Source organism: Cucumis sativus, chromosome 5 (genome assembly GCF_000004075.3).
Source record: "Cucumis sativus cultivar 9930 chromosome 5, Cucumber_9930_V3, whole genome shotgun sequence".
Lineage (NCBI taxonomy): Eukaryota > Viridiplantae > Streptophyta > Magnoliopsida > Cucurbitales > Cucurbitaceae > Cucumis > Cucumis sativus.
The window spans coordinates 4,690,150-4,807,650 of record NC_026659.2 but is presented as its reverse complement, the minus strand read 5'-3'; the positions used below and the strand labels follow the sequence as shown (position 1 = coordinate 4,807,650).

Sequence of the window (117,501 nt, the reverse complement as noted above, 5' to 3'; positions counted from 1 at the left end):
GCTATCACATTGGATGAAGTATATAAGAGATGTTATAATGTTGGTAACGATTATCAAAATTAATAAAAGAATTAACAAAAATCCGATGAGTGAAATCAAACTAGCCATCTATTTCAACTATCATGACTCTAACTCTTTATTAATGTTAGAGATGATACAACTAGAAAAATTCTTCTTTCAAGCAAAAAAAGTCCCTAGAAGATAATGTCAAAATTGCAATAGAATTCAACAACTTTGTCTCTTTTCTATAATAGAGAAACATAATTAGTGCCTAAAGATGCAACAAAAAATATTTTATCAAAAAAAAAAAAGAAAACCCAAAGACTCGATAAGATCCAACTCCTTTGAATTAGTCATCGATATCGATATCGACAACACACATGTGAGGATAAGAGCTTTAACTACCACTTCATCCACTATTACAAGTCCCTCAAAAAGTCTTATATTTATGTCTCTCCCCTACCATTAAACTTTTAATGTGGGGACAAGAAAAAAAATATCCTAGTGTGAGTATAGTTTGTGTCATGGACCTAGCACGACAAGAAATTTGAATAATTTCGATGTTAGAAACGTCGGTGAAAGATGTGTCGGTGTTGACTACCTTTCGGCGACGCACCATTGGTTGCATAGATGAAAAAACATTATACTGCGCACAAGAACCAGATGTCGCAGAAAGTTCAAAATTAAATTTAATATATTCACTTAAGAATCGTACGTCGTAGAAAGTTTAAAATTAAATTTAATATATTCACTTTCTATGACGCACAATAACAAAACGTCGCAAAAAGTTAAAAATTAATTTTAATATTTTCACTTTCCCCGATGCACAAGAATCAGACGTTGCAGAAAAGTTCAAAATTAGATTTAATTTTTTTACTTTCCGTGACGCACAAGAACAATACGTTATACAAAGTTTAAAATTAAATTTAATATCTTTACTTTTTGCGACACATAAGAATAAGACGTTGCAAAAAGTTTAGAATTAAATTTAATATCTTCACTTTCCCTGACGTATATCTGGCGCACGTCGGAAAAGTGGAAGTTGTAAGTGTATGTATTGAAGTGACAATGGTCACCTTTTCGCGACGTGTGACAGGTGCACGTTGGAGAATGTTTAAATAATGAGTTCATTACTTAATCTTTTTGCGACGTTATGGTTGTTCGACGTCAGGGAAAGGTCCCTTCCCCGACGCTTTCGAAAACGTTGGGGAAAGTCCACTCTATTTCTTTCCCATTCAACATAGAACCGATTGCAAAACGAAAGGAAGAAAAAATCGACCGAGGGAGAGGGAGAGGAGGAGATCCGTGCTTCCATCTGTCTGTCTTCGCAGTCGTGGCTGCTGCCGCCGGAAGTGTCCTCATCCCCCTCTTCTCCTTTGTCACTATTAATTCCTTACTCTCCCTCTCTCCTTCCCTCTACTTTCTCCATGTTTTCCTTCTCCGAATCGCTCACCTCCCTCTCTCATTCCTTGTACTTTCTCTCTTTCCCTTCTCTAAATCGTTCATCTCCGTCCCTTCTTCTGTCCAATTTCGTTCTCCAAAAGCGATTAATCGCTTGGAAATAGACTAATTTATCAGCAACATCAACCATATCTGACAATGTCATAAATAAATGGAAGAATTTAGTGGGTTTCTTTTCATATATATTGTTAAATTAACTAAAACAATGACAAAATAAATAAAAACAAATAATTAAAAAATTATTTAAAGCCTTCCGCGACGCACACGTTGCAGAAGCCGTCTACGACATGTTGCAGCATGCGTAGGGGAAATTTTTTCCGTTGTTGACATGAGTTGCGTCGAGAAAGTATTCCCGACGTGTCTGTCGATATCGTCTACAACGCCACAGTAACCTTTCTCGATGTTGGTTAGGATTTTCAGTGATATATTACTACGTCGGAAAATTATTTATTTCTTGTAGTGTGGATAGTTGTGAGACATTATTTAAGTTAATTTTTAAGAAAACATCTAAATTTTAGGGTAGATTTTAATAATATATCTCCAAAGTTTAAAAAGTTTTATTTTTATTTTTGAATTTTAAAATTATACTAAAAGAAACCACCGGAGAGAGGAACCAAATTTATAACAATAGTTAAAAAATCGAATGTGTATGTAAACTCATAAGGAAAATAGATAGGAAAGTCTTTTATAACCCACATGGTCTAGTTAAGGCAAGTCATGCACTAACAATTAAAAGAAGAAAAACAAAGCTTAGAGAGATATTAAATGACAAGTCGTGATCCTTACCTTAGACCATTGTAAATTAAGTCGACTCACATTTCTAGGACTTGACACACACTTGTCGGTGAAAGTTTAGCTTGTGTGTTATATATTGAGCTCTACACTACTTTTTCAATCTAATTCCAACTTAAGGTATTAGAGTGTGTGAGCCACAACATCATAACCGTTCTAGGATCTTACCTTACAAATCACCTTAAATTTAGCTAACTAGGACCAATGTGCTAATGTGTACCTGTCTTGCTAGAATTTTTATATATTAACAAAAACAACTTCAATCTAGTTACAAATAACATTATAATATTATTTTTACGCAATAACCATCATACATGCACACTGACGTTTGTAATTTATTTTGATGTAAATGATATTTTCCAAAAAAAATTAGTCGTAAATCAACATATGAAAGCTTACAAGCATTAATTGAAAACCTAACAACCAACGTTCAAATAATATTTTGTATAACTTACCCTAATCAAAATTACAAAATACAACGATGATTACAAAACTTTCTACTAGAGCCTATAGTTGATAGCAAAACTTTTAAAATCTCTAATAGCGACAAACCCCAAAAGTTGAATATTTAATAAAAAAAACCGTGATTAAATAGGTGAAATTTGATATGTAGAGGTACAAATTTTAAAAAATGTTATGTTTACAAAAATATCACTTTAACCATTTGAAAAGTAGAGATTAAATTAAATAAAATTCATAAAATCCAGGGACAAAAGAAATTTCATCAAAGACGAACGTCATGAGTTGCATTATTGAATTGAAAATTTTAAAGATTAAAACGTTTGTTATAAAAATTTTAGGGAATAAAAATGCAATTTATTTACAAACTTTATATATATATATATATAAATGATAGATATATTGTGTGGGAAAAATGAAGAGAATCTGATACGGGAATTGGATTCCAATTTCACAAACCTTCCATTGTCATCTTTCTCGTTTCCCAAAACTCCTTTCACAGATATCACTTTTTATTTATTTCTTTTTCTTTTGCTTCTATTCTAATTTACTACATTACATTTTCTCCTCAAAAAAAGAAGAAAAAAAAGACCAATTCATACACAAAATGACAAGATACAACGAATAAACAAAAAGCTTTTTTGTTTGTTTGTTTGTTTTTTCTCCCATTACTTGGTGTGATGTAATCAACAATATGAATACTTTTATTTATTTTTCCCTATTGGTTATAAGTGGGGTTTGTAATAATTCTTAAACAAATTAAATGATGGTTTGATTTTCTATTTGAAATTATTCAACTTATGTAAACTAAAACACCCTATAATTAGATTCATAACACAACTAATCTATTCTCAAAATACTTATATACATATATATATAAACCAAATAATAAGGATTAGAAATATAAATGTGTCAAGGAATTTGAGTGAGTTCAATTTTAATTCACTTACTAACACATGCAAAATCAATAAATATATCTAAGTACATAATCAATATATGTAACATATTCATGAAATCTTTGATACATTCATTATTGATCGATCATCCTTCAAGTTTATACTACTAGCTTCAAAATTTGAGGTTATAGCCCCAACCTCACGTACTATCTATTTGAAATAACTTTATAAAATTTAAGAACAACAAATACTTTATATCTGATTTGATAAATAGTTTGAAGTGTTTATAGAAATGAAGTGAGTTAAAAATGATAGAAAAAGAAAACATAAAATGAAAAACAAAATCTTTTATGAAACAATTATAATTGAAAACAAATAAATATAATATAAGAAAATCCAAAAGAAATAAAGTGGGAATAAATAAGCCAAAATTGGGGATATGAAACAACAAAACGCCCAAATGAAGACCTAAAAGAAAAGAAAAAATGTAAAAGAATATTAAAAAAAAAAAGAAGTGATAGTAAAAATGGAATAAATAAAAAATGTGAAAGCATAATTAAGGTGGGGGAATGAAGCGCAGCCGTGCAAGTGAAGGGAAGTTAAGAGTCAACGTATTCCCCTCTACTTGTTCACAATTTGACAACTCACCACACCTCATGCCTCATTCTTTCTATCTCCACTTTTCTTTTCCAATTTATTCTTTTTCTTTTCTCTTAAATTTATTATATTATATCAATCTATATACATCTCTCAAACCATTATCATAATTCACAACCTTTGTTCATCCATTCATTTTTTTTTTAATCTAACTTAATATGTGAGACTCATCAAATTTGATCTTTTTACTACTTTATTAAGCCATCTATATCTTACCTAAATAATTTTATTCTTGACCATTGTCCATTTCCCTTGTGACAAATGGAGTGAGGTGAAGAGTTCAATATTTTGCAGAAGTAAAATTAATTTTAGGAATTCATCAATCAATTTTAACAAAAAGAAATTCTCAAAATATATAGGTAATAAAGAGTAATAAAACATAATTTTGATTAATGAAATCACTTTTTAAATACAGTCCAACTAAACAAATTTTGTTTTTGTAAAATAATTTTTGAAAAGGGTGTAGGTTACAATAACATTTTTATTGAACATATAGTTTGATTTTTTTTTTCACATGTTTGAAATGAAAAAAATATTCCTAACTGATCCTAAAAAAAATCTTCTATTTTCCAATGTTGGGAGAATAAAATCAATAGCATATGTTACTTTTTAATCTATCTACTTAAAATTTTCATTTCCACACCTTATATTTTGATATATTATAATTTAATATTTTTCCAAAACACACATGGAAAGTGCTGGTCATTTTTATAAATAAAAATTATTCGATAATATACAACGAAACCCAAAAATATTTACGACATGTGTAACAAAAAAATTACAAAAAATTAAAGACAACGAAACCGCAATTGTTTTTTTTCTTCATAAATTTCACATTTTTCCTTTCTTGTTTTTTAATATTGGAAACCATTCTCTTCCCTTTACTTTTTTTCTTATTCTTTGCGATTTATCCTTCTTCTCCTCGTATTATTACTTGTTCTTCTTGATATTTCCATTTCTTATTTGTGATTTCTTCATTTTCTCTACTAGAATTTATTCATTTTTTTTCATCTCTCATCTTTTTTTTCCTTCTTCATACAAGATGATCTAAACGATATTGATACATGGTTTAAACGATCGTGTACAAATATCTAAACAATTAGTTGTCTATCTTAGATAAACAAAGATAGACCATTATCACTAATAGATCGTTTAGATTTGGTATAAGATCGTTTAAACATGGTACAAAGGTACAAGATCGTTTAGATTGAGTACAATGGTACAAGACTGTGTAACAATGTCGTTTAGATTTGATACAAGATCGTTTAAACTAGGTACAATGGTATAAGATTATGTAGAATGAGTATAAGGGTATATGATCGTTTAGACTAGGTACGTACAAAGGTTCAAGACCATGTGCCAAGATTGTTTAGATTGAGTACACGATCATTTAGACTGGGTACGAGAGTATAAGATTGTTTAGAATTAGGTACGAGATTGTTTAGATTGAATACAAAATCGTTTTTTCTCGCTAATGTGTGACCGATTAATCACAAGATACTTTTTTTATTTCATATATAGATTTTTGAGATTTTTCCATTTTTAGTATTGTTTTATAGGATGTAAATATTTTCGCGCTTTATAATATTTTTTAAAATACCTCAAATATATAACAAATACTCCCTTAATAAAAGGTAGACACTATTATGAAAATTTTGAGTGCTTTAAAAATGTGATTAGTAGAGATTAGAAAGAAAAATAAAACAATGAACCCTACACTTAAACTCACATGCACCATAAGCATTGCATTAAATTTTTATATTTAAGATCGAAATGAAATGAATCAACATTTTTTCTTATATATTAGAAGATTAAAATTTTAGAAAATATAAAATATAAAATATATAAGTAACAAAGTTTACTATAAATAATAAAAACATGTTAGCTTTGTTTAAAATGTGTTTTTTTTTTACTAATCTATTTATTTATTTATTTTGGTTGACGTATGGTGTTGCCAACTTTTACAAATTAACCATAAATTACAAACTTTCAATTCAACTCATTAAAGTTGAACACAATAACTAATTTAATGATGGACAATGTCTATTAAGATATTATTTTTTTTATGGGTCTTGTCCCATGATCTTATCATAAATCTAAAATTATAATATTTTTCTTAATGGACAATGTCCATCAAGATATCATTTTTCTTAATAGACTTTGTCCATGATCTTTTTTTTGTTCTCTGTCCATCAAGACATCTTACATCGATTAAGAAAATTCTAAACCTATCAAAAAATCCAAAACAAATATATTAATTTTTTTTCGATGATGGCCACATGCAAATCAAGAAAATTCATTTCCTTGATAAGCCTCATCCATTAAAAAAACCAAACTAACTTAATGACATTGATAATTAACTAATATATTATCCTTCATGTTTATTGTCCATTGAGAAATAATTTTTTTGACATTTTTGAATCATCAACAAAATTAAGAGAACTTTGCTAATCAAGTAAATCAAGAATTCACATTTTTTTTATGTTTTTTTTTTCATATTTCTTCAACAAAATAAGAAGACTTTTTTTTTACGTACATGACCGTCAAGATAAACATTTTATTAAGAAAAATGGTAATTTGTCATGGCCATCAAGAAATCAAAATTTGCATACGTCAAGTAAGACCAAATTTGTATTAGTGAGTGTAAAACATAATTTTTTTAATAAAAATAGAATTTAAATGTATTTAAGATGTTAATTTAGGATTTGGAGAGAATGAAGTCTTGAAGGGTAGTTTGGTGTTGGATAAGTAATTGGTATGGTATGTTGCAAGTATGAGTTAAGCTTAAGCTATGTATGTATATTGTAGTAAGTAATGTCGGATTTATTAATGGTTCATGGTGTTGGATAAGATAAAACTCTAACTTATTTTCTAACCCTAATTTATTATCTAACAATTTTTTTTAAAAAAAATGCAACAAAATCGATGATCCAAACTTTCTCTCTCAACAATATTGTATGAAAAATGTATTATTCTTTCTTTTTTTGATGTAAATTTTAAATTCACATATTTACATTACATGTGAAAATTGCTGATATTTCTTTATTGTTACAAATGTAGTGAGTGTTATTGGAGCATTAGTGAAACGTTGAAATATTTTTTTAAAACATTTTTTAGTGTGTTTATTATATAGTCTTCGGTGTCCTCCTATATAAAATTTTTGGATCCACCACTCATCGTAAGGCTCTATAAATAGCTACTTGAGATACAATTGTCAAGTAAACAAAGTTACAAAAATAACATAGTAATGTAATAGACTTGTTACTCCCCTTCAACAGGGAGAAAACACATTTAAAACTCCCATCTAATTAAACAAAAAAGACAATCTCTTAGTAAATATATTTGCAAGTTGAGAGGTTGCCAAATAGCTAGGTAATATAGTTTGACTTCTCTCAAAACAATACGATCACGGACAAAGTGATAGTATATTTCTATATATGTTTTGTTCTCTTAAAATGTGTAACACGTTTTGAAGTAAAAGTCCAGAGAATAATTGAATATCACCAATAAACTTTACCCTGATGCAAGACTTATATGGTAAAGAAACAATATCACTAGAAACAAGTTGTAATGTAGTGAATAATCTAGACAAGATCATATATATGTTAATGCACTAGAATACACGACCCATGTACCAGAGTGAGGCATCATAGAAGAGCAAATACTATGCAACATGATGGCTTAATGGAGTATCTCAGAAGTGTTTTGGCTTTGGGATGTGGTTGTAACATGTTTAACTTCTTGCAATGAGAGAAAAGACCTTTTAAATTGCTGGTTAGGGTTCCATTAAGATTAGATGAGTTCATATTTGAGCAAAATATTCATTTAATTCAATAAGAAAAGCCATAACATGCTCTATTCGGGTATTAGTCAACCAAATCTTTCATGCTTCCGTACATACATTTACCACACAAACTTGAAGGACAATATGATAAAAGTTCATTCCAAATACTACTACTTAGTTTGGCAAAAAATATATATAGACAATATTAAATGATTGACTTCAAAGAAAATTAGAGAGATCACGCTTCAATTGAAAAATATGAGGATGATTTTTGTATTGATACTCTGTTGAAGATCTTGCCAAATAATATCTCTAGCGGTATCTGCAAAGTTGATCCTAGCGGAAATCTCTTTACGAAGAGAATTCAAAAAATCCAAAGTGTGACTACTAATTGTAGGATTGTAGAAGCTTTTCAGATCATTAGTTACTTGTGTAGTTGAATCATCAACAAAGCCTAACTTGTTCTTAACTGTGAGATTGAGCATGGATCGTTGCGCAACTCCATTCAGTGTAGTTTGATTCAGTGAGAATATCAGATACAAGAATTAGACTTGTTCCATCAAAATGATAAAGGAAGTATGCATTCAAGTATTTTTCTCAACAATTGAAAAAGTTGGAACAAAAATTGATGAAGAAAAAAAAACAAATGATTTTGTTTGGATTTTCACGGATTAGCCATGTAAATGAAATGAAAGCTTCAAGGAAATGGAGTCGCAGACAAAATAGTTACATCTATACCATATTGGTGCAAGACTTTAAAAAAATACAAAGTATGTATTTATTTATGTATGTATGCAAGTATGTATACATACAAACATATATACATATATAAGACGTTGTTGGTCCCGTTGTTGTCCACACATATATATGAACATAAGCGTGTTATACACAAAAAGAAAAATATGGGTATAAAACAGGGTGGTAAATCTAAAACAAATATGTTGCGATATGTGAGCTAAGATTACCACACCTTTTAGGTCTCAATTTTTATCCAACTATCTTAACACGTTTATTTCTAATATAAAGATATTTTTAAATAATTATAAATTAATGTTTCCTGTGCATGAGTCAACAATTTTTTCTAGTTGCTATCTCTTCCAATTTCCCATCATCTAAACAAGAAGAAACATAATGAATATCTCTATTTATGACAGTTGTTTACCGGTCTATCTATAATCAAATTTATATGCAAATCAACGGACTTAAACATAATCTAAAAGTAACACTTAATAAGTTTAGGGTGGAAAATCGAGTCAAGTTTAGAGCAACAAATCAATTTTTCTCCTTCCTTTTCCAAAATTATTATTATTTATTTCAAGAGTTTAATTTATCTGACCTATGAATTAAAAGTGAAGTCAATTCTTGGTTAATTTTACTTTTATATTACTTATTTAATTAGCTTACAAAGTCCAAGCTTATAAACAAAACACACATATAATTTAACTAAATGATTAGACCAGTAGAAAGTGTTTCATGAAAATTTTAGAAGTACTTTTTCATATATCCAAACACCACCAACAAATTTAAAATTTAAAAGTAATTCTTCTTAATTAGCAAGATGCATAATTTCAATATATTGAGAGAAAAAATAGTAAAAAATACTACAAATAATTGAACATTTGAAACATAAATATTTGATAGGGCCCAACCCTAAATTTTGAAGATCCCATTACTCAATCAAAGTGAAATTGATTTGGTTGGGAATAGATCAAATGAGAGAGAGAGCTTAGATTTTTACTTTCATTTGTTTTTATCTATAAATTGAAAGAAATGAAATAATAAATTGGTAAGCCTTGAAGTTAAACATTAAAAATTTAAAATATAAGAATAGGGGTAGATACAAAATAATTAAATATATAACAATACTTTTTAAAAAAATATAAATATAATAAATTATGTCGATGATAGGTCGTGTTCTAAATATTGATCTATTACTTAAATTACGAATGATAAAGTGTTTCAAATGGGAGGAAATGTGTTGTAAAAGGTAAGAATATTATTGATTTGGATTCATCCACCATCTTTATTGGCTCCCTTTTTTTCCCTCCCTTCTTTTATGATTGATTTAGACTAAATTTCACCTTTAATGAAAGCATCAATTTAAATTAGACATATCCACTCACGAGGGCCCCTCATGCTCCCATTCCATGCATATCACTATCTATAACCAAACTTTCCCATTTCATTATCACCTCCACCTCCCTAAAAAAATAAACCAATTTGCTATTAGTTATTTGATTACAATTAATTAAGACATTATTATATTTATTTAATGTTTGTTAGAAATTGAAAATTCAACTATATAGATACTTTGTCAAAAACACATTGTTTTTTACGTGATTAGGTGTGTGGGAAGGTGCGAGATTCGATGTGTTTGAGTTTGAGTTTGAGTTTGAGAGAAGTCTAATATATTTGTGTAGCATATTCAAAAGGTGTTGGAAAATGAATATTAATAATTTCTATTAAACAAATTTAAATTTTATGTGATGAATGTGATATATAGAAATTAATATGTGCACTATAGACCTCGAAAGATTTGAATTTAATTTAGTTCGTTAGATCTGAGTGATTTAATTTCGTAAGGACTGAATGAGGTTTTATTACGCATATCGTGCAATTGTTCCATTTGAATTTCTATTGGATCGAGAACTCCATATTGTGATTCTTTAAAGAATGTCATGTCTCTATATCTTTTGTTACAAAACAAAATCTTTATATAAATAGAGGAGGACGATATAAATGTATGAAGATATAAAAACATATAATACTTTTAATACGAGTTGTATTGTGTGACTTAATACAACGCGTTGATGTACAATTTATACTTGTTTTGTAAGGAATAGTTCAATTCTCCGGTACAGATTTACTATTGAACTAAATTTTGATATCGACAAAGTCATTGTCTTTGACAAAGCTTTATTAATTCTTCCCCTAAATTCTGTACTCTAACGACTAGTAAGTTTTGGGTTGAGTCTATACAATAAGTCCAACTTGCATATATACAAAGGTGACAATAATCTCTTTAACTAAAATGTCAATTTAAATCTCTCCTTTTTATTTAAACAATTTTTTATTTTTAACTAGCAACCAAAAAATGTTCATCCGTACGCGAATTATAGATCACCTAAATGATGGTTGAGAGTTTATTTTTTTAAAATTGTAACTTTTAAACTTAACAAAGAAAGAAAAAAGACACAATGTTTGACGTCAATTAACCTATCAGTTGAATGAAAGTAATATCATCTAGTGATTCAGATGACCCTGACTCTAAAATAATTAAAATAAAACTATCAATATCACGTAGATCATCCAATGTTTCGTGCCAAATTGAACATAACTCCACTCTTAATCACATATACAAATATACTAAAATATTAAAGATTTGAATCACTCTCGATTAAATCTTTAAACTCACCAAGCCAAGGAATTCTTTATGAAACCAACACACATCATGAAATTTAGGAACCAACATTACTATTTCCAACAAAGTTTCTATATTTTACTTACCCTTTAAACAATTAAAATATATCACCCACGGTATAGTTCTTGTTCAACTACTTAACCCAAGTACCATATTGCTCACAAACAGTACTACTCAAATTTAAAAATAAAATAAAATAAATAGAAGAAGAAGAAAAAAAGTTGGAAAATGTAATTAGGAGAAGTTTAATGCGTTGATCTTGGAAATTAAATTGAACTATAATGATTCATTTAACTACAAACTCAAATAATTCAAAATTAAATTATGAGTAAAACTTGAGCCTAAAATCTCGCCATAATAATACTGACCCCACCGGAATGTTCGCTTTTCTGACCACTTGCATCCAATGCCGCCGCTATCTCCGCCATCACTGGGCGGCGTTGCCCACTGCCTCCACCCCGTTGCCGCCGTTTAGTAATTACACATTACTCTCTCTTTTACGGTGGGATTAATTTTTATGAAAATATTAATGTACACTCCCAAATTTTATAAAACATAATTACTTTTTTAGGGAATGTTAGAAATAATAATCAAGTATACACCGGTATTTGAAAAAATTATAAATATAACAAAATTTATTGATAATAGATTCTTTTAGTCTATCCATGATAGACTTCTATCATTGATATACTCTTATGACCTATCAGATCAATATTTGCAACATTGTCTATAGTGATATACTTTACAGATTTTGCTATATTTATAAAAAAAAAATTAAAATGTTCATATATATTTAATTATTTTGAATCTAATGGTTATATTTACAACTATCCCTTTTATAAATTAAATATATTTCTTATCTCGAACTAATTACTAATTGTACTTACATTTAAAAGAGGAATTTTTTCAAAAATAGAACAAACGACAAAATATTTAGCCCGTATTGAACAATTTCGAAAATTGGAAAAGCCCACAATAGAAAATTCCAAAAATGTCTCGATTAATTACCATCTGACGCACGTAATATATTTGAAAAACGGTCCTTTACTATTTGGAAACATCGTTTAAGATTTAATCGCTTCCCAAATCTAAACGATTTTTTAAGGATTCTTTGCTAAATGATAGTTTAAATTTGGCTACTTTTGTAGACGATCATTTAGATTTGAAAATAATTTTTTCCACGATCTAAACAACCAAATAAGGATTTGAAAAAAAATTAAAGAAAAGTTACCGAAGAAGAAGAAAAAAAAATATATTGTCGAAGATCATAAAAAATAGAATATAAAATGATCATAAAAAATTGGAAAGTAAAGGAAGAATCAGAATTGAAAAATCTTATTTTATCCTTTTATTTATGAAAATTAACCTTTAAAAGCTTTATAATTATAGCAATTAAACTCCTAAATATTTATAAGTAGATCAATTATGCGCTAAGAGTATATTGAATGCATAGTCCTATCCTAAAAAAAACAAAAAAAAACTCTGGCTTAGAATTTAAAAATCGACATTAAAAGTTTACTCATGCATGAAATTAATGTATGAACGATTTTGAAAGGCAATCGTAACAAAAGATGAGTTAATTAACTCAAGTAATTATCTTTTCATAATGTTTTGTCAAACAAAATCTGGAGGACAGTATAAGTTAGAGTTTTAATGGGATACAACTCCGAGAACGATTAGGGTATATATATATATATATTGAAAAAGAGTGGAAATTAAAATTTGATAAAATTTGCTCATTTATTTTCATAAGCACGTGTGAATTAAAAAGAAAAAAAAGAAAAAGAAAGGTAAAAGATAATAATGATATAATTTAGAGAAAATGAAGGGTCACCTAACTTTGATTAAGAGAGTAATTATGTTTGCGTTACATTAGCGACGCGTTGGAATTTCCTAAAAGTGGGTCTACTAAGTAAAGTTAAATCCTTGTATTAAATTTGATTTTGTTGTTGTCGACTTGTCGTCAAATTACTTCCATTTTATTTAACTTATTAAGATTCAACTTTCAATAAATAATTTTAAATAACAAAAAGCAATTGTTACCACTAACATTTGTTTATTCATTTTTTTTTTTTAATTTTACTTTATTGAGATGTAAATTTTCCATATTTTCTTTATCTAATATTATTTCTTTTTTTTTTTAATTGTTTTTTGACCTACATAGACTTTTATATTGACATTTATGTAATTTACGTGTGAGTCAAATAATTTCTATTTTATTAATGTCTTGTTTAATGAGAATTAAAACATGTGTATGAACATAATTCAATTGGTGCATCGTATAGTTGTTGAAAAATTCTTTTTGATGTAGTAAACAAAGAGTGGGAAAATAAAAGAAAACAACGTATATATGGAATACGGCCATCAATAGATCAAAGAAAGTAATGAAAAAGTTTTACCTTGGTAATTGACGTATAACTCCTCTTTCAAAAGTCGAATGTGCGATTAAGCATGTAGTTCATTTTTTAAATAATTCATTGTTGAACTTTCTTGCTTTCATTTTTTTGGGCCAGACGATATGGTTGGTAGGAGATTCAAATCTCCTTACTTCTTGATCGAAATACCTACTTCTCAATAATGGTTGAGTTAGTCTATATTTTAAACACTTTTGTAAGACACTTTAATCGATATTAAAAGTTACTTGATATTCAAACTCAAATAACATGATAATTAAAATATTTTTTTGTAGTACAACAAATGAAGATATAAGAGAATTGAACATTCCCGACCTTGGAAGATTAGAAAGCCAATTACCAATTACCATCTAACTATAAAGTTTCTTTTTCCTTTTCCAAAAAGTCGTAAAAGATATAATGTAATATTCTAGGAGGAAAAAAAAAAAGAAATAGAAAAAGAATCCCCCAATAGTTCTAAAACGTAAATATACGAATGCATCGAATATAAACAAAAAAAATATAGTCAAATTATACAAACATATTAATGGTTAAGTACAAAATTCTCTTTTGAAGAGATTCATCTATCTATACTATTGTTAATATTTTAATTTATAATATATCTACGAGAATTATTATAGAGTCATAAATAGGAGGATTCGACGTCAATATTAAAATTTAATTGAGGTCACCGATATATATATAATCTTTTATAAACTACGTGTAATTAAACAAATATGAACACTAATAACAATTTTCTTCAGAAAATATTAATAATAAGATCTCTAACAAACTTAATTATTAATTTTAATTGGTTTATATATTTGGCAGAAATGTTGGTTGATGTTAAAATTTCGAAATGACTGTAAAATTTAAATCTAATATCGATTGCATATCCTAAAACACATTATGACTGATGAATTTGTTTAATAGATAAAATTTAAAAGACCTGTGACATGCAAAATACAAAAACCCTACTTAATGCTCAATTGCTAATTAGGTTACTACTTAGAATTAATTTTTTTTAGAGTTTTCTTGACATCCATTAAGCTAACTAGGCTGAACACTCACGGATACTAAAAATAGGTTAACTTAAGCTTGTCATGTTAAAATTTATTTATATAAATAGGTTAACTTAAGCTTGTCATGTTAAAATTTAGAGTTATTTAAAATAACATTTTATTTTACGGGATCGAAAGTATGCCTCCTCTTTTACTTTCAATCAAGGTGTAGGTGGATCGAGATGGAGCACCATCTCCTTGATTAATTAGGGTCTTTGCTTGTACTTTATATATAGATTGAATTATACCTTGGAATTACCAAATTAAACACACACCCATGTATAACAAATATGAATGAAGATGAATATTTTGTAGTGGTTGGATATCCATAAAATCTAGAACTTAGGTTAAAATTAATTAAGAGAAGAAGTTAAAATAATGAAGTGAATATAATGGGAGAATATAATTAAGAAGAAAACAAAACAATGGCAATAGTGGAAACAAAGGACGCAGAAACAAAGGTACATTCGATTGTGACACTTCCACCCACAGGATTCCCCCCACCATCAACCCTTTTTTTTTCTTCTTTTCTTCCTTCTTTTTTTTTTTTTTTTTTCTTCTTCTTCTTCTCTTTTTATAAAATTTAATTTAATTTATCACCATTTTTATTTATTTACTTATTTTAATATTATTCCTTCTCTCACCTCAAAGACCTCCCATAGACCCTACCTAAAAGCTTCTTTATCTTAGGGTTTTTTTTTCTTTGGTCTATCTCTCTCTCTCTCTCTCTCTAACTCCATGCATGGCCAAACCACTATTAATTTAAACCAACAAAAAAGAAAAAAAGGAATTATGAAACTTCAAGATTAAGAAATTAGAAATAAGAGAGAGAAAGAAAAAACAAAATAAATAAATAAATAAAAGAAAGAAAAAGAAAAAGAAAAGAAACCCTACTTCCCTTTATCTCTTTTCCATCATCTTTCTTTCTTTCTCTCATTTCTGAGCAAGTCTCTCCCATTGATGTGATTCTCCACCATCAACGAACTTTTGCACAAAAGAGAAAGCTCTTCACAAGAATTATAACAAATACTATGGTTTTTCCTCCTCTCCCTTCTTATTTGGATCCTCCTAACTGGCAACCGGTAAGTTGCTCGATTCAAACCTACAACTTATAAAGAGAGAAGTATAAAACAAACGCTTTGTTTTTGTTAATTCTATTTACCTTCCTTCTTCTCCCAAAAAAAAAAAGTTCATATTTTTCGGAATATTTTCCGGCTCTTTTTTTTATCTCTTCTTGAATATACTCGATATTTAATACTTCTTTGCAATTTATTTTTTTGTTTTTGATGTTTTTCTGTAGTTGACGAATCATCAAACGGGAGGAAATGACACTGCAGAGGATTCTGGTCAAGTTTTACTGCCTCCGCCACCTGGGGGTGGGGGAGGTGGTGACGGTGGTGGTGGTACCGGGTCGATTAGGCCAGTTTCGATGACTGATCGGGCTCGGTTGGCAAAGATTCCGCAGCCAGAGGCCGGCTTGAAATGCCCTAGATGTGAATCTACAAACACCAAATTTTGTTACTTCAATAACTATAATCTTTCTCAGCCTCGTCACTTTTGTAAGACTTGTCGTCGGTATTGGACACGTGGTGGTGCACTGAGGAATGTTCCGGTTGGTGGTGGCTGCCGTAGGAACAAGAGAACCAAATCTCGGAATCGGTCGAAGTCTCCAGCAGCCAGTGAACGACAATTATTAGGTGGATCAACTAATTCCACTGCTGCAGTTTCACTTTCAACACAACCCCATTTGCCGTTTTTGTCTTCTTTACATAATTTCTCTACTTACGGCCTCAATTTGGGGATAATTCCGCCTCAAGCTCCTCCAACAAGCGGTGGCTCTGCTGCCGGAGGAGTAGATGTTCATGAATTTCAAGGTGACCATTGGAGATTACAACCACCACAACAATTCCCTCTCTTGGCTAATGATCAACAACCTAATTTGCTTTACACTTTCGAACCACCCGAAGGCGCCATGGCTCGGTATAATCTTGGTGGGTTCTCGAGATTAGGGATTGAAAACGACATTGGGATGACAATGGAGTCTGGGGCGGTGAAGGTGGAGGAGAGTAAAGGAATGAACTTGGGGAAGAATTTTCAGTTTTGGGTTGGTGGCGGTGGCGGAAACGATGTAAATGCATGGAGTGGCGGCGGCAGTGGTGGTGCCGATCTTCATGGCTTCTCTTCAGCCTCCGCCAGCCACTTATTGAGACAGTAATTTTTCTCAATCCTTTTGAACTTCTCTTTTTGTTACTAAAACGTTCACTAGGAAAAAGAAAAAAAAAGTATGAATTGAAACCAATCATATCATTTTAAAGGTTTTCAATGCTGAACTGTGACTCAAAAGAGACCAAAGAAAGTGATGATGAAAATGGAAAAAAAAAAATTGATGGACCAGCCTAGGGTTTCAAACTTTCTAAGGGTTTTTTTTTTTTTTTTTTTTTTTTAATTTAGAAATTTGGATGGTGTTTTGGTTAATTAATTACTATAGGGTTTCTCTTATATATGTATATCATTGGGAAGGTAGTCTTTTGTAAGTGTAGGGGGTGAAAAATATATTTACAAAGATGACCTATATGTATAAACAATATATATATTATGTTTAATTAATGTTATAACCATGAGTATTATGGTTTTTGTACTTAAATTGATGGTTTACTTTTCTTATATTTGAGTTTTTGGTTTTATGCTTGACATTATCCTATAGTGTGTTATGAGCAAAACTGCTTGAATTTCATATTTTGGGACTCCTTGAGTTATTGGCAAAGTTCATAATGCGACGATTTTTACTCAAAATTTTGAGTTTAAAAGCTCATAATCTTTTTTACTTTCATATACAATCTTGTTAACGTTTATCCATTTGGATATTCTCTTTGCTTAAAATTTAATTCTAAGTAGTAATCGGAACAAAATTCAGATAGTTAAGTGTATGTATTTTCCCGATAACAGGTCTAGAGATCGTATTCAAATCTTCTGTTTCAAATGTCGTGTTAGAATTAAAAAAAAGGGAAGAAGGAATAATAATATTAAGTCCTTAAAAGGAGGTGTGTGTTATCTATTTAGATATTGTATACAGAGATATTATTGTATTGTACAGATCATTATGGGGGGACTGTAATTTTCTTATATATAAATTTTGCAAGAATGGAGTATGAATTAAAAGGTCTTGGACTGTGTGCCCATACATAGATTCCTTTGCTTTATGTCGTGAAACTTTAATTCCTTTCTCATTATGTGTTAGAAAACCCTAAATAGGAGAACATCATACACATCAAAATTGATTTTGTTATTTGACTTCTTTTTTTTTTTTGTCGTGGGGACTCTGTTTGCTAGTGATGAGTTAAGTGTATTCATTTTTAGTTCATATTTCATGTGGAATCGAGAATTCTAATCTCAAACCTAATTTGTTAATATTTTTTAAAATTAATAGAGTATACTTATATACATGTTAGATGTTTGGGTTGTTTTTATTCTCTCATCATGATTTTCTTACTCTATTAAGGAAATGCCTAATACTCTCATGCTCAAATTTCAAGAATTTTCTTCTATGTTTCCAACCTATGACTTAAATTTTGAAAACAGTTAAGAACAGAAAAAAATATATTGTCAAATGATGTTTAAGTAGGGTCTCGTTTTGAGAAGGCGTCCATCTATCTAATGAAGTTGTTCGAACCTACATCTATGACTCTATCATATTCTTTATCCAAAAAATGTATGGACTTCATTTTCAATATTACAAAATATTTATCCTAACCAACCGTAAATTATAAAATCCATGAATTACATAAATCTAAGTTGTATAGAAACACGTGCTTTAATTTCTCCAACACTGTCCTTATATACACCCACACAAACTTTTTATGTAAACAGAAGCTAAAACAATTTCAAGATTTAAACTAAATGATTAGAATAATCTAAGTAAAGATCATATACACAAACTTTACCCCCATATTATTGAAAATAGTGAATCATTGAGGAACATCTTTCTTATACAATCAATATACTGGCCGTATATTATTATTGATCATCTTTGAAGACTTTTTATTGAAACAATGAGAAAAAAATTCAGTTTGAAACCCTAGAGAGGGAAAAGGAGAGAGAGTGGTTCAATGATGAAAGTTAGTTACTTTGAATTATGTAGGAAAAGAAGCAGAGAGAAATGATTATGAAATTATAAGAAATTTGACCCAAAAAAAGAAGAAAGAAAAAACAAAGAGGAAGAGAAAATCAATGGAAGAGAGAATTTTTTTTGTATTTATGTTCTTGCTTTTAAGGTACTGAAGAGAGAAAAAGAAAAAGAAAAAAAAAAAGCAACAAATTTCCACTCAAAACCATGCAAAGAGTACTGAAGTTGAAGTGGGAGTCTTTTGATTATTGGATTTTTCTTTATATATATATATATATATATAAAATAAATTAACTTTTTTTTATAAACAAAAAAGAAATTGTAAAATCATAATCACTGAGGTCTCCACATGGTCAAAGCTGACTAAAAAAGCAATGAAAAAAAATTCCTCGGATTCTGTCTGATCCTTTGTCTCGTTTTTTGTTACTCTCTTTACCCTTTTTAATTCTTTCCATTTAAAATCAACCTCATTACAAGGCTTTTCACTATGCCTTAGAGTTGTTCATATAATTTTATATCTATCTAATCATATAATTTTAGGGGTAAATGTTCTTTGTTTCACCATTAAAATTATTTTGAAAAAGTTATTATTAGTAAAAAGAGAATGGATTGTTTCATATATCCTTTAACTATTCTTTTATTAGCATATTTTGATAAGTTAGAGTTATTGTTGGATGATATTAATAGATGCACACTACGTGTATATAAAACCTATCAACAAAATCTATTTCTTTTACGTACGATTTGTATATGTTTTGATAATATATATATGGCCACAATTTTGATTAATCAACCAAAGATGATAGTGATTAGAAGGCTTGCTTTAATTAGATTAAAGTCTAAAAGATTTGACATACCACTTAAAAATAGGAAAATTTTCATGTCATTTATGTACCAAATAAGACGTTAATGATGAACCAAATCAAGTGGCTAGTAAGGAAATAAAAACCATTCTATTTTTGAATTATTAATAATATGGGACAATTAAGACAACAACAGAAACCTAACTAGATAGAAATACGCGAATTAGTGACACGTGTCAACCTTTTTCTCTAATATATTTTTAATGATTTTTTTCTTACTCTAATAACAATTTCAAAATTGCTTCGGTGAAGATTTAAGATTTTAATATTACAAAATTTGTAATGTCACTTCTTCAGATTTACTAATGATTAAAGGAAGGTATGTTTTGAAACAAAAATGGAATTAAGAGTATTTCTGTATGGGAGTTGTGTTTTATTTCCTCTTAAAATCACCAACTTGAGAGCATATAATAGCTTCAACATATACATACAAAAACTATAAAAACACTATTATAACTTTTTCAAAGTGTGTCATCAAATCATGATTTAGAAAAAATGACAACAACAAAAAACCCATTTTATAAACATAACTTAGTGATGTCCGTGATGATCTCCATATAATATTATTCATGGTAATTGGTGAAGAATTTGGAGGGAAAAGAGTGAAGAAGCCAAAAAAGAAATAGAGGAATGAGAATGAGAAGTAAATTAAGAAGAGAAAGGTTGGGGCGTTTTGTGAAAAAGTTAAAGTTAATATGGCAGCTTTCACCTTTTTTTTTTCCTTATGTCATTCCCTTTATACACTATTTTAATTCTCTATCACTCACCAAAGTCACCATGTGGTTAATTTCCTTCTATTATTCTATCAAACCCTAGTTAAATAATATATCTATGTTGCTATTAAAATATATAGTATTACTAGTCAAAATATGTACCTCTAGCTAGCTAGTTTAGAGCAATTTCAAACTTTTTAAAGTTGAAATTTTAATTTAGGCAGTGTCCCTATGGGTTGAAAGTTAAATTTCTAATAGATTATCGTATTTTAAAAGGTTTTCAATTTTGTACCTTTTCAACATTTTATCATTAAAATGTAACAAGTACTTCTCAATTATAAACACGTATATATACATGTGACTTTAACCTACATTATTTAGCACTACGATTGTTATGACGTAAAATTGAAGAAGTCCAATATGATTATCTAATGGAAAATACATCTATTATTAAACACACAACTTTAATAGTTTAAGAACTAAATATATAATTTAAACAAGCAATAGCTTAAGTTGCTTAAGAGAAAACTGGTCATATTGAAGAACAAAGTATAAATTCATGTGTGGAGACCTTCTCATTTTTAATTATCAATGAACGACTCAACTCGAGTATAGTTCACTCTGAGTGACCATAAGAATTCACTAATGCATCATATAGTTAATCAAACTCATGGCAAAGTGAGCACTCCATAAACCACTTTTGCTTTTGGTCTAAAAGAAGTCCCACTCGTTTGAGTTATATTAAGTCATTAATTCAAAATTTTATTTAAATGAAAAAAAGAGTTAATTTCTTGAAATTTTATTTTCTTACTTCCAATCGTCAAATTAAATCTGAAATAACTCATGCATGAATACAAAAATGTGTATAAAGTTAAAATATGTCAAATAATTATTTGAATATGTGAAAAAAAAATATTTATGGATAAATGTTAAAAATAGTAAATAAGTGGAGACAAATAAATAAAATAATAATAAAAAGGTATGGGAAAGTAACTTTAGAAAGATAAACAAAATATTTAAAGAGAAGAGTTAAATGAGAATATAAAAGTTTAGAAATATATTAAAAGAGAATGAGTATGAAGAAAGAAATGTTGAATATGTATATATATACACACACACATAAAGAGTTAAAAAGGGAGGGATATTATTTTAATTAGAGAAATAGTAAGAAAAATTATAGGGAAATTTATTTTAAAGAGAAAATAGAAGTTTTAGAGATGGATATATTAGAGAAATTTTAGTGAGAAAAATTAGCAATTAAAGTGTAAGAAGTTGAAATAAAAGTAATAGAGAAATGAAAATTTCAAATACAAACAAATTTGGAATTGGTGTCTTTACTATTTAAATAGTTTGTCATGGTCAATACGATTATTTAAATTTGAGGTATTTTCTTCATTCTTATAAAAGAATTACATGATTGTATATCATAACTTAAATAATAATAGATCATTCGTTTAGACGGTAGTACACGATCATTTAGAATAAGATTAATCGTATGTTGACTTGAGAATTTTTTATCGTAGTTTTGTGGATTTTATTTTTTTTCGTTTTCAGAATAGTTCTAGCGCAAATATTTCACATGTTTGTAATATTTTTTCAAAAAAACTTCGTATATTAAATTTAAAAAATTAACATTTGAAAGAGGTAGGTAGATTTTTTTATAAAAAGTATCATTTGTAAATTAAAAAAGTGACATACCACTATTTTCGTTAAAAGAGTAATTGTTGTTATGCAGTATAATTGTTAGAAATATTTTTAAATATAACAAAAAATTATTTTCTTTTTACCTTTCATTAATAGATAATAATAGTTTATTTTCCACGTTTCAAAATAAACCCTATTCCAAATAATAAAATAAAAAGAATACTTTAGAAACTTTTTTAAATTTATTCTTAAAAAAGTATATATAAGTAATAATTTAGAAAGTGTTTGAAGTAGAAGAAAATATGTGAGAGAGAGTGAAATCAGTTATAGAAGGGAAGAAAATTTTGGGAAATATATATACATATATTAGGGACTGAAATATTAGGAAGGAAAATATAATCAAGGGAGAAAGTTATAGTAAAAAATGAAAATTTATGGATAAAATATACGTCAAAGAAAGAAACAACGATAGTAAAAAAAATAGTCAAATTTTGAAACACACAGATCCCCTCTTAGAAATTTTGTTAAAAATGGAAAAATTGATCAAATATTTACGTTCAAGTAAATTTTGTTTTTTTAATGATTTTTTTTCAAATTGTTTGCTTTTTCTTTTTTTAAATCCCTTTGAAAATACTTTTTTTTAAATAAAAAAAAAAAACCACGTTACTATATTTAACAAACTTTTTTATGGTAAGTTACAAAATTTTTAAAATAATTATAAATACACCAAAATATCAGCATTTTAAAATTATTTTGTTTCATTTTGTTGAAAATAATTTATTAATATTTGAGTAAAAGTTTTGTTTTTAAATATAATAAAATAAACCAAAATATTTATAAAATGTAGTAAAATATCACCGTCTTTCTATAGGTTTCGATAAGTCAAGATAGACTATTATGAATATATTTATTATGACAGATAATAATTTATTTTGGTTGATAGTAGTCTACAACAAAAAAAAAGTTATATTTTGAGTCTTTTAAAATTATAACAAAACGCTAAAATAAAAATAAAAGAATGATATGTGATTAATCAACGGGATCATGCGGAATGATAAATTTGTAATATTTTTTTAAAATAGCTGATTGAATGCACTTTTTCATTTTGTAAGTGAGTCCTAAATATTTTGGCGATTTATAATATTTATAAAAAAAAATTGAAAATGATTTTTGAAGGTTAATAGGAAAAACAAAAAAAAAAAACAGTAAAAGGGGGGAGAAGGCAAATTAAGGAGAATGACAAGAAAATCGGGAGGTGGTGTGGCCAAGAGGAAGAAGGGACCGGTTCTTCAAGATCCAACGGTTCACATTCAATCTCACTTACTTCTTCCATTCCGTCTTCTCCGTTTCCTTCTTTATATGCTTCTCTCTTTCCCTCCCTTTCTTTCTCTCCCTCAATCAATCAATCCTCCCATTCCATTACATTACATTGCCAAAAGGTTCAATTCTCATTCTCTACATTCATTTCTTCTTCTTCCTCTGTTTCTTCCTTTCCTTCATTCATGTCTGTTTTGTTTGCTTCTACCTTCCTTCGTTCTCCATTTTCATTGTTTCGTTTTGTTTTACGTCTGGAATGGCAATGTGGTTTATCTTTATTTATGTTTTTGGACGTAAAGTTGCCTGTGTTTTTAGATTTTGATTTTATTTGATTGATCGTTCATGGCGTAATCATGTCTTCTGGAATTGTTTGAAATCGAAGGATCACATTGATTTCATGATTGTTTCCTTTTTTTTTTTTTTTTTTTTTTATAATGAATCGTATAGGGGATCATTTTTCCATTGGTTCTCCTGAAAATCTTTAAGACTTGTATTATGTATACCAAGTCTCTCAACAATTTATGGCGTCTGTTTGAGTAAGAATTGATCAAAGATCCATGGGTGGAAGAAGCTTTCTTTCATGAAGCTTGGTTTTATTCAGCTGTTTCTTTTCGTTGCAATTTGTTGAAGGGACATGATTATCTTTTACATCCAGCTATAACTAATTATATTATTCAATTTGATTGATAAAGTAGATGCATGTACGAGTCAACCGCTTTTAGTGTATAATAATGTTGTTACGTTTTTGCACGTGAATGGTAGTGTATATGAGAGTGATTCTGAAATTGTATAAATCATTTTAAGTTTAAAATCAACTTGAAACAGGTTTTTATCGCTCAAAACTAATTTAATATGTAGTTTTGCACTTATAAATGGAATTTTCGTTTAATTAATATTAGTTTTGAATTGCTTTTTTCATTGTAATTTTAAAAATAACTGTGATTTTAACTATTTTATAATCACTTTGAAGCATGTCCGTGATATAGTGAAGTGTACGGGCTGACTTCTCGAGAATTGTTACCCTTTAGAAGAAACACAAGATGTATTTAATGTTTAACTTGCATTTTTTCTAGCAGGCTTAGAAAATGGCAGATTCTGAGGACATTCAGCCACTCGTATGTGATAATGGAACGGGAATGGTTAAGGTATTGAGTTGATACATTTCTTAACACGTTATCTGCAACCATTCTTTAATAGGCTGTGAACTCTGTTTTCATCTAAGAGGAAATGGTGTTTTTTTCTGTGCTACTCTGTAGGCTGGGTTTGCTGGAGATGATGCTCCAAGAGCTGTGTTTCCTAGTATTGTAGGTCGTCCTCGCCACACGGGTGTGATGGTTGGGATGGGTCAGAAAGATGCTTACGTTGGTGATGAGGCTCAATCTAAGCGTGGTATTTTGACTTTGAAATATCCAATTGAGCATGGCATTGTTAGCAATTGGGACGACATGGAAAAGATTTGGCATCACACTTTCTATAATGAGCTTCGTGTTGCCCCCGAGGAGCACCCGGTTCTCCTGACTGAGGCTCCTCTTAACCCAAAGGCCAATCGTGAGAAGATGACACAAATCATGTTTGAAACTTTCAATACTCCAGCCATGTATGTTGCCATTCAAGCTGTTCTGTCCTTGTATGCAAGTGGTCGTACAACTGGTAAGGAAGTATCCATTAGCTTATGGAAGGCTAGTGCTATCATGTGACTTAATTTGTGACAGTGTGCATTTGACCTCATTTGACATAAATTGCACTTTAGTTTATATCTTTTCGTGAACAATTTGACCAGGGAGAAAGGCAATAGTTTGAGCATCCAAGTTATATGTGGTCTTGGCCTAATAGGTTCTCTGTGTTTGTTCATTAAGGTATTGTGTTGGACTCTGGTGATGGTGTCAGTCACACTGTTCCTATATACGAAGGGTATGCCCTCCCACATGCCATCCTTCGTCTCGACCTGGCAGGTCGTGATCTCACAGATAACCTGATGAAAATCCTCACTGAGCGTGGGTACTCTTTCACAACAACTGCTGAGCGTGAAATTGTGAGAGACATGAAAGAAAAGCTGGCATATATCGCTCTTGACTATGAACAAGAGATGGAAACATCCAAGACCAGCTCATCCGTCGAAAAGAGCTACGAATTGCCTGATGGACAGGTGATTACCATTGGTGCAGAGAGATTCAGATGCCCCGAAGTTCTTTTCCAACCCTCCATGATCGGAATGGAAGCAGCAGGCATTCATGAGACTACATATAACTCTATCATGAAGTGTGATGTGGATATCAGGAAGGACCTGTACGGTAACATTGTCCTATCTGGTGGTTCAACCATGTTCCCCGGCATTGCTGATAGAATGAGCAAGGAAATCTCAGCCCTAGCCCCTAGCAGCATGAAGATAAAGGTTGTGGCCCCACCGGAGAGAAAGTACAGTGTCTGGATCGGAGGATCCATCTTGGCATCCCTCAGCACCTTCCAACAGGTTGGTCTTTTATACTCGATGCCAACAATTACTTACAACTCAAAACTTACCAATTACCTTTCTTGCATTACAGATGTGGATTGCCAAAGCGGAATATGATGAATCTGGACCGTCGATCGTGCACAGGAAATGCTTCTAAAGGAAGAAGAAATAGGAAGAAGATTCATTTGTGGTGGAAGAGATGGAGCAAAAATGGTGGTGTTCTGAAACGGAATCGAGCTTGTTTAAGCTTCCTCCTTTCTTTGGCTTTTAGCTTTGTTTATTCTTTCTGTTATTGAAATTTTGAGATGGTATGGATTTTAATTGATAAAATGGTTCCAAATTCTTTCAATAATATTCTGTTATTGAAAAGTCTTTTTCACAATCTGTCATATTATTTCCTATTATTTTTCCCTCGAGATTTATCTCTCAATGGGATTGGGCTTTAGAGGGGTTTTAGATTTTTAATTTTTCTGAACCAATTATGTATGTAATATAATTTTATCAAGTAGTACTTGATAAAATATTATTTATGATACTTCATTCTTTGTTCTTTAAGAGATCCCTCATATAGAGCATGATGGACTTCCTCAATTCTTTTGCTTCTGCAAAGGAGGATTATTTCATTCTCCCATTCCTAATAAAAGTAAATGAAAATACTTCACTTTTATTTTGCATACAATCTTTTTATTTTTCTATTTTAGTAGCATCATTGCTGGGGAGATTTACCAACGATATTTTATTTTTATTTTTAGAAGAAAACAAGTTTAATTTTATAATATAATCTTGATTTAGCAATTTTTGGTCAATGCAATAATGTACTTCATATGATTTGACCTTTTAAACAATTTTTCTGTCACTGCTTGAAAAAAATATGTTAAGATTTAACAAAATATGTACTATGTAATAAATTTAAAATGTAGATATTTTAATTTATTTTGTTATTTTTAAAAATGTCCATAAATTTAAAATTAGTTGTACATAATTTTCAAAAGAATTCATGAGATTTTTTTTTGTTTCTGTGCATTTGAAATAGTTTATTTAATTTTTAAAGTTTCCATCATTTTGTATTAAAATGTAAAGATGAATGCAAAACGATGAATAAAAGAACATATGTAAACGTCATTACTTTACTTCTACAAATAATCTTTTTGCATTATTAAAAGATTAATTTACATATACTGAACAAAGAAACTAAAATTTATTTTGAATTATCAAAAACATCTTAAAAATAAATAAAAGCATGTATCATAGATTAATGTGAATGATAATATTGAGTCGTAAATATTAGTATGGAATTAATTCTAATTTATGCAAAAATTAAACATTTCAAAGTATTAATTTAACCCTAAATTGGAGTATTCTGTAGAAGAGATTGTGAAAGGCGACGATGCTTAATCGGAGAAAATGGATGATCAATCTCCATATTTCCACCATTTTCCTTCAATTTCCCTTTCGCATTCTCTCTAATTTTCTCTTCTTTCTCATCGATCGCCGGCGTCAGAGACAGAGCCATTTTCCGACCGGTGGAAGCAGAATTTAGGTGGTTGTTGTAATTGAATCTTCCGGGACGTGACTCGGGAAAGGATCGGCGGTTGAGGTTTCCGAATCCATGGATTCCTCGAGTAAGGTTTCGAGCTTTAATTCTTTCTTGTTGTAGAAATTCTTCGTCTTCCAGAAGCTTAAGTACTCTTCTGCTTAATTTCCTCACGCTCTGTCCCCAATCGAATCTGGAATTTCAATTACGCTTTCTTTCTTTGTCAATATTATTTTGTACAACAATAATCAACAATAAATATTAAAATTACAAGTTTCCAAGTTGTGGTGATTCCAAACTTGGCTATATTTGTAGATTTAGAGAACATTCAAACTAAGTTTCATTCTCTAGATTCTTTTTTATTATTATTATGAAAAGCATTGCCATTTTATTTAGTTTACAGGAAAGAAATGTTAAGGAAGGGCTCTAATCCCTTCGAAAATAAAGTTTACGAGCTAAGCTCAATAATAATTGGTTTGAACTTTCCTCCAAGTTGAAAGCTCGAGTTTCATCTTTATGAAAATGAATTACACGTAAATTTTAAGATATCAAAGGGAAAAAAATGCCAATCTCAAATAGTGAGAATAGATTTATTGTGTAATTTATGTTTTTGAAATGATTAGATGTGGAATGATTTTGTTCCTTTGGAATTGATGATGAAGATTTAGTGTACAAACAAATTAATTATTCTAAAATTAAAACTCAGTTCAATTAATTTAAAACAATAATAAAATTTAAAAAAGAAAAAGAAAAAAAGAAAAGTTGAAGTATATGTTGAACTAACCCTTTGTGATCAACAAAGTGGAAGCCATCCATCTCCATCAAAACTTGCTTGTTATTATCATCTTCAAATTCCTCAACAAAGCTTTTTGGGCCATGTGTTAGAACATGTTCTAACAATATCAATGCATTATAACTTCCTCTCCAATCTTTTCCATCAAATTTCTCCAATCTCAATTAATTCACAACAACAAAAGAAAAATACAAGCAACCAAACTTATGTTTCTTCAATAAAACAAATCAATGAGGAAATAAATATATATAGATTCTATAACTTGAAAAGAAAAAAGAAAAAGAGCCATAAAACCTCTTGTGAAGAATCTCCACAATTCTGAAGAAATCATCAACTTCAAAAGTTGCCTTTGTTATCTCTCTCATGGTGGGTGAATCTGGTGGCCCTGGATTCCCACTCGTAGCTTCCTCTGTCAACCTAACATAAGAATTTGAACATTTGACCTTCAATAACTCAAACAATTATGTTTAATCCTTTCAACTCATACTATATAGTATACATGTTTATAACTCACCATTAAAGTCGAAAGTTTAAATATTTTCAACCTAAGCACACCGTGATTAAATGAAAACAAACTTACAATTGAGCAGGAGTAACATCAGTAAGAGCCAAACGAGCCATCTTGATATTAGTTTTGAAGAAGATATAAGCTTGCTTCTTCAATTCACGGAAATAATTGTCCTCCATTTTTTTGCTCTTATGTTGTCTTTAGAAGAAGATAATCACCATGAATGAACATTCAATAGAGAAAACCATTTAAATCATTTTAGTTAAGGCTTCATTTCAAATGACATAAGAAATTATAACTGTTCCATTCAATCTCTCAACTGCTCCACAAAAGTGTGTATATATATATATTAAACAAAAAGGCAAGTGTTCTGAAGAGATAAAAATATAGAAGGTCGTGTTTTTTTTTAACATTATTAAGATTTGTTAAGACACATACTGTGTTGAAGCTTTCTTGTTGTATTATTTTAAATAACTGTTAGAACTTAGAAATAGTTTTGTCTCTTTTCATTTAGACCAAAGAGGTAGGCTTATTGTGGGTATCTTTGTTCTTCAATCTTCATCTTATCCCTCCAGATGTTATGCTCTTTTTGTTTCTTGAAGTGTTTTACACGATATCCTCCTACGCAAATGCAGATTGGTCTCTGCTTGAAATTCTTTCAAAAATGAAAATCTGTGTCTTCATTTTGACTTGTTTAGTTACATTTTGAAGTGTATATATATACACCAAAGATGAAATATATGATATGGATGCTTTTTTGTGTACTGTATATCAGTTGGGTCATATTGTTTATTTTTAAGAATTTAAATAGTATTCTTTTACCCATTCTTTGTCATCTCAGTCATTCACACTTCCCTTGGCCCAGTCAACAATAATCATCCACTGTTCCCCATTTCATTTTTCATTCCTGCCAAATTCTTTTTCAAAAGTAATCCTGGCAGGGTTCCTTTCAAGGAATTTGCGAGGAATGGACTTTTCTATAGAGTTTTCAGTTCAGTTTTTTTTTTAATAAAAATAATAATTATAATAATTTATAGTTAACCTTCTCACTTAGTCTTTTTTTTTTTTTAATATGATTAAAGTTCCACATGACAATCTTAAAAGGTTTAAAGAGAGATTACTTTAATTTTCTAGTAAAAAGAAATTACCAACCAAATTATTCAATATCTATAATCTAAATTGAGTGGATCAATTCAAACATATTCATCATCGTAAAATAATTAATAATTTTTTTATTAACGTTAACATTTAATTATCGTAGTAAATTTTTTTATTAATTTTAACATTAGTGTTCTTCTCCTCTTTGGTCCATTTCTCCCAAGAGAATGGGCACTTTCAATTGTATGTTAAATCTCGGGAGGATATTAGTTTTTGCCTGACTTAAATTATTTTAGTCTAGGTTATAATTAATTATATGCATTTTGGGTGTAAACTATTTAAATTTGAGAAAAAAATAGTAAATTTTGTAACAAGAAATAATATAATGATTAAATGTAAAATAGTAAAAGGAGAATTTATAGCAAAAAAAAATGAAACTATTTACATAGTATAGCAAAATCTATTCAATTCTTCCTAGTTTATTTTAGTTTTTTGTTATTTTGTAAATAATTTTTCTTTTGTTGTTCATAATAACTTTTCATAGTTGCTAATTGAGGAGTACAAAATATTAGGGGTCGTTGGGAGGAAGGGTTGAGTTATGAAAGGATTAGTGTTACGATAAAACTAGTCATATGATAATATGTGTTTAGAGGAATGATTATATAGGTGGTGTTGTGAAAGTTTTTTTCTTTCAAATTCATATTCTAAATTTTATTTCATTTTCAACATTTAGCTTAGAATTTTAAATGACATCAATTTGTTAAAAAAAAAAGAATTTATAAGAATGAACGTTTAAGTAAGAAATAATTTTAATAAATAATTAACAAACAAACTTATTAAACAATCAACCTCTCCTATCAATTAAAATTTTTAGTTTATATTAAAGTCAATTTTAATGACATTCTCCAAACTGATTTATGTATTTAATTTTTGTAGGCAAAGTTTGTTTAGTTGAGAAAATAATTTTATATATTTAATTAATTCAACAAATAAATAGAATGTGGAGTGTTTCTATACACTCTAAATTGGGTTTGGATTTGGTTAGTCACAAATGACAATCCAATCCTCCAATAAGTCTATTTCTCACCTTCATTTTTGTTTCAAGTTAAAAGATCAATACCAAACATAATTATTAATTATAAGTTATACTAAAGGTTTCTACTCCTATATATAAAGAAAATATTCATCTATTATACTAAAAAACCAAAAACTCGAATCTTCAAATTTTCATAACTTCAACAACAATCTCATCCCAAGAAAGCTCCAAACAAACAGCATCTAGTATCTCACTTTGTTTTTTAAAAAAAATAGCTTCTAATTCACAAACAAAATTGTCAAAAAAATCTCATTTAACCCTAAAATCCAAATCCCACTTGCGCAATTCGGAGAGAGGTTAGAGAGAGAAAGAAAGAGAAATGATGAACGCAAAGAAAAAAGAAATGATTGAAAATGGAGGATGTTTAGGGTTTTGGAGATTAATTTCGACAGATAGAGAGAGTGGGATTCTATCTTTGTCTGCGTCTCTCTCGCAAAGAGAAAATGTGGTGAGTAAAATGGAAAGATTTGGAGGAGAAAATAAAAGATCTGGAGGGGAAAATGAAGACAGAAACGGTGAAAGAGGAAGAAGAAGAAGACGAGATTTGACAAAAAAGGGAATGACGAAGGATTACACCATGTTATGCATAGTGAAAAGTAATGAGAAAATGATTTGTAAAGATTATGGAAACATTAGGGTTTCATAAATTGGGTCTCAAACAAGGGTTAAGGTTATGATAACCATCCACGGTGACAAATTGGGGTCCAAACAGCCCCTTAGTTATTGTACAAAAAGTTGGTTATTATAATCTTAAATACTCGGTGCCACAAATAATCTCCATATTGTTTCATTAACGCCTCATTTGGTAATGGTTTTTTTAAAAAATAAAAAAATTAATCATATTTTCTTTCCATGTTTTACAATAATTTACATCTTTCTTAAGGATAATAATTAAGTTTTTAGACCAATACTAAAATAAAACAACATTATGAAAATTACTTTTCTTAGTTTTTAAAATTTCGGCCGTAGTTTTCTAAAGCATATGTTGAATAGAGTTAACAAATGAAAAAAATTGGAAGTGGAAGTAGAGTCTATAGGCTTAGGTTTAATTTTAAAACGAAAAACAAAATGGTTACTAAACGGAACCTTAAATTTTCAGTTTTTTTTTCAAACAATGTGCATTGAATCGTTGATAATACTAGACTACTTCCATTTTTTATTTTTGTAGTTGCCTTTTGTTTTCCAATCTCATCGTCAAATCGTTAATATTTGATGACATTGATCTAGTTGGCTTATTTTTCTTTATCTATGAGATATTTTCAATTTAGTTTAGAAATCATTTGATTTTTCTTTTTGAAAACTAAGCCTATAAACACTACTTCCAACTTCAAAATTCTTCTACTGTTGTCTACTTTTTCCTAATGGTTTAAAAAATTAAACCAAAATTTGAAATCTAAAATAAAATAAATAATAAAAATAACATTTAATAACTTATTTTTACTTTTAAAAATGGGATAAAAATTCAACCAATGTGTTTGATCAAAATACAAATAAGGGTAAGAAATGGTCTAAATTTTTTTAAAAAAAAAGTAAAAACAAAATGGTTACCGATTGGTACGTTCGTTATGTGATAATTACTAATTAATTATCCTTAAATTCATTTTGTTATTTTTCTAATTCAAAAAGTGTGTCATTTAAGAAAAATTGTAAGTCTTTTTGTCGGCTCTATTTATGAGTGATCCAAAAACGTCCTATTAAACTCTAATTTTGTGGGTATTTGGAATAAAAATTAACCAAGATTATAATAATTATCTCTTGCTACATATTATTATAATCTAACTAAAGTAATCTACATTTCAAACACAAACTATTATAACTCAACTATAATAACACAACAATAATAACAAACATACGAAGAATTCAAACTTGTCTTCAAGCTTATAATCTTTCTAGATTATACGCTTATAGTTTATAGTTTAGACAACAGATCCATAATTAATTATGTACATTGAGATTTATAGTACTAAAAGTGGGAATTTAGGCTCTTTGATTTTTTCTTTTCCCAATGATTTGATTTAATAGAAGTCCCTATAGTTTTGATTAAAAAAAATTCTCATGGTAGTGACTATTTAGGAGGATTTTGTCAAATTATGGGTACTAAAACCCAAGTTGACCCAACTTGACCCAATCTAACAAGTAAGTGGACCCTTTCAAGTTGAGTTGGTTCCCTAGGAAAGCAAACCCGACCCAACCCTACTAAACACGAATTTGATTAAATTTTAATTTTGAACTAAATTTGTAATTTAATCATATAACAAAGAAAACTGAAGAGTTTAAACAAGTTGGGAAATCAAAGCAAAATTTGTTCAGAACATTGACATCCGATTCATTAGGAGGTGAAGGTAAGAACAAAAGTAGTGACATCCCAATAATTTTAAATAAATGAAAATTGCTGGTCGCAACTTTGTCTGTGTATAAAACTAACGTTGTGTGCTACAGTATTCGTTTCCTAAATAAACTCTCTCATCATCAAAGATTGTTATTGTGGTTATCGCCTCGAAGGTTATGTATGAAGTCTCCACATACCTGTCCTATATCCCATAGACATGAGAGCCAGCTCCCAAAGCATGTTGGGTATGCTCAATGGATTTACCTTTGATCCAGGGATTTCTGACCAGTTCACAGATATTTCAACTATTGGAATATGAAATCGCTTGCTCAGATAAACAATCTCGACATCGAAACACCACCTGCAGAAAGTGCACAGCCAAATCAGTTCCCTCAACAACATCACCATATTTTGGTTTATAAAACCTGAATGTGCAATAAAGGGCAATATAATTTTGTAAACCGCACTATACATTGAAGAAGCACTACATAAATTCGAGAACAAATATGAAAAAAGAGACTCCTAAACACAAATTTTGCATTTAGTCTTTGAACTTTGAGCATTTTGGCTTAAAAAATACTCTAGTTTCTTAGCCTTATTTTGTGAGCCTTGCTGTTTCAAGGCGAGTCAGACTTGAGGCTTGAGCCGAGGCGCATGCCCAAATACAATACAGATTAGCATTACAGTAATGGAACAAATGGAGGGAAAGAAAAGTATTTGCATTAGATGAATGTCATAGAGAGAGACTAAAATGTTATCATTATTTTTCTGCCAATGACTCAATGTGATGGTATGTCTTTTGGCCAAAAATTGAACGTCATTTATGTCTTTTCCTTCAAAGCCCAAATGTACGGTTTGATATTCTGTCATAGTTGAGGGATGAAGGACAACACTTTATCTCCTCCCTATAGTATTGAAAAGAGAAAATAACAAAACACAGAAAGAAATAGATGACAAAGCACTGAAATGATAGACGTTATCTCAAAATTACCAAGTTATCATAAACAGCCAACACAAAATCAGAACAATATCAGTTCTGCAATGCTATTAGAATCTACTTTTGAAATTGAGAAGCGTGGGCAAATTAAGTCGTGCAGGATTCATCTACCTTTTCAAACGAATATTTGTGAAAAGCTTTCTAGCTGCAGATCTGGTAAACATCTTGAAACCACACTGTACAACATGAACCAATCATTTATCAGAGAGAAGATCGTTACCTTAAATCAATTATCGCCTTGAGTTAAGTCGCTTTTATTGTAATATATGGTATTCAACTCAAACTAGAATCGGTAAATGATTTATGTCGGAGGGAAGCACACATCACCTGAGTATCACGGATTCCAGGACCGGCAGTTAAAAGAACCACAAGATGGAAACCCTTCATCAAGAAATTACGGTACGCCTTTCTCTGAACAATATGTGAAATGATTCAGATTCAGATTCAAGCAAAAAAGAGGGAAAATAAGATGGCTCAGCCAGGACAATTTGTTTGCAATTTCCAAAAAGGTAACGTTATATATACGTGCAGTGTCTCCGAAAAATATGTTAGATGGTCCAAATAAAATCAAAATGGAAAGAAGATGAGATGGCTCAGCCTGGGCAATCCTAAGAAAAATCAAAATAATGACATATGTACGTCATCTGTGCAAGTGGGTATGTAAGTATATTGATGAGAAACCAAAGTTTCATTAAGATGAATGAAAGAGAAGAAACAGTAAGTAACATAATAATTACTTCCATTTGGCCTAAAAAATACTTAACTGTAGCCAGAGCCTTTTCCTCCAAATGGGCACGAGAACCAAAAGCAGCAACAGGGATATCAGAAACACTAAAATTAGAACCCATAGATTCCTTTTTGGAAAAGGCATGGATCTAGAAGGCCATAAAGTAGTTGTCAATAGCAATATTTGAAGTTTAGTACGTGGAAGGCAAAACTTTAAGCGGTAAAATTATAAACAGATTAAAATAAGACTAAAGATACCTGATTTTCAAGTTTTTCTAGGTCGGTAACTTTGGTTGCTCCATCAGCATCCAACATTAAAAGTAATTCACCACGTGAATGCAACATCCCCTGTTTAACAATGCTTCCGCAGAGACTAGAGATTTCAATGGATTGTCACCAGAGAATGTAACATCAGAAACTGTTAAAATTAACATGTTTAGAATAGACTCACTTTTCTAATAGCTTCTCCCTTCCCATGATTTTTTCCAAGAAGAATAACCCTCACATTGTCAACTGAGAACTTCTTGGAAAATTCCCAACCTACTCTTTTAGTCCCATCAATGCTTCCATCATCAACAATAACCACCTGATCAGGTTTTCATCAATGTCAAATTTTAAGAACCAGAGAACAGACCAACTGTATGCTATAATCAGAAATGATTATGTTGTTTTTTTGTTTTTTATTATATCTATGAGTGTCTGGACCAGCTTACGTGCACTCCGATTAATCTCACGAGAAAACCAGCCTCACCCTACAATATTTGGGTGTTGAGGAAACTCGTTGAAAATGAATTCCTATGTAGGTGGCCACCATGAATTGAACCCACGACCTTTTAGTTAGTTATTGAGATTATGTTTCCCTTTTTACCACTAGGTCAACCCATAATGCTATATTCCTAAATGATTCTGCCATTAGGTTAGAAAGAACGTGATACATCCTCCATGTTCGTCTATAAGAGGAGAAAGCAGTCAATAAAACCAGGTAATTGAGCTGAATGTTGGGTGGGGAAAAAAGGAACAAAAAAGGGGGCTACATTCAGATATGTATTGAACAGGGTAGCTAAGTACTGCTGCGGAAATGAGAGGACATAGTTGGCCAACTTGGGAATTGAGTGGAGTATTTTTAAGAGAAGAAACATTTCATTGATTAATGATGTAGGGGAAACCCCAAAAGCCAATAGAAATTTACAACAAAAAAAATCCAATTGGAGACTAAATAAGATAAACTGAAATGATTAAAAGGATCTCTTGCATACTGAAGTTAACTACACCAAATGATGATGTTAACTGAACGAAAAAGAGATGAGGGCTGAAGAGAGAGCGATCCCCGTTCGTTAAAGATGTTGGATAGAGAGGGTTCAGGGTCTCTTGCATACTATTCGTTACATATTTAACATTTTCCTTTTTGATGGGAAATCAGAGAGTTCTATCAGGACAATAAGAAATCTCATTGACGAAATAATACATACTGTGAAATAAACCTTAAAAGATAGACAAGTTGAACGTTTTCTGCCATATTAAACACAGTGATCTCATGATACTGCTGAGGAAGGGCATTAACATGAGCCAAAGACTATCTAATTCTTCATTTTCCCCACATGTACCATAGATGACAGTTCTAAAATTCTGAAATATTTTGTCTTGGAAAACAAATTATTTCCAGTACCATGAACTACCTAACAGAATAAAGCTCACTCCTGATTCGCAACAAGGACTCTCACCAAACTCGAAGGGGAAAGCTTATGTCTCATGGCACAGAATTATAAAAATCTCTATTTTAATAGTTTTATAAGTTATAACAACAGTGATAATGTTCCATAAGACTCGGTTTTAACCAATAATTTCTAGTCTTCAAGAGGAAATGCACACAACATTGACTCCATGCAAAAGTGTTAAGGGATGATCCGTACCTCATATGAGAATGAATTATCCTTTGTTGCACGTTCTTGAAGATAACTGCAAAACAAGCACAGCAATACTATTGTGCGTGAATGGTGCAACTTCCTCAAGCCCTTCAAAAAGACTAATCTACTTGTAACCAAGTGCACTTCTCTGAGTGCCTACCTTATCTACTCATAACAGCATAATTGAGGTGTAGCTAAGATTCAATAAGAAATCGACCATGTGATACAGATATATGAAGACAAATTTTATTCAGAAATGGTTCATAATCTGTCTAGTTTTGAAGCACCAATATACAATTTAGCGCCAGCAATTTTTTGAATGTATATATAACAAACGTAAAACGGTTTCCAATTCTTTTGAAGTTTTGATAAACCTTCATTGAACTTTCCAACTAGAAGCAAAAGAAATGCCAATACGTTCAAACATGCCTTGATAAGGAAATTAGAATTGTTCTTTCTTTTGATATGTCACAGCAATCTCTGAAAAATGTTTCGTGACAATGATCTAAATGGCACAAATCAACTAACGTATGGGGGAGGGGGGTGAAATTCACACAAATATCAATTCAACTTACTCAATGGTTTCTTGCAGAGCACCGGGAAGCCTCTGCTCTTCATTATATGCAGGAATAATCAAAGAAATATACTTCTCAGCCGGATCGAAGATGGAAGGACAAGAAACCTACGTAAAACAACAGAAACGTCGCTACAAGAACACCTCATTCCGAATTTCAATCATACAAACATCATAAAAAAGCGCATACATTATCAAATTTCGTATAAAAGATCTCAAACTAAACATATAGAACGTTAACACATCCGATCGAATAATTACTAATCGGTATCAGAGACTAGAAATACCTGCGTGGACGTAATAGGATCCAGAAAGACCGCAGAAGCTTCAACGTGGCTATTAAGTTTTCGATGGAGAAAAATGAAATCAGATACAGAATCAAGGAATATAACGACGGAAGATCAAATAAAATGGACATAAAAAATGATGAGGAAGTGGAAATTGAACGTACGAGTGGTTAAGCCTTCTTCTATTAGCTTCGAAGAGGATGACGGAGAGTAATAAAAAAGCTACAACGAGAAGGAGATAGATGAGAAGCTCCATCAAAGGCCATAGAGACGCCATTGGCGATCGCTCTCAGAGTCTCCTCCTCGCGAGGGCGTCGTTTGGTGCCTGCCGGTACCGTGCTCCTAAAAATGAATAAAACGGAAGATAATAGTTATAACTATAGTAAAATTAAATTTCTTAACAACAAAGCCCGTCTAGCTCAGTTGGTAGAGCGCAAGGCTCTTAACCTTGTGGTCGTGGGTTCGAGCCCCACGGTGGGCGTCTTTTTTTTCACCTTCAATTTATACTAAAAATATTTGCATTTTATTATTATTCTCAAGAGTTTATATAAAGAAATTCTTAAGTTACTTAAAAGTTATTTAAGCTTCTATTGATTGACTTCCTAGAGTTTATGTTCTTCATGAAACTCTACCATTTTTTGTCATTTGAGGTTCGAAGTTGATGTATATTTAGTTCATAAAGTTTTAAAATGAACATTTTAGCCTTTCAAGTTTGAAAAATATTTATAAATAGTCCCTTACTTAATTTCATCGTTAATTAACTAAAAGAAAAATAAGGTGGTGGGTTAAGTTGGCGAAATTATATTAACTTTGTATAATTTTTATTTGATTTGGTAGATCTTTATATTTATTTTTGTGTTTCCTTCTTTCCCTTTGGTGGCTACAGCGATTCCCCCTTCCTTGGCCGCCCATTCTCAACAATCCAATCTTCATAGTTCCGCGTGGTTTCATTTAAGAAAAACTGTGGGCTTTTCATTCTCATTAGGTGACCTCACAAGTTTTCATTATTGTTTTTAGTATTTTCACTGGGAAATTACATTAATAGGTTTGGTATAATAGGAAGTGGATTAGAATGAAAATATTAATGGTAAAGAATTAAAAATAAAAAGATAAAAGGAAAATCCACGTGAGATTATTCCAAAAGGAAGGATTAAAAATTATGGAAACCGTAAGTTGCGAAGCACGTGGACTCAAAATTAAACCCAATCACTTATCTCCTCACTCCTCAATTTCCATTCTCTTCCAAATTTTCAAAACATTATTATAATATTTTCTAAATTTTCTCTCATTCTTCTGAACGTTCTTTGGTTCATCTCATTCTTCTAAATCTTGTTTGGTTCATTTTCATTTATTATTTTCATTTCTTTTACCAACAAATGACAAATTTCTCGTAATTCGGTAAAAGTAATCAATATCTTAACGTTTAATTAATTTATTTGTATCTTTATTTCTATGTGAATGAAAAAATTCAATTTTATTTTAGATTATCTTACTCACTTTCGATGGGTTGTCCGATTGCATGAGATGTTAACACCAAACTCACTACAGGTTAGTAAAAATATGTTAGATTTTAGTAACTAATTACATGCATTTTTGCATGAAATTAGATTATCAAATAGTGGATTTTCAAATGTGAAAAAAAATTGGCGTTTTTGTTATTTTTATAATTTCATAAAGATTCACTAAAAATTTTGCTTCCAATACTCAAGGTGTGATAAGCCTCCCATTTTCATCTTTCTTTCTCTCTCACAAATCTACTACCACTCGTCTTGTTTGATTACAAGTTAGGGCTATGATTTCTATGACCCTAGTTCTTTTCTATTGAATTAGGTCCATGCATGTTAATTTCTAATTTGATTGGAAGCATAATTAGAGTTTAATGGATCCTTTTTCATTGTGCATATGTTTACCGTTTCCATCAACAAGATAATTGCATTGATTTGTTAAAATTCAATCCTTTTTATCTTACTACGTTCTGTTCTATGTGTGAAAAATGTCATGAAATAATTTTTCTATACTTTTGGTATTTTATTTTGAGTAAATTCCTATGTTACGCTTTGTTGACAAAATAGACCATTTTTTGAGCGTAGGTGTCCATTCAAAATAAAATAGACGTGAGACTTCTATTTTTTAATCACAAAATATATTTATATTTTTTGAAAATCAAAGTATTATGTAGAATATGCAATTAGTATCGACATGAAGCAAAACTCGTGTTTGATGAGGACTTATTGATGCCAACAATGCTTATAGAATAATGTGATTGTTTAGAGGGTGATGGTTACATCTCGTACTCGTGCTTTTTTTTGCATAAGCATGATATTAGAGTATTTAATTATGGTAACAATTTAAAAAGTCATGTAGTAAAAAGATACTGAACTTTCACAGTCATTATATTGCCCCCTGTTAAACATTTACTATTTTTTAAAAAAAAATTAAAACAAAAAAAAAATATTTATTAGAAGCTAAAGAAATCACTATATTTTAAAACTCTTTTAATAAAGACTACACGATTTCACATGCATAGGCATGTGTTTCATATAACTAGTACCTTGAAATATTGGCATAATTGGCATTTTATAAATGTGTAGTTCTCAAACATAGCAAGTTCAAAATTAATGTGTAAATTAGTGTAATCAATTCTCAAATTAAATTCAAACATAATAAAGAAATCATGCTATATTTATAAAACTAACTTTAGGGAAAAATCAAATTTCTAAGATTAAGCTATGAGGTTTGTATTATTTAAAACCCAAATATATATATATATAGTTGTATCGATAATAAATGATTACTAATTAAAAAAATCCATGAATCTATATATCACATATTCACAATAGATATTAATTTAATTTAATTGGTATAGTATATAATTTAATTGGACAAATTTTAGGTTAAATTATAAATTTGGTCCTATAGTTTTAAAAGGATGGAATAATTTAGTCTGCACGGTTTATATGTAGAATATAGTCCTTTTGGTTTGATAAAAAAAAAAAAATCAATCTTACTTATAGGAACTATTTATCAAGGTTGATCAAATCATAATGATTTTATATGAGATTTTATCAAACTATGAGTTAAACTCTAATATTCTCTTAAATAATAGGGATTAAAATTGTAGTTTAACTAATTTTTTAATGTTTTATGATTTATAAATATATAGTGTGAAATACATTAAAATATTACCTTCTATCTAAGATAAACAAGTATATGAATTCAAAATTTTGTTAAAAAATAAAATTGGTCAAGATTTAAAAAGATTACATTTAAAATGAAGCAAAAGCCAATTATAATATGGTGAGATCACCTAGAAGACCCAAAACAATTGATAAATTATAAAAAAAAATCTTAAATCAGCTATTTTCCTTTCTATCTTAGACAATAATAAATTTTGAAAAATACATCTACTCTTTAAACTTCTAACTAAACGGTTTCAAGAAGAATTAATTGCATTTATTCTTCCAAAATTTGAAAATCAAAAGATATTATGATTCTTTCTAATTAAAAAAAGAAAATAGTAACATTAGATATAAGATTCAACCACGTGACTCGTGAGGAATGCTATCCAAATGAGTAAGAAAGAACTTTATGAAGGTGACCTCATCAGTACTATTACCTTTAGTAACCATTCCCTAATAACTATGGGTTCCTTTAGATTCACCTAAGAAAAAACTCATTTTCATTTTTATTTTGGGTGATTATCAAACATCTTAAATCGCTGTCAATGGAATGAATAATGGTAAATTTAATCAACACCAAACATCAATTTAGAGAACAAATTACAAATTATGACTCCTAATTATGTAATCTAGTGTAGAAAGAAAAAAAAAAAAAAGAGTTGAGAGTGTGGTCAAACTTAAACACAACTCAGCTATAATTCTTAATTAATATATCCAATTGAAGAAAAATTAAAAGTAGAATAAATGAAGATGAACAAACTGTGAAAATAAGTGGAAAAAAAGCTTCGTGAACTCTCCCCTTTATTAGATGATCTAATTACAACTAGAAGATGTTAAACGGATCAATTTTCTGATATAAGATTTAATAATCCAATCTAATGATTCAAACGGAAGCAGAAAAGTAAAAAGTTGCAACGATCAATCAAAGGTCAAACAACAAAATTTCTTTTTTCAAAGAAAAAAAATGAACGAAGAAGAAGATGTTGATGATGAGAACAGAGATCGATTATAAAGACAACAAGCAGAGGTTTAAAGATTCAATGCACAACGCCGACCGGCGCCGTCGTAAAGCTGCTTCCGCCGCCGCTGTAACTAATATTTCTCTGATTAGGCAAGGCGAGCATGGCGGTATGATCCAAGAAATCATTGAGCGAAACAACCGCCTGCAAAATCGTTTTCAGATCATCGGCGGCGGAGAATCCGAAGCAGCCCTTTTCACGGACCGCGTAGATGTAAAAAGTTAAACATCCTTTTCTAAATTTAAACCTAGCCATTTCGCAGCCGCTTAATCCTCGAATCAGCCGTCGATTTACATCCCCGAATGCAATTTCCGCCGGCCATACACGACCAGCGGCGGCCTTCAAAGCTTCTGTCGCGAACACGAACAGAATCGCTTTTGATTTCTTCGTGCCAAGGCCGAGCGTTAACGTGTTCCAAGCGTGGTGCGCTAAGATGGTGAAATTCGTGGGAAGGAAGGCCGCTGTGGAATTGAATGGAGGTCGTTTGTTGCAGTCGTCGTCGTCGTAGCGCGGTGGGAGAGAAAGGAGTTGGAGAAATTCGAGAGGCCAGACTCGGCGGATTGTGAAGGATTTGACGACGAATTGGCCGCCGAATCGAAGGCCTTTGACGGCGGCGGAGGGTTTGAAGGAGTAATCGGAAAGGGGTGGATTGGGAGTGACGGCGGCGGATTGGTGGTGGTGTTTTTGCTTTTTGTTATGGCTTTTGTTCACCGGAATTTCCATTGTTATTTTGGTTTAGTGATTTGAATTTGTCGGTGGGATATGGGTTTTGGTAATTTAGAGGTGAAAACAAAACAACACAAAACCGACCTTCTTTCTATCAGCACATAAAATTATTATTATTTTATACCCATTATTTATAATCAGAAAGTTTAAAAATAAATATATATTTTCTCCAAATTCTAAATAAAATAGATTTTTAAATATTTAAATATATCAATTGACAGAGATATGTCAGTTTTTCTGTTTTTTATTTTCCAACCTGTCATTTTTATCCTTTTTATTTTCCACTTTATGTATATCATTATTTAATTGTAAAAACTAGGAATGTGAAATAATAATAATAAGTCTTAGGATTTTTTTAATTTGTACTAACAAATATTGTATATCCAACTATCACACTCTATCTTTCATTCGAGTTTTTTCTCGACATTTTCTTGTACGTCATCCTGACATAGGATTGTAGATTAGTTTTGTTGCTTGCAAAATGAATTTCACGAACACAGTACAAATTGTAAAAAATGGAAAATATGTAAATTGGGTTATTGAATAAAAATGGGAAAGAGAAAGATGTTAGAAGGCAAAGTAGTGAGAAAAAGAAAATGAAAAAAGATGAGCATCGAGATATGAAAAGAGGATGAAGAAAAATAAAAGAAGAAGATGTGTTGAACAAAGACTTGTTGGAAGAAGATGAAGAATGTTAATTAGTGATTAATGAGCTTTGAGTGCTTTAATTTGGTATTTCACCTGGGCTGTATTTGGGCCAATAGAAAATAGGAATATGATCTTTTTTTTCGTTATTTTTTTTATAAATAGTGTAAGCTCATTTGCATTTATTTAATTGATAATAAATTGATGTAATCGTTTAGTATTATTTATTGTATAGTTTAATTAATTAATCCATTCAAATTCAAATAAAATAGTTTTTCTTTCTAGGTTATTGCCTATTTTATAAAATTCCATTAATAAATCATTCAAACTAAGAAAAGTAGCTTTTTTATATATAAAAAAATTAAATCTATTTACTTATGAACAAATTGCATTTTTTTCCTAAATACAATATTTGAGTTTGTGGCCAAATTCTAAAAACAAAATCAAAGCTGTTTTTTCTATTGACAAAAAAATATGAAAGTAGTCTTTATAGATTTGATTTTTTATTATTGGTCGAATTTGAATAAGAATAATTACTAAACAATCTTAGAAAAAAATGAGCTATAAATAGGTTTTTCTTTTAAGTTCAAGGTTAAACTCTCAAGTTATTGTCTTTTAAATCGATAGGTTAGAAACTTGGGGAATCCAAATGGTCATCTTTTGAATATTAAGAACCAAGATAAATCAAAGTTAAAAGTATAAAGACTAAAATGAACATTTTGAAAGTATAGGATCCAAAATGAACCAAAGTTAGATATTACAGAGATCAAAATGAACATTTTAAAAGTACATAAGCTAAAATGAACCAAAAGAAAAAAGAAATACCCAATGTAGTACTTAAACCAATAATAACAAAATTATAAGAAAAAAACATACAACGAAATTAGAATTTCACTAAAAAATACTTAGATACATTTAGAGCATCACATATGTTCATGCATCTCATCAAATTGTTTAACTTTTTTTTTTCTTTTTTGTGATTACATGACAAACTCTCTTCTTATTTCTTTTATGAAATATTTTAATTACTTGTTTGATGTGAGTGAGGTGAGAAGAGATGCATAAAATGGGTGCGTCTAAAATCCAATCTTATTGTGTCTATCTTTTACTAGACGATGATTATGCTATCTTAATTTAAAAAGAAATAAGCTAAAAGAATGGTAAATTGAAAGTTTGGTCCATGGTAGAGTTAAAACATAATTCATCTTCTATCCATACATGAAATAGGATCTCAATTGCCACACACAAACAGGGAAAAAAGAACACTCTTAATTTGATTTATATACTTTTGTGAAATAAATACATTAAATTCCAAAGTTGAATACTTTTGTGCTACATTCCTCCAACGTCATTTAAAATGCTTTTATTTCTAAAGTTGGAATCTAAAGATACCTATCCCATAGAGACCACAACTTTTCAATATCAACGTAACCATATATATGTTGATAGATAACACATTCATATCCACCTTTTGATCCTCAAATGGATGGGCTTCAAGATTCTCTCATATGTCACAATTAAATCAACATACATACCTAAATATTTTTTTTATTAGTTTAGAAGAGAAAAAAAGGCAACATTCCAACACTACACCTCTCTTTATTGCTATTTATATTTACTCGTTTAGCTATTTTGAACTAAACTATCAATGAGAAAGAAGACAACTCATATATTTTTTGGGCTTCCTCTTTTTTCTTTTTACTTCTTTATTATTTGTTATTTGTTATTTTATGATCAATTACTTGTTTGACTCTAACTTGTAAAATGAGATCTTCAAATATGATTTAGGATTCCAAAATATCTTTTTTTAAGAATATGTTTTCTAAAATATATATTTTATTTTTTGTAAAATGGGTTTAAAATCTACACTTACATATTTGGTTTAACCTCTTTTTAAATGTTTATATGTAAAATTTTGTTTAGTTTGTTCTATACTAACAATGTTTATACTTAGGTCAAATTACCATAAATGACTATTAGACATTATGAACTAATTTCATAAAAAAATTACACATATTTTGAATCTTTTTTTCATATTAATCACACGTTATGATCTTGAAATGTAAATACATAACTATTAAAAAATTGATTTCCAACGACAAAATATAAATAAGATAAATAATTTTTTTGAGACAATATAATATGAACTAGACGAAAAGATGTGCAATTCAATCATGTTTTTCATTCATCTTCATTTTACAAATCGAACGATCATGTTCTTCATTCATGTTCTCCTAATTTCTTTTATGAATGTTACGTAAAGTAGATTTGGTTGAGAATAACCTACAATTTAATTTTAAGGGTTTATATTACTTATTTGAAAATACTTATATATGACATCTTTTAAATACCTCTGAAAAGAGAAGTTTATCCTAATGGAAAACAATACCTTATAAGATAAATACGGTTAAAATGGAAAGTTTATCCTCCGTAGGTTTATCCTATCCTGGATAGGTTTATTCTAATGGGGAAAAAGGTAAATACTTATATTTATTTAGGTGTATTATCATCTATAACAATTAGGGTTTTTTATCACCTATAAGAACGCGTGAAGATTTGCAAATTTCTATATTTAAATGTATATGAACACAAATATTCAAAGTATTTAAAAATAAAAATAAAAAACAAAAAGAATGAGAAAGGAAAAAATAGATAGTAAAAAAGAATAGAAAGATAGATGAAGAAAAATAGATATTTGGGAGGAATTCCTCATTAAACATCAAATAATAATTTATTCTAAAATTTGGAGTCCGTTTTGAATTACTTAAAGAAAAAAATATCTTTCTTTAAAAAATACATTTTCATTTAAACATTTTTACTAAAAACTCATTGAAAGAAAAATACATGCGTGTTTGACAACTTTTTTTTTTTTTCAAAAGTGGGTTATTGAGTAAAAATTTGTTTGATTTGTAATTGAGTAAATGAATTTGTTCGTAGAGATTTTGATAGAAGTTCGACAACGATCATCAAGATTGGTGGTTTAAGATGATTAGGGACATACACTATAAAAGATAATCAGAGGTTGACAATGGTGGTCATTGGAAGTCAAACGAGGACAATCACAAAAAAAAAAAAAAATGGTTGTTGGCAATTGGGGGATGATAGTCATAAAAAAAACAATTGACAAAAGTTCATCGATAACGTTACCATAAAACAATTGACAAAAACAAACCAACAACGATCACAAAAAAATTACCAACAAAAGTTGATAGGCAATGAGCACGAAAAAATGGTGAAAGAAAGTGAGCCGACGACAATTGACCGAGATAGTTGACAAATAATGGTTGGTGAGAATAGTTGAATGTATTAGACGAATTGTTTCATACAAATTAGAGAGATTAACTACTAAACACAAAAATTATTTTTCTAAAAGATGGTTTTAGGGGTATTTATCTTAAACCACTTTATTTTATAAATTTTCTTTTCAAAAATTCAATTTTTAATCTGATGACTTGAAAATGCAATTGAAACACATCTTTGGTTGTATGTGTTAAATGATTTAATTTCATAATCTTATTTATCCAAAAAAAACACTTTTAGTTTATTCTTCAATTATTTATATATATTGGGTAACTTTCCAACACATGATATTATTTATAACACCATTCATGTAAATTGACACCACAACTAACATAAAAATTATTTAAAGTGAATGATTATAAGTATATCTTCTAAGGTAGAGTAAAAGATAAAAAGTACTTTCATAATCTATATAACGATAGCTAAAGTAAACGAAATTTAAATTATCTTACAAACTTATTATTGGTCTATTATTTAAATCCTCCTTAGTCTTATTGTACTGTGTTTTGTTTTGTATAATTATAAATCATTTCACCAATATATTTTACTATTTTACTCCAACATGCTATGACAAATTTCATATTTTTCTTTCAACAAAAATAAACATATCTATCTTTTCATATTTTTTAAACAAAACACAAAGTTCATGTAATTGAATCTAGGTGGAGAGATGTTTTATGTTTACTTAAAAAGTTAATTCAATTCAAATATGTATTTGTGACACTGATTATGTTTGAATAGCTAAAGTGCTTAAAAAAGCAGCAGTGGTAAGAATAAATATGAAAATTAAAGGGAAGAAGGAAGAAGAAAGAAGGAAGAAGAATGGAGTATGTTTGAATAATTAACTGAACCTCTTTTTGAATCTCCAAATCTCACTTTTGTAAAATGAGAGCGAGATTTTTGTAGAAGAATCCAATTCAATTGCATCAAAATAGTAATAATCATTATATAAAAGAAAAATGAGAAAAGAAAAAAAGTTGTTCAGCTTCTCTATTGAGTACCAAGCTGTATGAGGCCTCACGGTTTCCTCTCCTGCACCCCCCGTACGAAGTCAAAACCATCTCTCGCCTCCGCTGCTCAATCTCTCAAGAGAACGCACACCCGCCGTGACCTGCATCACATTACCCAAAAGCTCCATTCAATTCATGTCAGTGATTTAATCCCAAGAAACCAAAAAGAGGACTACTTACTTGGATTCACGGTGGTTAGAACTCCGGTGTGACTGAAATCGCAGTTGTAATCGTGGCGCCCGGAGGTTTGATAATATGAATTCATGACGTAAGCCGCGTGGGACCGGACATCGTTAGGTAGAAAACACGCGCCGCCGGCTTGGATCGGACGGCAGTCCACGTTCGAGCTGCAAACGTAGTCAATGTTCTTCTGTAAGGCATCAACGGCCGCGTCGGATCTCGGCACGCACCATTTCTTCCCCGACGGAGCCACCGGTGTCGGCCTCCTACCGCCACGTCCCCGACCGCCAAGCATGATGTTAGGAAGACTATAAACCGGAGTAAAATCGGGTTGAAACAAACCCCAGTTGCGTTCGGCGGTCGGACCGGGTTTAAGATTTTCATTAAACAAACCGAACAAATACGTTTCAAATTTTCGGTTCGGCATCAATGGCGTTCCTTTCCCAGAATTGACATGCCATACCAAGTTCCTATTGTAAGTAGCAGCATTGTCAGGGCTACAAGCAATGTAGTCGCAATTTGTGGGCCATCCCGTTTCGCCGAGGACGATATTAACGTCGGCGTAGCCTAGTTTCTTCATGGCAGAGTAGATGGCGTCCATCATGCTATCGAACATGTTGGTGTAGGTGATTTTGGTGTACTTGTCGTAAATGCCACGATTGGGTTTGAATAGAACATAATTAGCCATTTTTGGTGAGTAGCCGAAGTAAGGATATGGGTTCACCATGAATGGGGCCTTGGTTTCTCGTAGGAATTGAAGCATTGGACCGAATATGGCTCGATCGTACCCTCGCCTGAACCGTCCCATGCTTGGTGGCTCTGAGATCGAGAGGATGCCTAAAGAATGTGGAGATGTGACCTGGAAAATGAAAGCCACGTCGTTAAAGATTACGTAATGTTAAAGATTTGGAAATGGTTCGTGATGGTTCTTTATAATAAATGTAGATGGTTTCATCATTAATTTAAAGATCACTCGGAAGAATTAATCATTACCACCCAACAGCTTTAAAACGGCTTTTTTCAAGAACAGCGATAAATGAAAACGAAGAGCAACAAATCAGCATAATTACCTTAACGTCCCTAATTCCGGCGAGAACTAGAGCTCGGTGGAGCGATCTCATGGCCGGTACAAGACGAGCGATCAGAGGCTTATCATTAGAATGTATGATTTCATTCCCCACAGCAATATAATGAATCCGCGTCTGAGGGTGAAACGGCGCGATATGTGCAGCTACCCATTCCCGAGCGAATGCCAGATCCGCTAGATTAGGGATCAAGCCGTTGCCGACCGTTACCGTGACCAGGATTCCGCTGCCGGCGAAGGCTCTTAGGATATCCGGATTTGTATCAAATATCTTCACGCGGTCGATTTTAGTTTTTGTTTTGAGGAAGTTCGCGACCTCGGCCGGCGGCCGGAGGTTGTTTCCTAGGGTGCCGTAGTTGACGCCAATGGCGAAGACGGCGGTGGTGGAAATTTGGAGAAGGAGGAAAAGCGCCGCGGAGAGACGGCGGAGTGCGGCGGCGGACATGGTTGGGGGGCGGTGGAGAAAGGGAAGAGAGGAGCACGGGGAGGGGCTTGGGAAACAGGGGAAAGTGGGGAATATTTATATAGTGATAAGAACACGGAAAAAAAAGTGAAAGCATTGGGAAGGTGGTGGCCTGTGGGTGTCGGGTTTGACGAGACGAACCAATGGGATATCGCCAGGTCACTAAATCTGAGGTGGAAAATGGACGGCGTGTGAGTAAAAAACGATGTTCGCGGGTGAGGATAAGATGGTAAGATGACAGCCTCAACATTTTTTCTTTCTTCTTTGTGTGTTGTGGCTGAGCTGAAATTTGGGAGAGATTACTTTTGGATGCCGTAAGAAATCAAGATTAAATTGTTACTTAAAAAAAGAAAATTGAAATCCCAACAATCAAATGAATTTTTTTAGATATTTGCTCTTCAAAGATAGATTAAATTTACTTTTTACTATTATTTATTTATTTTGTTGTTCTTGATATGTAATTAATGGTAAATAAGTCTACTTTAGTAATAACATTAGCATTATTTTTTATCTTTTAGTCTATTTACTTTCCGTAGAGATAGAGTTTATTTGAGGCAATAATGTATGTGTTCTATTTTTCTAAAGCTAACACTTGTGAGTTGTGTGGCAACTCACGATAAAATGATTTAGGGAGTGTTTGGTTTGAACTTTTTAAGTGTTTACTTTTGAAAACAAGTCGTTAAAATGTTCATCAACTATCCAAAATAAACACATGATTTAAAAAAAAAATGATTTCAATTATTGAGTTTATGCTCAAATGAAGTATAAAAAAATACATATGTTAAACTATATATATAAAGTTTTGTCACGATCGACTACTAGTTTTTATTACGAAATAAATTGACTTTATAATTTATAAATTACATAATAAAAACTAATATTTGGTTTCGATAAAACTTTTCGTGGTAGATTTACCATTTTCTTAAGGTTCCAATATAACAAGTGATGTATGAGAATTTAAACCTCAAACTTCAACTAATTCTTTGTAAACTAAAATGTATATAAAATTATAATTTTAGTTTTTAAAAAGCGTGTAATTACATTTTATATTTTCAAAATTTATTTTTTTAATCTCAACTTTTTATATAAAAGCAAGTTTAATTAGTTTGCAGGTTGAATTAAAAATATATATATATTTGAATATGATATTTATTGTAAATAACAGATAATTATGTAAAATGATAAAATAAATAAATTGAAGGAGTTATAAAGGTAATTTGAAAAGAAAAAAGATAAATATTTGGAAATAAAAAAAAGTAAAGGAAATGCAGTCAATGTAGACCAAAAAACATGAAATTTGAAAGAAGAGAAATGTGCATTTCTAAAAATATGTACTTAAATTGAATAATGAAGAGTTGAATGTCAAAAGAAATGAGTTGATTTTACAGATTTACCCCCTCATCAGAGCGTGTTAAAGAGGTGTATCATTAAACGCGTGGGAATATGGTCATTGTTTTTTCTTCACTCAATTAAGAAAAAAACAGCTAATGTTGCGCCCTAATTACTGCTCAACTGGATACCGGAACCGCAGGTTAGTCTTTTCAAAGTTTAGTTAAATACCACTTTCGTTATTTCAAGGAACAAAAAGAAAACCATTCCTTATAAATGGTAATTGATATACTATTTTTATCCACGTGCTACTCGCTTCACCTTTGTTCATCTTTGTACTAATCAAGAACCAAAGTTTAGTCGATTGGTTTTACAAACAAAGGTCTAAATTTTAGATAAATTACAAATTTTCACGTTATTTATCAAATTAATAATAAAAATACAAGTAATTAAACTTGTATGAATTTAAAATTAAAGATATAAATTGACAAATCATGATCACTTTACGTTTGAATCAAAATAATATTATTTAGTTGAGGTCAAATATAACTTTAATATAGCCTTGCATTGACCAACCTACTCCAAGCCTAAAACTACCAAAAGAAATTAGGAGTTCTTTCCGGTTATATTTTTTTACTTCAAAAAAGTTTAGATATAATTCTTCCAACAACTAGAACACTCTCAAGTTTTTTTTTTTTGTAAGATATACATTTTTTTCTTCCTCAAATCAAACATACATTTTTAGTCTAGAGAGAATAGAGTATCAAGTGTTATTGAATCACATCACATCAAATTAATACAAACACAGCTTCAACTTCACAAATTAAACTTTTTTGAAAATTGTGTGTAAACAGATCGAACCAATATTATATAAAAAAACAAAACCAACTAATTAGTTTTATTCGGGTTAGTTTACTCCTTTATTTTAACACTTTTTTCCTTCTAAAATTTTGTTTTCATTTTCACCTTATTTTGTAGGGTCGTTTTTACTAGATTTAAATTAAAGTTTTGTCAATTTCTTTTATATATGTATATAAAAATTAAAATTGGACACTTTTCGTGAAAACAATACATAACTAAATAAAGAAACCAACAAAATATAATATTGAAATAATAAACTAATATCATATAATATATAATATAAAGAAATAAAGAAATTTGAACAATAAAAAAACATTTAAGAAAACCAAAATCTCAAATTTATCCGCTCTCTCGTTTCTTTAAAAATCATTATTGTCTTACACTTCTATCAAATTAAACTATTTATAGATAATTTTTCAAGAATGAAGTATGTTGTATGTTGTGGGTAAGAGAATGGAGTATTGAAACTTTATAGGATGATCACTTTTTACCTAAATGTAGTATGTTGTGGGTAAGAGAATGTTTGGGGCGCGGGTTGATACTTGTTAATGGTAAATGAATGGAGTATTGAAAACATTGAAACAAGCTAGAATTGGTAAAATGTAACTTCTCAACTTCACCATCATTTAATGTTGATGGGTCAAACAATGAGTTTATATATTATACTAAATCAACTCAACATAAAACATTTCCATAAATTAATTCATGGCACTTTATAATTTATTTTTTAAATTATTATTTTTTTTGAAATTATGTGAACGAGGTCATTCGAAATTCAAATATGTCATCTAAAATTTTCAAATAAGTAGACAAAATTTGTACGTGTATATATATATCTTGAAAATGTTTGAAGGTGTTCTTGCCATCTAGACCTCGACTAATCTCATTTGATTTAGAGGTAACATATACCCAATCACTCTTTCAATGTTTGGCTATCTAGAACTATTTGCATATGGAATAATCGAAGTACGACATCCCTTCAAACCAATGATCGAACTAAATCGAATACTGTTGTCCATCACTAATAGAATATTTAAATTATAAAAACACAAGATTCAAAAATAATTTTAAATTAGTAAATAAATATATATTTATTATTTTCAACACAAGTAAACATGTCTATCATTTATATTAATGTTTATTTGTAGATTTTTCTACGATGTAATGGAAACATCCATTCATTTTTTTATCGATATTAAACCCGTGAAAATGTAAAAATATCAATATTGATGTAAATTCAAAATATGATTTTAACTTTAAATTTTTATTTTTATTTTTGAGTGCTAAAAAAATTGATGAAAATATTTTATAAATTTTTTAAAAAATATTTATGACGTTTTCAATAGTTGAAAACTTTTAATTTTTATTTTTTTTGTAAAAAATCAAGTGGAATAATATGGATATTTTTTACATAAATGTTAGAGTTAAACGTTATTATAATTTAGCAATTAATTTTCAATACAACAGGTGGGAGAGAGAGAAATTTTGGATTATAATCAGAACTTTAACTCTTAAATATTTTAAAATTTAGAAATTTTACTAAATTTTTAAATATTTTCTTAAAAGTTTTGCAAAAATGATTTTCTTTACTAATTCACGAAAATACTTTTCCTTTAATAATCGATTAAAAAAAAAGAAAAAGGGAAGACGTTATCTTCCGGAGGGCAAATTGGAGTGCGAAACAAAGCCCTCCGGGGAAAAAAAGAGAGAACAGTTCTCACTCTTCTTCTTAACGATGATTGCCATTTCAACGGCGCTCATTCACCAAGTTTGCTCGCCGTCCGTCGCACGTGCATTACGCCCTCGCTGCGTCGCTGCCGTTCCCTCTCGGAACCTCTCCACCTCCATATCCCCTTCCGCTCGGCCTTCTCCTGAAGCTCCCAAAGTGCTCATTGGCTTGTCGGACCAGGAGCTACAACAGCTGGCCCTGGACTTCGGTCAGGTGACAAACAACAATCACTTTCTTGTACTCTTAAAGTTTTTCGGATTGCTAGTATTTGATGGAGGTTCTTGGTTACGTATCGTTAAATTATCTGTTGAAATGGATTAGGAGAAGTATAGAGGAAAGCAACTCCATCAACTTATTTACAAGAGGAAGGTCAAGGAAGTTGAAGAGTTTACCAATTGTCAGTCTTCTTTCTTCTTCTTAACTTAATTTCGCTGGTTTGTTCATTATCTTGTCGTACTGATTGGGGTTGATTGCAGTGCCACTGAAATTCAGGACTGATCTTCAAGAAGCTGGATGGAGAGTCGGCCGTTCGCCTGTTTACCAGTCTGTTACTGCAGCTGATGGGACCGTGAAGGTAGTTTGATATAAAGAATTTTTCTACTACATTATTGTTGAATTGTTAAGATTTTATCAGGAAATGTAAATGGTTTGATGGTTTTATTACGATTTCGTTTGACTTTAAGGCATCAATGTGTTAAAATTTTGCAGTTATTGCTTAAGTTGGATGACAATAGGCTGATTGAAACAGTTGGCATACCTGTGGAAGACAAAAACAATAAAGGTTCAGTTCGTCTCACTGCTTGCATCTCCTCACAGGTATTCTTCAATTTGATCATTCAAAGACATGGATTTTGCGATATTTTATATGATTTGGGCAAAATCTTTAACACAATGTCAACTCAAAAAGTAAACAAATTGCCTTGCAAGCACTTGCAATGATTTCTAAACCCCTGGGACACTAGACATGGTATTATCTGCAACTCATTATGGTACCATGACTTAAAAGTGAAATTTCTACTGAATTTCAAACATCAAGGTTGGCTGCCCTCTGCGCTGTTCTTTTTGTGCCACTGGAAAAGGAGGATTTTCTAGGAATCTTCAGAGACATGAAATTGTTGAGCAGGTATTTAGTCTCTGTCACAGACTGTTTTCATGTTCCATTAGAACTTGTACTTTCTGATATCTAGTTGTTTCAAAAATTTGAAAAATTTTGAGATCATGTCAAATATAATTAATCCTCATTGTGATTAGTTGTATCATATGTACGCAGGTATTTGCAATTGAGGATATTTTCAACCATAGGGTGACAAATGTAGTATTCATGGGAATGGGTGAACCAATGTTAAATATGAAATCAGTGCTTGAAGCGCATCGGTGCTTGAACAAGGTTTACTTTTCTAGACTAATCTTGTCCTAGTACTTTCTGGGATAATTTTTTGTTTACTATTTGATTCCCCTTAACTTTCTTTTTCCCTGCATTTCCTCTTTGTCCCATTAAATGTATTGCAAGAGAGGACTAGGAGAGGTAAAACTGGCATTAGGGCGTTTTAATGGTCCTGACTTGTAGGCCTTTGTCTTCACACTTTGGCAAAGCCTTCCATTGTATGAAATATACAGAGGAAAGCCCTTCAGGCCACCCTGAATTTCTAGTTATGCCCTTTGGTCTAACAAATGCTCCGACCACATTTCAGTCACTCATGAATCAAGTGTTTTGACCGTTTCTCCGACATTTCGTGTTGGTATTCTTTGATGTCATACTAGTTTTTAGCACGGACATCACCGCACATGAGAGGCATTTGGGAGTAGTGTTCAATATATATTGAGACATAATGAGTTATTTGCCAACTAAAAGAAATGCGTTATTGGCCACTTGAGAATATAGTACTTGAGGCATTGGATTTTGAGCACAGGGGTGGAGGCCAATGTGAAAAAGGTCAAGGCAATGGTGCAGTAGCCACACCTACGGATGCCATGGAGGGGATTCCGTTGATTTGTTATTATAGGTGTTTTGTTAGAAAATATGGAGACATTGTAGCCCCTTCACTAAACTCCTCCAAAAAAATGCCTTTAGTTGGAATGGTGAAGCTACCACAGCATTTAAAGAACTCAAACAAGCCTTGGTGTCGTTACTTGTGTTGGCCCTTCCAGACTTCTCACTAGTCACTACCTTTTGTCATTGAAACAAATGCATCTGAATTTGGTTTGGGAGCTGTTTTATCTCAGAACTCGAGGTCGATTGCTTATTTTAGTTAGAAACTATCTCCTCGAGCTCAAATCAATTCTATCTATAAGAAGGAGCTGATGGTTGTGGTGATGGAAATCCAGAAGTTAAGACATCATTTGCTGGGAGGGAAATTCCCTTGTAATTTCTTTAAAATTCTTGGTTGAGCAAAGAGAGGTGCAACTTTAGTTTCAGAAATGGTTAACGAAGCTGTTTGGGATATGACTTCGAGATTTTGATTCAACTGGGCCGCTAAAATAAAGCGGCAGATGCTCTATCACGAATAAACCTTTCAACAAAGTTGCTAGTTATGACCGCACCTGGGTTAGTGGATGTGGAAGTAGTTATGAAGAAGGTTGAGGAGGGCGAAGAATTACAGAAAATTATAGCCATTTTGGAGACAAACCCAGAGGGAAAACTGAGATATCATGGACTAATAACCAGTTGCTATAAAGAAATACTATGTTAGACCTCCAATCATTTACACCTACAAAAAGAAGAAATCAGGGAAGGGTATGATGGGAATTACGCAGAAGACCAAGGGTGGGGAGGTTCTTAGGGGTGAGTGCACCCCTGATGAGGTATATAAGGAATGTTTTGGGGATTAGCAAATCAGGTCATATTTTGGGTAAAGGCTGCTGAGACTTGTGAGGAGAAGATTCCAGCCTTCTCAAAGGAGTTGGAGAATAACCTTGGCATTTGTCTTTTCTTTCTTATTTTACTGTGCTGTCTTTTAGTGGATACTGTGGAAGTGGATATTTTGTGAACTCATTTGGATTCATCGATAATAGAATCATAGCAGAGTACTGTCTCTGTTTCTCTATTTTTGTTGGGATTTTTACTGAGTTTCAGGGAAGGAATCCTAACAGACTAGTCCTACCACGTACTCCAATACCTTCCCTATTACATACTTTTCACGATTCCATACTAGGAGATCACTCTGTATTCTTAAGAACATTCTAGTGAATGAATGGGGAGCTTTATTGGGTGGGAATGAAAATAGATGTGAGAAAGTGTGTTGAGCAATGTGAATTGTGTTAGAGGAATAAGTCTGAATCTCTCTCACGAGCTGGTGTTCTACAACCTTTGCCATTACCCGAGTTGATTCTGGAAGATTGGACAATGGACGTCATTGAAGGATTGCCAAAAGCGAGAGGTTATGGCTCTATCACGGTGGTGGTAGACCAATTGAGCAAATTTCTCACCTCATTGTTCCCAAACATCTTTTCACTGCCAAACAAGTAGTTGAAGTGTTCATCGAAAGGGTGGTATGTAAACATGCAATTCCAAAATCTATTATCACAAATGGTGATGAGATTTTCCTAAGTAACTTTCAGAAAGAATTGTTTACTGCTATGGGAACTGTTTTAAAAAGAAGCACGACCTTCCATCCTCAAATTGATGGGCAGATGAAGAGAGTAAACCGATGCTTAGAGACATTCTTAAGACTTTTCTGCAGTGAACAATGGGCCAAAATACAAGTGCATAATATGGGCAGAACTGTGGTATAATACAACCTTCCATGCCTCTTCAAAAACAACTCCATATCAAGCAGTGTATGGAAGGCCACCACCTTGGCTGATATCTTACGGTGATAGGAAGACAAAGAATAACAGTGTTGATCAGCTGTTGAAAGATAGAGATATGGGAATCAATGCTTTGAAGGAGAACTTGGTCATTGCCCAAAACTGAATGAAAAAACTAGCTAACTTACGTCGGTGAGAGTTAAATTTTCAAGTGGGAGACGAAGTGTATTTGAAGTTGAAACCCTATCAACAACGTTCCTTAGCTAGAAAAAGAAGTGAGAAGCCCTCACCTAAGTTTTATGGACCTTATCGAATTACTGAGAAAATAGGAGAAGTGGCCTATTGCCTTGAGTTACCACCAGAGGTGATCATCCACAATGTATTTCATGTATCTTAGTTGAAACTGAATTGGGTTAAACTCAGCGGGTACAGTACATTCCACTAGTGTTGATTGAAGAGTTTGAATTACGATTAAGGTCAGAATCAGTATTCAGAGTGAGATGGAATGGAGAAATTGGTGCAAATGAGTGGCTAGTGAAATGGAAAGGGCTATTGGACAGCGAGGCCATGTGGGAGTCAGTTTGCCTCGTGAACCAACAGTTTTCCTGATGCAGCTTACTGTAAAGCTTAGGAAATTTATGAATAATTCTTCTGATATCTTTATCAATGAGAGGAGAAGCCTTTTATAGGCTGAAGTTTACAAGAGTTTGTTGAAGTTAGTTATTTTAGAACTAACTCAAGATACAAGAATTGGTAACTCAAGACACACAAGAATTAGTTAAAGAAGTACTAAAGAACTTAAAGAAACATCAAGAAAGGAGGATGTTCTATGTCATTTCCTCTTTCCACCTTGAAGACAAGGTGCAGTTCAATCCGAGCGGTAATGTTGACCTCCAATTCTTCCGACTTATAAAAGAAGGGGCTAGAAGGGAAATTCACAAAAGCTGCTGAGGGTCCACTAGGTTGTTGGTATAAATAGGAACACTTCGGGATTGCTGAAGTAGGTATTTTTTAGTAATAGCTGATGAGAGCTTTTGGGGAGAAGTTGCCAGCCTTCTCGAAAGAGCTGGATTGTTTACTATTTCCTTTGTGTTTTTCTGTGTTCTCTTACTCTATATTGTCCTCTGGATTATTACTTGGCTTGAGACTTCTGCTATTACCCCTCAATATATATATATATATATATATCTCTCGTTCCAGATCGTTGTTCTATTTTGCTTGTTGGATTTTACTCAGTTTCAGGTGCAAGAGTCTTTGACAAATTTCTTATGAATTTGTCATATTTTCTCAAGGATGTTCAAATTGGACAAAGAATGATTACAATTTCTACTGTGGGCGTTCCTAACACAATTCAAAGGTTGGCTTCTCACAAGCTTCAGTCAACATTGGCCGTCAGGTAACATGTATCCTACTGGAAACTCTCTCTCTCTCTAAAAAAAGAAGTATATGTCATAATTGGTGTGAATCAAAAGTCCAACTACTGATTGAAGAGTTTTATCTAGCATCTAAAAGTTTTCCTCTCCCAACCATAAGATCAAAATTTCAATAGTTTTTATCCATGAACTATTAGGTTGTTTTGAAAAGATGATCTGTGGACATTGTAGGACGAGGTCCTTAGATTTTTGCTCTTTTTTGTTTTACATTGATTAAATCTTCATTTTATGTTCATCAGCTTACATGCACCGAACCAGAAGCTTCGGGAGACTATTGTGCCCAGTGCTAAAGCATATCCTCTCGAAGCACTCATGAAAGACTGCCGTGATTATTTCCTACAAACTAGTCGGAGAGTATCGTTCGAGTATGCACTTTTAGGTATTGGCATCGCTTTAGCATGACAATGCTCATCTCTTCTTTCATTATGTTCCTCTTTGTAAATTCAGGCACCCTTCATTTAACGAATTGTTTCCCCCTTATTTTCCGGTTGCTTATCATTTGAGCAGCTGGAGTCAATGATGCAGTAGAGCATGCTGTAGAACTAGCAAAGCTTCTTCACGAATGGGGAGGTGGCTATCACGTGAACCTGATACCTTTTAATCCCATAGAAGGCTCTGAGTATCAGCGTCCATACAAGAAAGCTGTATGTTCTCAACAGACGTGCTAATGTTTCATATTATAAATGTATATTCTGGCCTTCACTGATCCATCATCTTTTCTTCTATCTTTAGGTGATGGCATTTGTAGCTGCTCTAGAGTCCCATAAAATCACTGTAAGCGTTCGTCAAACAAGAGGCCTGGATGCAAATGCAGCTTGTGGTCAGCTAAGAAACCAGTTTCAAAAGAATCCTTTGCTTGTCGATTCTGACATCAGTCAGCCTGAAGCAGCCGAAGCTGCTGAAGCTGCCGAAGCTGCCGAAGCTGTGGCATGTTGATGCAAAAAGTTCCTTATTATTTGATATTCTACCGACTTCATGGTGTTGCATCCACCTGGAGGCTTGAAGAGCTAATTTCTTTTGTGGGGGCAGAGGTGCCTCAAGGAAAGCTTGATAGATATGGATATGAAGAATGGAGGGGCAACCGGCACATCCAGGTCTGTTTTATACTCTATATTCACAGGTTGTTGTTGTACAAACGGTGGAGCAATTGAGGAGGGATCGAATTGTGCATTTATCGACGTATCAGTATACCAATGGTCTGTTGGTTGACCCTTAAATCTAAATCATTGGTTTCTTAGAGGGGGAGGAAATCTGAAAGAGGCTTATTTTTAACTACTGCTTATCCACTAGCTGAAATTCTGCTTAGTAATTATGTGATTTCATTGGATATTTCCCTTTTAAGGCTATCTATCCAAAAGAACATGTGGTTCAAGTTTTCAACCAGATGTCAATTTAGAGTTGTTTTTTGGCCCAATGTACTGATGCTTAGTTTAGGATGATTTATTTGATATTAGATGTCTGTACCCATAAATTTAAGTTTTTTGGTTAATCGGTGATTCTACGGTGTATCAAAGCAGGTGGTCTAGGAAGTCGATAATATGATATTAAATTTGACTTCACCCATAAGTTTAAGCTTTTAGGTCAATAAGCTTATTAGCAGTTATCATTGTTGGTTGCATTGACGAGTCTTGCTTGAGAGATTCTTTATGATTATTATTTGTACACACAACATATATGTATCATGTATATTTAACTCCTTCAAGTCAATTGTTGTGTCTACAACATTTTTATTTTCCCCTTAAGTTTTGCATTCTTTATAAGTAATATTGATACTCAATAGCAGTTTATGGAATCATCATGGGTTGAGAGTCATAACCATGAGAGCATGACCTTGATAGAAGACTAAGAGATCCTTAATTCAATTTATGGTGACCACATATATGAGTTGTCTCATAATGTTAGTTGAAGATAAGTTAGTCTTGCCAATCATGATTATATATATATATATAACAACAGTTTATAGTTTGTTTGATTTATTCTGTTTTAAAAAGATTTGATGCATACCTACTGGCTTTTCTAATTGTTCAAACTATCTATATTTTGAGTCAGAGTGAGCCTTTTTACTTATGTATGAGTGAATTTTATTAAATGTACGAGAAAAAAAGCAATCTGACTTTATCAAATTACAACCCAACTGAAGAGTGTTGCAATATATAGTTAAAACATTCCTTTAGCATTTATTGAAGTATAAAGTAATAGTAATTTATGCATTCATTTAAGTATTAATAATTTATGTATTTATTGAAGTATATATAAAGTATTAGTAGGACGTGGAATTGATGAAATTTAAGAGTTAAAAAGGCATAGTGGAGAATCGTAACATTAAATTATGAGTATTAGGTCTACATATATTCAAATTAGGCTACCTTATATAACAAAAACTCTGGAAGCGTGTCTCTTTTTCAAATCAACGTTTATCAAAGTTACAATATTAACACTAATTTATAAACGTTTCAAAACTATTTTTGAAGTTTAAATTTCAATTTTTATTCATTCTTGAACAAGCTCTCTTGCTATTTTATCACACAAGAAACCAATTTGCACGTAATAGACCATAGAGGGGAGATAGCAAGATTCTATGACGTCAATAAAATGTATAAAAAATCTCAATTTCAAAAAGTAAGGAATGCATATTTACTATTAATTTTAAAAAGAGACTGTTTCCCTTTGTATCTGTATCGGTCCCTTTCTTCAACCTTCGTCTCAACTTCTTGGCACCACTGCACTTGTTTCTACAATTTTTTCATCGTTTCTTGTTCTAAAAGGTTTGTTGCTCTTATCCTTTAATGCATGTTGATTTTTTTTTTTTTTGTTCTACAAGTATGAGTTTAGGGTTCGTATAGTTCAATGAAGTGCATCGCCTAACTCTTTTTTAATAATCACCAAACTGTTATTAAACTGTTGTCATATTTTATTATGTAATCTCTCATATTTTTCTATGCAATCTCCCACATTTTATTACAAGATCTTCCATAGTTTACTGAGTAACCTCCCACAGTTGTCCAATTTCTTAAACAATCGTTAATACACATCTTTGTACAATTTGGTGGGGAGTGAGACCAGTTATGAAGCAATTATGTTGTAGGCCATATGAAAGATCTGAAGGTCATAAATGATATAATGTGTAGTGAATTAATGAATATCCTGCTTCAACGACTAAATATCGATCCACACATGTTTGATATTCAAGAAAACATGCAGACAACCATTGATAACACTTGGCACAAGGCCATTTAGGTCACATGATGTGTACTGGAAAACTTAGGAGATCGTGTAGTCAAACTGCAAGAGTTCGCTCAGTTGTAGGAGATCACTGGTAAACGATGGAGAACAAGTAGTAAAATGTGGGAGATCATTTAATAAAATAGGGACGATCGTTTAATAACTGTTGGATGATCTTTTAGAAAAAAAGCTAGGCGATGCACTTTGACGAACAAAACAAATCCTGAAACTGTGCTCAGCGAAATGGAAAAATCAACATGAGTAATGTAACTTTCAAGCATGAACCTCGATCTAGAGGGAGAGTTGGGAGACATACTTGGAATTGATATCGATTCAATTTTATACGTATATATGTGTAATATAAAGAGCATAAAGTTGAGGCATGTTTGAGCTCCTGGAAGCCTATGCTAAATTCGCTGGTCCTTTCAAGACATGAGAGATGAAAAATGAATAGAAGCAACCGACAAAATGGTAACGAAAAGCTAGATACGAAGGATGAAGGAGAGAGACAACAAGAAAAAAAGAGATACGATCACACAAGATAAAGAAAATACAACACATGTTTGATAAAAAATCTAAAAACGATAGATTAAATGAAAGCAAATGAGAATTAAATTATAATCTAAATGATCGTAAATTAATCGTCATTATCTCTTAAATATGAATTTACAGTTCTTTTATAAACATGTTTTATATTTTAAAAATAGATAATCATTTCGTTTGTAATATGATCTTATTATAGTTTAGACTTTGTAGTTATAATTATTATTTAGTCTTGATAATTTGATAAGACGTGACAAATAGTCTCATTGTATAAAGTTCTAAACTTAATTTTTAAGAGAGGACCAAACAACGTTATAAAAATCCAAACCCTACATTTGCATCGCAGTCTTCGAGAGTTCACAAAAATCAGATCAAAGGAAGAGTCTTTCTTCGCATTTTCTTCTCTTCATTCTCTTACCTTCAGGTAATTATGAACTTCCGATACCTGGATTCACTATTTCGTTTACGGATGTTTATCTAGATGATTCTCGGTCGAACCCTAAACCCATAGTTGTTTACCGCTACTTTCTTTGTTTCGATCGTTCCGAATTAGTGTTTACCTTCACTCTTATTTTGAATTATCTTTGTGTGTCCCTTTTAGGTCAAGAAATGGGGAAAAGAGGTGATGAGAGGAGCCTTTTTGTCGAACCCTCTCGATTCCCTTTTAATATAAACGGATGTATCTTGTGTGTGTTTATAATCTTCAACATTTTTAACATGTATCTTAGCAGGCAATTGAGAGTTTCAGTGGGACCTGAGCCTATGAAGTGTAGCTTAGGGTTTTAACATTCAGAACCCCCTTTTTCAGTTTAGGATCATAAGTGGGTGTCATTGGATTAACTACTATTCTATTTAGGTAGTAATTAGTTTGAATTGGTAGGAAGTTTTGAAAAATATGCATCTTAATTACTGACCTCACCTGATCATTGTTGTGGACAGGTTGAAGCATGAGAAGATACAGTCCACCATACCATAGTCCACCAAGAAGAGGGTATGGTGGTCGTGGAAGAAGCCCCCCGGGTAGGGTTATGGTGGTGGCGGTGGAGGTGGCGGTGGGGTGGTGGTGGGTATGGAAGGCGAAGGGAACAACCTCATGGTAGCCTTTTGGTTAGAAATATTCCTATGGATTGCAGGTCAGGATTTCACCACTTTTTTCAGCTACCTCTTATTGATTTGTCCAATTTAGGTTTCAGTACTAACTACTACTTTTCTAATTAGTGAATTTATTGTTTTCTTTCACTGCATTTAGAGAATTTGACATTTGGTTGTATTGGTACATTTAGGCCGGAGGAGCTTAGAGCGCCATTTGAGAGGTTTGGACTTGTTCGAGACGTGTATATTCCAAAGGACTATTACACAGGGTGAGCATCTTGTGTTTATTTTTCTTATTTGTTATTCATTCAACTCAATCCATGGTATGTGTTGGATTTATCGAGCTGTTATTCTACCGGATTTGTGAACGTGTACTTCTACTTTCCTTGTGAGTTAATTTGGTAATTACACATCATTAAGATTTGATCAAATGAACCTCAAGCAGGGTTCAGGTGGTAATTTTAGGTTTACTTGTTAAGCATTAAGCCAAGCCTTTTGGGTTAGAACTTGTGTCTGATTACTTTCTCTTGTTTGATGCTCTCAGTCGTGTGCTAAGCTTCATATATAGGTCAATCAAAATCATAGTCATAATATATAGAGCACATTTAAAACTTTTCTAATTTGCATTTCAAGATTCTATTTTCAGAACAATGCCTGATTCTTTTTCTTCTTTCTGGAAAGAACTCTCACGTGCCTACGTACGCAAGATGAAATGAACTCTTAAGCAACTGTTGGGGGACTCTTTTACAACTACCTTTTAACTTGATCAATTCTTGAGGGTGTAATATGTGCACTGAACTGAGTTTTAATTTTTTAGACAATTTTTTTAGATTATATGGAACATCCAGCTGAGTTTGTTATTCATAGTCTGAGAATGAAGAGGATGAACAATGTCAAATGAAATTTCACCGGACCTTATTTTTTCTGGATGGATCTTATTCCCATTTCATAGTGTGTTTTGAACTGCTTTGTCAGGGGGCATATTGGTTTGAACTTTGAAGTTAAAACAAGCCCAATCCCCTTTTAATGAGGGTCTACTACCTTTCACCGCCTAACATATAGCTCATCAAGAATGTAAAGAATAGTATCGAAATGAGGGTGTCTCTCTCTGAGGAGACATTAGATAACTACACCCATCAATAGAAGTTGATAAGGAAGAGGGTAGATTCTTGAGCAATTGAAGCCAACGAGTTGAAGGTTACATAGTTGTGGGATCTTTGTTCAAGTGCTTCATTTCCAAGCGTTTGAAGAATAGTCACAAATTTTTGGTTTCAAGTAATTATATCAAGAGATGTGAAGTTTATGAGGAAGAAGGTATATTCTTGAGCAATTGAAGCCAACAAAGTGAAGGTTTTAAGGTTGTGGAATGTTTGTTCAAGTGCTTCATGTTTTCCAAGTGTGTGAAGAATTTTCAACTCATGAATTGTTGGTTTACTTATATCAAGAAATATGAAGATTTGTCAAGTCAAGTTACGTTGAATTGAAGTGCTTATAGTTACAAGAATATGAAGATTTTTCAAGTCACTTGCCTCTTTCATGCTTGATTGTAAAGATAAGGTTAGCTACTAAACTTTGAAATTCGCTGTGCTTTATGTAACTCCAGCCCCAGCTTTGATGAAAGCAGTCTGAAGTTAATGCTGGATATGAAAAGAAAGCTTTTTAGTTTATGACATCCCAAATCCTTAGCCATGAAAATGTATATTAATGTAATCATTCACTCTTATTACCCAAGATTTGGGTCCAGAATGGGTTTCTTATTTTTATCTTTTTTTCCTCAATTTTTTTTAGTGAGCCTCGAGGATTTGCATTTGTGGAGTTTGTTGATCCTTACGAGGCTTCTGAAGCTCAGTACCATATGAATGGGAAAAAATTTGCTGGTAGGGAGATTACTGTGGTCCTTGCTGCAGAGTCGAGGAAGAGGCCAGAACAGATGCGCCAAAGGAGTAGAAGGTAGTTTGTTTATTCTCATTTTCCTCTTTTTCTCCATGGTTTCAGGGAACAGCAAATTTACTTTCCACCCCCTTGCATCTACTTACAAGTTTAAGTTGCATGGTTGTTTGCTTGAGCGTTGAAGAAATATACTTATTATTTTTCATCCGTCAAAAAGTCTCAGTTCTTTTCTGTATTGTAACTGAGCTGAAATCATCTATATCTTTTCTAATGTTTATTTAGTAGGGTGGGGTGGGTCAAAAGCAATCTAAAACTCTCAGTTCTTTCCATTCGCTGTGTATAGTAGCCTAACAGCCTTTTATAATGTTTATTTAGTTGCAACTTACATGTTTTTTACTATTCCTTTTTTTAACTTTGCAGGGGACCATCTGGCTATGGTGGACGCCGTTCTCATTATGGTATGGGGACAATCAGTCTCTCTTCAAATTTTACTAACCTTATCTTTAAATAGCTTTTTCAGTTAAGTGAAAACCCCAACATAAAAAAGTGAGAAGATCTCTTATATCCAAATTCTCAATTTTCTAGTTCATGGTACTTTTCGTAACTGTTCAAGAAGTCTAGCATTGTGTATGGTTTTTCCCTCACAATGTTACCTGCAAAGTTTAGTAAAGAGCACATCACAACAATTTCAAGGGCAATGACACTCTTCTATTAGTAGGAATTAGGGAAAGGTTGAAAACACCAGTTAACTTGAAGTAGAACATATCAGAAACAGAAAGATAGTTAACCAAGAGAGTTGCCCCACCCCACCAAAACCTCGCATAATCAACCTGCCCTTCACAAATAAACCTGGCACGCCCCACTAACCCACAACTAACAGCCAGTGTTCGAATTTCCTGATTTACTCCTAGAATATGTCTTCACATCTTGTGTGTGTGTGTGTGTGCCATTATTTCTAAGATGCACGTGTATTCTTATTTGACTTTTCTTGAGACTTAAGATTGTTGTATTTATTTGCAAGCTCAGTTAAATGGTTTTATACATCATTTAGATGGACTTTTTATTTTATTTTTTATGCAATGATCTTAGTAGTTTCACATGCAGACAGATGAATTATGGTATCTGAATTTTGTCCTTTTACTTGAAAGTTGAATCATTCTTTCCTTATTTTGTCCTCGGCTCTGAACCTTTTTTCAACATGCAGCTTCTTTCATTAGGTTCAAATATAAGCATATAATAATTCTTTTTGGGTTTGTTGGGTTCCTTAAGTGTGTGTGTGTGTGTATTAAGTTAGCATAATGTCAACACCTTTGTTATGAAAATTTGAGTGTGCAGTTTTGCTGGTTTTGTTGATTGCTTAAATTAAAAACGAACCTCTTCTGTAGTCTGTCTGTACATTTATTTCTTTGTGGTATTGTAGGTTTCAATTTGTTACTAAATTTCAAGTACACATACTTCAGCTTCTACTAAATAGATAAAACATATTTATGCTTGGAATCAAACCGATCCTTAATTATTGTACTAGACAAAATATGGCCATTTGGATTTTTGTATTCAATGATCAAACCTGGTTTCAGGCAGTAGTTCATTTGATTTGATTTTTTTTTTTGTTGGGGTTCATATAGGACGTTCTAGATCACGTTCAGTATCCAGATCACGCTCCCCTCGCCATCCTTCGGGTTCAAGAAGTAGATACCGATCAAGGTAATCGTCTATTTAAAACGCCTGGTTCATATTTATTAATGCTTCAGATAGTTGTAACTATGCTATATGAAATTGTCAGGTCTTACTCTCCAGCTCCAAGGTGGCGAGGCGACTATTCTGTTTCCCCTGGTAGAAGGCACACAGATTACCCTGAATCACCTAGGGGTGCTCCTCGTGAGCGAGATGTTGAGAGGAGCCGACAAGTATATTCTCCTGGTTATGATAATGCTGATGAGCACGGTCAGAATGGAAATGGATATCACGAGTAAGTTGTATGATTAACTGATGACTTTTGTACATGCCTGACTGTGTGGTTGGTTCCTTTCATGTTCTTGTTGGCAACATGACATTTTTCCATAATTTCAGCCATTTTGCAATTTTGACTTCATTGCTTTCTGGCAGCACCTTGAATATGAGACTATTTTTGGTGTTTTTCATTTTTTTTAATCATGTACTTTATTATATTTGTTTACTGTGCTTGCTTAGAAACATGTTCTGTTCGGTTCTATTTATACATTGATCCATTTTCACTTCTTTAGCAAGTCACCTTCGGTAGAACATCAAGATCACCTTCGGGTTAATTGGAGGGCATCTCCTGGTAGAACATCAAGATCACCTTCGGGGTCCCGATCCCGCTCTGCTGATGCATCCCCCAGACATGGTAGATGATTTTTCTTTGAGAAATATGACAGTAGTCGATGATGTAAACCATCTTTTCTAATATAAAACATTTGTTATCCTCCACTATCCAGGAAAAGTTTTTAGATTGTATTTTGTACGATGTTCTTAGATGTGTTGGGATGTTCTAGACGGGAATCTTATTTGCTCTCATTTGAAGTTTAAAAAATATTATGCTACTTTTCTGGATTACTATCTCATTATTCATATTCATTAGCATCATCGGTTAAACCGTGGCCCTTCTCATTCACAATGTGCTATACACATGAAAATTTTGATCTCTACAGGTTCACTTTCAACCATCTTGACTTGGTTGAATTTTTTTGGAAAAATATGATTCAATGCTTCTTTAAAAAGTTACAATTTTCCTCTTTTTTTCTTTTTTTCGTGAATGTTTCAAAAACTATCCTTGAATGGAGTGGTAGTGTTTTTATCGCACTTTTTCTTTGGGTTGTTGTTACACTGTTTTGGTTCTTGAATTTCATATAAAATTTAAACAAATTTCTATTATAGCCGTCATTGAGAATGCTGTTGCATACAAGCATTTCTTATTACAAGTAATATATACACAAGTTGTAGCACTTCTACGTATTTGATTATAAGGTTTTACAAGTACTTTTATTCAAATACCAAATCTTTTGAGAATTTATAGATTAGAACGCTATTTCACCCCTTGAGAAAGATAAGCTCAAAGTCCCTCAACATTCTCTCCAACATTTGAGTACCGATTTAACGATTTTATTTTCTTATTTTTTGTTTTTAACCCACATTTAGTAATGGAATTTGTATAATTGAGTAACTAATGCAGTCTAATCTTGATATATGTCACAAATTTGAAAATGGAGGGTTACCGTCCAAATATCTATTCATATTAGTTAATTGAGTGTGTTTATGTTGAATCGAATAATTTGTTTTAAAGATTTATTCTATTCGGTAGATGTTCAAGACAAGCAAGCCGTCTTAGCTCAGTGGTAGAGCGCGTGGCTTTTAACCACGTGGTCGTGGGTTCGATCCCCACAGACGGCGAAACAGTAAATTTTAGTTTTCTTTTTCTTATATAAGAATAAAGTGCCATATTTTCTTTAGAAATGGTCAATCCTATTTTTTCAAAGAAGTTTATATGGCAATAAACAAAAAAAAAAAATAATAAAATAAATCTCAACTTTTTTTTATTTTCTTTCTTAAAAAAGTCCATTGTTAAAATGTCAACTATTTAATTTTACATTTTAATGTTTTGTTTTGTTAACTCTTTTTATAAGTGATTTTAAAAAACAAAGCAAGTTTGAAAACTAAAAAGAATCAAACAATCATTATGTACAAATCTAAAAAACTTTAGTCTGCGTAGTTGTTAACCTTTAAATGATTAATCAAATCAATGATAATTTAGAGAACAAAAGGAAATGAAGAACTCATAATGTTTCAACATATTTTTAATATCTCAAGTCTTCCTTATCATAGAGTCAGAGTTTTAAATCTTTTTGGTACAAAAGTACAAATTTTCAAAATATAAACATTTAGAGATATTCAGTGTCTGTTTAGTAACGTTCTCGTTCTTTGTTATCTATTTATGTTTTATTTTTTAAGAAAAGAAGGTGTTTAGTAACGTTTTTTGTTTCTTATTCTAAAAAAAAAGTAGACACGTTTTCCACTTTATAAAGAATTATTAGGAGAAAAAAAATAGTTTCTCTCGTTTCGTTTCTCAATTATTTTTATTGGTTTTATTTTTATTTCTCATTTGTTGCTATTGGTTTCATTTTCTTTTTTACTTAAATATTTTTATTGGTTTCCTTTTCCTTTTCCATTTTTTCCACAAAAAAAAAAAAAAAACAAGAAAGAGTGAAATTGAGCTATAACGATCTATCATAAAAGCGTACGTAGATAAAAGTTAGTAAAAAGAAAATTCAATATTCAATATATTTTTTTTTTTGTTGGGGAGGGAGGAAGAGCAGGAAGAGGAAAAGGTTAGGTATGAATTTTAATCCCAATACATACCCACACATATATATTATGTATATTATAAGTTATAGTTAAATTTTTGTTTGGGAGTATGGGTAGGTGTGTATTAATGTAATTAGAACATTCCATAAAAAAGAAGATCAATGTCTTTGATTTTGCAATCTTATTATTTAAGTAATAATTAGTCACTTTGGTGTAAGAGAGAAAACAAATAAAAAAAGAAAAGGAAAATATCTCTTTCTTCAAAATTTACATTGCTAGAAAATAGGACCTGGGACCCACTCCCACTCCCACCCAATATTGAAAATTGATAATATTAATAATAACAATTCAACGCCACGCCGAGGAAGAAAATATATTAAGAGAATTCTCAGCTTGGGCTGTTTCGGTCTGAAGCCAACACAGGGCTGTATCGCTTTACGCCGATTTCAGGGTTTCGAATCATTTTTCTTCTCCATTTCGGTACCTTACAATCTCTCTTCAATTCTTCATTTCTACTACTTTTTCATTCCTTTCTCTTCTTTCTTCTTCTTTCTTTTCATCTGAATCCTTACACAGTTCTCTACTGTGGAAGCTGCAGATGTATGTGATTGAGTACAAAGTCGTCTGATAAATATATTGATTTTGAATAGTTTTCTTTTCTTTTTTTCTCTTTTGTCCTTGTCTGATTTGGGTAGTTTTGATTTGTAAGAATGGGGTTGTTTAGAGCTGGTTCTGCTCTGGCAAAGGTTGCCATTAGGAGAACTTTAGCACAAGGGGGAGGATCTTATGCTGCCAGATCACGTATCATTTCATCTCAGAATCGATATTTTCACACCACGCTTTTTAAGCCCAAAGCACAATCTGCGCCGGTGCCTCGCCCTGTTCCTCTTTCGAAGCTAACTGATAGCTTCCTCGATGGGACCAGCAGTGTGTATTTGGAGGAGCTTCAAAGGGCTTGGGAGGATGACCCCAATAGTGTCGATGAGTCTTGGGACAATTTCTTTAGGAATTTTGTGGGTCAGGCCGCAACCTCTCCTGGTATTTCAGGGCAGACAATTCAAGAGAGTATGCGTTTGTTGTTGCTTGTTAGGGCTTACCAGGTTAATGGTCACATGAAAGCCAAGTTGGATCCATTGAATTTGGAAGAAAGAGAAATCCCGGATGATTTGGATCCTGCCCTTTATGGATTTACGGATGCTGATCTTGACAGGGAATTCTTCCTTGGTGTGTGGAGGATGGCTGGATTTTTATCAGAAAATCGTCCAGTGCAGACTCTCAGATCAATTTTGACCCGTCTTGAGCAAGCTTACTGTGGGAGTGTTGGATATGAATATATGCATATTGCAGATCGTAACAAATGTAACTGGTTGAGAGACAAGATTGAGACCCCAACACCAATGCAGTACAATCGGCAGCGCCGAGAGGTGATTCTTGATCGCCTTATATGGAGCACACAGTTTGAGAACTTCTTAGCCACTAAGTGGACCACAGCAAAAAGATTTGGACTTGAAGGTGGTGAGACTTTGATTCCAGGGATGAAGGAGATGTTTGATAGGGCTGCTGACCTTGGAGTTGAGAGCATTGTTATTGGAATGCCTCACCGAGGAAGACTAAATGTTTTGGGTAACGTTGTTCGGAAGCCTCTTAGGCAGATCTTTAGTGAGTTTAGTGGTGGTACGAAGCCTGTGGATGAAGTTGGACTTTACACAGGAACTGGTGATGTCAAATATCACTTGGGTACTTCCTATGATCGACCGACTAGAGGTGGAAAACATATTCATCTTTCTTTGGTTGCAAATCCAAGTCACTTGGAAGCTGTTGATCCAGTTGTTGTTGGGAAAACTAGAGCAAAGCAATATTACTCCAATGACATTGAAAGGATCAAGAATATGGGCATTTTGATTCATGGGGATGGTAGCTTTGCAGGACAAGGTGTGGTGTATGAAACTCTTCATCTTAGTGCTCTTCCTAACTACACCACTGGAGGAACAATCCACATTGTCGTGAATAATCAAGTCGCTTTTACTACCGATCCTAGGGCTGGAAGATCATCACAATATTGCACTGATGTTGCCAAAGCTCTGGATGCTCCTATTTTCCATGTAAATGGTGATGACATGGAAGCTGTTGTCCATGTTTGTGAGCTTGCTGCAGAGTGGCGCCAAACCTTTCATTCAGATGTAGTTGTTGATCTGGTTTGTTATCGTCGGTTTGGACACAATGAGATTGATGAGCCATCGTTCACACAACCTAAGATGTATCAGGTACGCATGTACTTCTAGTTTTAATAATGTTTTTGGATATGAATATTGCGGAAATATTCTTCTTTCTGTGGCTTCAGTTAGTTACATTAATTCTCAAAACTTTGGTGCTGTATTCATGTTATTAGTTTATATACTCTTAGTGATCTATTACTGACTACTGAGCTGATTGAGAACAGGTCATCAGGAATCATCCTTCATCTCTTGAAATCTACCAGAAAAAACTCTTAGAATCTGGGCAGGTGAGTCAGGAGGATATCAATAAAATACGTGATAAGGTTAATAAAATCCTTAACGAAGAATTTTTGGCGAGCAAAGATTATGTTCCAAAGAGAAGAGACTGGCTTTCGGCATATTGGTCTGGTTTCAAGTCTCCTGAACAGATCTCAAGAGTTCGGAACACTGGGTATGGTAAATTTAATTATTGGATTCTCTTACTTCATATGTTATACTTTAGCACTGAAATTTATACTCTGATCAATTTTGCAGAGTTAAACCAGAGATACTAAAGAATGTTGGAAAAGCTATTACTGTATTTCCAGAAAATTTCAAGCCTCACAGAGCAGTAAAAAAAGTTTACGAACAAAGAGCACAAATGATTGAAACAGGAGAGGGCATTGACTGGGCACTTGGTGAAGCCCTTGCTTTTGCCACTTTGCTTGTGGAAGGAAACCACGTCAGATTGAGCGGCCAAGATGTTGAGAGAGGTACCTTTAGTCATCGACATTCTGTTGTGCATGATCAAGAAACAGGAGCGATCTACTGTCCTCTGGACCATGTTATCATGAATCAGAATGAGGAGTTGTTCACTGTAAGCAACAGGTAAAGTTGATTACAAGTCCTTTTGCCTATATATTCAGACAAGAGAGGTTTGATGCTTTTGAATTCATTGTATTAATTCCACTTCTTACTCGCAATATGCTCTATGATCTCGTCTCATAATTCAATTTCCATGTACAATTTTCCTTTAGGTAGTTCATATTGAATAGTCATTAGGGCACCTCTTTATGTTAGTGTTGTTAGCCAATGAGATGAGTAAATCTGCATCTTCATGTTTTGCATGAAGAACAATGGAAGCATATTAGTTTGGGTTTGATCCAGATGGCTCTGTTACTCCACCAATGCGCTGGTGTCTTTAATTTATTAGTGTCTTACCTTTTCAGTCATCTGTGAGCTTTGTAATTTAGAGAATCTCATTATGAAATCTACTGTGAGTTGTACAGTTTACCTTTTTGCAGAGTTACACTTACACGTTCTCTTTTTCTTGTCCAACAGTTCTCTTTCAGAGTTTGGAGTTCTTGGATTTGAGTTGGGTTATTCAATGGAAAATCCTAATTCATTGGTAATCTGGGAAGCCCAGTTTGGTGATTTTTCAAATGGTGCTCAAGTTATATTTGATCAATTCTTGAGCAGTGGTGAAGCGAAGTGGCTGCGGCAGACAGGGCTTGTTGTGCTGCTTCCTCATGGCTATGATGGCCAGGGCCCTGAACATTCGAGTGCAAGGTTGGAACGTTTCCTTCAGGTATCCAACAACGCTCTACTTTGTCTTCTTCCTTTATTTTTTTTCAGAAAAGAAATTAATTGAAAAATAGTTTCTTCTGTTTTCAGCATCTTTTCTTTTTGTGCTTGGCCCAGTGTTTTCTTTTTACTGTTAGGTTGTTTGTCCCTACTTGATTGGTTTGGTGATGGACACATGTGAGATGTAAGGTTCTCATAGAAGAAGCTAGTTTAGAGAAATTTTGAAACATTTTATTTCTATCTAGTTATATGCTCTGCAATATTTTTCTAAAGCACAATTGCAGTGCGTTCTCAGGCATAAGGGTGAGATGCTTAGGAAATGAAAGGATTTCTTTCAAGTGGACAGCAGTAAATTTATTTAAGAAAAATTGTATTATAAAGTGCCATAAGACAACGGGAAATTTTAAATTAGAGCTCTTGTAAGATAGTTTAGAGAAATGTTTCTTAATTCTTGCGCACTATACACTGCATTTATTTTTGAGTGTTCTTTTTTAAAAAGTTAATTTAATTTATTTTCTAATAAATGAGCTTATATTCCTGTTTCGATTTCAAAAAGTTCTATGACTATCATAAATGGTTTGAGTGACATGACACTGGGTTGCCTAATTTAATTTGGTTGCTGTTGATCAGAATTTGTACGAATTTCTCCTTTCTAGGCTTTTGCTAGGGTTTTGATCAACTATGTTTAATTACAGTGGCCAATACTATTGGAATTTGGAAATTATGGATTACGTTGGAATCTTAGCTGAGAATGTTTGTCCAGGTTCTAATGTAGTACAATTCACTGGGGCTCTTGAATAATACAAAATTTCATAATCTATGGCAGATGAGTGATGATAACCCTTTTGTTATTCCGGAGATGGATTCTACCCTTAGAAAGCAAATTCAGGAATGCAACTGGCAAGTTGTGAATGTTACCACTCCCGCCAACTATTTCCATGTTCTTCGGAGACAGGTTAGTGCTAGTTTTTGGTTGATGATATTAGTTGCTTTTGTTGTTATTGTTATCTATTTATTTATTATGATTATTATTAGGGGCATTTTGAAATATAGCATAATGAACCAAAATATTTACAAAATATATCAAACTTTTAGATTCTATCCTTGTTTATCAGTGCATTTAATAGACATTAATAGACTCGTTGATAGAATATGATATTTTGTAAATATTTTTAGGAGTTCAGCCATTTACAATCATTTTCCTTATTATTATTTTAGCACAAAATAGAATGTTTCCAGATGGAAGAATAAGAGGAGGACGAGGTATCCTTGAACTAAAAAGACATATTAGAAACTTCCTCATTAATGTACAGGTAGCAAAAGCGATGTAAAATCTTAAGATTAATATCTTTGACCAGAACCTCTACCTAGGCCTTCCATTTAGCAAAATGGAGAAATTCACAAGCTGAAGACAGCTCCTGACCCAAGTTCTAAACTTTCTTCCACAAGATCTTATCAAGAAAGTCTCAACCCATATTGTTGTAAGCTTTCTTCAAATCAATCGTAAAAGTGACCACTTCTCTTTGAAGCCTATTTGGTTGGCGTTGCATGGAGAAGCTTGAGTCCTTTGTCAAAACTTTCTGTTGTGCTTTTCAAATTGAGAGAGATAACAGGATTTTTGTTCATAATTCATACACAGTTTTTGGTGATTCACTTGAAGTCGTAACGTACACAGCCTCCAGTCAGGGTGTGTTATTATTTTTTATTTTATCTATTTCTGGGCTTGGGATGTTTCTTACCCCCATCCCCCGAGTTGTGATCCTTTTCTCGAATCAATGCTGTGATTTGATATATGTTGCAAAGTGTTGGAAACTATAAAAGGACTGATAGGATGATTGTCGAATAAAACTAAAAGGAGAGGGAAATCTGGCCACAAGAAACTAAAGAAGAGGTAACTACACCCACAAAAACTAACGAAGAGCTTTAATAAAGTAGTTAAAAGTTAATACATTACCAAGAAGCGGTGTGATAGAAAGTCAAATATATTGAAAGATAAACAATTATGAAAATACAAAATAAACCTAGTATACGAGATATTTGGACCCTCCCAATCTTGAGATACTCTTAAGCCTTCATATGTCCAAAATATTGCTCATCTTCACCATGCCCAACTCACTGTATTTATGACCAACTTCCCTAACAAATTATTCAGCCAATTACTAATACACTCCTAATATTTCTGCACTGCCATACCTATCATGGTGTTCTGTACGCTGTATATTTATACAAAAGAAACTCAAAAGGAGAACACTATTTTAAAAAGTACAAGGGTTGCTCCTACCAAATAAAAGAAATAGTGAAACGGATATATATAAGGAAAAAAGGTATCACCCTTGGCCAGGGTGAGGAGACCCCACATTAAGTGAGTTTGAAACTAGTGACTTACAGAAAGACCAGGTCAAGAACCCTAGCGGAAATGAAGATGGTATCGTCTAACTAAAAGTTTTAAATGGGGAGAAAAGAAAAATATGTGACCTTAAGAGATAGGTTTCCCAGGACTACAATGTGAATCATATTTGAGAGAAAGCTTGGAGTTTCAACCATTATGGCAAAATCTACACTTGTTATAATTATAAAAGAACCAAAGAGAACGATAATTGGAGAAACTCAAGAAGCCCTTGTTTGTTACCAAGGTGAGTTTGGCTCTGCCGTAAGATTGGCAATTCTCAAACCTTCAAAGCTTTTGAAACTGCTTTCCAATCAATTATAACTTCATTAATATCCTAATTTTCTTTTGTATATATTTTATCTGCAGATTCACAGGGAGTTCCGTAAGCCCCTAGTTGTGATGGCCCCTAAGAATCTTCTTCGACACAAAGATTGCAAGTCTAATTTGTCCGAGTTTGATGATGTTCAAGGTCATCCAGGCTTTGACAAGCAAGGAACCAGATTTAAGCGCCTCATAAAGGACCAAAACAATCACTCTGATCATGAAGAGGGTATTAGACGTCTAGTTCTTTGCTCTGGAAAGGTTAGCATCCACCATCTTATCTTCTCTTACTGCTACTTAATTTTTTCTAAATGTATAAAGGGTGGATTAATCTTTCTTCCTAACAGAAATATCTTAGATAAGAGTTATGATATTCTCTTGCAACTATGCTAGTAGCCTAGTACGAATTGACCCATCATATTTCATATTCATTATTGACTGGTCTATGCAATCTTTCTATTCATCCCCCAGAAACTGGGTTTGTGTTTCACTTTTAAGAATTTAGTAATTGTTGAAATGTATGCTTGCGTTGTTTACAGATTTACTATGAGCTTGATGACGAGCGAACTAAATCGGATGGAAAAGACGTCGCAATATGTAGGGTTGAACAACTTTGCCCCTTTCCTTATGACCTCATCCAGCGGGAGCTGAAGCGATATCCAAGTATGTAATTCAGTTATCCAATAATTCGTAGTTGTAATTCAATTATTCAATTATTTGACTATTCAACATGGTATTCAATCATTCAATTATTTAACCTGGTATCACATCGTTGTAGAAGCATATCACATCGTTCTAGGCTTCTACGGTTCTGCCAAAACTTCTTATAAGCAAATTTCCCTTAATCTTTTCTCCTCATGTTCTCCTTTTTCTTTATGGTGAGCATCTAAGATTACATTAACTTGAATTTTTTTGCTTTTCAAGATGCCGAGGTCGTCTGGTGTCAGGAGGAACCAATGAACATGGGCGCATTTACCTACATTTCTCCCCGTCTTGCCACTGCCATGAGGGCTCTTGGAAGAGGCACATTCGAAGACATTAAATACGTCGGTCGTGCTCCGTCAGCCTCCACTGCCACTGGATTCTATACTGTTCACGTAAAGGAACAAACTGAGCTGGTGAAGAAAGCATTGCAGCCTGAACCTATCAATAGCAGCTTCTGAACACATTCTAAGTTCTTTAACTTGGAATTTCTCCTGAATAATCCTGAACATTCCAGCAATGGTAAGCTCCTCTTCTCCCTTCCCCACACACACACACAAAAAAAAAAAAAAAAAAATCACGAGGATTAACAAACCTTAAAGCTGAAGTTTTAGTGGTCTGATTACCCTATCCCTTGATTTTTGCATGCAGTGTGATGCGAGCATCATCCACTAAGACCATTTTTAATTGAGATTTTCCTTTTTTTGACGTTGATATGTCAATGATAATAGCTTTTTTTGTGGTTGGATTAATAGAAGATTGGATATATACTTCGTTCAATAATTGCAGAAAGACTAATCTGCACAGTTTTCCACTCACTCACCAATGGAAGTAGTCTTTGTTTTTTGTTTTCTTCCCAAGTGGTCAGATTATGTATAATTTGATCCCAAATCTTGATTCTACACTTTCAATTATACTTTAATGCCATTTCTCTATGGAAGGAAACTCTTCTTATTCTCATTTATTAGTTGAAAGTTGAAGGGTTTTGAAATTGTTTGAATGTGGATTTTGATGAAATGTATCATCATGCTTTTGTTGACTATATATTGTTATTGAACTTACATTACTATATTAAAGTTGGATGGTAATTTGTATATATGGCAATTTTGTAGTTAAAGGTGTTCAAGTGAGAGTGATACTACATTTCCCCAAAAGGAAAAAGATGGTAAGAATGATATGACTACCAGTGTCATCTACATCTCATTTTTGTGATGTATGATTTAAAGGAAAAAGATTTCACTTTCTATTTTACCAAAAAAAAAAAAAACATTATTAAATATTTCATCTTTATATATATGTATTTTTTAAAGAAAAATTATTTGATTACTTTTAAGTAAAGTCAGACAAAAACTAATAAAAATACTAATCAAGATAACAAGTTTGTTTGTTTGTGTTTTTTTTTTTTATTTCAATGTCATTAGATAACAAGAAAGGCTTATAAAAAAACTTACATGGGTGATTGTTCTATTTTAGTCTTTTAAGTGTTTTATATCTATTAATTTATTTTTAATAATTTGTGAAGTGGGGGAATAATTATTTTTAGTTTCCAAATGTGAATCAATCAAAATTCAGAGTCTTAATCCTTCCATTAGTGGTTACAATTTTAATTTTTGTGGTTAACAATGACCTCAGAACTTATAACTACTTCAAGTCTTGGCTTTGAGGTGGCCACTCATTTCCACCACCATTATTTTTGGCCTATTAAAAACAATCACTCATTTGTATGTAATAATTAACTTACCATCAACTTTAATAATAACAATAATTTATTATATATTACCAAAGCAGTAATTTATTATATATTATTATTGAGTTTTTTAACCATTTTTTTGACTACTTTTGAACACTTGTAACCTGAGTGCAAGGAATATGACAAAATATAACAATGACCTCAGAACCCTAATTATTCAAATCACCCCATACCTTTTGTAAACATAAAGCTTTTTCGTGTCTTAATGTCACTTTTTTAACTTTTAATTTTGTTTTAGATAAATGGATAACGAAGTATGTATGTGTGTGTTCATATTAAGAACATTAGGTGAGCGTGTATCAGGTGGTAAAACGTATAGTAAGAATCAAAGGCTGTTAGTTAAAAGAGAATAAATTCTAAAAAGTTGAGATGAAAGTGAGTTTTAACTTAAAGATATAATAGAAAACACAAAACCAATAGAAAGGATATGTCATTCATAAAGACTAGTTATTGACAAAGGTAAGTCAAGGGTGAGCAGGTGTGATTAGTGGACATTGTACGACACATACGTAACTACAAAAACCGCTAAATAATTACCTTTTGAAAACTATAAGATTATAAACATCTACCGAATTGTTAAATTAGAAGACTTTTATTTAGTCTCTTCTTTTGTATTCTAGTTTTGGGTTCTTCCTCCTTGTACATGTGTTTCTATCAACTTTTGGAATGAGAATGTGACGAAGGTGCTAAGAATGTGTCAATCTAGTTGAGATGTCGGAGTGTATCTCTTGATCCCTCTACTTTTCAAATGTTCAAAATTAAAGGACCAAAATGAAAAAAAAAAATCTTGAAAATTGGGAAGTAGAACATGAAATTTAAACGTCCACTACTATAACACGTACAGCCCAATCCAATAATTACGATCCTATCAAAAAAGAGAGAATCACATATTGTTAATTAGTAAGGATGACTTTGTAAGGTTATAAGTACTCCAACGTGACCTTATAGTAAAGTAGGACCATGAAGAAAAAGTGAAAAGAACCTATCGAAGTGTAAATAAAACATCAAACCATAAGCTTTCTAGCACTGAGATGAAAGGTTACGAAAAAGAATGGGAAAGTTTTGTATAAACGTATCGCCATGTAATTAAGTATTTTGATTTGGATTTATTTCTTGCAAAAGTATACCTTTGTGAGAAAGATGATTTCAGTAGAGATTGATACAAAAATGAACCAAGTGTTCTCCACTAATTATCTTCATCAGCTTGCAATGAAACCCAAATTATATAAAGACTCATTTTCCCTTCCTTCCTTGTGTACTCCAACAAACATAAAAAGCAAAAAAAAAACAATAAAAAAAAGGACTTTGTATTTGATTACAACTTCGCTTATATCTCCAAATTTTGACAACAAACACAAATTTCTGTCTTTCAAAAGTTCACAATTTTAATCTCTCTTTCCCAACAATTTATTTTAATGATATTTCCTGACTTGGAAACACTATATCTATTGCAAAATTATATATTAATCTTGCTGCAAGTTTTGTTAGAAAACATGGGACAGCAAACACATTTTCTTTTTCATTCATATAATATAGTATTGGTAATGATAATATAGTACTAAGTGTCGTATTAGAATTGGATTTACTTCTCAAAGTGGTCAAGCTTAGTCTTGTGATTAGTGAGATGGATAGCATTTGGGACCAAATAGTTGAAGTAATAATCATATATTTCATTAATTAATACAATTTTTTTTCTTCTCTCTCATACATAATCATCATACATGGGTTTTAAATTAATTATACACTAAATCCCACAATTTGAGGCTAGAAACAAAAGTTTCTATATTTGATTTAATTAGAAAAGATTAAAGGATGATTTTGAAGGGGGTGTCAAAATCTAGATTAAAGTAAGGCAAAATTTTAAATCAAAGAATAGGATGTGTTTCTTTATTGAACATATGGGGTTCGTATTCAATTATATATACTTTGGATTAAAAGTGGTTGTAGCTTTGGCTGATTGCATGAAGGATTAAAGCCACTTTTGTTTGAATCAATCAATATACTTCCCTGGGCCTTCTTTTGAAGGGTGTCCCTCTCTTTTTCATTATTTCCCTTTTTCTTCTTCTTCTTAGTATTCATTTGCTTTTGAAAATATTCGTAAAAGAAATTTTTTTCATTAGGATGAGCCGTTCAAACAATCGTTTTTTTAAAAAAGTTATTATTATATTTTTCTTTTCGTTTTAATAACCTGCTAAAAGCAAATTCATGATTAATTATCGTTTTTAGGGTTTATGATTGGATGTGATTGATGGTAAAAATAAAATGAGCTTTTAGTTAAGAAAATAGGAATGGCATACATTTAAATAAAACCTATACTTCTGTAATGCCCATTGTTGAATTTTGTATATCTACTTTTTGATTGGATTTGACTGATTTTTTGGATTTTTTCAATTATGATGAGAACAATGACATGGAGGATTTTTCTTTTGTCCCATAAATAATGCTCAAACTTTTTATTTTCCCTAAGGAAAAATAATAGGGGATGATATAAAATTTGGATATAATGTGCTTTCAAACTTTTGTATGGGTATGTGCACTACAAATATGTGGTTTTAAAACAGTATTCCAAACACAACCATAACCAATATCATCACAATAGAAGATCATATATAATATTAATGAAATGGTACATCTTATAGTAATAAAAATGTAATTTTCTTTTAGTTCAACAAAACATAAAAAGAGATAATAATATTTCAAATCGACGATAATGTCTAAACTAATTGAGTTATATATTTTTAAATTGATAAGTTAACTTATATATTTATATTTATGATATATAAGGTTTATTGCTTTCAGATATTATTATGTTTTAAATAAATAGTAAACCAAACTATCGAAGTGAACTTTTTTTTTTTTTTTTGTGACAAAATATGAGATGATCTAAAATCTCAAAAGTATTGCTGACAGTATAAAAATTTTAGGGTTTAGGGTTATCCAAGATTCTTTCCAAAAATTTCCTAGGAAAAAGAACCATATAAATCTTATAAAAGTATAAACATTTGGTCACACCAATTATTACACTAACAATGTTTTCTTTTCTTTCAAATTTTAATAATTGAGGACTTTCTTTAAATATATTAAAATAAACTAAGATAGTTATAAATATAACAAAATATTATTTATAGATTCTACTTGATAAAAATTGATAAATGTCTATTAATAATTAGCCGTTTTACTATTTAAAATAATATTTCTTTTAATAACTCACAAACATTTATTATAAGTACAGGGGTTCCTCAATTTTATTGTCTTTATATAATTTGTATAAACAAAACCAATTAATGTTTAATATTTGTACGCATTGCAATTAGAATTAAGTTTTACTTGAAGTCCCCTGTCAATAAGTTTTCTAGATTCGCAACTGCTCACAGACATATGAATTATGTGTAAAAAAGTACTAATTGACCGCCATCCTTTTATAAGTTGCGTGGCATTTAGGAGAATTGTTATGAATAGCAAAAAAAAATGAAACTATTTACAAAGAACATAGCAAAAAATTTAAAAGCGCCCTAAAGAGTGGATGAATTTTGCTATATCTTATAAAATAATTTTGATATTTTGCTAATTTTAAAAATGTCGCTTTTTCTTTTTTTATAAATATAACGAAATATATTTTTCTCCTTTCTTCTTCCTCTTTCAACGAAATCTTTGACAAAGCTCATTGACGTCCTTGCGACGATCAATTGTTGTTAACATCGTACCATTCGTCGTCAAACATTCTCTCTCTTTCTCACTCATTTTTTTTCCTTTTTTTCTTCTCTTTATTTTCAATACACACGAAGAATCAAACTTCATTCTCGCCAAAAGAAAAGAAAAAAACAAGAAAGAAAGAAAAAAGAAAAAGAAAGAAGAAAAGGAAACCAAAATCATCACATTTGAATCTCCATAATCAATCCTCAAGACTTTCCTCCAATTAATTCTCATATATTTTCAATCTTCCATTTTACTTTAATGAATTTTGTGGGATTAGTGGTTTCAGTAATTAATATTGAGAGACCAATAAAATAAGAAACAATGTAAGAAAAATGGGAAAGTTGACAAACTTTTGTAAGGATTTTGTTAGATATGTTTGATATTATTATATAAAATTTATCATCCTCCCTCAACCTAATATTTTGAGTTGAATCGGTGGTGATTTAAGAACATATTATATTACAATTATATTTAGTACTACTTTTGGTTGAGTTTATTAAAAAATTTGAGCATTAGGATGGAAATCATGTCAAACACTTAAGATTCACCAAAAATTTCTGGGTTCTCTGATATATATCAGTTTTTAACTAATATAAAAAACTGTATACCATGTTATAAGGTTGACCTAAATTTTTTACTTTTTCATTTTCAGAAATGTTCTAAGTTAACTAATATTTTATATCAATATATAACCAAAATGATCGAATTATCCATATTTATTATTAATAATATATTAAAAATAGAAAAAGGAAAAAGGAAAGTAGACCATATTTAAGATTTGCATTTATTAGATATGTGAGGTAAATATGATAAGTGATTAAATTCTATTATATTAATATTAATAATAAAAATTGTTCCTTAATTAGTTTTCTTTTTATAATTTTGTTAAAAAATTCCCCCCTTATGATTTCTCTCTCACTTTCTAATTTCTCTCCGTCTATTATTTATTTCATTTTGTATTAATTTTCATATATTTTACGTAATTATAGTATATATTGAATAATACGGTGTATCTTTTACTAATGAAAGGTTCTTATATCAATTTGTTTATGTATTTTATTTAAACATGCATATCTTATGTAGTGTTAAACACCTTGTTAACAAGCATTGTGATTCACTTCGTTGAGAAGATTTGTGCAAGTTATAAGGTGAGCCTAATAATGTTGAAGGTTATTCTAAGGAGTCTCTCCCAGGGGGAAGCCTAGACACTAAGATGGATGAAGCATAAAGTATATGATGGAGGGGGAGCTTAGATCAAATCCTCCCTTGTTCATAAATCAAGTGGTTTAAGTGAAGCCTAGATGTTTTTCTTGTAAAAATTGTTATTCAAGATAGTTAATTCTTGATAAGTTATGTACTTGTGAATCTCTTGAATCTTAGTAAATGATACTTTCAAACGAGCTTAAGGTCCTCCAGATATAGGTGTGATTACACCGAACTATGTTTATCAACTTATGGTTGTGTTCTGTCTTTTTTTTTTTACTGTTATTGCTTATGCTATTTACTTTGACAATATAGCTTTGGTGCAAACATAATCCTCCAGGTTAAAACTGTGTTTTCAATATTCGCTCATCAACTCAAGATTTTGGGTCAATCTGTGATTCAAGATGGTATTAGGTGACTTAGGGAGATCATGTGTTCAAGTCTATATTTACTTCTCTATAATTTAATATTCTTGTGGCTTTCACATATTTCGACTGAATGTCAGATGTTATATTAAATCTACATTCACCCACAAGTTTAAGCTTTTGGTCCAATCAGTGATCTAAAAGATTTGTTATTTAGTTTACAATTTGACAACATAGATTTAAAATTTGTAATTTGTTTGAAGTGGTAAGAGAAAAAAATAAGGGCTTTTGTTATTTAAACTCCTTTTTATAAAAATAATTTAAAATATTTCAAAAGCTATTTTGAATTGGGTACCGAACATTTTCAATTTTTTTTTTCTTTCTAAAATGATTTTTTTTTCAAAATTAAACCAAACACACATAGTTAACAATTCAATAAAAATAAAGTTACAATGAACAATGAGCAAAAGACCAACAAAAGTTTAGTTCAACTGATAGCAATATATATTGAGGACCAAGAATTCTAGATTCAAATCTTCCTATCTCATTTATACAAAAGAAAACGGTCAAAATGCAAAAGAACCGTTTTAGCAAAGCTTGCAAACACACATTATTATAACACACTCATATATAGATGGTTTTTGAAACCTAAGCAAGATCACCTGGCCACAATTATATATTAACTAATAAATTTTATGTTATGCTTGTGGTAGCACACATATTCATAAAATGGATCTAAATTTATACTATTGTTCAAAATATGTTCGAGGTAATATTTCTATAAATCATAAGTTATGACGTTACCCATTACGTATTTAGGTAGAATATAAAATACTATTAATCAGTTTATGATCATATTTTATATGTACTTATCCGTTGTAATAAATACAAAAACGGCTAATAGAGTTAAACTCCAACGTTTTCAAATGATGCGCATTGTCTAAAAGAAACGTTAAAATTATTTTCGACTAACATGAGTGATTATACTATCAACTTTAAAGTTCGATTTTTTCAACCACATTAATTCAATACTTTTTGCGATAAAATTAATATTCTACTACTCATGAAATTACATTAACTATTTTAGCGTTAGTTTGCGCTTTTATCTTGATTTGGAACATATATATAAATAATTTTGAAACTTTTAATCTCCCTCTAATTTTGGTAAAATTTCATAATAATTATATAAAAGAAAGAAATGTATAAAAGGACTTAATAATTGTCCCTTTCCGTTTAAAAAATAGGAGTTTTTTAAAAATAGAACAAAACACAACAATATTTATATCAGAACGATTTTAAAAAAGAAAAAAAAATCCTCATAATATGAAATAATAAAAATACTCCTGCAATGAATTAATTGACATCCAACACACATAATATATATATTTGGTAAACGGTTATTTAGATTGAGCTATTATTTCCGATCATTTAGATTTGGTCGTTTAGATTTGACTATCCAATCTTTTTTTAAAGTTTCTTTTCTACGTTTAAATTTGACTATTTTTGGTACATTTACATTTAATGATTTTTTGGTAGACAATTGTTTATATTTATTAGACAGATTGTTTATTTTGATTGTTTAGACGTTCAAATTTGGTGGGGAGTCAAATCTAAACTATTTTTTAAAATTTGTTTTGGTATATGATCAATTAAATTTGGAGGGCAAGATCTAAACGATTTTTTTCAATATTTTTTTGGTAATTTGACTACCGAAATCTAAACAATTTTTGTAGGATTCTTTGTTATTAGATTTGAATATTTTTTTGTATAATAATTTAGATTTGACTATTCAATATCCCAACAATCACCATATTTTATATTTGATACACGATTTTAAACAACCAAATAATAGTTTGAAAAGAATAAAAAATAAAAAATATATATTTAGTACACAGTCTTTAACTAGATCTTGAAACAAATAGTCGCTTCAAAAAAAATTATGCAAAGAAAAAAAAAGTCACATCACACGGAGACAAAAAAAAAAAGAAAAAAAGAAGAGCAAATTTGTAATATTAAAATCAATAGTCAGATTTATGAAGTTTTTCGTATTGTTACATGTGTATAAACGAAATTAAAAGATTTTGAAACTAACCAACATTTTAAAAACAGCTAGAGAGAGAGGAAGAAAAGTAGAAGAAAATACAAAAGAGGAAAGAATCCTTTTAACAAAGAAAATAAAAGCAAAATTTATGAGTCGAAATTTCTAATCAACTTTTTCACAACCAAAAAAAGCAAAAATATAATGGACAAAATTAATTAAGTTCCTGCCAATAATCATACCATTTTATAGTGCTATTACTATCCTTCGATCATATATAGTTATTTGATTCTTAAAAATCAAGTTTACTTCATTCTTTTTCTTTTTTTCTTTTCTATATTTTCTTTTTAGAATTTTATCTCGAAATTGAGGGGTAAATTTGGAGTTGGCTTTGGAACCGTTAATAAAAACTATTAGAGAAAAATTGTAAAAAATAATACGTTTGATAAAATATTTACATTTAATGTATAATATAAATTTTGTTTTTTAGTGTAAATAGTTTGTTATTTTTCTAAAAAAAATAACAAACTATACTTAAAACGTTATTATTATTTTTTTTTTTTGTAATTGATAGAAAAAAAAGGTAAGTGAATATATTAAAAATCACTTTTGAAGCACACATTCATCTCACACCGTCTTCAAAATTACTTATCCTAACCTTTAGATTATGATAAAATCACATTCTTTTCAGATTTTGATAGAATCAAATGTCATTTTCTGGGTCCAACTTTTGGTTGCTATAAATTTTAATCTTCAAATTTAAGATTTGTAAGATATACAATATATTTCTCCATAACCAAAATTCATCTCATAAATTTCCATAAGTGGAATGTAACTATTTTATATTTAATCATCTCATATTAAGAAAATTAAAGCTATTTTCCTTGATACCTAACAATGAAATGTAGAGTGAACAAAACATAATATTTTTTAAACCACTGGCCATTTGATAAATTACAAAATGTACATTTTTTAATAGTATCTAACACTGAAATTTATCAAATATTAATTTGCTTCTTGTGATAATGGATTTTTCTAATTAAAGCACACTTTTAACCACAATTATTTTAAAAGTTACACCGATCTAAAAAAACTAAACATAAATGTTTTTTTTTCTTCAAATTTTAAGATAGATAAAAATCATAATAGATAATTTGGAAAGAAACATATGCATAAAACTAAAAATGAAATTGGAGAGCTGTTAACTAGAGAGCTGTTAGAGAGTATAAAGTGCAACATACACTATTTCAGCATACCTCAAATGTTAGGAGCTCTCTCAAATTATATAGATATAAGTTTCGTAATAGTCATTCACTAATTAATATCTCATGTGCATAAGTATGGCATTTTGGGGCAAATTTTACTTTTATAGGGTTGACCTTCTCTAGCTTTACAGTATACCAATGGATTGACCTCTCCACACATAGATGTTATATCTTTGTGGCTAACTCTATGAATTGATCTTCATATACACGAAGCAACACTACAAAAAATTGGGATTTTTCCGACGCACAAAAAACTATCGGAAAATCGAATAGTCGATAGAAGGTGGTTTCTACCGACGCACCAGTATCGACGTTGGGGGAGGTCCTCTTCCCAGGCGCATATGAACCCCATCAGGACTGCTCGGAATAAATAATTATACCGTTAAATATCCTCCGACGACATCAGAAACATCGGTAAAAAAGATATGTTTTTCCAACGCCGTAAATGATGCATTAGGAATATTAGGGTTTTTTCAACGTCCACAGTGTTATGTTGGATGAGGGGCAAATCATTAATTGTACCGTTTGGTCTTCCTCCGACGCAACGTCAGAAACATTAGGAAAAAGGGTACCTAATGCCAACGCATCACTAATGGCGTCAGAATTAGCGTGGCTATCTCGGCGTTTTCGGTCGGCGTTGGGAGTTCCCCTTTATTAAATCCTTCTATTTTACAGAATCGAAAGAGAAAAGAGAAAGAAAAACGAGAGCGAGGGAGACCAAGAAGAAGAAGAGGAGACCTCATCTCACTGTCGGTGCTCGCTGCTCGCCACCATTTCGTCGCCGCCTCTTGCCGCTCACCATCACATATTGGTAAGTATGGTTATTTTATATTAGTTTGATGTAATTTATTTTTATTTAGATCAGAAATTATGTTTTGATTTAGAAATTTGGTTTTTGAATTAGTTTTTGTTTTAGGAATAGGATTTTGAATTATGTTTTAGGAGGGGATTAGAATGGTTGAATTGAAAATTAAAGGGGATTTTGGATTGGATTAGAATTTTTAAGGATGGGGTGTTGAATTAAAAATTAAAGAGGGGTGAATAATAAATTAATGGGAGGGGTGAATTCAAAGTTAAAGAAGGGTTGTTGAATTGAAATTTTGATAGTGAGGAAGGATTTAATAGAAAATAGGGTTGGATTAGAAGGGTTTGAATTGAAAATTAAAGGGGGGTTTAGAATTGGAGTAACCTTTTTAAAGAGGGGTGGGTGTTCAATTAAAAATTAAAGAAGGGGGATTTAATTGAAATTTTTAGGGTTTAGGAAATTGAAGGGGTTGGAGCATTTAGTTCAAATTTTATTGTTGTTTATTTTTTAACAGTTTCATTTGTTATAACTTGTTGGTGAATGTTGTATGTGGATGAATGTTGTTGGTGAATGTTATTGTTGTGTACATTTTAGTTAACGTTTGGTTGAAAAGTGTTGCTTTTATAATTTATAGTTAGTTTGTGGTTGAATTGGATTTATATTTGATTTTGTAGGAGTGGTTGAGTTAGAGTTAGTTTATGTATGAATGTTGTAATTGTTGTGAGATTTGATTTGAGATTACTTATTGATGTTGATGGGATTGATTTTGCTACGAGATATTGGATACATTGACATTGTTTGAATGTTTGAATGCATATGTGTTGATGCACAAGTATTTTATGCAAAATGTTATACCAACGCAATATTTTCATCTTAGGTTTAAAGAATTATAGATGTTGATGAGGGAGAAAGTCCATACGACATCGAGGAATTACAAGATCCCTATAAGGTAATTCTTTTTACCCTTAACTGATGTGAACTTGATTTTAATAATAAAAGATTTTTTATTTGCTCTTTTATTTCTTTATTATCATTTAAATATTAAAAATGTGTAATGTCGATGGCAGTTTAATAAATGTTTTGTATTATTTGTATACAAGTCTAAGGGTGGATGTATTTACCTTCCATTTAATAATAGAAGTTTTTTTTTTTTTAAAAAAAGAGGAACTCCCGATGTACAACATTCATCGTCGGGAGTTCCAAGACATCTTTCGACGCTATATGACAGTGTTTTCGACATTCATACAACATCGGAAGATGTCTAGGAACTCCGACGCTGAATGTTATGCGTCAGGAGTTCCTCTCTCGATATACATTTTTTCCGACTTGTATCCTGACATATATTTATGCGTCTGGAAGGCCTTTTTCGATGTTTTTCATATTTCTTTCAATGATTTTGTACGTCGGGAGAGCCCCCTTTCTTGTAGTAAAAAATAAATATATTAGCTTGATAGCTTACCTTATGAGTTAGTCTTAGTTAAATAAACTTATGATTTCATGCACAACTCTAGGTTAGCCTCTACTTAGCCAAATAAAAACTTTTGATTTGAGGGCTAACACTATAAGGCAATCTAGATATTTATAAGCCAAATTAGCGTATGCAAATTAATGACCAACCTTATAGCTTGAGCTTCATACCTAACAAAATAAGTACTAATCACTTTTTCATCCTAACAATATATATATGTATACATATTCATTTCAATTCGACAATTTAATCATACTTTAAATTATATATTATTTTATTTTATCAACTCCACGTGCAATTGAATAAGGTTTGATATAAAAGGACTATATATAATTTTCTTTTTCTCTAAATACACCCTAGCTGGCCTACATAAAAAGATCCTAAATTTTAAAAGAATGGAATAAAAATGAGTATTTTTAAAAATAACAAAATAAATTAAAACATTTACGAGCTATAACAAAATTTTAGATTATATCAATGATAGTCACTCATAAACTTCTATCAATTTCTATCAATGTTATTCATAAAAGCATATTAATGACTATCATTGATAAAATCTAAAATTTTGCTATATATTGTAAATATTTGATCAAATTTAATGATAATTGTCCGTACAAAAAAAATATATTTTCCAAATGACCAACTCACTATTTACTATTATTCTATCCCCATTACCATCATCTATTAATGGAAACAAATATTGACAGGAATGACTATACTAATTTAAAAAATTATTCATAGAAATGACTACAAAAAAATTATTCTATCCCCATTACCATCATACACTAACACATGTGCATATGTGCATATATGTGCATATGTGCATACACATACACATACATTAACAGTAGTTGTAAACATTAAACAAGATATTCGATTGTCAACGATTTTTGTTTGTTCATTTCGAATTTACATATTTGTAAACTTATAAGATAATAATATATATAAATGTAAAAACCTAAATAATGTTTATTGCACTTCAATTTCAGCGCACTCACAATATATATCTATCCCTTCGTCAGCACAAAGAAAATAGAAACAAAGGAAAAATTGGTGGTACTTAACTTTACACATGTGGAAACCATCTTCTCTTGTAACTCTCTGTGTTTTTAAGTGTGCATTAATAATATTGATGATTCTTTAACAAATCCCCTTCTTCTCTTCTCTCAGCTTTATATAAGCTGCTTTTTAGTGGAGTCCCTGGATTTGGCCTTATATTATTATTCTTCTATCAAAAACACTTCTATAAAACCACATTATATTTGAGGCCTAGTTTCTCCATGGTGTGTGTATCGGTATATCCATAGAGAGAGAGAGAGAAGAGATATTGAAGGTGCAGTAAAAGAAATGGAGTCTTTTATAAGGTTTTTGCGTTCTGCCAAGCCGTATTTCGGAGTTATTTTCGTGCAATTTGGTTACGCTGGAATGGCGATTCTTACAAAATCAGCTTTGGATAAAGGAATGAGCCAACATGTTTTTGTGGCTTATCGTCAAGTTGCTGCTACTCTCGTCATTGCTCCTTTCGCCATTATCTTTGAGAGGTCGTCTTTTCTTATTCATTCCTTCGTTCTCTTTTGTTTCTATTGTCTAGATTACTTATTAAGGACAGATATTTGGATTGACTTTCTTGCTAAAAAAAGTGTTTTAAAAATATTTTGAAAAATCAATCCAAACAAACATTGAAAGAATTCTGATTAACCATACTTACTACATGGCCTAAAACGTCTACATCTCCAATCAGTATGGTTTAGCTTTGAATTTCATCAGTGAGAAGGAGAGATGAAGAACTGGAGAAAGAAGAAGAAAAAGTTCGAAAAGAGATGAAGATGAATTAAAAGTAGTTTTGAATTTACTTTTTTAATATATTTAGATGTGTGGTGTAGGTTGAGTTTTGCTAGTACGAGACTGCAGTGATTTATGTATCAAAGTGGAATATTTGAGTGGTTATTAACAAGTATCCAATTATCTTAACCAAACCAATATTTTATGTATTAGCTATTATTAATAACTTGTTTTTTCGTTTAATAGTTTCTTATGTTTGCTTTTAATGGCAACAAAAGTCAACAAACATTGAATAATCTCTCTCTCTCTACAAAAAGGTTGAGTGTTTTTGGTGTTTTTGCATGCAGGAAGGCAAGGACAAAGATGACCTTTTCATTGTTGTTCAAAATTTTGCTTCTGGGTTTCTTAGAGTAAGAAGCTTAACTTAATGTGTGACAATTTCATTTCACTTCTTTTAATTTTGAACTAATATAAAGTTTTAAGTTACAATCAAAATTACTTTCTTTATTTATATTTCTAGCATATGTACATTTTTTACTTGTAATCAATATCCATTTACAAAAAAGAAAAAAAAGAAAAAAAGTGATTTAAAGAATTTAGTTTAATTAAACAAAAGAAAAATTATCGAATATAATAGCTTAAATTTAATCTTCTATTCAAATCCTTTTATGAAAAAGATACGAATAATGGGTCATATTCTTAAGCACGAATAATGGGTCATTTAAAGAATCTTTTATTCATATTCTTAATCAAAAACGTTTATGAATTGTACTTAGGCCAGTGATTGATCAAAACTTGTACTATACGGGTATGAAGTACACAACAGCAACCTTTGCTGCTGCGATGTGCAATGTTTTGCCAGCTTTTGTTTTCCTCATGGCTTGGGCTTGCAGGTATACTTTCACTATATCTAAACTTTTCTTTCAACCTTTTTACGAGATTATGTATGTCTTAATTGACACTGACCAGAGTTTTTGGAAACACACTTTGGTGCATCCACTTTGGTCTGTAGTCTCCAAAGTACTTTTGGTTAAACAAGATGGTAAAGGTGAGAGATAAGTGGAGTTGTTCATTCAAACATTTCAATTAATTAAATGAAGGGTACCTTTGGTTTAACTTTTAAGTGTTTAATTTTAAAAACTACGAGGATACGATCAACGTCAAAATAATTTTAAAAAAAATTAAACAATTTTTATTAAAAATATCTAAATAGAAATGGTTTTTAAAAAAATATTTTATTCAAATGGACTCGTCACATCTTCATCATACCCAATGACTTGGTGATGCCAATTATTTTGTATATCAAATTAGTATTAAGGTACTATTTTGGAGTGTTTTATATTAATTTTTTTAGAAATACACATTTGATAAAACAATATTTTATATTTTAAAATTAAAATATTATTTAGAATAAAAAAATGGACACATGTTAACTTTTCTTATTTTAGCTATAATAATGAGAATTTGCTGTGCTAAAAGTTTATTCGCACGTTTGTTTTTGGTTTTTTGTTTATAGAAAACAGAATCTAATTTATTTTCAATATTTATCTATTTAGAAAAAACTATACTAGTTCAACTAAGTTTGATACGGTTTTTGTTTTTAGAAGAAGATAACTAAAGTACAATTCATTGTTAGTTTATTAGAATCGAAACTATTAATTAAGTTTTTAATATGTTCCTAAAGTTTAATATTCATTTTTTTAAAAAATTATTGATAATTGATTGTCAACATAAAACCAATAAGACTTAAAAGTACTTAGTAAATATGTAAGTTTAGAGATTTTTTTTTTTGTCTCAATGGGATTAAGGATGGTGAACTACGAAATTAAAAAAAAATTAAATCTAAAAATCAAATAGACAAAAGAAAAAAAAGTTCAACTTATCGTTAAGGAACGGAAAGAACAGAAACCTAGTGAGCAATAAAAACAAAAATTAAGCCTTTTCTATAAAATAAAAAGTATTTAGGGATTAAACTTTATATTATAAGTTATATAATATAAAGTTATATATGAGTATTTCTACAAAAATTGTATTATTCAAATATTAAAGGATGAGTAAGACTTCAAGCATGTGGTGCATTTTTAACTTCTTTTCTTTTTCTTTTTTGCCTTTTTTATATTGTTTTTTCTTTTATTTTCAATATTTATTATATTTTACTTCACAACCAATCTTAGTATTTGATTTGAAGTCCATTCAAATTGTAATCTATGTTTTTTGGTTTTTTTTTTTGTTTTGTTTAAATATAGCATCAAAAGAACAATTAGAGTGAGATTCAAATCCATAAAAAGTCTTCAATTATATACAGTGATCGTTAAGTTGGAGTACAAATTAAACACATTTTTCACTAAGAAGAAGAATAATTCATAACATGGTTTATATGAATATTTTTGTATAATGAAACAGGCTTGAGAAAGTGAAGATTATGAAAAGGGGAAGCCAAGCAAAAATCTTAGGAACAATAGTAACAGTTGGAGGAGCCATGATTATGACATTCATAAGAGGCCCAATGTTGAATCTACCATGGACAAAGTTACCAAATCAGGTCTCAGCTTCTTCTTCTTTATCAGCTGCTTCTCCAGATCACCAAAATCAAATCGTTGGCTTCCTCATGATTACAACTGGCTGCGTTTGTTGGGCAGCTTTCATCACTCTTCAGGTATATATAAATAAATTTTTTTAAAAAACTTTTTTTTTCAATAATAGAAATAATTGTTAGATTATTGAATAATTAGATTAGATGCCATGCTAACTTAATAAGTCGATATCGTTGGCGTAATTAGGCGATTACATTGAAAGAGTACCCCGCCGATCTGTCGCTTACGACATTGATATGCTTGGTGGGCACCATTGGAGGTTTTGGGGTGGCTTTGGTCATTGAGAGAGGGAACGTTTCTGCTTGGGCTTTGCACTTTGATAGCCAGCTTCTAGCTGTGGTTTATTCTGTAAGTATCTATCCTTTGAAAGTGGAATTAACACAATGTTACTAAAAAAACGATATTGATTTCAAAATTTCAATTTTACTGATATATTGAAAGTGGAACCACACAGTCTATGACCATTTTCTTTTCTTTCCATTCTTTGCTTATCGATAGTTTCTGCCCTATCAAATAACGTATCTCGCCGCATATTTTAATCCTTGCTTATATTGTGTTGCAGGGAGTAATATGTTCAGGGGTAACGTATTATATTCAAGGAGTGGTAATGCAAACAAAAGGGCCAGTTTTTTTCGCTTCATTCAATCCTCTAGCCATGATTCTTGTTGCGATCATGAGCTTCTTCATCTTGTCTGAGATTATGTTTTTGGGAAGGTACAACAAATAACATTCTTAGTTATTCCCAAATGGGGAAAATTAAATAATTAAAACCTATATTACTAATGACTTTCATGATGCAGGATGATTGGAGTAGTGATCATAATATGTGGCCTGTACATGGTTTTATGGGGGAAAAGCCAAGATGAACCTCCAGTTTTGAACTCTGAATGTGATAACATGACACCTTGTGAGCAACAAATGAAGACCACAACAACAGTTCAATCGAGTCAAGATTTCCTCGCGCTCAATGTTGCAAAAGAGGAGAAAAATTGATGAGTTATATATCTAAAACAACTTGCATAATTGTGCTTTTGTATGATGATCTCTTATATATATATTTATATTTCAACCAAAATATGTTTCTAACTTTTGTATTTATGTCACTTAAGGCTATATATAATAATAATAATTTCTCTGTTTTCGATCTTCTAAGAGCTACGATATTGTTACTGTTTTTTCATATCCTAACACAGAATCATATAAAAGAAGTATCGATGAATACAATCAAATGTTGGAAGAATTACAAAATAACAAAAAGAATTGGTGTAAACACATTGAGAAACAAAATGTGAATACTATCTTTTTTTAAAGAGATATCCAAGCCATATGTTATATGTATTTATGTATATGGTCTATATTGCTTTTTTCAACCAAACTCAAATGTTGTGGAGCTCAAATTTGCTTTCAGATTAGGCTTCTTGTTTCACTTTCGCGACAAAATAAGATGGGATCGTGTGTTTTGGGTACACTGTTTTTTAATAGGATACTAATTTTTATCTTTTAGACGGAATGTATATATTTGAGTTTATGAGTTTTGATACCATATTAAGTAACACGACATTTCATTATTGCTTTTAAAATATTAAATAATACAACGGTCAAATAAAAAATTGTCAAGTGATATTTTTTTTAAAAATATTTTGTGCGAAGAGAAGAGTATGATATTAGGCATTTAATTATTGCTTTTATTTCTTTATTTTTATTAAAAAATCTAAATTTGCTAAAAATAAAATCAAATTTAGATTTTAAATCTAATTTTTCTTTTTAACATTAGAGGTAGTCGTCACCTCCAACATTTTATTCTGTGGATCTTTTAAAGATATTAGTCCTTAACACTTGATATTTGTGTTTTGTTTTCATTTCATTAGCTAGATTATTTTTTAGGATAACAACATTTTCTTTGGATTAATTTTCCTTCCAACCGTTGTTTAAAATTAACTCAATAAATAGTTTTTAAAAATTGATTGCTACACTGATTGTTAGACAATTCTACTTTGTCATCGTTAAAAAAATGAATTAATTATATTACATTAGTTTTCTATATACTAAATTTTATAAACTTTTAGAAAAGAAAGTTGATAATGGAATAAGCATACAAATCAAGATACGTGGCAAACACAAAGTTTTTCTTCTTATACAAGTACATATAGATATTCTTAAACACGTGACAATTGATGGGATTTTTTTAACAATTATTTCATAAATCACTACCAAATAGCTATCATTCAAGAATGTATTTTTCTATTAGTGGGTCTTGTTCTATTGTTGTTTGTATGGACCTTCGAATATACTTTCACTTTTACTGGTACACCTATGGATTTACATATTAGACCAAATGTAGAAGCCTCTCAATTTGATCAGTCTAGCCTTTGGTCGATAGATTGATTATTAGACACTCAACGATTAATAAAAATGTTCTAAAGTGTACTTTTTATATATCAACTTGAAACATAGTGATGAAATGTAAAAGATTTTCGAAAGATATAATTTTAAAAGATTTACATAGTGATGAAATGTAAAAGATTTTCGAAAGATATAATTTTAAAACAAACCCATATATCAAAGCTTACCACAACTAAAATATATATATATAAATTAAAAAGAGAGAAAGAAAAAAAAAAAAAAAAAAAAAGCTTACCTTGAAACTATAGGGTTAGAAACATGCAAACAAAGAAAATTTTGGTTGTTGAATGCTATCCAATTTGTTTGCAAACTTGGGAGGTAGAAAAATGAGTCTTTATAGAATTCAAAACTCAACTAATTGATGCTATTTAAGAATTTCTAAAAGTTTGTTAATTATATTAGTTAATCGATTTAGTTATTAATTCTTTGCATTTAAAAGTTGGATAAACTTTTGGTATTCCTAACTTACAAATTTACCATTAGCATAATTATCAAATAAGGTATTTATAAATCATCTAATTTCTTTTTCAATTAGCATAATTTCAAATAGAACAAGATAAAAAGAAGAAAATGAATTATTGACTTTCGGTTTCCTTAAACTATGAGTGGTTCATAGGTCATAATTAACCTAATAAATTTAATGTATTTATAAAATCATCTCATTTATTCTTTCAATTACCATCAAAATAAGAAACGGAAAAGACAAAATTGTTACCAAAGCAATAATAGAAAATAATACAATAGAAGGGCGGAAATGTCATAAAAAATTTCTCATCATCCAAACTTTTATATATACTATAGATTTTCAATTAATACAATAAAATAAAATGTGCTCACTAGTTATGTATAAGTATAAGCAAAATTTTACTTTTATATATCACAGTAGACATACAATCCATTTCTATATAGACACTAATAACTGATATCTAAGACTATTAATGGAAACTAAAAATTTTCAATATTTATAAATATTTTCTAATTTTTTTTTCACTGTTATTTTATTTAGAGAAATTGCAAAAAATAACCGATATTGATAGACACTGATGCTTCACCGGTGGCATTGATAAAGATAGTAATAGAAATCTATCAATTTCTATGCTACTGATAAATATTTTAATTTATTTTATTATTTTAAAAAATGTCACTTTTATTTATATATATAGTATTTTTTTTAGGAGATATCATCACCCCTCTTTTTAAGGTGTGTCCTCTTCAAATCTTTTCTTCATAATTCATCCTCAAGTATTTTCCTTTCAAAAAAATTTTTAAGAGCTAGGTATCTCCTTAATTTCCATTTATTTAAGTCATCTCTTCTTTTCTTTTTTTATTTATTTTCTGAAAAATAACAAAATTCATTATCTTCAATCTTTTTATTGTGAGTGTTCGCACGAGATTTCCGGAGAAATTTAATTCGTGGACTTGAACTTGGGTTGATTTGTTTTTGTTGATTTGATGCGATGCGGTTCAATCTCTAGAATTTGATCCTCTGATCTCTCTCTCAACTGTATGTCTACGCTGATTTGGAGGAAGCGGAGCACGTGATGTTCTTGAAGTTTGTTTGAACGTCTACGCTTGATTTGGAGAAGCGAGCACGTGATGTTCTTGAAGTTTGTTGAACGTCTACGCTTGATTTGGAGAAGCGGAGCACGTGATGTTCTTGAGTTTGTTGAACGTCTACGCTTGATTTGGAGAAGCGGAGCACGTGATGTTCTTGAAGTTGTTGAACGTCTACGCTTGATTTGGAGAAGCGGAGCACGTGATGTTCTTCAAGTTGGATTGAATGCTTACGCTTTGATTTGAGGAAGCGGAGCACGTGATGTTCTTGAAGTTGGAGTCTTGGAAGAAAGTTTGTATCTTCAAAGCAGCTTCAATCTTCGAGGGTGGTCAACTTCAGAAGTTAGGAGTCTTCTAGCTCTTGGAAGAATTCTCTCTAGATCTTCAGAGTCAAAATTTTCCAACCCTGCAAATGAGGAGAATTCCTCTATTTATAGAGTTCACTGTGGGCTTTATGGGTTTGAACTTGGTTGGTCCATAGACCAGACCCATGGGCTCAACCATATGGACTTAGGTTATATTTAGTCTTTGGCTCAATTAAGCTTATTTTTTTGGCTTAATTGAACTAAATGATTAACTTAATCCAACGATTAATATGAAAACATGTGCATTATTAGAATGACCAATTATTTATTTTAACTCTTTAATTTTGGGGCATGGTCAATTTTAATTAGTCCAAATTTAATTATTTGTACTTTTCATCATTAACTTTAATAAATGTGGCAACTTGTGATTGGTCTCAAATTTCTTATTCAACAAATGCCCCTTTTCGAGATTTATGCACGTATATGGTGAATGAATCTCGAAAAGATAAATTTGAAGTCAAAGTACGAGCCTTTTTTTTTTTTTTTACTCAATTCACATATCAAATTAATCAAACTATGAATTTAGTACGTGAGTTTGATTTAAATTTAAAATAAGGGTTGGAATATGGCCAAACCTTAAAAAAAAAAAAATTCAAAGTTTTATTTCCCACTTAATTTTATTTGAGGGAAAAAAAAATTAATATTGATGATTTTTTTTTAAAAGTAAATTTGAATATAACCAAAATTTTAATTTTGAAATAAGGATAAGGTTTCTACCGTACCTTAATTTATCTTGGGATGCATAAGAATTGGAATGACCAATTTTAATTTGAGATAAAAAAAATCAGGTCCTCAATCTTAGGTAAAGTTGGATTTAGCTCGATTAAATTTCATGATAAAAAGGAGTCATATATGCAAGTTAATTTAACTTGAATTTTGAATGAAATATTTTATATATATATGTATATTTTTAAAAATGTTGAATTTTTAAATATTTTAAATATCTCAATAAAAGTTAAACTTGAGATTTATCCAAAAAAGAAATAATTTAAAATAAAATAAGATAATTGGATTATCTTTTCTTATATATATATATTTTTAAAAATTCATTCCTATTCCTTTTAGGAATTGGATTTGTTTTTTTTAAAAAATAATTAAATATCATTCTAATCCTTTTAGGAATTGGATTGTTGGGCTTATAAATAGACTCATACCCTACTCACTTATACCTCATCCAACGCTTATTCTCATCAAATCGGCAGAAAGGTATAGAAAACTTTTCTTCTCCCTTTCTCTTTTTTTTTCTCTCTCTTTTTTTTTTGTTGTGTGTGTGTTTTTTTTTTTTCTTTTGTTTTTTTTTTGTTTGTTTTTTTTTTGTGTTTTGTTTTTGTTTTGTTTTTTTTTTTTTGCAGGAATGACTTTGTCGAGCTTCTTTTAGGACGATCGGCTTCTGCCGTCAGATCTATCGCCCTAGTAGAGAGAGATCGACTCTGTCATCGCGGCTTCGATCTTCGTTTGCAGAAATGACTTTGTTGAGCTTCTTCTAGGGACGATCGGGCTTTTGCCGTCAGAATCTATCGCCTAGTTGGAGAGATCGACTCTGTCATCGTCGGCTTCATCTTCGTTTGCAGAAATGACTTTGTTGACTTTCTAGGACGATCGGCTTTGCCGTCAGATCTATCGCCCTAGTAGGAGAGATCGACTCTGTCATTGCCGGGCTTCGATCTTCGTTTGCAGAAAATGACTTTGTTGAGCTTCTTCTAGGGACGATCGGCTTTTGCCGTCAGATCTATCGCCCTTATCGACTCTGTCATCGTCGGGCTTCAATCTTCGTTTGCAGAAATGACTTTGTTGAGCTTCTTCTAGGACGATCGGGCTTTTGCCGTCAGATCTATCGCCCTAGTAGGAGAATCGACTCTGTCATCGTCGGGCTTCGATCTTCGTTTGCAGAAATGACTTTGTTGAGCTTCTTCTAGGGACGTCGGGCTTTTGCCGTCAGATCTATCGCCCTAGTAGGAGAGATCGACTCTTCATCGTCGGCTTCGATCTTCGTTATCACCAATTGAGCTTCTTCGTTTTTTTTTTTCTCTTCTTCTTATTCTTCTATCTTTTGTTTTTTTCTTTTGCTTCTTTCTTTTTTGTTTTTCTTCTTCTTCTTCTTTTTGTTTTTTTTTTGTTTTCTTTCTTTTTGTTTTGTTTTTTTTTTTTTCTTCTTTCTTTTGCTTTTTTTTTTTTTTTCTTCTCTTCCTTCTTCTCTCATCATTTTCTTCTTTCTTCTTCTGCTTCTCCTTTTTTTTTCTTTCTTTCTTGGTTGTGGTACTAGGAGAAGATGAAGATGAATCATCTAGCTTGCGACACTTTAGAGCTGATGAAAATGAATTCCATCGGCCGGGTTGCGACACCTGTTAGATGATAAAGATGGATACTCTCAGCTACGACATATAGGAGAAGATGAAGATGAATCCTCTCGGCTATGACATATGGGAGGAGATGAAGATGAATTCTCTTCAGTTGCAGCACTTGGAAGAAGATGAAGATGAATCTCCTCACTATGACATATGAGAGAAGATGAAGATGAATCCTCTCGGCTATGACATATGAAAGGAGATGAAGATGAATTCTCTTCAGTTGCAGCACTTGGAAGAAGATGAAGATGAATCCTCTCAGCTATGACATATGAGAGAAGATGAAGATGAATCCTCTCGACTATGACATATGGGAGGAGATGAAGATGAATCCTATTCAATTGCAGCACCTGGGAGAAGATGAAGATAAATCCTCTCGGCTATGACATATGGGAGAAGATGAAGATGAATCCTCTCGGCTATGAATATGAGAGAAGATGAATCATTTTCGATGCAGCACCTGGAGAGATGAAGATGAATCTTCTCAGCTATGACATATAGAGAAGATGAAGATGAATCATCTTTGATTGTAGCAGCCTAGAAGAAGATGAAGGTGAATCCTTCCGGCTACGATATATGAAAGAAGATGAAGATGAATTCTCTTTGGTTGCAACTCCTAAAAGAGATGAAGATGAATCTTCTTTGTTGCGACACCTGAAAGAAGATGAAGGTGAATCTTTCGGTTGCGACTCTTAGGAGAAGATGAAGATGAATCTTCTCAGTTGCAATTCCAATGAGAAGATGAAAATGAATCCTCTCGGTTGTAGCACCTAGAAGAAGATGAAGGTGAATCTTCTCAGTTGCAATTCTTAGGAGAAGATGAAGATGAATCCTCTCGGTTGCAACACATAGGAGAAGACAAAGATGAATCTCTCACTTGCGACACCTTAGAGCAGATGAAGATGAATCATCTTCGGTTGTTACACCTGAGAGAAGATGAAAATGAATCTTCTTGATTGCGACTCTAGGTGAAGATGAAGATGAATCATCTCGGTTGTAACACATGGAGGAGACAAAGATGAATCCTCTCACTTGCGACACCTTAGAGCAGATGAAGATGAATCATCTTCGATTGCAAAACTTAGAGAAGATGAAGATGAATCCTCTTCGTTGCAATAAGCTGAAGATGAAGCAGAGGTTAAAGCTTTAGCATTGCATGATCTTCTTCAAGAGCAGAAACGATGTTACACTGTCGTTTTCATCTTGGAGAGCGAAGGCAGAGCTGCCCGATCGTCGTCCTATCAAAGTTGTACCATCGTTATCCTCTCAAAGAGCTGGAGCTGCAGCATCGATGAAGCCTTCAAACATTGATTGGGCCAATTCGTAGTCCGTCTTGATCAACGATCTTGTATGCGCCATTTGTATAAACTTCTTTAACAATGTAAGGTCCATCCCATTTAGGTGTGAACTTATTTCCTGTATGCCTTGTTGTGATGATCGGTCTCCTTACGGCAAGTACTAGATCACCGACTTGAAAGGAGCGAGGTTTAACGTGTTTATCAAAAGCTTTGGACATTCTCGCTTGATAACATTCCAATGCTTGCTGAGCCTCTAATCGCTTTTCGTCAAGTGCTTCTAATTCTTGAAGACGTAACTTCACATTATCTTCGGTAGTCAATCCCTCTTGTACTGCCATTCTTAGTGACGGAATTTCCCTTTCGAGAGGAAGGACAGCCTCCACACCGTAAACAAGCGAATATGGTGTAACCCCTGTAGGGGTGCGATGAGTCGTCGATAAGCCCATAATGCCTCGCCGATCTTTTCTTGCCAATCCCTCTTTGACTTGGAGACAATTTTCTTTAAAAGATTACACAATGTTTTGTTGAATGCTTCTGCTAGTCCATTCGCAGCTGCGTTGTACATGGATGACTTATATTGCTTGAATTTGAATTTTTCACATAACTTGTCCATCATACTATTGGAGAATTGCTTTCCATTATCCGTCACGATTCGATGTGGAATACCGTATCGATAGATGATGTGTGTTCGAATAAAGTCTGCCACGTTCTCCTTCTTGGCTTCTCTCAATGAAATGGCCTCAGCCCACCTTGAAAAATAGTATCTGTTGCTGCTAGGATATAAGAATGTCCTGCTGATGATTTTGGTGTAATGGGGCCAACCAGATCGAGTCCCCAAGCCTCAAAAGGCCAAGAAGCCACAGTTGGATGAAGAGGTTCTGGAGGTTGGTGTATGAAGTTTGCATGGTATTGACAAGGCTCACACTTCTTCACATAGTCTATTGAATCTTGGATCATCATCTAGGCCAGTAGTAGCCCATTCTTCTTAGCTGGAATTGAAGCTTTGGTCCCGATTGATGTGCTCCACAAACACCTGCATGTACTTCCTTTAGAGCTTTTACCGAATCTTCCTTTCCGAGACATCGAAGGAAGAGCCCTTCAAGAGAACGGCGATATAAAGTTCCCTTGTAATAAATGAAGTGTGCTGCCCTTCTTCGTATCTCAATTTTATGACGAGAATCCTTTGGAAGCTTTCCATGTTCAAGATACTCTATGATGGGTTGACGCCAATCTTCTTCATCAATCAAAATAGGATGTTGCCATGTTCACTTCCTGACATTCAGGCCTAACTGGGGTATAATCCATCGTTGACAAAGTGGTATGTTCAGAGTTACATCATCTGGCATGGTCAAGGCCGTGGCTAAATTTGCCAATGCATCCGCTCTCTTATTTTCTACTCTAGGGACATGTTCTAACATCACATTATCAAACTTTTCCATCAATTGTCGAGCATAAGCAAAAATATGGCTTTCAAGTCTTCATGTTTCACGTCATATTGAAGCGAGAGTTGATTGATTATCAATTTTGAATCACCATAGACCTCTATGAATGACACTCCGATTTCTAATGCTATTTGAAGGCCAATTATCAAAGCCTGATATTCAGCCACATTGTTTGAACACAATTCGGAAAGTGCAAAGCTATAAGGCAACATATGCTTCTCAGGAGAAATGAGGACAATGCCTGCCCCCGCACCACTTCTTCGAGCTGCACCATCGAAGTACATAGTCCAAGGTTCCATAACTTCTGTGAAGAAAACCTCATCGTCTGGTAGGTCATCACATAACTTCCAATCCGAAGGAATTGGGTGGTCTGCTAAAAAGTCTGCTAGCGCTTGTCCTTTTATCGCCTTTTGGGGAATATAGACAATGTCATATTGTTGGAGTAGAACCGCCCATTTGGCTAAGCGTCCAGCGATGATTGGCCTGGATAGAACATACTTTATAGGGTCTGCTTTTGCCACTAGATGAACCGTGAAGGCCTGCATATAATGCCTCAACTTATCAATGGCAAAGAAAAGTGCAAGACACATCTTTTCGATAGGAGAATAGTTAACTTCAGCCCCAATTAATGTTCTGCTTAGATAGTAGAGAGAACGCTCCTTTCCCTTTACCTCTTCTTGTGCCAGTAATGCTCCTAAGGACCTTTCTTGTGCAGCAATGTACAATATTAGTGGTTTGTCAGGTACTGGAGCTCCCAGCACTGGGGAGTAAGCAAGTATTTCTTTATGCTATCAAAAGCGTTCTGACAAGCTTCATCCCACACAAAATTTTCTCCTTTTCTCATCAACTTTTGAAAAGGTTGACACCGACCGGCCAAGTTAGAGATGAACCTTCGGATGTAAGCCAATCGTCCTTGGAGACTTCTTAGGTCATGCAAACTTTTAGGTCTTGACATCTTCTGAATGGCATCAATCTTGGACTGGTCTATTTCGATCCCTCGATGCCTTACAATGAAGCCAAGAAATTTTCCTGAAGTTACACCAAACGCACACTTGAGAGGGTTCATCCTTAGCTGATATTTTCGCAAGCGATCAAACACGACTTTTAGATCCTTCAAATGGTCTTGTCGTCTCTTTGTTTTGACTACAAGATCATCAACATAACATTCAACATACCTGTGCAACATATCATCAAACACTTTCTGCATGGCACGTTGATAAGTAGCGCCGGCATTTTTCAATCCAAAGGGCATCACCTTGTAACAGTATATTCCCTTTGGAGTTCTGAAAGCTGTCATTTCTTCATCTGAGAGGGCCATCCGTATTTGATTATATCCAGACGACCCATCCATAAACGACAACGCCTCGTGTCCAGTAGTTGCATCAACCATGATTTCGGTGATGGGCAAGGGAAAATCATCTTTAGGGCATGCATTATTCAGATCGCGAAAGTCTACACAAACGCGAAGTTGTCCATTTTTTTTCTAACAGGGACAATGTTTGCTATCCACGTTGGATATTTGACCTCGCGAATGAATCCTGCTTCGATCAACTTGTTGACTTCCACCTCGATTTGAGGGATAAGCTCCGGTCGAAAACGTCGTTGTGCTTGTTTAATCGGTCGATATCCGGTTTAATTGCAAGATGATGGACTGCTACTTTTGGGTCAAGTCCTGGCATCTCCTTGTACGACCACGCAAAGATGTCCCTGTATTCGGTGAGCAAACTCATATATTTATCCACCTCTTCGTTAGAGAGGGACGCACTAATGAAAGTCGGACGTGGTTCCTCTATTGTACCAAGGTTCACCTCTTTTAGCTCGTCTACAGTAGATTGACCACCATCCTCTAAACTTTGTGGGGCATTTTCTGCGTCTTCTTCATGAGTTCCAGTCTCTGATTCCTCAATAATGGTGATGTGATGACATGAAGTTTCACCTTCCCCTTGTTCCGACCCTTCTTTTTCAGGATTCGTTAGTATAACATCATGTCTTTTTACCTTTAACGAACCTTGACTTGTATTGAGAGTAACAAAAGTTTTTCTTTTCATGCGAGAAGGAACGTTGCTATGAATTTCTCCATTTTCCTTTGTCTCGCAAGGAAACTTCTTACTACGATAATTCTCGACATCTGTATGCTTAATTCGACGCCAAACTTTCACACGAGACATTGGTTCCTTCTTCTTTGTATCTATGTTGGAATCAATGTTGTCGTGTGATCCTTTATCCCGAGATGATTAAAAATCGGAGCACGGGGTGCTTGTACATTTTTCTTTTTAGACACACCTAGCCTTTCAAAGGCTGATGGTCTTGTAGTTGTCAAGGCATGGCATGTGCTTTCTTCCTTTATGGGAGTCGTAGTTAGCCTTCGAAAGACCGAATGTCTCTCAAGGTTTGGTACTGACTGGAGCCTTTCTCTTTCTGCCTCTGTCATGCTTAGCCTTTCAAATACTACGGGACGTGCAACAGATGGTCTAATTCGATCAAATACTGAGATTCTCTGATTATCACCTTCTTTTACGTCAGTATTGTCATCCTCCTCTATAGTTATATGATTGATGTCAACCACTTTTTCCTTCCCCTTTTTAGTTATACGGATCGGTTCTGGCGACTTGTATCCGAGTCCTTTTCTCGACACGGGTATAGAATGTCCTTCCCGTAGAAGCTTCTTTTGAGTTGAGGAGAGCTCAGGTCGGTCATGAATTTCCAAGCTTTTAAACTCGGTGTGAGCTGTGAAGTCATAACCTGCTTTCGCCATCAATTTGTAAGCCTTGGGGTCGAATCCGTCTTTCGTTCGCCTTTGGGGCAAGTTTGCTTCCACCAGATCTACCTTTACCTCTGCTTCGCTATCTTAGTTAGTGGTGTAGTGAAGCTTTCTTTTATGATTTCGATGTCACCAACTTTCAAACCTTTTGGAGACTCCATGAATGGTGATTCGCCTTTCTTGCGCCTTGACAGAGGGACATAACGCAAAACTGGTGTGTTTGCAGCATTTTCATCCTTCAAGATCATACCCTTTGTGCTGCTAGTGTATGCTTCACCCTTTCCAGAGTTAAAGGTTCTCGCACTTTCATGTGGTTCTGTGGTTGCGAGTGATTTCAGTTGTGAATTATCTTCTCCTTTTGTAAGAGGGGTTTCTGCAGGCAAAACTTCTAAAATATTATTATTCTTTGAATAAAACTTTGCATCTGCGAAGTGAGACTCAGCTTCTGAGAATGGATTAGAGTCGGCTTCAACCTTCTTTACACCGTCCTGATAAAATTTGAAGCACTGATGCAGTGTTGAAGTTACTACTCCGTTTCCATGAATCCAAGGACGCCCTAGTAACAACTTGTAAGTAGTCCTTGAGTCTATGACATGAAACAATGCACTGGCCTTTAGGTCGCCAATTATGAGTTCTAACCGTATCATGCCTATTGCTCTTTGGCTACCTTGGTTAAAACCTTGAATTACTAGCTTGCTATTTGAGAGCTCGTCCATCAAGATGCCTAATTGCCACATAGTCGACTTTGGCATTATGTTGACAGCTGAGCCATTATCAATGAGGATTCGATCGACTCTCTGTTCTCGAACGTATCCAGAAACATACAAAGGTCTATTATGAAGTTTAGATCCCAACAACAAATCCTCATCTGAGAAGTCTATAGACATACAATAAGAACCACTCTCATATGTCATAGTCGGAGTACTCGAACTTGATGCTCTTGAATTTAGCAATGCATCAATAAGGATGGTTTTGGTCTCTTGAGGAAGTGATAATAGATCCTCTACATTAAACCTTGAAAGGTCTTTTGATACTCCCTCTCCTTCTAGTGATCTTGGAGGGATTATTTCTTCCTCCGTTGTGTTGATAGCATGACACGCAACGACTTCTGGGTCTTCATCCTGATGATCACAAAGGAAGCTTTTTGGAAGGAAGTCTGCCAAGGTCACTAAGCGTTGAGGTCGAGAGAAATTCATGTCTTCATTATGTACGAGCTTAAGCTTATGAGTCTTCTTCTTTTTCTTATTCTTTTGAGTCTTATTTCCTCTTCTATAGTTTTGGTAAGAGCGAGACTCTCTTTGGGTCGGGATCGACTGTCTTTTCTTTCGGTGGGTCACCACTATCCACCCTTCATCGTCTTCTTCGATTGGTCTTTTCTCTCCTTGAGGATCCTCGTATGAGATTTCCTGAAAGAATTGGACAACTATAGGCTCAAAGGTCCCGAACTGGACCAAGCTTTTCCTTTGCTCAAAAATCAATCTCGACGAAGAAGCCTCAGACATTATCGTCACTTCAGCGTGGTTTGTTTGAGCTACTTCCTCCAAATCTAGCTCAATCCTTTTCTCACGAGCCAACCTTAGAATTAGCTCCTTCAGCACGAAGCATTTCTCTACTGGATGACTGATGACCCGATGATACTTGCAGTAATTGGGATCATCTACCTTTCCTGCTTGCTCAGGTCGTTTACATTCTGGCAGCTGGATCAGCTGCTTCTCTAGTAGTTGCTCTAGCATGTCAGCGATATCTGAATCAGGAAATGGGTAAACTTTTTCCTGCCTTTCTTTTAAAGTCAGACGTCGCCTTTCGCTTCCATCATCCTTCTTTTCAACCCTCGCTTCCTTTCCTTTGGAGAATTTCAGCGGGGTTGTGTTTACGACCATAGATTCTTTCGTGCTTTTCACTATCTTTTCAGCACCTTTCATCTCTTTCTTATCTTTCTTTACTTCAGGAACAAGAAAATCTTTAGTTCCTCTACTGGCGATGCTCAACTCCATATCATGAGCTCGAGTTGCCAGTTCTTCAAATGTGCGGGGCTTTATTCCCTGCAAAATGTAGAGGAGTCCCCAGTGCATGCCTTGGGTGCACATTTCTACAGCCGACAGTTCGGTGAGCCGATCTTTACAGTCAAGACTTAGAGCTCTCCATCTATTGATGTAGTCGATGACTGGTTCTCCCTTTCTTTGTTTCGTATTTGTAAGCTCCATCATGCTTACAGTACGCCTGGTGCTGTAGAAGCGATTGAGAAACTCCTTTTCTAGTTGTTCCCAACTCTCAATGCTTTCTGGCTCCAGATCAGTATACCATTCAAAAGCATTTCCTTTCAAGCTTCGAACAAATTGTCTGACTAGTTGATCTCCTCTTGATCCTGCATTCTCACATGTTTCGACGAAGTGAGCAACGTGCTGTTTTGGATTGCCCTTTCCGTCAAACTGCTGGAATTTTGGAGGCTGATATCCAAGCGGCATTCTCAAGTTGTCGATTCTTTTGGTGTATGGTTTAGAGTACATGAAAGAAGTCTGAGATGGGCCTCCATATTGTGCTCTGATGGAGTTTGTGATCATATCTTGTAATTGTTGAACCGAGAGAGAAGCCACAGAAGTTGATTGTTGTTGTGGCTGATTTTCTTGTACCACGTTTCTTCCCTTTGTCATCAACTTTAACGACAGGAGTTTGACTCGATTCAGCAGTTTCACGAGTCTGCATCTGCTCCTTTAAAGCTGCAATTTCGTGGTCTCGTTCATCAACAACCTTCATCAGGAGATTAATTTTTCTCTCCATCTCCGCCATGGCAGTCTCGACTGCTACATCAGCCATCATGACGGACATCACATCTGGGTGTGCTTCTTTCAGTGACCTGCTAGAGGCAGAATCATAATCATTATATAGAGGATTTTCCTTGATGACAATTCCAGCTTTAGGAGATTCCATCAATTGCTTCAGGATGCTCTGCGCGATGGCGGAACCTTGGTCTTGCCCTTGGATGATCCCCTTGGAACGACTACGGGTGATAGGTCCCGTGTAGGTGTCGCTTGCAGCTGAAGATTTGGATGCAGCTTTCTTTGATGCCATTGATTTGCTTGTAGATCTAGATGATGAGAGAGAGATGAGAGGTAGAGATGGTCCCACTGGGCGTGCCAATTTGTTCGCACGAGATTTCCGGAGAAATTTAATTCGTGGACTTGAACTTGGGTTGATGTTGTATTTTTGTTGATTTGATGCGATGCGGTTCAATCTCTAGAATTTGATCCTCTGATTCTCTCTCAACTGGATGCTTCAGCTTGATTTGGAGGAAGCGAAGCACGTGATGTTCTTGAAGTTGGAGCCTTGGAAGAAAGCTTGTATCTTTAAAGAAGCTTCAATCTTCGAGGATGGTCGACTTCAAGAGTTAGGGAGTCTTCTAGCTCTTGGAAGAATTCTCTCTGGATCTTCTAGAGTCAAAATTTTCCAACCCCTACAAATTAGGAGAATTCCTCTATTTATAGAGTTCACTGGTGGGCTTTATGGGTTTGAACCTGGTTGGTCCATGGACCAGACCCATGGGCTCAACCATATGGACTTAGGTTATATTTAGTATTTGGGCTCAATTAAGCTTATTTTTTTGGCTTAATTGAACTTAGTCCAAGTAAATAATATTTAATTGAACTAAAATGATAAACTTAATCCAACGATTAATATGAAAACATGTGGCATTATTAGAATGACCAATTTATTTATTTTAACTCTTTAATTTGGAGCATATGTCAATTTTAATTAGTCCCAAATTTAATTATTTGTACTTTTCATCATTAACTTAATAAATGATGTGGCAACTTGTGATTGGTCTCAAAATTTCTTATTCAACAATCGTATATATGAAATTTATATCTTCTTTGCAATTTGTTAATCTCTGACCACCTGGGTGCAATTAAGGCCTGAGATCAAATAACTAAAACCAAAAGTGTTTTATCTCGAGGCATCTCAAAGCATCTCGGGACAATATATGCTTGAGATCGAACAAAATAAAGGCATAATTCTTTAATCCTCTGCCATCTCGGTGCCATTAATGCTCAAGATCCAATAACTAATTAAATGAAGAATTTTTTTTCATCCTAGGGCATCTCGAGACACTGGATACCAGATATCAAATGAATTAAAGATAAAAAATATTACATTTGGGGCCATCTCGATGCAATTAAGGCCTAAAATTGAATAACTAAAGGCAATAAGTCTTTCATACTGAGGTATCTCGAGGCATTATATGCCCGATATGGAATAAAATAAAGGCAGAAATTCTTTCATCCCAGGCCATCTCGGTGCCATTAAATCTCGAGATCCATTAACTGAGGGGAGAATTCTTTCATCTTGGAGCATCTCGAGGAATTGTATACCCGAGATTGAATAAATTCAAAGCAAAATCTTTCATCTCGAGGCATCTCAGTGCAACTAAGGCTCGTGATCGTGTATCATGATCTACACAATCGTTTAAATTTGAAAGTCATCGTTTTTGAAAAAGAACAATAAAATCAGACAACCTAACCTAACCCAACCCATATTTTAAGCATTAGGTTGGTAACAAAATTTAGGTTATTCGGGTTGCCAACCGAACCAAACAAAATCATGGGTTGGATTGAAAATGTCTCCCAACCTAACTCGTTTGCAACCTATCCTGCCAAGTTAATCTTGTCCACCTTAACTCAACCCTAGCGTCAAAACACCTAATTCATAAAAAACTCTTTCTTCAAATTCCTTTACACTATTTCTTCAAATTCCTTTACTTATCCTTTTATTTTTCCAAAATGAACCTTCTAAGTAATAATTGTGATCCCATAGTCATTCAGTTTGTCTAGTAGGTTTATGTTGTCTTTATCTTTGCTGGACTTATGTAAGAGTTGTAAATGAATTTGGATACAGTTAAGTGTTTATTACAATATGATATTATGCTATTTAAGGAAAGGTTGACCACTAGTCTTTTAAAAAGTAAAGTTTTAAGTATAGTAGGTCATTGTGTACACGAACAGAGTGTTTGGGGGAAAGAAAGGAAAATGGAGAAAAGGAATAAGAAAAAGAAGATTATGAAACATAAAGGGTTACTTATAATCTTTATCTGGGAAAGGATTAAGTAGGAGAATTATTTATAATCCTTGTTTGGGGAAATGAATAATTGGGAGGATTATGAGGAATTATTTATAATATTTATTTGGGGAATGATTATGATAAAAAAATTGTATTTTTTTTTCATTTGTGTGAAATAAAATTGTACAAAAAAACAACTAATTTTCTTTTTCATGGATATGAAATTCTTGTTTTTTTTTTTTTTTTTGTATTCAATATAAAATGAAAAATGTGCTAATATTTTTTGCATTTGTATGTAAACTTTTGTCTCTTGTTCGTGCCCTAAAATCTTTACAACCAAAAATTGTACTCAAATTCAATTTTTTTAGTTGTACCATAGTCTGAATACACACAAAATTTGTATTAATTTTTTTTGATTTTGTATTATATTTTTTTACTTGTAACATACACCCAATACACTTTTAAAGTTGAAGTTTTCTTTTTCATCTGTATAGCAGTATTTTTTCTTATTTTTTTTACATTAAATCCAATATACAAAACAAATTGTATTATTATTATTTTTGTTGGTTTGCGGAAAATATGTTTTTCAAATTTGTACCCTAAATCCAATTACAAGGAAATTGTATTATTTATTTTTTCATTTCTCTTTAATTTATAGTTCAATTTGATTTGTAAATCAATAATTTTAAAAATATGCTCCTTTTTTTTTTCTTTCTATTTTGTTGCATTTTCAAAGATTTGGGAAGAAATCATTAGGAAGGATTATGCTAATAAACTTTTTTTAAAAGAAATTCGTACTCTTGTATTATTTTTTAAAAAAATTGTATAATAAATCCAATACACAAATGTTTGTATTTTTAATTTACCAAAATTTAGATTTTTTATTGAAAAACATATTCCATTGGTTTTTGTAAATACGATGTCAATTTTGAACGTTTTGTATCCAAACATTCTGTGTCAATAAACAAATTGATGTGTTATGTGCAAAAGAAATTATATCTAGTTTTTAAAATTGATGTTGTAAGTGCAATGTTTGGAAATTGCATATCGTTAACCGTCGATTTAAACAAATGAGAATGAACATAATGACATTTAAACTAAATGAAATATGATTTTTTTAAAAATTTGGAATGCGATTAAACAGTGATGGCAATTACTTACATCACGATGATGTAAAATAATGACAAACAATCATTGGATTGAATATTAATGATTTTTGAAATTAAAATTAATTAAATATTTATGGGTTGAATATTTAATTGATACTCGATTTGAATTTTTAAGTATAGTTGAATTTGAATTTAATTAAACATTTTTGAGTGTTTATTTAATTAAATTAAAGAGTTGAATTTGGTTAGAAATTTGATAATTATATGTATATGTGAATATATATATATATATATATATATATATATATATAATTGTTATGGAAAATTGGAAAGCTAATTATATTTGCTAAAATATAATTTGTAAGAAAAATATATTTATATTTTGAAAAAAAAAGAAAAATTTGATGTGATTGTATTTATTGAAGGATTAAGAGGAGGAAAGAGGAAGATTGAAAAGAAGAAAGGGAAGGATTAAGAGAGTAGGCATATTTATATTTCCTTTTCCTCCTCCAAACACCCCTTAAGAGAGTCGGCATAGATGGACTTTCTAGCGTATTGATCCCATTGGGCACCCTAACATATAACAGGATGAACACATCTCCCGATAGAGAGACTAACAAACACTAATAGTCTGTATCATGTCATTAATATATATCATTACTTTAAGAACATTATTAGTGGATTTTAGAATACTCTCAGCAGTCTAATCATGAGCATATCATAGCAATTCCAAGTGAATCAGTTCATAACAACGTGTTCAGTGTAAACAGTCTTATTTCTAAAGTAAATCCCCGACCTCAAATTCATCACAAGTTATGGTTGAAGTAACCAAGTTCCTTAGTCTTTAGTAAAATTTTATAACCAACTTAAACGTAATACAAATTATTATTAACTTTAGCCACAATACTTCAAATCCAAAATTCGATTTAAAACTCCCAATTGCTTACCTAAACATCGCTGGAAAAATAGATAATAACCTGCTGGATAGTGGCTTAAATGCTTTACAAAATTCAAATCCAACCGTCTAGAGTATCGTACAATTTATGAATTCAACCTAGTACACAACGATCACCAAGACACCGACAAGAAAAACACAAAAATTTCACACAACTAGAGGTTATGGTGAGCGATGACAACTACAACCGATGACAGTGGTTGACAAGATTGACGGCGAGCTAACGAACAATGAGTTGCGACGACAAAGGCTTTGAACGGCGACGAACACTCACATCTGGCGAGGTGTGTTCGGTTGGGCTTTGGAGGATGATCAGCCGTTAGAGACGGTCAGGTGAGGAGGGAAACGACGATTGGGCGGCTGAAGAATGCGACTGAGCCTGAGGGGGTTAGCTGACGCACGCACTCTAAAGGTGGTAGATATATATATATTTGAAACCCTAATCCATTTCTTTTCCTATATAAACGCCTATATGTATAAGTTTTTTCAAAAATATAAAGAAATTACAAATTATTTATTCGACTAAAATATTTATTAACTTTTTTTAGGAAGTGTTAATATTTTGCAAAGATAAATTTTTGACAAATTTTCTATTAAAAATACTTTTCTATTTCAAAAAATATATAAGAGATTTTGCAGAAATAACAAAAAAAAAATGATAACAGACCATTTAAAAGTGATGATCATTTAATTATCCTCTAATAGCCATATTTCCAATATAAAAAAAAAGCTGTTTTTTTTCTCTAAATGTTTTGGTTATTTTCATGCAATTTTCTAAATATATCTTAAATTTCTTTTTCTAATTTTATTTCTCTAATTTCTCATTTCCTTTCCAAATTAAACTCAAAATCAGTTATCTTAACCCATGATCCAATCATCAAAATCAACCAAAATATCCTAATATTCTTAGTTTAAATTGATTCATCTAACACAATTTTTTTTATTTAACCTTAAAAAACCAAACTATAATCCAATTACTTCAAGATAATAAAATAAAATTTCGTGAAATTTGGAATGTTACGTTTATTAACATTGTTAGATTCAGTCTCCTCTTGAGATGGTTCATACTTCATCCTCATCAGTCGCAATAGGCTTGTTCAACTCTTTTACACTTCTAGTTGTGATTGCAATGGACTCTTATCTAGGATTTTTCTTAGGGTAACTCGGCAACTTACCTTTTTCCAACGCACTCTTTTCTAGGATTTGACTAATTTGTGTTTCATATTTTGAATTGATTTTTCATGGCTTTCTCCTTTGTTACCTTAATAACATTCACCATCTAATCATCTAAAGAATGTTTTTCCCCATATTTGAAGAACGTGCCATACTAAATCCAACAGGTGCCTTCAAAACATTTTTGTTGTTGGCATAGGAATTTTTTTTACGAATTCTTCAATTACAATGGTGATGTGTAGTAGTTTGTTGCTCATCTTATTAGAACTTGAAGACTGTTAATATGTGGTGTCTTGAGAGATATTCTCACTGTTTTGAGCTGCTACTGAATTAACAATGTTATTGTTTCGTTGTTGTTGTTTGGTCTTATATCCAGGAGGATATCCATGAAGCTTGTAACATTTATCTATTGTGTGTCCAGGAGTGTTGTGGTGGGTGCACATGGCACTTGCATAATTCATGAGAATTTTGTTTATTCCTCTTTTATTTCTTCTTGTACTTTTTATTTTAATTTTATACTTCAACGACAAAACATGCCTTCAAAGTTGGGGTGGTTTTGGTTTAGCTCAATTGCATATATACTTACATATTTTTGCATAAATTTAGGGAATTAGAATTTTAGGCCATTATAAAAAATTTAGCTTTCCAGATAAAGAACTAACCTTTTCGTTTGTACTTAGCTATTGCTATCGCCGTGTCTGAGACGACGCAAAGCGATCGACCTCAAAATAGATTAATTTTAAAATAAAACAAAAAAAAAAAAGTCGTCACTCATCTTTTTTATGTTGTGATTGGACCAAAATAAAGTAAACAATTTTTAAACAAAATCACAAAAAAATGGTCTGCAAAAACTAGTGTTAGGTTCGAAAGTCACTTGTGTATGAGGAAGAATTAACACCGCACAACACCAGTTTAGAAATGTTGGCAAAATTTCAACTCTTGAATTTTAAAATATTCTTTAATTTATTTTTAAAAATAATAACTTATTTTACCTCTGAAAACTCCAATATTTCCAACAATGATCTCAAAAAATAATTGAAGAGCATTTCATAAATTGAACTATATTGAAAAAAACTTCTCACCTGAAGAAAGTGAGAAATTAGTACAATTTCTCAAAATTCGATGTAAGAATGGCCTTCTCATAAAGATATTTTTTTATAAAAAAACATTGATTAAATGGTTTTTTTCTTAAGATCAAACCTCAAACTTCTAAAGATGTGATCCCTCACAAAAACAAAATTCTAGGAAATTAAATCAAACTCCCAAATTTTCTAAAGGGGCACTTGCAAAAATAGAAAACACAATTATGATAATAGGACACATGTCACTACACTTTTTACATTACAAAAATAGAAAATTTGAAACTGATAACCCTCTAATAGTCCTCAACAACTCTCTGATAGCCCTCCGATGACCATCTAATATTGTTTGATATCACTAATTACTTGTCATATTTGCAATTTTTGCAATATGAAAAAAAGAGGTGCATGGGTTGTGCTTTTGTCATCTAATGAATTTTTCTTTTCTAAATTCTATTGTATGACTTTGTTTTATAAAAAGCGATATAAGTTATTAGAAAAAATTGATTTGGAAAGAGAAATTTACACATATATAACAAAAATAAAAGCCCATTAGACCACGATGGATTTTTTATAACAGGAATACCCTTCTTCAATTTCTTCTTGTTCACCTTGTCAAGCTTTGTCCTGTCTCCTCAAAATCCCTTTCATCAACAAAGATGTCGTCAAGGTATGCGCTGATCAAGTTTCGTCACACACCACTATCCTCGTTAACAAACTCTCATATGACGTCATTTTCCACTTTCCTCGACACAACTATGTTTTTTTTCGTCTTGCCTCGACACATTCGTTTAGCTCGCTTCTACATTGATTCATCAGTGGCGATGATGCTTTCAAAAATCAATGATTTAAATTGGTGAATCGAATCATAAAAGGTCCATGGTTTGTAAAGAAAGGGTAGGAAAGTACAGTGCATGTTTTTAGGGAAGGCATTGATGTGCAATTACCATAGAGGACATAACTATTTTGAAATTAACGTAGATATAGGTAGCTCAAAAATTTTCAATGCGACTTTGCATCTTGCGCTTGGTTATGTCACCAATGTTATTGTAGATATGGGATATTTTGTGGAGGGATAGGCAGAAGAGGAGTTGCCAGAAAGACTGTTCAACGCTGTCTGGAGTTACCAATTGGAGATGTTTTGGCGATTGCCGTAGAGGCACCGACATTGGCACGTGGAGTATCATGTACAAAGGTGAATCACCACAAACTTGGCAATGAAGACGATAACTGGTATTTTGAGATTTGGACTTACTCTTTTGAAATATGGCGATCTAAGTTCATTTAGAGTTCTAATGCTTGAGTTTGCACGATTGAGATATGTAAGTTAAGTTATATCACAAACCTCTCTACGTGGAGAGACATGGTCATTACATACAAGATGCTCATTATGTCTCTTTTTCTTGTGCAGTTACAAAATCCTCATGTAGTACAAGTTTTTCTTTCGCTTGCCCAAATGTAAGGGAAATGATAGGTTTCATGGATGATCCAACGTCAAACACAGGGAATTGATATCAAAACTTGGTTCTAAGGTATACTTCATCTAGATGGTATAAGATAACTATCCAGTATAAGTAAAGTGCGTATAAGCTACGTCTGATATCTACACTAGAGATTCTATAAAAGGTGATAAGCATGGTGAGAAGATTGAGAAAATGAGAAGATTGAGAAAATGAAGTAACTTGTGTTAAGAAAATGTGAAGGAAAGTCTTTCTATTGTAAGTGGTTAAATTATGCGATAAGCTATGATGCAATAGGGATCAGTTAATGACCTTTTGATTAGGTGAGCACCTCTCAGTGCTTAAATGTCACATCTGCTCCTCCAGGATGCAAATGACAAAAGTTCATTACGGGATAGCTATCTAGCAATGGTTGCCTATAAGACATACAATACTTCTCATTTAAGGTTCCAACTTCTTGGCACCAAGTACCCACACTTATTATCCTTTCGAACATAAGTGAAGAAAGTTATCTCACCAAGGTGGAGTTTGTCTCATGCTCCTCTTTGCGATTGTTAGCCATGTCCTTGCTACTTACTCTCTTGAGTAGTTTGTGACAAGCATTGTCATACGGTCCATTATAGCTCAAGCTAACTCGATATATCTTATAAGTTAGACTACTTATAAAAACTTATCACAAACCAAATTATCTATA

The 117,501-nt window shown here is 32.1% G+C and overlaps 10 protein-coding genes and 2 non-coding genes across 16 annotated transcripts; 8 read left to right on the top strand and 4 right to left on the bottom strand.

Moving 5' to 3' along the window:
• The first annotated feature begins 15,810 nt into the window (after positions 1 to 15,810).
• On the top strand, positions 15,811 to 17,588 carry LOC101220381 (dof zinc finger protein DOF2.4). The gene is made up of 2 exons (XM_004147643.3): positions 15,811 to 16,006; positions 16,225 to 17,588. The coding sequence occupies exons 1-2, from the start codon at positions 15,956 to 15,958 to the stop codon at positions 17,137 to 17,139; spliced, it is 966 nt and encodes a 321-aa protein (XP_004147691.1). The 5' UTR covers positions 15,811 to 15,955; the 3' UTR covers positions 17,140 to 17,588.
• Positions 17,589 to 23,552: 5,964 nt separating this feature from the next.
• On the top strand, positions 23,553 to 26,337 carry LOC101220611 (actin-97). The gene is made up of 5 exons (XM_004147644.3): positions 23,553 to 23,706; positions 24,661 to 24,729; positions 24,841 to 25,234; positions 25,441 to 26,054; positions 26,128 to 26,337. Exons 2-5 carry the CDS (start codon positions 24,670 to 24,672, stop codon positions 26,191 to 26,193), a joined length of 1,134 nt encoding a protein of 377 aa, XP_004147692.1. The 5' UTR covers positions 23,553 to 23,706; positions 24,661 to 24,669; the 3' UTR covers positions 26,194 to 26,337.
• A 921-nt stretch (positions 26,338 to 27,258) lies between these two features.
• On the bottom strand, positions 27,259 to 29,096 carry LOC101205838 (epsin-2). The gene is made up of 4 exons (XM_004147668.3): positions 28,944 to 29,096; positions 28,658 to 28,780; positions 28,355 to 28,522; positions 27,259 to 27,763 (listed from the first exon to the last, which is right to left on the bottom strand). Exons 1-4 carry the CDS (start codon positions 29,048 to 29,050, stop codon positions 27,382 to 27,384), a joined length of 780 nt encoding a protein of 259 aa, XP_004147716.1. The 5' UTR covers positions 29,051 to 29,096; the 3' UTR covers positions 27,259 to 27,381.
• Positions 29,097 to 33,337: 4,241 nt separating this feature from the next.
• LOC101220849 (dolichyl-phosphate beta-glucosyltransferase) lies at positions 33,338 to 38,217 on the bottom strand. Of its 2 annotated transcripts, none has more exons than XM_004147645.3 (10): positions 38,047 to 38,217; positions 37,883 to 37,931; positions 37,597 to 37,703; positions 37,028 to 37,073; positions 35,569 to 35,703; positions 35,376 to 35,465; positions 35,156 to 35,266; positions 34,719 to 34,802; positions 34,503 to 34,567; positions 33,338 to 33,755 (listed from the first exon to the last, which is right to left on the bottom strand). In XM_004147645.3, exons 1-10 carry the CDS (start codon positions 38,157 to 38,159, stop codon positions 33,569 to 33,571), a joined length of 987 nt encoding a protein of 328 aa, XP_004147693.1. In that variant the 5' UTR covers positions 38,160 to 38,217; the 3' UTR covers positions 33,338 to 33,568. The 2 variants fall into 2 exon arrangements, with proteins under 2 accessions (XP_004147693.1, XP_031740815.1); XM_031884955.1 differs by lacking the exon at positions 33,338 to 33,755 and adding an exon at positions 33,847 to 34,299.
• A 73-nt stretch (positions 38,218 to 38,290) lies between these two features.
• Positions 38,291 to 38,363, top strand: TRNAK-CUU. The gene has a single exon. It is a non-coding gene; the product is annotated as a tRNA-Lys (tRNA).
• A 3,466-nt stretch (positions 38,364 to 41,829) lies between these two features.
• LOC101221084 lies at positions 41,830 to 42,920 on the bottom strand. The gene has a single exon (XM_004147646.3). The coding sequence runs from the start codon at positions 42,801 to 42,803 to the stop codon at positions 42,099 to 42,101; it is 705 nt and encodes a 234-aa protein (XP_004147694.1). The 5' UTR covers positions 42,804 to 42,920; the 3' UTR covers positions 41,830 to 42,098.
• Positions 42,921 to 47,564: 4,644 nt separating this feature from the next.
• LOC101221325 (glucan endo-1,3-beta-glucosidase) lies at positions 47,565 to 49,546 on the bottom strand. The gene is made up of 3 exons (XM_004147647.3): positions 49,012 to 49,546; positions 47,942 to 48,800; positions 47,565 to 47,862 (listed from the first exon to the last, which is right to left on the bottom strand). The coding sequence occupies exons 1-3, from the start codon at positions 49,468 to 49,470 to the stop codon at positions 47,837 to 47,839; spliced, it is 1,344 nt and encodes a 447-aa protein (XP_004147695.2). The 5' UTR covers positions 49,471 to 49,546; the 3' UTR covers positions 47,565 to 47,836.
• A 3,772-nt stretch (positions 49,547 to 53,318) lies between these two features.
• Positions 53,319 to 60,294, top strand: LOC101221561 (probable dual-specificity RNA methyltransferase RlmN). Its single transcript, XM_004147648.3, has 10 exons — positions 53,319 to 53,620; positions 53,729 to 53,804; positions 53,884 to 53,981; positions 54,116 to 54,223; positions 54,444 to 54,530; positions 54,678 to 54,794; positions 58,447 to 58,550; positions 58,827 to 58,966; positions 59,095 to 59,231; positions 59,320 to 60,294. The coding sequence occupies exons 1-10, from the start codon at positions 53,414 to 53,416 to the stop codon at positions 59,521 to 59,523; spliced, it is 1,278 nt and encodes a 425-aa protein (XP_004147696.1). The 5' UTR covers positions 53,319 to 53,413; the 3' UTR covers positions 59,524 to 60,294.
• A 2,997-nt stretch (positions 60,295 to 63,291) lies between these two features.
• LOC101221788 (serine/arginine-rich SC35-like splicing factor SCL30) lies at positions 63,292 to 67,935 on the top strand. The gene is given in 9 exon segments (XM_031886024.1): positions 63,292 to 63,372; positions 63,375 to 63,427; positions 63,430 to 63,485; positions 63,636 to 63,713; positions 65,233 to 65,394; positions 65,755 to 65,792; positions 66,960 to 67,038; positions 67,118 to 67,303; positions 67,578 to 67,935. Coding segments are annotated over 9 exon segments (855 nt in total). The 5' UTR covers positions 63,292 to 63,299; the 3' UTR covers positions 67,708 to 67,935.
• Positions 67,936 to 68,670: 735 nt separating this feature from the next.
• Positions 68,671 to 68,742, top strand: TRNAK-UUU. Its single transcript has one exon. It is a non-coding gene; the product is annotated as a tRNA-Lys (tRNA).
• A 1,270-nt stretch (positions 68,743 to 70,012) lies between these two features.
• On the top strand, positions 70,013 to 77,939 carry LOC101222022 (2-oxoglutarate dehydrogenase, mitochondrial). 4 transcript variants are annotated; one of them, XM_031885205.1, is made up of 9 exons: positions 70,013 to 70,134; positions 70,350 to 71,918; positions 72,095 to 72,321; positions 72,405 to 72,737; positions 73,191 to 73,437; positions 74,260 to 74,388; positions 76,189 to 76,404; positions 76,683 to 76,806; positions 77,068 to 77,906. In XM_031885205.1, exons 2-9 carry the CDS (start codon positions 70,365 to 70,367, stop codon positions 77,304 to 77,306), a joined length of 3,069 nt encoding a protein of 1,022 aa, XP_031741065.1. In that variant the 5' UTR covers positions 70,013 to 70,134; positions 70,350 to 70,364; the 3' UTR covers positions 77,307 to 77,906. The 4 variants fall into 4 exon arrangements, 3 of the variants coding, with proteins under 3 accessions (XP_031741065.1, XP_031741066.1, XP_011654944.1); XM_031885206.1 differs by having other exon boundaries at positions 70,025 to 70,134; positions 70,364 to 71,918; XR_969486.2 differs by having other exon boundaries at positions 70,045 to 71,918; positions 77,068 to 77,367; positions 77,497 to 77,939.
• A 12,547-nt stretch (positions 77,940 to 90,486) lies between these two features.
• Positions 90,487 to 94,963, top strand: LOC101222086 (WAT1-related protein At2g39510). The gene is made up of 7 exons (XM_004141805.3): positions 90,487 to 90,976; positions 91,565 to 91,627; positions 91,994 to 92,110; positions 93,621 to 93,873; positions 93,998 to 94,159; positions 94,374 to 94,525; positions 94,612 to 94,963. Exons 1-7 carry the CDS (start codon positions 90,783 to 90,785, stop codon positions 94,802 to 94,804), a joined length of 1,134 nt encoding a protein of 377 aa, XP_004141853.1. The 5' UTR covers positions 90,487 to 90,782; the 3' UTR covers positions 94,805 to 94,963.
• The last annotated feature ends 22,538 nt before the right edge of the window (positions 94,964 to 117,501 follow it).

Excerpts from the sequence above, each read along its gene's own strand:
- LOC101222022 (XM_031885205.1), top strand. The coding sequence starts at position 70,365 with ATGGGGTTGTTTAGAGCTGGTTCTGCTCTGGCAAAGGTTGCCATTAGG. Across the intron at positions 71,919-72,094 it reads CACAACCTAAGATGTATCAG|GTCATCAGGAATCATCCTTC; the intron begins GTACGCATGTAC and ends GATTGAGAACAG. Across the intron at positions 72,738-73,190 it reads TTGTTCACTGTAAGCAACAG|TTCTCTTTCAGAGTTTGGAG; the intron begins GTAAAGTTGATT and ends CTTGTCCAACAG.
- LOC101220611 (XM_004147644.3), top strand. The coding sequence starts at position 24,670 with ATGGCAGATTCTGAGGACATTCAGCCACTCGTATGTGATAATGGAACG. Across the intron at positions 25,235-25,440 it reads TGCAAGTGGTCGTACAACTG|GTATTGTGTTGGACTCTGGT; the intron begins GTAAGGAAGTAT and ends TTGTTCATTAAG. Across the intron at positions 26,055-26,127 it reads CCCTCAGCACCTTCCAACAG|ATGTGGATTGCCAAAGCGGA; the intron begins GTTGGTCTTTTA and ends CTTGCATTACAG.
- LOC101222086 (XM_004141805.3), top strand. The coding sequence starts at position 90,783 with ATGGAGTCTTTTATAAGGTTTTTGCGTTCTGCCAAGCCGTATTTCGGA. Across the intron at positions 90,977-91,564 it reads TTCGCCATTATCTTTGAGAG|GAAGGCAAGGACAAAGATGA; the intron begins GTCGTCTTTTCT and ends TTTTGCATGCAG. Across the intron at positions 93,874-93,997 it reads CAGCTTTCATCACTCTTCAG|GCGATTACATTGAAAGAGTA; the intron begins GTATATATAAAT and ends TGGCGTAATTAG.
- LOC101220381 (XM_004147643.3), top strand. The coding sequence starts at position 15,956 with ATGGTTTTTCCTCCTCTCCCTTCTTATTTGGATCCTCCTAACTGGCAA. Across the intron at positions 16,007-16,224 it reads ATCCTCCTAACTGGCAACCG|TTGACGAATCATCAAACGGG; the intron begins GTAAGTTGCTCG and ends GTTTTTCTGTAG.
- LOC101221325 (XM_004147647.3), bottom strand. The coding sequence starts at position 49,470 with ATGTCCGCCGCCGCACTCCGCCGTCTCTCCGCGGCGCTTTTCCTCCTT. Across the intron at positions 48,801-49,011 it reads CCGGAATTAGGGACGTTAAG|GTCACATCTCCACATTCTTT; the intron begins GTAATTATGCTG and ends TTCATTTTCCAG. Across the intron at positions 47,863-47,941 it reads TCTAACCACCGTGAATCCAA|GTCACGGCGGGTGTGCGTTC; the intron begins GTAAGTAGTCCT and ends AATGTGATGCAG.
- LOC101205838 (XM_004147668.3), bottom strand. The coding sequence starts at position 29,050 with ATGGAGGACAATTATTTCCGTGAATTGAAGAAGCAAGCTTATATCTTC. Across the intron at positions 28,523-28,657 it reads GTGGAGATTCTTCACAAGAG|ATTGGAGAAATTTGATGGAA; the intron begins GTTTTATGGCTC and ends GAATTAATTGAG. Across the intron at positions 27,764-28,354 it reads CACTTTGTTGATCACAAAGG|ATTCGATTGGGGACAGAGCG; the intron begins GTTAGTTCAACA and ends TTGAAATTCCAG.
- LOC101220849 (XM_004147645.3), bottom strand. The coding sequence starts at position 38,159 with ATGGCGTCTCTATGGCCTTTGATGGAGCTTCTCATCTATCTCCTTCTC. Across the intron at positions 35,704-37,027 it reads ATAATTCATTCTCATATGAG|GTGGTTATTGTTGATGATGG; the intron begins GTACGGATCATC and ends AAACCTGATCAG. Across the intron at positions 35,267-35,375 it reads TAGAAAAACTTGAAAATCAG|ATCCATGCCTTTTCCAAAAA; the intron begins GTATCTTTAGTC and ends ATGGCCTTCTAG.
- LOC101221084 (XM_004147646.3), bottom strand. The coding sequence starts at position 42,803 with ATGGAAATTCCGGTGAACAAAAGCCATAACAAAAAGCAAAAACACCAC.
- LOC101221561 (XM_004147648.3), top strand. The coding sequence starts at position 53,414 with ATGATTGCCATTTCAACGGCGCTCATTCACCAAGTTTGCTCGCCGTCC. Across the intron at positions 53,982-54,115 it reads CAGCTGATGGGACCGTGAAG|TTATTGCTTAAGTTGGATGA; the intron begins GTAGTTTGATAT and ends AAAATTTTGCAG. Across the intron at positions 58,967-59,094 it reads GTTCGAGTATGCACTTTTAG|CTGGAGTCAATGATGCAGTA; the intron begins GTATTGGCATCG and ends TCATTTGAGCAG.